The following is a 120,071-nucleotide window of genomic DNA, read 5'->3' on the forward strand; positions in this document are numbered from 1 at the left end:
CCTTTTTTTTCCCCTGAAGGGTTATTTGGGAGTTTTTCCTGGTCCGATGTGAGGTTTTGGGGCAGGGATGTCTATGTGTACAGATTGTAAAGCACTCCGAGACAAATTTGTAATTTGTGAAATTGGGCTATACAAATAAACTGAATTGAATTGAATTGAATTATAAAATATTGCTTAACTACAGAATGTGTTTACTTGTTATGTAAACTACTGTGGTGTTCATGGTAAAGAATGCCCTTGTTTAGAGTTGGACAGGATGGTTGACCTTAGGAGGCCCTCATGGAATGACGTGAGTCGACCCCAAGGTTGGAGCAGAACGCCCCTTTCCTGCTTCCTTAAAAGAGGTCACACAAATAACTTTGTGTGGATTTTCTCGACCTTTTGAAATCCCCCGGGCTGTAAGCAGGATACGCTCGTAATAAGACCTGCTCTCTTTCTGGAATAAAACTGCATTATATCAGCAACAAGACAGTGTCCGCGGAGATCTTTTCATCACCAACATTCTTCAACATCACGGCCGACTGAAGATATACGACATATTTGGCGACAAGAACAGACACGTGAGTACGGAGCTGCAGCATCGACGACATTTCTCTCACGGTGAGCATTTCTTAGCTTCAGTAAAACGCTGGTTCGTTAATTGGAGCTGCTGTGTGCTGTGGAGGGTGTGGCTGCAAGTTTGTGCACCGTGAAATAACTTTTTTTATTTTGTGGGAGAGTGTCTGGCCGAGATTGATGTTTTGAAGTCGTTTCTCCGTGCTAAATTTAATTTGATCTGCGCATGAATGCACAGGGGGGAGTACGACACTACCATTTTAAATATGTATCGCTGTACTGCAAACATAGAGAATGATCAGTTGGCCGCCTGTGTCAACACACACACACAACAACTTGGCAAACCAAAACAACAGAGCAGCATCTGGCTAGTGAATATATATTTAGATACAAGAGTCTCACTTGCAAACTATCGAGACCCAACACATTGTAGGAGGAGGGTGCAATCAGCCAACACAGAGAAGTGTGCTCAGACATTCTGAGTAGGTTGGACCAGCCTGCGTATCGACCACTGCCTGGTTTTCACCCTCCAATCATGTTCCCTCTATCACTCTATTCTGCTTTGCTAAATGATCTAATCAAATATTTGTGGTACTTCTACCACTGAAAAGAGCCGCAGTAGAAACGATGTGTTCCTTACGTCGCGTGGTCCCCTCTCATCTTCTCAGTGCGGTTTGACAACCCCCTCCAACTCCTCTCCATCTCCCTAAATGTTCTTTCACACACGGCGCTGGCGGAAACACACACTGCAGGCAGACTATTTAAGCTGCATGGTCAGAATAATTAATGCAGGAAATTATCACAGGCACAGGAATGATTAATTTAGAGCTGCGACAAACTGACATGACGGATTGTTCTTACCAGGTCGCCAGGCTTTTAATACTCGCGGCCATTCAGGGATAGCATCCATCATGGTGACCCTCGCTCCTGTGTGTGTGTGTGTGTGTGTGTAAGCTTGTGAGCTTATACCTGTTTGTGTAAGCAGTGTGTGTGCATGTAACAAATGTGAGTGCGTCTTTAAGTATGTGTTTACTAATGTAAGAACTTTCTTCCTGTAGAAAGTGGATACATTAGTACTTTCACCACCTCTGTGAGACGGTGAAAGATACGCAAAGCAGATCCACCGTAAACCGGAACAACCACCTTGACGTAACTCTCGAAGCCGGATACCGGTACACAGAAGGTGTCGGACTGTCCAATCAGAAACATCTTTAATTTGCCGTCAACTTTTTTTTCAGTCTCTCTCTATGTAACACAATGTGATTATAGCCATTATATATTCTGTGTTTTAAAATATGCCATAATTTATGGTGACAGGATTCTCTCATGTAGAAAACAGTTCAGGATAAATTAGGGAAAAGGAAGGGGTAATAACTATTTCCTTGCCGATTATGTTATTGATCAACCAGTCATCAAAGTCATTACCAATCAATTAAGCATTTCAACTGTGAGGGTCCTGCAGATGGTCTTTTTGGTTTCCAGTTTCCACCTTCATGTTCGCTTTAATCAGGTTTTTAATTAAATGTGCAGTTGTTGTTAATCATCAAACTAAATACCAATGGATTTTGTGTGTATCTGTGTGTATGTGTATGTGTGTATTAGTGTATGTAACATATTAGTAAGATAGAGGACTCTCTTTGGATCCGAGTGCTAGGTGTTAGGGGTTGCTGAGGTGCACCTGTACCAATGAACTGGCTTTAAACAGAAGAAAAAGATCAATTTTACCCAGAAGTCAAGAGTCTGTTTGTCATGTGTAGCTGACGCCATCTGCCCGATTCACCACACCCGGTCAGCGTGTGACAGGACACGGCTTGTCTGTGTTGACCCCCAAGTGGCCCAGACACTGCTGTGCTCTGCTGGAGGTTGTTGCCATGGAGAAGTTGGGTCAGCCAGACCATGCTCATCAGTGATCAGGGCAGTTAATTGTGCACTGGATGCTAACGACGTGTAATGGCTGCTCTTCCCTCGGCCAACGAGAAACTCAAGCAAACAAGATGGTGTGTGCATCAATCTCTCAAGTGTGCTTCAATTCAGGGGTTTCATCCCTTTACAGCATTGAAGGGCCAAGTCAGTCTTTGTCTCTTTGCTCTGTGACAACCTTGTTCAATAGTTACACACACACACACACACACTTCCTCGCCCCCACACCATCTCCTGTACACTCTTATACACGGTTTGTGTTTTTTTAACTTTCTGTCCTTCTCCTCAATACTTTCATGTCACTTCTTCATTCTGCAGCTTTCGCTTTGCCGGACTGAAAGCTGGGATAAGAGCGCTAACAGCTCTGATCGACAGAGAAACAACTCATCTGGCCTCGTTTCAGACTCATTTTACGACCCTTTGCTATCAATCCTCTCATCCTCCTCTCTGCCTCCCCCTCAGCGATAACCACAGATGACTTGGACAGATTTTGACAGCCATCTTGAGTTTCAGCAGTAGACCCCACCAACACCACCCTCAGTGCCCACACTCCTCTACATGACCTTCATGCTCTCTCTGCCTATCGGAGGTTAGACAGTGACATGCACTGGACCACACAAACAGGAGAGTAAACAGCAAACAAATTGTTACTAAAATCAGGTGTCTCAGGGCAGTCTCCAGAGCATGTTGGGGCAGTGATGGGGAAATACAGGCTAGAGGATAAACAGGAAGTCCTGAGAGAAGCAGTGCTTATTTATAGATATAGATAAATGCACACATGATAAACTGTGTTGCTTGGGTTGGTGTTTTTCTCTCTAGCCGCTTCCACTTTTTACCCCACTGACTTTTGAGTTTAATGCTGTGACAGTTACTCATCCGGTTCAGGAGAAGTCCTCTGACCGGTTACTCGTACCCTTTCCTCCTACTCACAAACTAAAAACTATTTTTTTCCGAATATACCTTGAATAAAAACAGATGAGCACTTGAATGGCACTCACTTATGGTATTACTTATGGTTTTACTTATGGTATTACTTATAGTATTACTTATAGTATTACTTGTGGTATTACATGTGGTATTAATAATGGTATTACTTATAATATTACTCATGGTATTACTTATGGTTTTACTTACAGTATTACTTATGGTATTACTTATAGTATTACTTGTGGTATTACATGTGGTATTAATAATGGTATTACTTATAATACTACTTATGGTATTACTTATGGTATTACTTATAGTATTACTTATGGTATTACTTATGGTTTTACTTATAGTATTACTTGTGGTATTACATGTGGTATTAATAATGGTATTACTTATAATATTACTCATGGTATTACTTATGGTTTTACTTACAGTATTACTTATGGTATTTTGTAGTTTGACTTTCTTGAAGAAATGTTACTTTCTTGATTGTTGTTCTGAGTTTGTCCTCATGGTTGATGCACTTATTGTAAGTCACTTTGGATAAAAGCGTCTGCTAAATGACGTGTAATGTCATGTCATGTCATGTAATCTGTAGGACTTTGTCTTGTGTTTCCGGGTTAAAAGTGGAGCCCTTGGCCAAATGGGCTTGCTGCTCCATTCCCAAAGAATTCAGCACAAAATACCTTAAAAATACACAAACACCAGTCAGCTTCTGTCTTGCGTAACACAACAAATGTTTACACATTGAGCATGTAAGGTCGATAACAAACCAACATCAACCAGCAATCTCACCAGTATGCATCATATGTCTTCCTATTGCTCCTAATGTGTGTCTATCAGCTTCATGTACCTTATCAAGGAGGACCACTATGGAGTATGGCTGCACCCCCCCCCCCCCCCCCTACCTACAGTGCTGAAAGTACCACCACACTATGGGCACAACACCAATAACACATGTTACACATCGCCCTTTATAATCCATGGCTGTGTAAGATGTCTCCGTCTTCATCAAGTGTACTCTTCCTCTTCATGCAGACGTCTCACACTCTCAGGAGGGCTGTTTTCCTGCTGCTCTCCACTGAGCATCTCATTCGCTGCGGCGCAACACGGCTGTGAAGCCTTGTGCAGAAAGCACACAGACGGTTCTCCTGCGTGCTTGATAATAATAATCATAATCATAATCTCCTAGTTTATTATAAGATCGACAGTCCGAGAAGAAATGTGTAATTTGTTGTAAAAAAACTGCAGAGACCTTTTGAAGGCAGAAGAGTGGTCATATAAATGTGGTTTAAAATGTTTTAGTGGAGAAGACGAAGACAAGTGTCATTGTTACCAAGCTCCACTGAACTCATCACGCAATTACTTCATCAGCTCCAACTTTGAATATCATGAGTTTGATAACATTTCTGAGAGAGAATTACACTCATTCATTTGTATTTAGCTCAAGTTTAAAGATTTATTTTTAAAATCACTTTTAATATGTTTACATTTGTTTCAATAAAGTCATATAGAGCAGCGGTTTACTCTTTTTTTATTTAACTTGTGACTCGGTTTTTTGGTTGTCAGCTCAACAACAACAAAATGGAGCTCAAAGAGTGATGGTCCCTTTTCAGACTTTTACATTTGACTAAATATATCCTGATCTTTGTGTTGCAGACTCTTTGGTACTTTTTATTGCATATTATTTACTCCAGTATCTAAATTGGGCTTAATTCCCAAACTGTTATAAAATAATATAGACAATTATTTGATAAATATAAAGAGTTTCTTTAGTTTTTCTTAAACATAAATAGAGATACATGTTTTGTTTGTACATGTAGCACGATCATCTCAATAAGATATCTTACTACTGGTCATTTTTCTAGTTAGTCTTACTTTGCCCCTTTGTGGGGTCAGTCCGCTCCCTGCCATGGGGTCCAGGTGGGGTCAGTCCGCTCCCTGCCATGGGGTCCAGGTGGGGTCAGTCCGCTCCCTGCCATGGGGTCCAGGTGGGGTCAGTCCGCTCCCTGCCATGGGGTCCAGGTGTCCCAGACCTGCTGCCCTACCTGCTAGTGGGCCACTGCTCCTCAACAGTCCTCACTGGCCCTCAGCCGGGGGCGGAGCTTACTAAACCAAAGGATGCTCTCATCCCTCAAGGTGTGTCACACACGCAGAGACAGAAATACAGTTTGCTCCACAGCCTTACGATTATTTAAAGTATCACGAGTACATAAAAGCAAATTCAATGACTTGAAATATGTGCATCTACAGCCTTGACATTAATTTTGATTACAGACAAAACAAGCAGTTTGGTGTGTAATCATAATAATCAACTGAAGTGTCTTTGTTTATGAGATCAATACTGACAGTGAGGCCTCAGGGCGGAGGCTGAGAGCCCTGCTGCACGCTACAAGAGCGCCATCTACTGGCAGGCAAGGGAAACAACTATTTATCAGCCACACAGAACACACGGAGGGTACTCGTATCGCAAAGGCGTTAATCTAGTGGTAATCACAAGTTAAAGCAACGAGTCTGCTGCAGCTGAAGGGCCCCTGTACATTCTGATCTTTGTTTTTTTATAATACTCACATTTGATTGGCGCACAGTGAATCACGTGGTGTGATTCCTGCCATGGAGGTTAGAGTAGAAGTGCTCCGCCATAACTTTATAATTATCAATTATCTATTGGATTTAGGTCTAGATCCGGATCCAACGGCGTCCGGACCGCGGTCCGTCTATTAGCGGCCACTGATTTAAAGGCTTCTCTTCACTTTAGCAGAAACCTGACAAGCAGCAACCGGATGAGGAACGAAAAGAACCCGGGCCCACCTGTGGACCGGTGAGTTTGATGTGTTTTGTTGTATAAAGATGAAGTTTCTCCTCAGGACATGAAGGTGTTATTAGTTTGTTTCCACAGCGGTCATCGTCTTCGAGCTCGGGTTGGGAGCTCTGCTGCCCTGGACCTTCAGCACGGCGTCTCAGGTTGTTGCTTTATTCATATTAAGGTTTATTTTACAACACTATTACATATTGTTATCTTTATGGACGATATATTTGATAACAAACAAGATACGATATTTGGATTTGTAAAAAGATTCAGGGAAGTGCCATCCGACGGTTTAATTTAACCATTTAAATTGATAGATTGCATTTATATTGTAGCTGAGGGAATTGAAGTGGTTGCCTTCTTGTGCCGACTACAGAGCCTCAAACTATCTTTTTATTACTATTGTAAAGTAGAGGCGCACCATATCCTACATTTCATCTCCTTTCCGTGTTTCCCATCACAATACAAGGCCCAGACAAATACACCCCGGACATTGCTTCCGTTTAAGTACTCCATACAATAACTAATAAAACCTGAGTTTGATGATCGCATTTTCCATTTTTGCATCAATGACATTAAATTGTTGAATGTTACAATTAATCCATAAAAATACTGGCAGTGTAAAGTATGAGAGAACTGCTGGGCATATTGTCTTTCAAATGAATAAGTCACTCAGGCACAGCAAATCATTTTCCTATGATTTTATTTTAAAGCCGTATACAAGAAGACATAAGGAAAATGTCCCCATTACAACAAAGTGATCAATCAGCTTCTGCTCGATTCATTTCTTCAGTCGGTGAACAACTCCGTCACACAAGCCGTGTTGTTCAAGCTGAATCAACTGAAGGACACAAATGATTTCAGCAGATTGATCTCCAACCAAGTTGATGATTAAACTTCAACTTCACAAGAAATACTCCAACATTATGTTCAAAGGAAGCTTACAAGCACATGGAAATACACAACCATGATCATTCATAGTGGTTTAGTGTCACCATCAGAAGCAGAGCCGCAATGACTCACTGAAACAAATCCAGAGTGAGAGGGGCCCTGGACCACCGGCTGTGGAGCCGGAGTCGATGACATAATAGTCTGCCTTGAAAAAAACCTTCAAGCCAGTGGTACCAAGTGCAGTCTTAACGTAGGAAAACTGGAGTCAACAGTTTTTTGGGCTGTAATTTGTCATTTCCCAGAACTGGTTGTTTTTTTAAAAGAACATTTACATAAATCTTTGGAGGTGAGCCACTGGTTTAATCAAGTCTCGCCACAGCTCTTTAAACACCTCAACCTTCCTGCAAATGCGTGTGCTTAATCATTGACCGTGTAACGCAAACAGGAGCCAATCACTGCACAACTGTTGAGGCTGCGAACGAGTCCTCAAAGGCCCCGATCTGTAGCAGCACATTAAAGGGTCCTGATTTTGAACAGGATGTTTTCAAACGCCTAATAAACTTAATGCAGGTCAAAGAACAAACTGGATGACAAACATGCAAGATTATTTTACCACTCAAACAACCCAAGTTTAATAAGCTGGATGAATAATTGTATATGTGGCGTCTCAAAAATGTCACGCATTCCTCTATATATATTCTATAGAGACTTCTAATTTTACATGATTTGTATTTCCACTCTCCTCCTCAGCTCCATGGCAGTGTTTCGTCATGACCTCTACCTCTGTTCAGCCACACCTGTGGCCGACCCCGTCTGGTCGAGCTAGTGCTGTTTCCTCCTGAATGAACATCCTGAGGAAAGATGGAGGGATATTGTCAGTAAAGGAAAAAACTAACACAACATAATGCATGTTATGGTTGTGTTGGCGTTCTGGTGCTGATGATACCCAATAGGTTGTCTTCCCGGTGACATCAATGACAATCTCCAGTTTATAAAACACCTCAGAATATAGCAAAACAATTCGGGCGGCAACTCACTGACTAACGGGGATATTACAGACGAGATCACTAAAACTCGTGTCAAAGCCGGAATCACCTCCAAAAGCTGCACCTGTAGTAACGCAGAGCCGAGTGCACGGAGAAGCGCTTGGTTACCATGGCAGCAGAGCAAAGGACTGAGTGGGTAGGACCGCGAGAGCTTCAGTAAAAACTAACCATGACCTTTAAATTCAACAAACACCCCGAATACAGTATCAACATTTCTTCAGAGCTGCTTGGAAACTATTTATTATCCTTGCTGAAAGAAGTCTAAACAAATGCCTGAATGAAAAGGTGTGGTTGCAGTCGACTGTGTAGAAATGGATCAACGATGATGAATTTCTGGCAGTGAAAATCGTGATTGTGTTTTCAAATTGATTAATTTTGCATTCCTAGGCTTGGGTCTCAGTTTGAAGCTTATGGCGAACTGTATTGTACACATCGTTAAATAACCAATAGTTCACCCTCTGGGGTAATTTTCTCGATTTTACCTCTTTTTTTAAAAAAGGCACTTGCATGACACATACCCATGTGTTTTACATTTAATTGCAGAACAATCTCAGCTCTCCTTATAATGAGGCATAATTGTCCTAAGACACAAGTGTAAAGAGACAATATGGCCTTAAAGCTGAAAATTGAAGTTTGATTTTTTTAATTCTTCATATCTCTTGGACGAACTGAACTGTTTTGGTGTTTGAAATTGGTTTACCAAAGGTCTTGGGTTGACGAAAGCAGTGGAAATGGTAGATACATCTAAATGAATGCCGAAACTGCGATGAGCACAGGAATGTGACCTGCAGGTGTCTGGGCAGGAGGGGTGTGGAGCGGCTTTCCACAGAGCTCGACAGTCAGCTCCTCCACGAACTCTCTGTGCGTCATGGGCGTTGTGCGCGGGGCCAGACGGAGTTCCTTGTGCAGGATGCAGCTGTTGGTGGTGGCAATGTCCAAAAAATTATAAAAAATGGTTCTGTACCAGCGAGCAGTCTTGTGGTGTACAGAGTAATATTGGATGAGCTGGTACGACAGATCAACCCCACCCATGTGCTGGTTGTACTCTGCAACAGGTGTGGGACAGAGGATCGCTGTCCTCCTCCACGAGCCGTCTCGCTGCTTCACCCTTCTATTTACCGTCTGACCAGAGTACGCTGCGTGAATCGTGGAGCAGGGTTACTAGTTTTTCAGGGGGAATGGAAAAGTCCACCGTGTAGCCATTTCTTAAGTCAGCCAAGACGAAGAGCTTGAATCCCCACCTTGTGGGTTTGTGATTCATAAACTGAGTCATCCCAGTTTTAGCCTTGGAGGCGACCATCCTCTCATCCACAGCCAGGTCTCGGTGGGGATGATAAAAGGCCTGGCAGGTGGTCTTGATGGTGTCCATCAGGGGTTTCAGCCTGCAAAGTTTATCATATCCCTCCGTGCCCTTTATACGTTCGTTGTGGACGTTCTCGTCGGGGTCACTGAGGTGGAGGTTCCAGGAGATCGTCCGGTAGCGGTCTCGTGGAATGATCAGTCGGAAACGGGACAGAACATATATGACTGTCGCCAGTAATCTCGAATGCTGTCCAGCTTCACTATGCCCATGTACAAGAACAACCCCATGTATTGGTCAAAAACAACTGGGCTAAATGTTGACAGACAAATGGATTAACAAATCACGGTGAAAAGATTTCGTGTGACGAGTATTTCCGGAGCTGCGGCACCCGACACGTCCATACCCCTATCTTTCTCCGTGAATTGCGGATGGAGGAGGAAGGAGACGGAAGAGGAAATCCTACAGATTCATCCAGTAGTGTAAACTTATTTCTGCTCCATATTTTCGGAGAAATATATATATTTAAAACGTAAACAGTCAGACGGTGGCGTGACGTGCGGCCCCAGAGGGGTAAAAGAAACCCAATAGTACATACTGCATGAACTATTAAACATACCTGCAAACTCATGAGGGGTGCACAAGGTGACAACGGGGGAGGGGGGTTCAGGCGACCTTTTTTTTTGTCATCACACCACATTCACGTCATTTGATGACACCTCAAAGCTTTTAGAACTACGGTCTTGATTGTTCTGACCGCAAATCAAAATAATAATAACAAATGTTGAAAGAAAAAAGGGCCCCTGAATAATTCATTTATCGGGCCCTAATAATAGTAATAACAACTTTACATTGTCATTATATATAATATGGTTAAAGTCATTCATGAACCAACTTCCTTTTTTTTTTTGACTGGTGTGCTCTGCTGTTCCATGATTCTGTTCCGTGATTCTGTTCCGTGATTCTGTTCCGTGAGTCTGTTCCTTCCTCTACCTGGTTTTCACGATCCTAAAATTATAACTTCTATACGATATCTGCCATAAATATCATGATACCCGATACTATAATTCAATACAATACCATAAATACGATACTGGTATATTAATCTACAGTAGTAATAAAATAAAAAAACATTTTTTAAAGCCGAAGACGGTCTCAAAAGCTCCGTAACTTAACGGCACTCGCTGTGAGAGCCCTGCTCAGCGCATTTTGTGCAGACAGCATTTAACGGAGTTGCGCGCTCTTTTAATGAAGTATCGGTTCAAAAAATATGCAAAAACATATCGTTTTTAACGTACGGGTACTTTGTTAGTATCGATACACCGTGCAACATTACAGCAGTAACGCGAACCCCCCAAATGCTGTCGACATCTTAACGCTGATTGGCCAAGACTCGACACGTCCCATCAAAGATGTTTTATTGCGAAGAGCACTACATCATATTTTCTCCGTGTCTCACTCCAATCTCATAAACGCCGCCCAGTTGACCCCCCCCACCCCAAAACAAAAACTCTTCGGATCTACACTATTCACGTGAATGACCTATTTTGATTTCAAAACGGCGAATTTCGCCGAAAGGGGACAAGTTTGCAGGTATGATTAAATAATTGCGTAACACTTATACACAGATAGACAACTGAAAACGCCATGGGGATAATTGAAATCTACAGAAAGAATATGTATGCATTTCTGAATGGCTTTTAGGAGGATATGTAGTGCTAACGCTACATTAGCATTAACAGGTCACCTCACCTTCTGTGAGGCGAGCTTTCCCTCCCGTCGGCTGGCAGAGGACTGTGGCACAGCCGACACACAGCACGACAGTCTGAGCGTGACTGAACACCGTGGTGATCTTGTAGCAGCCTGCACACAGACAGGACAGATCATTGGACGGGAGCGCCATGAAACAGCCTCAACATAACAACCACTGCATAATCAAATGTACTCTTGGTTACTGAAATGTCCTTGCAGCCGTTTAGGTAAAGGAGTCACTTCAAACTAATTTAAAAAACGGCCACAAGTGTCATTGTATGCCTTATTTGACACCCCGATCACTAGGGGAACAGTGAAAGAGCAACACATAAAGGCAAATATGTATAATACAATTAGGTTTAAGTATTGCATTAATTCATAATCTAAATATAATTGATGTACTGAACTATAAGGTTCTTACTATTATTCTAATTTGTGTACCCATTTTTTCTCATTGCTTTTTTGTTAAATGTATTTGCATAAAAGTACATTTCTCTCAACTAAGTCTAAAGTGAACACTCAATTAAGTTTTATTTAATACTCATCTACTTTGCATAAACATTTATCTCTTTCACCACAAACGAACTGACCTGGACATTTCACATCCATAAAATATGAATTAGGACTCTGAACCAGACGTTTCTTCTTGTGACACCTCCTTTCCTCCTCAGCACTCGGGTGTAACAGATCCCTTGCAAGCTGGAAGGAAACACAGCAGTTTAGCTGAATATTAATGCAAATACATACAATTTAACATCGGGACTAAATACACGTTGTAGTTCTGGTCAGAGTCAACGTTACGTCCCGAGTACAGCGTGCAAAGGTTGAGATCTCTTTACGACTGTCGAACGAGAAGGAAGAGTATTACAGTAAAGTCAAAGTCCTACAACAAAAGGATTGGCTATTTCCAGAGATTGTACTCGGAATATACCCTAAATTATACATTTTAAACCGTCTAGAAGAATCCACATGTGACGATGCTATAAAGGAAGCTCGTGCACCGCTTTGTTGCCCACGTGTTCCAACACACCGCGTGCGTTTCCCCATCCGCATTAAAAGCTGCGACACAGGGGTCGATAACACCAGAACCGAACCACCATTTAATATCGCGTTAGATTAACCTCGTCAAAACACTTTAAACATTGCGGCTTACTAAAAGATCCGCGGTGATACTTACAGGCATATCTGAGCTGGAGAACTTCAGCAGGAAAAGCTCGCTGACGACAAACCGGAAGCTTTAGGATGAAGAGCAACGACCCGGAAGTAGTAAGAGGAAGACGAACGTTACTTCCGGAAATACACATATACTTCTAATAAACATGTTGGTGATGAAACTAGCTTTTGAATATTTGGCAAATTATTGTTTTTTTATGCAGCATTGATTTAAACAATAAAGATGATTCAACTCCAGAGATTTTTAATGTACATGTTCAACTCTGTAAAATGTGTGTAAAATATGTGCACACACTTTGACCCATGCGGTGTACGTCCAGCTCTAGTCACTCACGTGTTACGTGAGTAAATAGTTCCAATAAATAGGTTTAAAAATAAGTAAGCTCATTAAATATATTACGAATCGTTTAAGTTACACTGTGTATGATCTTGTATGGTTATTGAAAATGTACAAAGAAACATCACACATTGGATACATAAATAATGTAAGTCATAATATGTAACTTAACATTTAATCAGAATCACAATCAGAAACAGGTTTATTGTCAAGTAGATTTTTCACATAAAATGAACTTGCCTTGATGTTGTGCTGCATGAATATAAATAGATATGCAGAGTAAGAGAAAATACAATTACCACAACACGTAATCTAAAATCTTAAATATATGTTTGCGTTAATATGTTCTAACAGCAGAACAGCTCTGATTCATGAACACTTCCGATCACTTCCAATTATGTTGGCAACAATAAATAAATGAATAGGGATTACACTTTTGAAATGTCAAATATATATTTTTAAAAGTTACTTTTATTATTTCAAATACATATTAAAAATAAACCAGAGAACAAAAGAAAATAGGAACAAAATCCCCCTGCTTGTCAGTACGTTACTTCAATAAAGTTGTCAAACATATAGTGTGAATAGGATCTGACGTTTTTCACAAAGATGCTCAAGAATAAACAAATAAAGCCTCTTCCAGCCAAACGTTGGTACGGTTCACGTCCCCTCCGGTGTAGTACTCATTTTCTGATGACAGCGCCACCTTGTGGTGGGTTCCTGCAAGTCCGAGCCATTCCTCCCACGAAGCACTCCCACACGACGTAGTCTCTGATCCGATCTGGTTGGATTCCGCAACAAAAAACAAAAAAACTCAGCCGCCCCGCTACGTGTGTGACCGGATTGTGTGTTGACATTTGGATGAAAGCAAAATGAATCCTGGATATATTTGGTGTTGAAGACGGATCGGATCGGCCGCAGAGAGTTACACTTTGGATGGAGTGCTTCTCTTTATCCAAACACGGCCCAGAGGCGCTGAGGGGGATCGGAATCCACCGGTGACACGAGAGCACAGAGGCTCGTTACGCGCAGTGTCCAGCCTGCTGCGGCTTTATCACAATAACCACCAGGATTGTTTCAGAGAGTGGATGAGAAGTGCTGCCAGAAAGAGACAACAGCAAACTTTCCCTCGTTCAGTCGACTTTGAAGAAACAGTCCCACCATGGCGAAGAAGTATGATTTCCTCTACAAATTGTTGCTCATCGGGGACAGCGGAGTGGGGAAAACTTGTCTGATCATCCGCTTAGCCGATGACAATTTCAACTCCACGTACATCTCCACCATCGGTACGTGGATGTGATGCCATGTTGGCCTTCGAACCGCCGGGATTTATTTACTCTCTTACTTATTTCACGAGGAAGACAAATGTTTGTTGGACGATGACATTTAATTATCGCTATAATTGATTCTGTACAAACTGGTTTCCCAGCCTGCTTTCGTGTCTGGACTAGTCCGTGTTCTCTCACTTCTTTCCCTTTTTTCATTCTGTATCTTCTCCTTTTCTCATTTGTTTGCACCCTGTTGAATGTTTCCTCTAGTTGAATGTTTCCTCTAGTTGAATGTGTGTGCTTTTCTTTTTTCCCTGACTCTCCCTCAGATCTCATTCCTCTCCCTTGGCTCGGGTCCTCCGCCCTCATTCCTATCGCGTTTACCATCTCCATGTTCCCAGAGGAATTGTTGGCTTTCTGGCAAGCTCAGTTGTTTTTCTTCTTCACAGGACAACCCCCGTCCTCATACCCTATCTGTCTGCCTGTCTGTCTGTCTGTCTGTTTGTCTGTTTGTCTGTCTGTCTGCCTGTCTGTCTATCTGTCTGTCTGTCTGTCAGCAGGGGGATAAAACAGAATTTAAACGTGCCATGTCCTGCACGTCTTTCCTCTGTGTGTTTGTGGAGGGGAATACACTGAGGGGTCAAAATCACTATGAATTGGTCTCCCCCCTAAGGGTGACCTACATATGCTGTGATGTGTGTGTGTGTGTGTGTGTGTGTGTTTCTAGTTCATATCCAGGTTATTTAATTAATTCTCTGTCCATCCGTTCTCCTCTCTGCTTTTCACAGGCATCGACTTTAAAGTAAAAACCATTGAAGTGGGTGGAAAGAAAGTCAAACTACAAGTCTGGTAAGAGCTGACAGTTGGGTTGCTCGTCGGGAAATGTTTTGTTTTTTCTCTGGTTCACTCTCCTGAGAGGAAAGAGGAAGCTCCCTCTTGTTTTCCAAAACGAGACATTATGACAGGGTTTATTGTCTAAAATCTTCACGCCTTGCCAGGGTGTTGCTCCAGCAACATGGATTCTGCTGTTATAACAGAGTGAAATGCACATCGCCCTGCAACTTCTACTATCTTTGACAGTTGTATTTAAAAGTTCTTGTGCATGGTGCACATATTTCTTACTTTCGCTATGTGTGTGCAGGGACACAGCCGGACAGGAGAGGTTCAAGACCATCACAACGGCCTACTACAGAGGAGCCATGGTGAGCACCGGACGCCTGCAGAACAAGCAGCCTGGATAATCATGGCTGACATCACCCTCTCACTGACTCCTTAACTCCTGTCTCTCTGTCTGTTGGTCAGGGCATCATCCTGGTGTACGACATCACAGACGGCAAGTCCTTCGAAAACATCCAGAACTGGATGAAGAGCATCAAAGAAGTGAGACTATCTCCACTCGGCCCTGGCAAAGAAATACAACAAAATATTGCTTAGTCAGTGATATATAGGTCACGGGTGTGTCATTACTCACTGCAACAGCCAACGAGGGCTATTACACAACCTGTGATTAAAGGGTTAGTTCACCTTAAACCAAGGGAACTTATTTCTACAGCAGAAATAAGTTCCATTGGTTTATTAATAATAATAATAATAATAATAATAATAAGCCAAATGTGTAACTTCTACCATAACTTATTGTAGAAGTTACACATTTGGCTTATTCCAATTACTAAGAAAGCTCACTTTGCTATTACTATGCTGTGCTACTTCGTACACAACATACCATTAAAATATTATATATGTATTACTAGTCCCCGACCACAAGTCGAGGGCCATAGTTGCATTATATTGGCGAGAAGACAGACACCTCTATGGACGATATCTACGAAACACAACTCACACCAAAACAATCTAGATTGATAAATAATGACTACAGTTAAAATTGAAAAATATGATTTTTTTATTTTGGGCTCCCGAAATCCGTTGTTTCAAAGCCTTGCAGCTGTTTACTGACGTCATGTTTAATGAAGAGAGAGGGAGGGAAATACAGGCAGGCATCTTCTTTGTGTTGTATAAATGCTGTTCAGACAATTTAGAAAGTATGTTGAAAGTATGTTTATAAATGTCACGAGAATTCACAGCTAGAAAATAGCAGCTAAACTATGCAAACATTGTTCTCGGTGTCAGGCTATCCTTGTGCCTCTTTGTTTGGTCTGGATCTTTACTTGTTAATTCAGGCAGGGTCAAAACCGGGTGGTCTGTCCAATAGGGCAACAAATCCAAAAGGGGGCAGGCAAAAATCTTAAATCGGGTCAACAGGCAAACAGGGTCGGAACAGGCGTATCAGAACTAATATTTTGAATATACTGGAGACTTTGGCAATGACTCACAAGACAATCCGGCAGAGTGGAGATGAGGGAGCTAAATAGTGAGAGGCTAATGAGGGGATGGGCTGCAGGTGAGAAGGGCGTGAGGACCAGGTGAAGGGAATGAGAGACAATCAGGTGAGGATGACAGGATCTGGAATGACAGGAGAGTTAATTAAGCAGGCAGGAGGAATACAACTACTAAAGGTGGAGGAGTCGTGACAGTTGATGTCTATCAATATCAGAGGGCAATACGGATTCGTATCAGACCGACGAGGAAGGCAATACGTGGCTGGCGTGACGACCCATTAGCCAATCAGAACACTTGTACTGTTGCTGCCATATAATAATTCATCTTTATTAATAAAGAAAATGTAAACTATCTTTCTCATCCTGCCCAGAGGAAACACATGTCGAGGACAGCTTCACTAGTGTATTGCTACTTATGCTTCAACTCTGTCACAAAACACTTTTGGCAATGGATGCCCCTTTTTTGGTTTGAGCACCTGCCCCCCAAAATGTCTGAGCACGTGTCTGTTTCTACTGAATACATCAAGGCTGCAACTAAGCCTTACTTTCATTATCAATGAATCTTCTTATCTTATTTTTGTTGGTTAATTAACTGCTAAAGAGTTGTTGGTTTGAGTCTGAATTTACCAGGGCGGCTAGTCACTTTATCAATGATGATTTGTCAGGGAACATTACATTTTTTCTTCCTGATAAACATCTAAGAACTAAAGTGTAATTAATTGAATGAGTACTAAAAACCGTGAGAGTGTGTGACGACCCGCTCTGAGCAGGACAGGACTCTCTCTCTCTCTCTCCCTCTCCTCTCTCTCATAGCATTTCACATTTAGTTCAGCATTACACTAATTTCACCTTTTTAGTAAAATTACTTATTAGTTACACCTGATGAGTGGTCTTTTTGTGACAAATTGGGGATAAAAGTTGTCATGAAGATGAAGTCCAGGCTTTTTGATAATTTGGCACGATTTGGATTGTGTTGTGTTTTTTACTTGTAAGTTGGCAGTTGGTGCATGACTCTGCTTAATCGTTTAAATACAAATTGGTGTGTATCACACATTGGCTTTGCTTTTGGGGGTGAGTAATATGTTAGTCCTTTTTTGCTGAAACTTGGTGAGTGTCTATTGTACATTCTGGTTTAAAGGTGTCCGTTTGGTTACAACAGTTTTCTTCCATTTAATTTGTTAAAAATCTTTTTGTTGCAGCTCAATCTCCTAAAGCAGCAGTGCAGGTGAACTATATGCTTGGGATCATGTCTGTGGCTTTTGGGGGGTATCTGCAAATCAGGGACTTTCTGGATCCACTGTTTTCCAGAGAATAAGATCTCCCCATCAGTAACTGCCTAAAGACTCGGGTTGGGCTGATGGAGTTAGTTGTTTGCTCCGTTAAATGGTACCAACTTAATGCCAGAACCCACTTTAATTGAATAACTAGTTTTCTCTAATAATTTCCTTGAGATCCTGGTCCTTAAGTATCCTGAAGTATCGAGACAGTTTTCCTCCACAGCAGCTGCTGTAAGTGCAGCTTGTTCTGCTTCTTCAGACTTCATGTCAAGGAGTTTGTGATCTTCACTTTGATTTCTTCTTGAACCTCCACTCAGCAAACTTTCTTGAGACAAGAACCCAACTAACTAATTCACTGAATTCCCTCCTCTGCAGAATGCCTCATCTGGGGTCAATCAAATGTTACTTGGCAATAAGTGCGACATTGAAGCAAAGCGGAAAGTTTCCAAGGAGACGGGAGAAAAGGTGAGATGACCCCACCAGAAACACGACTATTCCCTCGTGGCTATTTTCATTGCTGTTCCATTAGATGCTCAAGTGATGTGATGAAGTATAGTCTCATTCTTAGAAAGAGACAATATAGATGAAGAACTTGTTTCTGTCTTTTAAAGATAAGAATGGGTGGTTGTTTGAGGAATGGACTTTAGATAAGAAGCAGGAAGTGATTATTAACCATATCCTGACCTACTGTAATCTGATCTTTATCTGTTGTTGACAGTTGGCAAAAGATCATGGCATCAGGTTCTTTGAGACCAGTGCGAAGTCTAGCATCAACGTGGATGAGGTGAGCCTAGAACATAACCACTGGCTAATAAAACCATGCCTGCATGCTTCATTACACTTGTACGTGGGTTTTGTTAGGATGAATGTTGCAGACTTAACTTTCATTTTCTGCTTCCTTTAGTCTTTTCTCGCTTTGGCAAGCGACATACTACAGAAATCCAGCAAGAAACCGGTAAGTTTTACAGAATAAAATCAAACTGACCCATTTGTTCCTCCCTGCATATAAGACTTTATGTTAAACCGGGCATGTCTGTAATTTCCTGTATTTCCTAACTTGACAGGGCCCCACAGGTCGAGAGGTGAAAATCACAAGCAGGACAGAAAGAAAATCTTCCAAATGCATTCTTCTCTAGATATGTCACTGGCCAGCACACATAAGAAAGAGCGTACACATGTTAAGAGTGCATCAGTTCAGGGGGAGAGTACAGCAGGTGTTCTGTCTCCATCTGGTGGTTTTGCATATCAAATACATACGGGTGCTAAAACTTTGTTTTGACACAAATTACTTTGGACCCCCAAAAGCGTACTTTGGCAGAGACGACTGTATTCCTCCTTCAAGCTCCAATTGTATTAAAGTGACTGTGCCTGTATTTCGCATTGAACATATATACTGCCGTATCTCCAGCGATATGGTTTTTGTCATAAAATTGTTGCACAATCGGGGTCCTAAATGACTCCAAACTTAAAACACAGCATTTCCCTTGGCAATTCCCACCATGTTTAGTTAAGCTGTACATTTCTGTTTTTCTGCCTTGTCTTTCTCTGGCTTAACACCACATGTTCATCCCTTCAACAGCACGACTTACTGTCTTTAAGGACCTTTCGTTTTGTCTTTAGAACGGGGTCGCTTTGTCAAAATCAAACCAATCACAATGTAATCACAACAGCTTTTAAGGGCTCAACAGCAAAGGAAAAGTTTGATGGAAAGTATTTTGAAATACTTTGAAATACTTGACATAATTGCTGAATTGATAAATGAAGTGGTAACACTTATGTGGTTAATGATGCACTTTCACTTCCCAAATGTAATGATTTATTCCATCAAAAGCATCCAAATCGTGTAGTAAGAGAGGGCGGAGAAGCCTTACGTCTCTCCACATTTTAGGGATGTCAGAGTGAAAAAATAATTAATATTGACAACATGTGTACTTACATTATGTTTATATTGTGCCTATCCTTTGAGAATTGCTGAACTATTTAAATTGTGGACAGTATGTTAATCAATTTAACAGAACCTCCTGTACCGGATGACATTTTGTGTTAAACCGTTGGTGGGGATATGAGAAGTTGGAAAAAACTCTCACTTCATTAATGAATTAAACAAGTTCAGGGATGCATGGAGTTGAACTGAAACAAACACTAGTCGGGTACATGTTCGTTTTAACAGATGAATGGGTTGAGAATGTGGACGATAGGAACAGAGATCAGTGCAATATGAGAAGTTGAGAGATGACAGAATGATATAAAGCAAGTTAATGGACAGGATGTGTGGGAAACAGCAGTGCTCACATGACCCTCACTCTGAATTGATTTAGTGGGTCATGCCTTTTATCTGAAGTGCCTGTTTGATCTCTTTTAACTCAAGACAGTTTCTCCGTTCAGGCAATTTCAGATCATTCAAAATGTCTCTGATTAGAGGTGCTTCTCTGATCCAGACTTGTATTTCCTGTATCTGTTTATAAAAAATAATTTAGTGTCTTTTTAGACACGCCACAATACTTTTTGTGTAGTTTACATACCTGCACTTGCTTAATAAAAATGATAAACAATAAATCTGATGTGTGTTCTGTGTAACTGTACGATGGAAAGTCTCGTCAATCTTAATACAGCCCACATTTACAACGATAAAAAGAAAAAAACACCCTTTAATAAAGGAATCATCTCATGCAACAGGTTGAATGGATATATCTGTTTAATAGATGTGAACCTTATGGTTTGTTTTGTAACGCTCATTACTGTTTCACTTAAAGACCAAAATAAAGATATGTTGAAATAGTCAGACAGTTAAAGAGCAGAAGGGGGCTTTGTATCTCAAGGACAATAAAGGAAATATGTATGTTGACACACTGTTAGTTAGGTCGAAATTAGACCAGGCGCCCCATCCCCTCATTGCTGGACGAGCTGTCAGTATGTCGCTAGGCAACAGCCCTTTTTTTCCAGCATCAGCACCAATACAGTAATCCTTTCCAGCATCAGCAACACCACAGGAATCCTTTCCAGCATCATGGCCACGACGGTGTCATAGACTGTGAGTGCGCGCGCTCTGCCGCATCTTCAAGTTGCCTGCACGTCATGCGTGCCTTGTCATCACGCAGGGCAGGTTTCGGTTTGCAAACACGATACATTCCTTCCCCAGTGCCAGAGCTGTAGCGAGGACCAGAAGAGGAGACGCGGGCAGCAGAGGGAGGGGCGGATTAAAAGAAGAATTGCAATTAAACGTGGATGGATTTGGAGATGTCCCGGGCGTAGGTAGGACACGGCCTACGCTGTTATGTGCATGTGACGTCTGGTGGAAGGCAGTGAGGTGAACGTCCGGCATACACACAAACACACGGGCCGAACAGGATGCCCGCGTGACTGCAGGGAGGAAAGAGGCGGCGGAGGAAGGGGAGGAGGGTCGAGGTGCTTGTGTAGACCACCGCAAAAGCCCCGAGGTGAAGTTGTGAAAGACCGAAACCTGAGAGGGAAGCATTATCCTATCCTGACTGCTATTTTTAGTGCAGTTTGAAAATCGATGGAGCATATTTTCTTCCTGTTCACGTCGAGGTAATTAGTGTCGCTTACCGAGCGAACCGATGATCTTGGGCTTTTGATCTCCACGCCGCCTTTTTCTTATTCGTGACAGGATGAGGACCTAACATATGGTCGCGGGAGGGGAGCGCACATGTTCGGATGTTGCTCCTCCTGATTGGACATACGGACTGACTGGTTCATGTCATCTCTGCTGGGGGTGAAACAACGAGGGATCATCAGCTGCTTTCTCTGGGATGCTTTAACAGTTTGCGGCCTGCTCGTTTCTTACCGCAATGCCACTGGCGAGAGGTGGAAGGCAGAAGATGGAAAGGAGGGAGCAGCACAAAGCAAATGAATGTATAACAAAGATGTATACGTTGCAAAAACTAGCACCATTTTGATTGTGTTTCAGTCAAAGAATGCTAGGCTACGATAGTGGCATGTGAACTGCATGGGGCTGAAAGAGACACCGTATTGACTGAAGCTATCTTCGTATCATGGCTGAACCGTCAATTGAGATGAGTACGGTGGCTGTGAGTGTGTAGTGGCTGCTCAATTCTTAACTTTCTGCTGACAAAGTTCTTGGACTCACTCACTGGACTACAGTGCGCACCATGGGGCATTGCGCAGAACCTATGGCAACTGCCAGTGGGAAGCTTGGTGCATAATTTTGACAGAGTGGAGCTCTGAAACCAGCATTTATGTCTCTCCCTCTTCTACTTACCTGCACTTCTACCCACACAACTGAACTTTGTTTTATGAACTCAGAATAAGCGTGAAACCTCTCCCAGCCTCCTCCACACACGCCAACGAGCCTGGCATGCCTTCGCCGTCGGACTCCAGCAGCGTGGCTTCGGCCTCGGGGTCTCGAGGCTGGTCAGACAGCCGCAGGGGCATGTCAGGCCGGGGGCCTGGTGGGGCACGGCTACTCCTTTACCTAGGGCTGTGCCACCTGGGCCTGGGGGCCATGGTCCTGGCCTTCTCTTTCACCAGCATGGCCTTCACCTCCTCTGCCCGTGTGAGGCAGTCCTGTCCATTCTGGGCTGGCTTCTTTGTAAGTCTAACTCTGACTTGAAACCTGTTCAGAAAATAACAGCAGAGATCCTGAAGGCGGTGTTTTTCTGATGTACGTGGTGTCTGTTTGCAGGTGGTGGCATCAGGGATAGTTGGCATAATCTCATGGAGGAGACCCCTGACGCTGGTGGTGTGTATATTTTAATCTGATCAAATAGGTGTAAAACCATGTATGTCGTGCAGCGTTGCTGGATTACCAACATGGTTATGAGAATCAGAAACATGTATTAGCTACGTGTGTTAGACACACGAAGAATTTGACTTGGCGGCTGGTGTGTACACATTAGACAGACAAACAAAACACCAACAATCAAAAATAATCAACAGTCAACATATCAAATAAATCTGTTCATGAGGGTCAGTGGGGGTCAGAGGGGGACCGGGGCTCTGTCCTATGCACCACTTAAGTATGATAAAAAGTGAAGGGTTGAGAAAACAATCTCATCAAAAGGTGTTTTGAGTGTTCGATCGTATCACATGATCAACATCGGCAGTTTGGAATTGTACAAAATCAAATAAAAATGTTTTCATAATTTTAAGGGTTTTATATTCATGTTGGGTTAAAATTTGAAGTGGATTCCGAAACATCAGTTGAAATGTTATGGCTCCTGCTTACTGTTTATTTCTGGACTTATATTTTGTGCATTAATGTATTGATTTTGTAAAAATTACTCCAAACTAAGAAATCCACAGTTAATCCATCTAAAAACCAGTCCTGGCACTTTTCCTCCTCCTCTCTGGCTGAAGGTTTGATGATTAGTGAAATCACCTGGCTTTGTCTTTGGTTGATAACACACGTTTTTAACTCCCATCCAAATCAAAACATGGCTCGGTGTTTCCCCGCAGGTGTCGCTGTTCATGCTGCTGTCTGCAGTGTGTGTGATCCTCAGTCTGGCCGGCTCAATGCTCTCCTGTCAGAATGCACAGATGGTCAAATCTATGCTCACCTGCCAGGTACGCTACATCATGCAAGTGTTGTTTTCTGCAGCCTCGTGCTGAGACGATGCCTTTAGATGCATTGGGAATGTGTAAGGAATAATTGTGAATATGTTTTTTAGTGTGCCGTTTCACGCTTACCAATCCTCTGTGTATGGGAACATGTGTAGGTGGAGAATGGTCTGTGTGTATGTTGTGCGCCCACTCACTCCTGCTCCATCACAGAGGAGGAGACCCTGGTCCTCTACCTGAACGCTGACTGCCACTCAGTCAGACATCAGCTAAAGGTGGGTAGGATGTGTTGCTAAATTTGAGATTGTAACACTCAAATTAACCACTAAAGGGTATAGGTTCACTGTCTGTGTTGAAATAGGATGATGGCCCTCATATTAACATTGAAACCGTAACAAAGTACCTGTTGACTTCTAAAGTTAGTTTTTATCCGGACAAAATGATGTCTTTTTGTTACTATCCTCAACAGAAAAACACTGTCCGGGGAAAACAAAAGCTGAAACATTGTGAACCTATCTTAAACATATTACATATTTAAGTGAAAAAAAATGCCTTTGTGTTGTCAGATTTTGATTTTCTGATTGTGTATTTCTCTAAAGGACCTTTTGTTCAGTGCATGTGGTCTCAGCATTCTCTCCACCATCATCTGTACTCTGTCCACTGTGACCTGCAGTATCCACATATTCTCTCTGGACCTTGTGCACCTGGTGAGTACAAACACAGCACGTCTCACATTTTACAAACTGACTGATTTTTACAAATAGCAACTACTCAGCAATAAACTATACTGCTGCACATTTGAGGACAGACTTTATACAAATGTTGTTGCGCATCACGTCTAACTGTTGACGTGTGTCCCATTCTCCCTTACTAGCTGGCCCCACATCGCTCTCGTTCAGTCAACCCAGAATGCACCACTCCTCAGGACGCCTTCCTGACCAACATCATGGACTTTGAGGAGTTTGTCCCACCTATCCCTCCGCCCCCCTACTACCCTCCTGAGTACACTTGCAGCTCTGAAACAGACGCTCAGAGGTATCACACCTAAGACGTATTATTATACATCCCTTGTGTGCAGTATGTAATGATGTTTGATATCTTTTGTATTAACGTCCAGCATTACCTATAATGGCTCCATGGAGAGCCCCGCCCCTCTCTACCCCACTGACTGTCCCCCTCCTTATGAAGCTGTGATGGGACAAAGAGCTGCAAGCCAGGTGAATGAGAGTGTGTGTGTGTGTGTGTGTGTGTCCATTGCTAATCCTTCTCTATTTTGACTGTCAAGGCCACAGTGTTTGACCCCCAGGGCACAGAGCTGTCTGGAGACAGAGGAACGTCTGCTGCCTTCAGCGGAGAAGGTGAGAAGGTGTTTTATAGTTTTATAATGTGAATAATGTGCTAAAAAAAGGGGGAGATTATTTTGGATACTGCCTCAGAATCAGGTAGTGTATATTTTGAGCACTTATAACTGCTTAAGTTAGATCTTTGTTTCAAAATGTAATACCTAAAATCATGAAATATAGTGTCACAAAAATACTTCATAATAAAGAGTTGCCTTTCTTTATTAGTGTCCATGGAGAGTGGCTCTCTGTTGATGTCAGAGATTGTGGATATCCCTGATGACTCCTCCCCCTCTGAGGATTCCTTTCTGATGGAGGTCGGGCTGAGGACCCACGGGGAGAGGGGCAACAGGAACGTTGGTGAGGGGGGAGACGGGGGAGACGGAGGAGACGGAGGAGACGGAGGGGAGTACATCAGCTTTCGTAGTCCCCTGTGTCAGACTCCAGAGAGTCCTCTGGCAGGAGGACCGAGAGCCAGGCGCTTCCTCAGAGGAGAGAGGTCCAACTCCTGCTCTTCACCCAGCACAGCGACCGCCACATACAGGTGAGAACGAACACACACACACACACACACACACACACACAGAGACACGCACAGACACAACTCATTCCTGAGGTATTTTGTGCTGCCTGTGTGCCCTGCAGGTCTCCAGTATTGCGTCGGCAGGCCATGCTAGCTCGTAGCTGTTCCCAGCTGGAAGCTATAGGGACATCTCTCTCTCCACAGCAATCCTCCAGCCCAGAGTTTCACGTTTGCCCCTCGACTCTGTCACGCCCAGAAGCTACCCCATTCTCCTCTGCTCCTCCCATTTCATCCCCCTCAGCCGCCAGCGAGCAAAGCGGCGGTCAGGGTAATGTGTCCCCCCTCTTGGGCCAACCGCTGTACCTTCGACGAAGGGCCGGGAGGAGTGAGAAGGATGGAGAGAGTGTGAGCAGGGACAGAGAGGGGCTCGTACATCTTGTGAGGTCACACAGCGAGCCAGGCATTGGCTCCTCGACTGACACAGGTACGTCAGATGCAAAAAGCTGTTCATCACCTGCATTACCGTGTCAATGTCCATGACATGTCCTTGTTTTCTTTCCTCTTCTCAGTTGACTTTGGCACTGGAGGCAGCAAAGTGTCTATAGACACAGGTAACCGCCAATATCTACAGACCTTTAAAATGTGATGATCTGGTGTTCTTAACCCTTGTGTTGCCTTAGGGTCATTTTGACCCGAATCAATATTACACCCTCCCCCCGCCTCTGGGTCATTTTGACCCGATTCAATGTTTCACCCTCCTGTTACCTTTATATTTACTAACATATTTTACCCTTTGGGTTCAATTTGACGCCAGCAATTAAAACCTCCAGAAAATTATTAGAATTAATATTGTTTTCCAAGTTTAAGTGTGAGACACTTTATGTTTGTTTGTTGACTACCGAAAGAACACCGACATTAAACATTGAATGGGGTCAAATTAATCCAAAGGCGGGGGGAGGGTGTAATATTGATTCGGATCAAAATGACCCTAAGGCAACACAAGGGTTAAGCTCATATCCTGGGTTCAAATCTGGCATTGTTGGACAAAATTACCGCGATGCTCTCTTCCTTTTGTTCTCTTTTCACAGTTGACTGTCCAATTACATTTTAAAAAGTCCCAAAAGAAAACTATTCAAAGTTGTTTGGATCAAACGTATTTCTAATAATTTGCACTTGATTGCCATCATTTATCAAACCATCTTAGAAACCAGCACAGATATAAACATCAGAGGAGACATGCAGATCTGTCCCTGTGTGCATCTGATTAATGATCTATCTTTAAATTAGCAGTAATGTGATAACAGGTTGATAAATTAGATTCCGCGGTGGAAACAATATTGTGCCTCACCAGTTCCTCATGGAACATAGCAAAGATATCAGCAGTGGTTTCTTTGTTTCCTTTTTCTAATGTGTACTGTAACACATTGTAGTGACAAGACAACTGATAAATACAATTCAGATCTAGCACTTCTGGGCCTTTTGGCCATTTTCTGCTGCCTGTTTACGTATTCTAAGTGTATGATTTTTTAAATTTCATGTCAGGTATGTGTTTTGTTTAATTTCAGTTGCCTTCTCCTTCCCCCTTTATGTAGTTGTGCAGTTAGCATTGTTATTTTATATTTTTTGGGTGGTTTAATGTGCTTTTATTTCTAGTCAAGCGTTTGTTCTTTTGGCCAAGGCTCTCCCAGAAGTTCAATTTAAGCTTCTGGATTTGGATGAGGATGAGAATATGTGCAATCTGACTCCTGATATTCTTCATCTGGTGTTATGTTTCTCCTCTATCCCTTATACAGATGTAATGTTGTAAGAGGAATTTGTTGAATGCGAATGAGAAATGTGTCACTTTCTTTCTGACTCCATCTCTCATAGGTCCATCTTCTGAGGCGTGTCTGTTGCCCCGCTCCTCTTTGCCTCCTGCTGCAGCTCTGCCAAGCAAAGGCAGCATGAAAACAGCCGCCATAGGGGTGGAGGTTCCCTCTAAACCAACCCCTACCTCACCACTGCGTTTACCTAAAGACTGCCACCGTTCCCTCGGAGACCTTAAAGTTAGTCTGAAAATAGTTAATATAGAAGCGACAAACACCTAAAATGACTGTGGTTAACATTTACCTTGGACGTCTTGGCAATAGCTGAGAAAGCCATTGTTTGATTGGCTCATTTCATCTTCCTCTTCATTGATCAGTTTACTTCTCCTTCAGGTGACTCGGGGTCTGGTGGCTCGCTTCCTGCAGCGCTCCAAACGCAACCTATCACACTCCTCCGAGCATGCTGGGAGCACCGGGCAGGGGCCGAAGAGGAGGAGTGGCGTTGAGGGCGCTGCCAACAACCACCTGCCCTTTGAACAGGTATGACGCAAGTTCTAATTAGACTTGTTTGTTACCTTTGCATTGAAAATGCCGGAAGGTTATGTTTTGATCGCCGTGTATTTATTTATTTATTTGTATGCGTGTTATTCGCAAAACTCAAAAAGTATTGAACCGAATCGCATGAAATTTGGTGGGATGATTGTTTATTATCCGGGGACCAGTTGATTAGATTTTGGGATCGATCGGGTCAAAGGTCAAGGTCAAAGGTCATGAACAGGTCAAAATGTTCTTGAATCGCATGAAATTTGGTGGGATGATTGGTTATTATCCGGGGACCATTTGATTAGATTTTGGGATCAATCGGGTCAAAGGTCAAGGTCAAGGTCATGGAAAGGTCAAACTCTTTTTTTACCATAGCACGATACATTTTTGTCCAATTGGCATGCAACTAATGCCAAAATGTTCATAATTCAATGCCCAATCTTGTGATATGCGAAGGTATGCACTCTACCGAGTGCCCATTCTAGTTTCCCCCTAGCTTCAGTTTACAACGTCAAAATAATTCAGTGTTTCTGCAAGTAAAGCCGCTCTTTGTCTACATTTGTTGAAATAAACTGATCTTCAGGTGTTGCTGACCCCTTGGAGCAACAGCCGAAGATACTCCAACCATCACACCCATCACCCTCATCGCCGTGGACACCACCACTCTCATAGTGACAGTCGACACAACCGGCACCACAGCAGTCTGGCGCCAGAGGGGATCCACCTGCGCAGCTGTGGAGATTTAAGCTCCTCGTCCTCAGCATCACTTCGTCGATTAGTGACACCGCATGGGTCATCGGGAGCTCTTTACTCTGAGTCTGCACTGTGAGGAGAGGAGGAGGGGAAAGGAGGGATGGAAGATGCTCATAAGTTGACAGAGTTGTAATGAAGATGGAAGGAAGGCAGGCTGAGGAAAAGTAGAGTCTGAGGTAGTTCAGTGGAGATATCTAGTGCTTCAAATGGGAAGGTTCTCCCTCCTTTTCCTCGTTGTCACCTCCGTTTCCTGAAGCTAACTGTGCAAATGGCCTTATTCAGTGGTGCTCTTTATCACTCTGAACATCAGAGCTCACACGATACTGAGCAGTGTGGTCCCTGTTCTAACAGAATGAGTCCACAACTGGCTTAAACAACCAACCAGATTCATCTTTCCGCTGTATTCGCCACCCATTCTCCCTCAATACTGATCTGGAGACATATTTTCCTCAAGACTGGAGGCAGAACTCAACAAGCATTCATGCTACAACAACCAATTACGCAGATGTACATTCAGTCTGTTACATCATTATGGGTTGCAATCGGCTTCTGGCCCTTTTGTACATTGCACTTCACCCACAGGATCGCTCAGAGATGTATCATAGAAACCCTTATTTTGTCTTCCATTAATTAAGTCAAATGAATCTTGATAAATATAGAGTTAGCTGAGTGCTCTGACATGGAAACCGCTTCACTGAGTTGCTAATTTTATCTTTTTATCTTTTTCCACGTTTTTCCATCTACACACTGGCCTTAAAAAAAGGCAGCCAGCATTTTTAACATTGACATTAATGCATGCCACAGACACGTGCTAAGCGTTTGAAATGTATATTCTGTGAGTGGCCCCTGGACGCGGTGGTTTGATTTGCATACGTGCATGTTTCGCTACAGCCTCCCGAATACAGCAGGTACCTTGTGCATTGGACCTGACCGTCTGTGTAACTACGTAACATGTCCTCAGAATGTCTTATCTGCATGTTTTGAAATGCTTCTTATTTTTTTTCTCTTGCATTTTAAATGTGTGTGTGTCAATAGATATAGCTAAAGGGGAAGGTCAGAGTCAAGGATGCACAGTGCTCCCAAGGTTTTCGACCAGATGGCTCCAAACATGCCTCTGCATCCTGATTTGATTTAGGTTGGGTTTGAAAATGTTTCGAGTGCACAGGCATATATGTGACACTAGCTAACGCAGCCGGATCCTGTAAGATAAGTGGTGTAAATTGCACTGCGACTGAAGAGTCTCTTGCAATAAATGTTGGTATTTGTTATGAGGCTGGGCTTCACACTATGCTTTGGCACAGTTCTCTTTGGACTTTCAGGGGTTGTGGATGGGTGGCTAATAAAACAAACAAAACAACTTGGGGTGCTAACATTGGACATATGATGGGTCAGGCAGCTCTGGAAACGGGGTAATGAGTATATCAATATTTGGGTTGAATTGGAGTTTTTTTCTTTGGAAAGTATTTTTGATGTGCTCACAAAGTGAATGAATTAACTCTGATATTATAAAGGCACATTTTGGATATACTCATGTATTTGCCAAATTTTAGAAATGCACACGCACACACACCTGCACACAGATGCAGGCACACCCATACACTCCCTTATTAAGGCATTGAGCTGTATTTCTACCTCCTGTCTTGCATTAAACATTATTTATTTGAAGAAATGTATATCTGTATGGCAGGCTTAACCGGCGAGAGCCTTGAAACCTGAATAATAAATGTATCTAAATATGAAAAGTATTCCAGATTTTAAATGCAGTGTCAATGGCAAAACTTTTAATGCAATGTATTTAAAAATATGAAATAAATGATAGAAAAATACAAATACATATGTTGATGTTTTATACCGATTCTGAAAGGCAACATCCCAGCAAAGGTTCGATGTTCATTCTTTATCTCGGTTTTTCTGCTTATTCTTAACTATGACTAGTTATAATAGTTAAGGCTCACCTCTTTCTCAACAAATCTCATCGCTCCACCTTAACCACACCTCTTCTTACATCCTATTGGTCAGCCGGTGTAAATGACCATCCTGGTTCGATGGTACTGGCCAATCAAACGCTCGCTGTCAAATGGAGCCTTCCAAAGTATCCGCCTACACGCACAGGACGCTGGGTAATGCTGTTCTGCTGCTTCGTATTAAAACGGACCGCAGCACAACGGCAAACTCCAAAGTGTACATCCGGTTTAACGAGACGTTCACAGACTGCAGTACGACCGAGGACGAAGAAACAAGAAGATAAACTAATTATATATTGTAAATCAACAGTTAGGGATAAGAGGACAGCATCATTATGGTATGTATAGGCTTCTTTATGAACACAATAATAATTGCATTCGGTGTGATATAGCTAGCTTTGTGAACAGCCTGGATTGAGCTCACGTCATCTTCTGTCACCTCTGAAGTAATTCACTTGATCTAATCCTCGCGCGCGAGTACTGAGGGTAATGGGCTAAGAGACTATGATGCTATTAGTTTGGTAGTTTTCCTCCACCGGAACAAGTTTAACGTGCTCGGTAACAGCTGTAGGCCAGTCCCACAAGCCCAGCTGGCTGACGGTTCGTGAGGAGGTTATCACGGTTGGACGGTAGAGAATGAGACGTCTGCTCAGCTCGGTCATTAAAGCCCACAAAACAATGCGGACCATGTGGCTCGCCGTCTCCCCGCGTCACGTCAAGAGCGCGTCTGTTGTGACGGGCGCCTCGTCTCTCCAGGGGGACGCGGTCTGCAACGGGGCGCACGGCGACACGACGACGCTGCTGACCGACCCTCAGCTGTTTGAAGACAAGTTCGACGAGCTGGTGACGGAGCTTTCAGAGAAGGACCTCGTTGACCCCGCGCTGACTGATGCTCTGACCAGGTTTCGAGAGGTAAGTTATGTAACCTAGGTCGTCTTCTACAGAAGTACTTCTGACACGCCTGTTTCAGTTATTCCCATATGCGTATTTTCCCCTCTCAGATTTTGGTGTACAATTCCCCTGGAGGCAAGAGGAACCGAGGACTGTCTGTGATCGCTTCGTTGAGGGATCTCCTCCCGCCCACTCAGCTCACACAGGACACCGTGCAGCAGGCTCTGCTGGTTGGCTGGTGCATTGAGTTGGTAAGGACTGTTGTCTGTTAGGGATAAATCTGGCAGTATTCTACATTTGTGTTATTGCAAATAAATCCCAATAAAAGGCTCAAAACAGCATTGCCAGTGGAGCTTATCGCTAAACAAAATGCATCAATTAGCCACATCTTTCCACTTAGTGGCAAGTTTCTTAATTATGCCAGGCATTGTAGTTTGTTTTGAGTCAACCCCACAGACACCATCCTGATGCTGAACACTAAATATTTGCTCGTGCTCCAAATTCTTGAATATATTCTCAATCAAATGCTAATTATTTTCCTATTTGAGCAACAGTTGCTACTACTACTACTACATTGCTTAGCTTTTTAAGAACATTACTTATTACCTTCGCATAAAAAATGCGGAAGGTTATGTTTTGATCGCCGTGAATTTATTTATTTATTTGTATGCGTGTTATTCGCATAACAAAAAAAGTATTAAACCGAATCGTATGAAATTTGGTGGGATGATTGGTTATTATCCGGGGACCATTTGATTAGATTTTGGGATCGATCGGGTCAAAGGTCAAGGTCATGAAAAGGTCAAAATCTTCTTTTTACCATAGCGCGGTCAATTTTTATCCAATTGACATGCAACTAATGCCAAAATGTTCAGAATTCAATGCCCAATCTTGTGATATGCGAAGGTATGCGCTCTACCGAGTGCCCGTTCTAGTTCATACATGTAGATGTGCATGTGTGACCCCTCTTTAAAGATGTGTGTCTTCGGTAGGAACAAATGGGCTTGGGACCGACTGCCAGACGGGTCGGGGGGTGTCATAGTATTGTGTGTTCTGGGCAAAGGACGTAGAAAGTGAGGAAAGGTTCATTATTACCTACTTCAGGCTCCGATTGGTCCGATTTAGTGTCACTACTGTTGCGATCCCATCACAACATGGTGTCTACTTATACTCCTAAGCAATAAATTCACACCCTTAAATTATTTTTGGATTTCTTTTCCACCCCAGCTCCACAAATTCAACGTTTGACTTTACAAAGTCAGATTTGTATTTATTCCTTGTCATGTGCTGCCCAATGTGTCGCTAAAAAAACCTCACAAGCACAGACTCAAAATGAAACTTTGCAAGGTGTAACATTCTCTCTCTACGTCATGACGTGTAACGACTGTGTCTCTGTTGCTTGCAGCTTCAGGCATTTTTTCTGGTGGCAGATGATATCATGGATGGATCTGTGACTCGGAGAGGACAACCCTGCTGGTACAAGAAGGTGAGACCAGATATATTCCCAAAAAAAGAGACACTACAATGTTGTTTTCGTTGTGTGATATTTTATCTTCCACCACAAATGATGCGGCCAGCTTTTTAATCCTGTCTTTGTTTTTAAGGATGGAATCGGTATGGATGCCATCAATGATTCATTTCTCTTAGAGGCATCAATCTACAGACTGCTTCGCAGACATTGCAGGGATCAGCCGTACTACGTTCACCTACTGGAGCTATTTACTGAGGTACTATATCTCCGAATTGATTACAACACGCATTCACACAGGATTCTCACTGAACCTCTTTTTGTTTCAGACATCTTTCCAGACCATGCTGGGCCAAGCTCTGGACCTCATGACTTCCACCCCTGGTCAGGTTGACCTCAATAGATTCACGATGGAGAGGTAGTGAAGATCAATCCAAAGTCAATTTGCAGAGCTGGATGTTGTTTACATAAGAACATGGTTGTCATTTTGCCTCTCCTTGTCTTCCAGGTATAACGCTATTGTAAAGTACAAGACTGCATTTTACTCTTTTTACCTCCCAGTGGCAGCTGCGATGTATATTGTGAGTTTGTTTATATTTTACACACATGATGAAAGGAAAGTAGGAGAGTAATGTTCTAGTCTTTCTCATAACTACTTTACTTCTGTAGGCAGGAATCAAGAGTGAAGAGGAACACAATAATGCCAAACACATCCTACTTGAGATGGGAGAGTTTTTTCAAATACAGGTAGTTACTGTTACACGTCTTCCAGCTTTCACGCAACACATTGAATGCTGATGAGTTAATAATCACCAAATGTTGATAATTTGCAGGATGACTACTTGGACTGCTACGGAGACCCTGCTGTGACAGGAAAGATTGGCACAGACATCCAGGATAACAAATGCAGCTGGCTGGTGGTGACGGCGCTGGAAACCATGACTCCTGAACAAAGAGCAGAGCTAAAGGTGAGACGTTCGAAAAACAACCCTTTCTGTTCAAATCTACTGATATTATTTAGCTACAAACTATGTTTGGAGTTGTATGCATGGATTTTGTGCGTCACTCAGAGTAACAATATAATCTACTATACATTTACTGAACGGGTTTCCATCAGAGAGCATCTATTAATACTAAAACATTAAAGGACCAATGTGTAACTCTTTGGAGGATCAATTGGCAGCAATGGAATATAATATGAATATAACATTTGTATGTAGACGTACCGATGTTTGTACTTCAAGACACTGTTTGCGTCCTGAATCTCCACAAACCCTGGAGACACTACGTAGCTGTACTATAAGTAGAGATGCAACCTATTACATAACATCCTAAATAGAACTGGCCACCACTTGTGAAGTGAATGCAGGAGAATGAGGGAGGGAGAGGGCGACATCTAGTGGTGGATTGTTACCATTGTTGGTACAAGTAGGATTTCTTTAGTATTTAGTCACCTGAAAATATGAATCGTCATTGTTTTGTTACCTTAGAATGAGCCGTATCCTACACACTGGCCCTTTAAATCATGCATACTGGCATACAATCTCTGTTCTGTACATTTTAATTTGACCTGATTTTCTTATTTGAAGTAAGAGACCTTTTCAAAAAACGGAAGAAGGGACATTATGGCATACATAAAGTCTTACTAAATCCCACAATAAGAAAGTCTGGTCACTTCCAAGATGTTGTAGGAAAAGGGAGATCTTTAAAGAGAACAAAAGGTTTTTACAGATACTGTATGTCATCATTAGTCCTACATCTATATTCAAATAAAAAGTGTTTCACGATACAAACAAGTGTACATTGCAGTAATAGGAACTTTATTTATTATAAAATAACAGTGAAACTATGGTTTTATGATTCAGATCGTTTGGCTTTCTAGGAATTCTACTACTCACTCGCTAGTAAATTAGCAAAACTTAATATATTCTTCCCCTCTTCCTCAGGAATGCTACGGGCGCCACGACGAAGCCTGTATAGAAAAGGTCAAGGCATTGTACTGCACCCTGCAAATGCCAATGTTGTACCACAAATATGAGGAAGACAGCTACCAGCGGTTACAGAAACTCATTGCCTGTCATGCTCAGAACCTTCCTCACTCAATCTTCCTCAACTTCGCCAAGAAAATCTACAAGAGGAACAAGTGAGAGGGTGGTGCGTCAGCCCGGTTCCCTTTTGACTCTGGTTTTGACCCTCAGAATAACTTTGCAGTGGTTTGTAGATACTTGGTGGCAAATGTCATCAAACAGTCTCTCTTCTTTTCCCCAGACTACAGTAATGATCCCAGGTCATGATGTAGCGTGTCTTCAGTTGTTTCTCCACTGAAGAATTATATGAAAGTCTGACACTGAAATGATACACGCAAATACAATTAGATCGTTGAAATTAATTAAACTTTGTAGAAGTAAATTGTTATTTGAATTCAGTCTAAAAGGAACATGCATGACAGCAGATGTATCCTGTCAGGGGACAGAGGGCCAGACCTCATTAGTTATCATCTGATTCTATATATGTTTCTATTGCTGCTGTAAAGTCTCGACTGCCATGACTGTTAGTGCTTTTAATAAATAATGTATGAACAGTATTTTCCTCTTTATCCTTTTGATGTGTATTTGTGTGTTTGTTGTAAAGCACGATAGAAAACTATTTGTTGATTAACATAATAATAATAATATATACAGTATGAATAGAGAACATCTTGCAATGGGAACAAACTAATCAAACCAGAGGCGTGAAGAGGGGAGAGTGAGCTGCTCTCTTCCCACCACCCGACTTCCCGTGCTCTCGTCTTGACCATACACACTTTCATCTACATTCTTGTAAAGTTTTGGGGCTGCATGGTTGCGACACTATCACTGATAACATTTTTGGATTTACAAAATGTCACTGTTTCAAGCATCTGGATGCTTTTGTTTGTGATATATTATAGTTACCTGATTAATGTGTCCCTGGGCAATAATACAGGGCATTTTGACTATTTAATGACATCTTATAGATCAAATAATAATCGATTTATTATAACTAAGAATGTAGTTGACAGAGTATTTGATAATAATAAAAAAAAGGAAGCAAGTAGTTGGCTGTAAGGGAAGATTGTTGGTTATTTTCTGTGCTATGGGATGATTTATGAGGAAACAAGGGAAATGAATGATACTCCTCCTTTCAAAGCTAATTCTTGTGAAAGAGGTGAAGCTAAAACAAATGACTCAAGATAAATTGAATGTGATGATAAGGCAAGTACGGGGTGTGGCTTGGTTGGGTTTGGGGGGAAGGGAGGGGGGGGGGGCGATGGTTGGTGGAATGCTCGCGAGAACACAGGTGCCGAGGCTCTCCCTGTCTGGAGAGATTCACGTTCACACGGACTGATGCGAGCGAGCCCGACGAGATGGAGACCTTCATCCATCTTCACCAGAATCTGACCGTGAGTCAAGTCCTCGTTCATTATCGTACTTTATATATGGCTTTTAAAAAATTAAAGATAAACCTGCAGAGCCCAGTCGGGTGAGCAAAACGACCCCGCACGGAGGCTGCGGAGATGTAGAAACATGCAAATCCGCTCTCAGCGATGCTGTTACTTGAATAATCGTGAAGCAAAATGTTTTATCATGATCGGTTTTAACTGGAATCGACATATTATGTGTAATATTTGAGTTATAATAAGGGCGGATGGGCCTGTATATCAGGGCGATGCGGATGGATCGCCCCTCCATCCCTCCCTCCCTCCCTCCTCCTCCCTGACTCCATCAGCTCTGTCGGATCAATACTTGCAGGGTAAATACTGAACACGGGACGGGTTCAATTACATCTGACGATATGCCGTCTTTTGGTGTTATTCCAAGGCTTTGGTGGCTCGAATGCCATTCCGTCGAAGGCCCGTGTGTAAGCAGCTGTGGAGTGATTCATGCTCCTCAGTGGAGTGAAGGGCACTGAGCACGAATATGTGAGCATAGCCTTCGGTCAGCTTTTAAAAGGCAGACTCGGTGCTATTCATTGCTGCCTGATTTTTGTTATGCTCTAGTTAAATGTTTAGTCACGTGTTTGTTTTTACGTTATTTCTTTTGATCTATTTCACTGCCTCTTCTCAGCTTGTAAAGAGGGATTTGTTCAGATAGAGACTGCAAATCAATGCTCAGTGAAGCTGAACGTGACTGATAAGGATGACAAGTGGCAGTTATTAAGCTATACATCAGCTGACTATTATTATCATCTAGGGATCATTGCATGAGATGTTTGTTTGTGTGTGTGAGTTTGCATTTGAATAGATAGATAGATAGATAGATGAATGGAGCCTCTGAAAACCAAGGAAATACAACAGATAATAATATTATTAATATTTTTTATTATTTGTCTGAAGGCACCTCAATGTTTTCTAAAAGCTGTACAGTATTGCTAAAAAAAATGAAATATGTCTAAGGGCAGCAACTAACAATTGCTTCATTATCAACTCCGCTGTCCATAATTTTCTTGATTATTCAAATATCTACCATGTCAGGATAGTCAGAAGAACCATCACAACTGCAGACCAAAACGCAAAGATATTCATCATGAACATTTATGACAACAAGCACATTTTTAAATTTGAGAAGCTGAAATGAGAGAATGTTTAGAATTTTGGCAATTATCAATAATTAAGCTGATACACTTATTGAATTTGTAAATTGACGAATAGTTTCAGCTTGAAATATTTTCCTTAAGTGGTGATAATTGATAATGTGTTCATATCACTGCTGTTGCCTCCCAGGACTTATAGGCTGTGATAATTATAAAACAAAAAGTCCAAAAGCAATTGTGTTTTAATGGCTAGTCCAGATGATGAGTTTAATTTAGTCATTATTGACTGTGTCTTTTTTGATGTTACAGGATCTTGGGAGTTAAGCCAAGATGTGACCGTCACGGCGAGTTATAGTTTGGATCTGTCCTTTACGACACTTGTTTCTATAGCAACAGAAATATCAGAGCATCCTAAAAAGTCCCATTCCCACAATGCAGTCCTCTAGTTGCTCCTCTCAGCCTCCGAAGCCACGGCGCTTTGACGTCAGCAGGCGGACCAATGCTGTAGCGGGACCCAAGCCGCATGGCCCTGGTTTCCAGAGGGAGGACAAAAACATGAACACGATCGCCACGTCCTCCCCACGCCGGGCTACTAAAGCTCCCCCTGCATCCACCAGGACCAGGGTGGTAGTGCAGCCTCGAGCACCAGTAACCCAGTCCAGGTTTGGCTCACAGAAACAGGCTCCCACCCTCTCCAGACCAGCGAAGCCCAAACCCAAGAGTGCTCGTCCATCTGCGGCAACCAAGATTGCAGCAGCAGCAGCTCCACCTCCGCTTCCCTCCGTTCTCCCTCTTGACCCGAACTGCAACGAGCCGAGCCTCCCGTGTCTGTGCTGCGATGGCCGCTCCCCGCAAGACAATAACAGCATGTTCAACCATAACCACAATAACAACAACACCATCTCCATCAGACAGCAACTGCAGCTGCCCCCCCCTCCGGCCCCGTTGCTCCAGAGGAAGGATGGGAAAGGGGCCAAGGAGCATCCTCAGCCTCCCTCCCAAGCACAAGCCCAGCTGGAGGCCTCGGCCCACCCTGCTGCCAGTCTGGAAAATAAAGACAAGAATGCCGACGCAAGCGCCGATCTGGACAACAAGAAGAACGCAAAAGTAGAGGAAGAAGACGACAAGGAAGAGAGCAGTGGAGATTTTGATATTGATGATGGTGAAGAGGAGGCGGACAATGATGACGACGATGACGACACCCTGGTCCCCTCGTGCTGTGACTGTCCCTCCTCCCTCCTGGAGTTTTCGCTCTCCTCCTCTACCTCATCATCCTCCACTTCTATCAGCTCCTGCTCTGATCTGGAGTCTGACTGTGCAGATCAATCCAGCTCCATCTGCTCTTCTCACGACCAAGATAACCTGTCCCCCAAAGACCGCTCTCCCCCACAAGCTCCTGAATGCCAGCCTCCTGCATGTTCACCCCCATCCCTTCCTCTTAGCCGCAACCCCTTCGTCTTCGCGTCACATTCCCCAATGTCCCCTTACTCCTCAGATGAGGGCTACCCCTCTGCCCTGGACTCCCCTTCTCCTGACTACTTAGGGGTCAAAGGTGATTCTGAAGTCACCAAACAAGGTTTGCTTGACTTTTTAGAATCTGTCGGTGAATTTGGGAAAATGGAGCGCTTTAGCCAGGTGATCCAAGTGGCTCGTTGGGATCTGGAGGGGGAACAACACTGGGATGTTCTGAGGGATCGGCTAGATCACCTGGATCGCTTGGAGAAGGTGAACCGGGAGGTAAAACTGGTCTACATCGCCAGACTCCACGAGGAGGGATTTGATCTTGGAGATCTGGAGGAGCAGGATCTCTCAGATGTCATGGATGAAATGGGCAATATCAACATTCCCTGGAAGTTGTATAAAAGCGGCAGAGGAACGATGGGAGATTCTCAGGAGTTTTCAGATGCTGGGGTGGACCTCACTGCTCCATCAGACTGTGAGGATCCTCTCGCTCCTGATTCCCTCACCCGGTCTCCCGTCGAGCCGCCACCGAGACCCCCCAAACCTCCAGCACGTCATGCCAGCGTGAACTCTGACCTCCACACCTACATCAACATCAGTCGGGAGACTACCTCCATGGCTGTGTCCACTTCCCCCACATTGTCTACTTTTTCCCCTAACTCCTCATCCCCCACTTTCACCACTTTTAGGTGTGAGAAACCCCTACTTCCATCTCCTCCCTCTATTCCTCCACTTCCCACTTCTAAACTGGCCCCTTACCTCACTCTTTATACCACCCCTTCTCCACCTCCATCCATCCCCACCCCAACTCCTCCCATCCCTCCTCCTCGTAAGCGTCACCTTGCCAGGAAGGAGGCGCATAGGCTCGCTGCTCTCCAAGCCGAACAAGAGAAGACCCCCCTTTCCCTTCCTCCTCCCACCACACGTCCCCCACCTCTGCCTCTTCCGCCGGTCATCTCAATCTCCTCCTCATCTCCACCTGCCCTCCCTCCTCCCCCCTCCTTCCATGCACTGGATGTGGAGATTCGGAAGCTGTTGATGCTTGCTGGGTTAACTCAAGCTGAGCTCCTCAAACTCAGCCCAGAACTCGGTGTGTGTGTGGGAGGGTTGGAGGATGAGGTCGATGGAGATCACGTTATCTCGTCCAGGTCTGGGGAGCTACACGAGTTCAGACTAAAAGATCGGAACGAGATGAAGGAATGTGACACAGAGTTGATGTCTAGAGACAGATGGAGAAGCAGAGGCAAGATGGAGGGAGATCGAAGAGCAGGTATAGCTGAAGATGACAAAATGAACGAGGGGAGCACACAAATAACCACCTCTTTTCCTGAGATGGCAAGGATGAAGAAGAGGAGCAGCGGTCTGACCTCTGACCCTTACTACAACACTGGTTTGAGCAATACACAAGAAACCAAAATGAAAAATGTGAGCTTTGAGTCTTTCCGGTATCCTGCCGAGGTACTAGATTCACCTCCCCCCCCTCCTCCACCTCGTCCCTTACCCCCAATCCCCCCATCTGTGCCCCACCACGAAAGCAGCACTCTCCAGGCTAACTCTGCACAGCCTGAGCGATTTGATTGGCTCATAGCATTCACACCTGACAGTGAAGCCCGACCACAGCATCCATCCCTGACAGTGAGAAAATGTCATTTAGAGAATCAAAAGAAGCTCAGTTCTTCAGGGTCGTCAACAGGGTCAGCGCCAAAGGTTACGACTTTTAAAGAGATGCGGTACCGCAACAAGAGCACCTTCCTCCCAACACAGGTGATCACCGATCCAGACCCTGACCCGACGGTTATCACTCCAGATGCAGATATACTGTACAACCTGAGGTGGAGAAGAGAGATGGTAGGCGGCGATGGCAACCAATGGGAGTACACCTCTCAGGCTCAGGCCTTCTTTATGCAGCCGCCACCAGCTCTCACCTCAATGGCCGCTCTGAAGGAAATGCTGCAGAGAGCCGACGAGGAGGGTAGACAACCGGAGCTGTGCCCATCACAGAAGATCGGCTGCTCGGTCAGCGACAGCAGCCTGTGGGCCATCGGCAGAGAATGGGAGGGTGAAAAGGTTAAGAAGGATGAAAAGGAAGGGAAAGAAGAAGAAGAGGAGGGGAAGATGGCGGTGGAACTGAGAGGACAAGCCGACGGCAGAAGAACTTTGGAAACAAGAACTACAGGTGAGTGGGAATTAGCATGATGATGCAAATGATAATAAAGAAGTCAGATTATTTTACTGACAGGGGAAGGGGTCAGCCATGCATGCAGTGTTGTGTGTGCATGGGGGAAAATATACACATCAAACTAAATCAGTGTAATTTGAACGACAGAACCGATCTGGGATGGGCAGATGATGGACAGAAAGAGATGCACAAATAACATCGTTGGACAGTAGAATAAAAAGAAACCCAGAGTGACTCGTATATGGATATGATAAAGAGAACGACAGTGGAGAGATGGAGGACGAGCATGAGTGACAGAAAGAAACGATACTCTATGTGATGGATAAATGGTGGCAGGGGATAAACAGAGGGTGGTTGTAGATGAGGGAAGCTAAAAAGACAGAGGAAGCTGCAAAGGGAACACGAGCAAGAGAGAGACGGAGGGAGAAAGATGTTGAGGGGAGTAATATGAGGAGAAAGAGGCGGTTGGAAACTTTCCAGACAGTTTTTCCTGCACTGGTTATCAAAGTGTGATGTCATCATGGCCTTATTCAATTATTCATCCACTCTTTAGACCAACGGGGAGGGGTATAATGGAGTGCCCACTGAGCTCACCACCTTTCTACTCTGTCTTTTTACCTTCAACTTCTCTTTTCTTTCTAAACTCTGCGTCTTAGAAAGAAAAGTATTCCTCTTTCTCTGCCGCTTCACTCGTTTAAATCACATCTGTTTGTATGCTCTTTTTATCTTTCGGTCTACCCTGTCTCTCTGCTTCCACCACTTTTGATCCCTAGAGTGGCACAAGATCAAGTTACTTATCTCTTTCAGTGCTGCAGTGGGCTACAACTACTAAGGGTTAGATTGTCGGTCAGGTGTATGTTTCATATTTTCCATCAATCAGCTGCTAAAAGCAGTTATCTTATTGTGTATTTACTTGGGCATTATTTAACCTTCGCTTTCTGATTATGAACATCGCAGAACTTCTAGTGATGTATAGCCTATGCTGCAGGAGTTTCCCTCAGAAACCACTGCAACAGCCAGAAATAGGTGTGTACACCTTTAAGAGACCAAGGGGTGGATCTAAGAATATGGACCAATTGCTGAAAGCTAGTGTCAGACAAATAGGAAGTGTGTGTTTAGTACAGTTCATAGACAACGCAAGTCAAACCCAGGTATGCTTGCTTTCTAGCTCTTTGTGTATAGTCTAGCAGTCTGTCTCAGGCAATTGAGTAATGAATGGTTGTAGAAACCAGCTGTGAATGTCCACAGAGACAGACATGGTGAGAGAGCAGCACGGACAGAAGTCTGCTAACTGTTGACTGACTCAGCATTACGCTGTGTGCTGGAGGGGAGGAGGGAGAGAGAGGTAGAAAACAAACGGCACAGAAGAGAAGAAGAGAAGGTGATGGTGGCACTGCAGTACATTACCAAAGACTGTGCTATACTCTTACTTAATATTCATAACTCTAAATACAAGTATGAAATGAAAGTGAAACCAGATGCTGTAAAGAAAGCTCACATTGAAATGTGATGAATATATGCAATTGATGGAGGCATTTTAATTCATGGTGTCTTCGGTGGGGATGAAGTGTTTGAATGCCAGCGTGTCAAAGCCTCTCAAATGAAAGACTGGTTATTGCCATTCATAAATCAACTCCATTGACTGTCATGCACTGTCGATCAACTGTTGTGACTTAAATACTGCATTACTGCATGACGTTACATGATGATGATTTCTGCTGGAATACACTCATGAATGTGCATTTTTCTCTCGACAGACACTAACATTTTCTGCATCTCTCTCTCCTTCCCATTTCTCTGCCACATCTTTTTTGGTTGTTTTAATCTTCCTTGTTTTTCTCACCCATCCATCCCATTCTGTTATTTCCATTGTTTGTCCATGGCTCCACTTTGCTCCCTCATATCGCTCTGGTCGTGCGCTTGTCCTCTCCATCACTTTTCTTATATATATCTTTTGGCCTTTTTATCCTTTCCAATAAGCAGTTTCCTCCCCACCATTGTCCCTCGCCCAACCCTATTTCCTCCACACTGCCCTCCCTTCCTATCGCCCAGGCTACTGTAACGCCCAACCCTTTGCAGATCCCAGACCCCACAGACATATCGGCAGAGAGTCCAGAGACAAACACTGTAAAACACAGAGGGCCCCTTCTCCCGGCCCAGCTTGTATCCACAGAGATGATCCCAGCACTGATATAAACTCTGTCTTAAACTATGAATCTCTGGATGATGTCGGTGCAAACTCTCCTTGTGATTATGGGGATACCTTTAACACACACGGGGACCTTTCATCTGACTCTATCTGTCATTTTGACTCTCTATACCGCAGTGACACACACACTAAGTCAGACACACCTGTCGGAGGCCCCAAAGAGGCGGCAGGCTGCACGACCCCGTATAAGAACATAGATGTCATGATGGAGTATTCAAACGGTATCAGTGCTATGGACTCGCTGTACTCAATAAAGCGCACAAACTCACACACGGATCACAACAGCAACACGGCCAGGACGTCGAAGGAGCTTCCTCCTCTTCCTACATATTACTTGTACCACCCCAAAAACTGCCCTCTGCACAGGGGTGCCCCTCCTCGCCTCTCCCCTATCGGCGCCCTCTCCCCTCCCCAGCGATCCGGTCCGCCCCCTCCAGGCACAGAAGGCTACTGCCTCAACTCCCCGCTTTTCCCCCGCTCTCACACCTTGCCTGCCCTCGCTGCTCCCCTCTACTATCCAAACCTCTACCCTCCTTTACTGCCAAGGGCACCCGCCCTACCCCCAAAACTCCACCAGGCTCCTCCGCAGTCACGCGTGACGAGTAAGATTTATCTCTCTCCCTCTTATGCACTCTCTCTCTCTGTGTCATCTTGCTTGCGTGCATGTCTGTCTGTCCTTTTGATCTGTTTCTGTCTTTGTTCCCTGCCCTGGATAGAGTGGCTCTCAGACTAATGTCACTTTCTTGACCCGGGGGATTTGCAGATTTGAAAGAACGAGGGAACTCTAGCTGTTTTATGTATCAGGAAGCCCTGCAGGTCATCTGGTACGTCTCATCTGCACTGCTCTTTCAAATCTGCAAAGGGCCTTCAGAGGGGTGGCAGCTGTTCCTGTCACAGGGTTTCTAGAGTTGCCCTCATCGCTCTCTCTCTCTCTCTCTCTCTCTCTCTCTCTCTGTTCTCGTCTCCCTCTCTCTGTCTTTGTGTTGGTCTCGTCTCTGTGTTGTTTCTGTCTTGCACGATTTGTTGAAATGGACACGCGCATTTCATGCCAGACACAACCCAAGTGACTTGTTTATAATATGTTATGTCATTTCAAGACAATGTAAGTTTAACTTTATTATCTTGATGTACATTTGGGACAATTTGCAAAGTAATTAAGGTTCACTGCATCCCGTTCATTATAGGAATGTATTTATATAACTAGTTTATATAAATAATTGTAAACCTGTACATGACACCTGCCCTTTGAACGTGAATGTAATTGGATCCGACCCGACTGATGCTGTAGCTTATACTACTGTGTCGCCCCTCTCTCCGTAGTTCCTCCTGTGTATGCTTATAATAAGTATGTGTGAGTGTGTTTGCGTGTGAGTCAAGATTAATGCATGGGACCCTGTTCATCCCTGCAGCATACAGAACGTTGTCTTTGCAGATCCAGATGTTGAAAGCTCACCTCAGCCAACCAATATTTACTTGATGTCTGTTTGTATGCAGCAGCACCGTCTGCTTTTATCTGCCCTCTCCGGTGCTCCTCATTGCTTAGTTGCTCCTATAACACACTTTTTTTTGTTATGATATTTATATTCATATATATTTATGTCTGTAGTAACTCATTTAGCTTCTGTTGAATTTGTATCTTTTTCATTCAAACCATAGTAACTAATAGCTCTTTTGCTGTCAGCTGTTCGCAGTGTCTCATTCGCTGGCTCTGTTCAGAGGACAGAGACTTCCTGGATGGGCGAAGATGTGAAGCTGGGCCTGTCCTCTCTGGTCCTGCAGGACAAAAAAGGTGTGCGTGTGTGTGTACCTGTGTGTGTGTGTCTGTGTGTCTGTGTATCCGTGTCCCTGATGTCTAGAGCTCTTGCAGTTTAACCAAAGACATCGTTCCTCCCTCCAGCTCTGGTCAGTGCGGTCAGTGTGGCCGTGGAAGCCATCTTGGCCCAGTTCAGCTCTTCTCGGACTGCCGTCCAGAAGGTCAGTCACTGCTAAATTCACGTCACCAGTGGAATTTCCAATAAAATGATTAAGTTTTTTGTTTGTTTGTTTGTTTCATTAACGAGAAATGTTTTGTCTCACGTTACTCTTGAGACTAAAAGAATATAGTTTTTAATTGATTATTTATCTTTAAAAATGCTTTCCCTCCCGCCCTTTTTGTTCTGACTCTATATATGTTGTTCCGTCTCTCCTCAGTCTCTCTCAGTTAACAAGGTACTAGAATATCCTTAGATAACCCAATCTAGTAGTCTTATTAAATTCTTTGTAAACTAACTCCAACCGCCCAACTCATGTCTATTCACATCATACACGCCCTCATCGCTCCTTTTCTCTCCACCATCCATTTATGTGTCCCATTTTCTTTTCCTCTCTCTTTCTTGAGTCATCCTTGTTGTTCTTTTCTCCTGTCTGTCTCTATCCCTGCACATATTCCTCCTCTCCTTCCCCCTCCTCTCCTCTCCCTTCCCTAGGCCTTATCAGGAGACAGCAGTATAAATCCATCTCTGGGCCGTCTGGTGCTGCAGTGTCTCTGCCCCGCCCTGCACAGCTTTCTGACCGATGGCTTGAAACCTCACCAGAGTGACGTGATTGCAGGCAGGAGGCCAAATTCAGCCTGGGGTCTGGTCCAGGCCTCGTCCAGACCAGGTAGTGCTCCAAAGAATTGTTGAAAAATGTGAATGTATAGACTTGGATATTAAGGATTTGATATTGGTTGTTTTTTTCCCCCTGGTTGATAATTATAAGCTATGGGTTTTTCTCTTCCTTTCCCACACATCAGTCTGTACTTGTTGATTTTAATGTCTAAAATGCTGAATAACAGGATGCAGCTATCGATTGGCTTATGAATGCCAAGTTGCACTGTTAATTTTCGCAGACCTATGTTAGTTTCTCTGTTGATCCCTCTCTCACTCTCTCTCTCTCTGTATATTTTCTCTTCTTCCTCTCAATCTACTTTTAAAGGTCCTAAAACTCAAGTGTTGTTCAACCTACAACTTTGTGTTGGAGAGCTGCCTCAGCTCCGACAGAGCAAACACAGGTTCAACGCATTCCTCCTCGGTCTTCTGAAGTGAGTCACGGCTCCTCGTCTACACTGGCAGCATGCAGTGCTCAAATCAGTTGTTCACAAATATATATATATATATATATATTTTGCTCTCATTATATTTTTATTTTCCCACACATGTTCTCTTTGGATCCTCAAATTTCCTAATGACATTTTTTTCTTCTTCTAGTACCAAGCTTCTTGATTTCTGGCTGTCTCACCTTCAGTCTTGCAGTGGTAAGTTCCCATCACTTCCTTCTCATTCTTGTGTACATGCATGTGCTTTACCGTGATCTCTCTTTTCTCTCAGATGTGCTAGAGACATATTACCGCCCCTCCTCCTTTATGCATCTGTCGCTGACCGCCTGCCAGCCTCTGTTCGAGGAGCTGCTCCTCGTGTTGCAGCCTCTGAGCCTGCTGACCTTCAACCTCGACCTGCTCTTCCAGCACCACCATTTAGAGCCAGACAGTCACACTCCAGAAATCCTGAGTAAAACGTGTCAGGATGCTGGAGTCCAGCAGTCAACAGAGAGGTCAAAATCCAAAATTACAAGCTGCAGATATATTGAAAGCCTCTCAGGAGTAGACTTTGGAAGCCCAGAAGATCGGGCGGCCAAAGAACAATTGTCAGCAGTGAGTAATCCACAGAATGGAGTACCAGGGGAGTCCAACCATAGCAGTGCTGCACCCAAAAAAGCTTCCATCACTCCTCAGCTGTTGTGGGTTCAGGAGAAGAATATTGGAGACTTCCCTCTTCCTAATATTGAGGAGGACAGCCTCACTCAGCAGGCAGGACAGGTACTCACCTTTGTGTGGCTGTTCAGTGTTTGTAATCAAATATGTTGTCTGTGGTCCTGCAGAGCTGACACTTCTGTTAATCATAGGTGATCCAGCAGGGATGGGGGGCTGTGGTGCGCTGGGGAGGCAAACTGAGCCAGAACCTGTCAGAGCTGAACCTGAAAAAGGAAGAGGTAAAGATGGATCTGTCGGACCTCCAGGCCCAAGCAGGGAGTGACTTTGCTCCGGTCAGCAGTGGCGCTCAGGTTCCTTGGGGTTTGGGGAGGCTCTTTGGAGCCTCGAAAGGCCTCAGCAGCCCAGAAGGTCACACATCAGCAACCAGGTTAGCCACTGAATTTAACACCTAACTGATTTACTTTTCTTAGGCTAGAGAAAAAAGTTATGCATTTAGGAATTCAACTGCTGTAGTGACATTAAGAAACTCTAAAGTCACTGTTGTACTTGAACGGTGACTGTGTGTGATTCCTCACTGCGATTCTGTCCCACACTCTGTTCCTCTCGACCTCTTTGTGTCCGTCCCCGAAGGCGTCCCTCTCAGTGGCTGGCCCCTGGTGTCACTGCACTGACACGAATGGTGAGCAGCAACTCCACTCCGACAATAAGGAGGGGCCCAGAGCCCGAGGGGGAAAGCGAGCCAGAGTCAGAGAAGGAGGTTGACACCCTGGAGATGAAGGACAAACCCCGACCGCTCAGGTACAAAGGACATAAAGTGACAGTGATGGTTGGTGATTTGGAGTTATGCCGTTTGTTCTTTTCATAATGTTCGTTGACTTTTTGGGATGTTTTCATCTAAAGTTTTGACCAGATCTTACTTATTTTACCTTTTTAAATATGAGCTTATGAAACCAACTTGCCTTTGTCTGGGTTTCTAGTTGTGACATGTTTTTCCCCTTTAAAAAAAAAATGACTTCTCTCCCGACTCCCATCCAAGAGCACCAGTGGGTGTAGTCAACACCAGAAATGCTCCTGTTGTCTTTTTCGTCTGTGAAAGACTATAATTGGTGATTCACCATCAACACTGCATTGTGACTCATCCGGGGTTCGTATCATATGTTGTCTGTGGAGACCACTGTAGCTGAGATGATCGCTGCCGTCTGTCCTCAGGTCTGTACGGACGCTGTGTGACCACTCCGGAGCGGGTTCGGAGCTGAGCTTCCGCAAAGGTGAAGAACTGGTGGTGTTGGGAGGAGTCGATCAGGACTGGATTCGCTGTCGTCAGGGAGACAAAGAGGGACTGGTACCTTTTGGCTACACCTCCCTCATCATGTGACTTCGCTTCCGTAACTGCTGCACTCAATCAATAAAAAAATTCAAATAAATATATATATATATATTTTGGGCGAGTGTTGAGAGGTTGTGGTCAGGCTTCACTACTCTGAAAGGGATATTTCCCGCTTTCTCGGTTCGAGTTTGAGTTGAGTGCATAACACCATCTGTTGTGCTTTACGTGCATCACGAGCAGCCTGCAGCCCTCCCTTTATGAACATATGGGAGTTTTTTCCCTCATCACAATCCACCTAGTTTGGTAGCATTAAACTAATGGATGTTGGCAGCAGGAATGCAGCAGATGCTGGGAAATAATGACTCAAGTCAAACTTCAATCATTTCATACTGAAAGACCTTTGATCTTGGAGTGAAGTATCCCTTCAACATGTTCTTTCCTCATTGTCGGCCTTCCTTGTCAGCCGCTGATCTGAAAATGATCCCAGTGCAACTTCTGCCCAGTCAACAACTTGCAGATGTGAGTGCTTTCAGATCAGAGGCTGCTCGTCGCGAGGAGGCGACAGTCGACAGCCTGGTAGTCGCCACGTCGATATCTCGCGGCTGGCAGGTTGTCGAGTGGAGAAAGGAAGTGAGAGGACTGGGCCGTAGCTCCTGTTGCATACTGCGTAGTAATGTAGTGAATTGTAGCTGTGTAGATCTGTGTTGACCTTTCACCCCTATTGACCTCTCACCTTTATCGCCTGGTTCATGTGTGTTTGACAAGTTTCTGCTTCTATATTTGACTGTATAAATATACATACAAAATATATATAGGTATATAAATTGAGATTGATATTACCAAGATAGATAGACAGATGGATGAACAAGAGAAAGCAGATAGTAAAACCCAAGCAGCAGCTTAATACTGTGGCCACATTGAGGAAGTGGATGAGTCAAAATAATGGATTTTACATCTGTAACTTCACACATGCATTAGGTGGTTGTCATACATGCGAAACAAAACTGTTTGTTTAAGTATGAAATCCAGTATCTTCCCTCCTGTTTGCTTCATGTATTGCTATCAGTCTTGACATCATATCCATACAGTTATTAGATCTAGCCTCATGCCTTTAACACTGTATGCATTGTAATGTGCCATGAATGCTTTGAATGAATTCTAGAAAATATCTATCTGTCCATCCCGCACAGCTCCAGAAGATAATATCAAACAAAAGCAATCTGCAGCTTATCTCCCAACTCATCCAGGACCTCAAGGGGCCAACACGAGTCAAAGTAAACACTTCACAAAACTATGCTCAGCTCTTGCTCAACACTATCTGACCTGAAACTCAATGCAGTGAGAAAATCCCAGATGTTTTTATGATGTGTTCATAAATGCTACTGTAACCTCACCTCATACCTCAGCTGTTGTACTTACCTGAACCCTTCCTGACATGTTTGCTCATCATAATCATTGGTATTAATGATAGTGGTAGTAGAAGTGGTCGTGGTGGAAGTGAGAAATTGATTCTAGCCACATCACTTTATGTCATATATATATTAGTTATTCTCTAGATTTTGTATTGATGACTATGCATATGGTTAAATGTACAACTAACAGCCTTTTTGTTTGTTTTAAACTAGGTTTTGATTTGATGTTGACACGTTAAGCCTAAAACAATAGCTTAGATAGTTAAACTTAATATAAAAGAAAGGTTGACACTAAAGGACCTCCATGTAATACAGCAGGAACGTTTCATTGCTATTGATCAATCAGGGAAAATCAGTTCTTCAAAGTGTCCTCGTTTTATTGGGTCAATGCCATGTAGCATGACTTTACAGTCGCTATGGCAACTGTCCAGTAGCATTTAATTGAACCAGTGCTTATAACTTATGATACAATGCCATCCAATTGATAACACCTGGGTGTTAACAAGAAATAGTTTCTCGATAAAGATGAAATATCAGTTGACAGATTCAATTGTTTATATTTTTTGGTTTGTTTATTTGTGAGATTCTGGTCGAAATGCATTTGTTAGAAAGCTGTTAATTTATTGGATGTACTAACTATTGATCTATTGAAGTTTCTGAAAGGAAAAGCTCTATCTGACCCATCTAGTGTCTCTCTATCTATCTGGGTGTGTGTGCATGCATGTGAGTGTGTGAGTGCACACATGGCAGTGAAATCAGAGATGAGTGTGAGCACATCGGTGTGTCTGCACATCCTGCACTTTGAGAGTGTGTGTGTGTGTGTGTGTGTGTGCGCCTGTGTCTTGTGTGTAACAAAGAGATGTGTACCTCCCTCTCCTCCTCCTCTTTCTCTCTGGTGTCATGTAGCCTGTAGACATCCCTGTGTCCTACTATTGCATATAGTTCAGTGCCCCTCTAGTGTCAGTCACTGTCAAACTCCTGCATGTGCTTGTTTGTAAATACACCAAATAAATGATCAGTATAAACCAAACCTGGGCAGCTGTTTGTCATATTTTAGCGCTTAACTTAAAACCCCTATTAATCAGAGTTGTATACGTTAAACCATCATGGAATAATGTATAAGATGCCTCAATCAGAATTATATATGTCACTATATGTCCTGTATTTGTATCTGAAATGTGACCGGAAACTACCTCCATGGGTCAGATTGCAAAGGAAGTCAACACTGTGACACCAAACTCCACGTTGTCCCTTTTCCGTTCATACGGTAGATTTCTATCACTTCTTGGTTGAGTAAAAAAAGAAAAGAAAAAAAGTTCGAAGATGCCCTCGGATGTTGTGAAGGGCGGAAAGAGGGGAATAAATCTCTGGAATGAGCTGCAGCCCTCCCCCATCTTGTAAACGTGTTCCTTTGATAGCGTCCTCCATTGTGGGTCATTATGGAGGACAACACAGTGGGAGATGTATTTCTAACACCACTAGATAGCACTGTCAGCTCAACCTGATGGAAATCACTGCAGTAACCTCCCAAAACACACGGCAAGGGAAGCCTTATAGCGGATACACCAACAGTCTGGAGGGTTTAGTAGTAGACATAAAATACTTTTATTACGGTTATAGAGGCAATTAGTCTGAGCTGACATTCTCTGGCATTGAGTTATAACTTTTTGATGTTTTTTTTCTTTCAGATGCATATTATCAGAGGCAACAGGCAAAGGTTATGTCATGCAAACTAGATATATAACTCTATGTGTACCGTTGCTATAAAGTTAATCATCCACTGGCAATAATGTAGTGTTCTTAGTTAAAAAAGTAAGGAGGAAAAATATACATACATTATGTAAACAATCAAAGAAATTGCACTTTCTTGGCTTGTTATTATAAGCCACACTACTGAAAGAGAGCAGAAATATAACACTGGAAAGACTCAATCACTGTCACTGAGTGTGACCAATAATTAGCTCACAAAATATCAGCTAATAAAAGAGACAAATTATGTAACTACAAAAAAATCATATACAATCATAGTCAATTTTAGAGACAGATGACTGATATATTTGTCATCTTTATACTTTGTTAAAAACATGGTAGTAAAATGAAGTATTTGATTATTAGATTGTATGCCAATAGTATTGTGATATATAATACTAATTGTACACGCTGCTAGAAGGAAAACAGGTGTCCCTCCATGTACATGAAACTAAACACTTATGGATACTTCCAAGTGGATTAGCCCAATGATCTAACATGAGAACAATCTACTATGCAACTGTACAGAAAAATGACCTCCAATCCTCAGATATTCACAAAAAACACAACAGAAGTCCTTATATAGTCCTTATCAGATTAGATATTGCTTTTAAAGACTGCATGAGTTGCTTAGGTGCGTACACAAGACCACATGGCACTTCTACAGAGCATTTGGGGCAAATCAATTCTAGTGTTGTCTCCTCTTCCCTCAAGGACATTCTGATTGTCAATGCTCTGGAGCAAAAACATTCTCAAAGGCAGTCTGAGGTAAACAAAACACTTTTTTTACCTCTCTCTCTCTCTCTCTCTCCCTTCCCCAGGAAGCAATACTGAAAATATTCAACAATAAACATTCCTATCATGAATATATTTTGCCCATCTCTTAAGCAGACAGTGCTCAAACTGTCTTTCAAAAAATATCTTTTTTCTTAAAACCTCATTAGAAATCCCCCCCCCCCCCATTCACTGATACATAGCAGACACTGTCTTGGTAAAGTGAAGGAAACCCCTGACCACTGTCTCAGCAGCTTTCAACTGGTTCATTTCTCCTTGTGTCATATCCCAAAGGTGCAATGTGACTTTGAAAGCTTAATGAGTAAATGAGGGTTCAATTGTGACCTACTTAGGGCCTAGGATACATTTCTGTATCCTCGAGCAGCTCCTGAGCTCTTTGTCTCTTGGAAACTTCAGAGCTGAAATGCTGAGTACCACTTTCTCCGACCAATGTCTGTCTTTGCTTAAGGTGCCTAAGTAAGAGCGAGCAAACAAAGTGTGTGTGTGTGTGTTTATAGTGTGTTCACTCAGCATACATAGTCTTTAGTGTGCTTGATCATCCAGCACTAGTGCAAATTCATTTCAGCTGGTCTGTTTCTTTTATTTCTTTCATCCAGGACAGTTTGTATCTGTTTCTCTCATCCCTTGCCGCTTGGACCCAAGATGTGTTGCCATGGTTTCATCCTTGGTGTGATGCCCTTCAGAGCGCGAGGTTCACCACACTCATCTGTCAGTGTGTGAGATGTCTTTCTTGCATTTCTCCGCTGCTATAATTCTCCATCTCGCTTGTTCTCTGTGGCACTACTACTGTTGTAGCGTTGTTGTGACATCACTTCCTGTCCGTCTGTCCGGTGGCGGGCCCGGTCCCGAGTGGTCCCACCTACATAAAGTCAAGATAATATCAACAAGACAATCTATACATCTCTGAGTCCCTCTTGTTTCTGTCTCTGATGCTCTACTTACCTCTCATTGGTAGCTTATGAATGCTGCAGGGTCAAAAGTAAATCATTCAGCCGCTTCCTCCTCTGTTCTCTGCTGCAGACCTCTTCTTCCCTTCGTTTTTCCTCCTCTCCGTCCTCATCTTGCCTGTTCTGGGTGCTGGTGGGCTGTGTTGAACAAGTATGAACAACTAATTGCAAAAGCAGATATTTATCCTTGTGAAAAGATGCATGAACAAGAAAATACTTTTTAGTAGGCGGGTGGTGTTTCACTCACACAGGGGCTGGCAGTGAGCGAGCTGGAGGTGTCCTGACTCTGATGGTGGGGGTCACTGCTGGTAACCGTCACCTCCACCCCCACTTGCTGATCTGAGGGTCAGAGTTCAAACAGTATTCTGTATGTTAGTGAAGGCACTGTAGGAGGAAATGACAACAGCGCATAATGTATTTTACAGACATATCTGTAATTATGCGAGTGTCCTTATTTCCCCTTTATTGCAATCAGTCAGGGAGTCATGATGGTAATGGTGCGGGTTCACAGCTAATGGGGAAAGGCGATGTCTGCTGAGTTCTTGGACACCAACACTGGATGACAGAAATGGGGAAACATTTCTGCAGGCTGAGATTCTGTGGTTGGAAAACCACTTAGTTCGTGCTGCTCAGTATGAGATGGAAAGACAGGCCAAATATGAGGACGACGGGCTGTAAGCAGAGCACACGCAGATACACACAGACACATATACACACACCTACATGCACACATTAGGAAAAGACAGAACAGGGGACACCAGAAGAAATCTATACAGATGTGTACATGTATAGATCTACCACATACACATATGCATACACAAACCCCTACAGGAACAAAAACTAACACACACACTTGCTTCATGGACCTGACATGATGTGGCTCTCGTCCCCACTGGATCCATCACAGGACAGACGCTGTGAGTCCGGCTCCTCTCCCTCCGCGTCCCTCTCCCTCTCTATCCTCAGTCGGATCTGTCTGTCTCTCACGAGGTCCCAGTTCCTCACAAGGAACACGTGGTGTTTCACCACAAAGCTCCTGGCCCGGCACACAAGGAGAAACATGAGCTCACTGACATTAATTCAATAGTGTGTCTATGTTATTGGCAGAGTTCTTTCCGTACCTCTCGCTGCTGGTCAAAGGCTCCATGTCGAGGTGCGGAAACAAGCTGGAGATGTCGCTCGAGCTCTCCTGTGAAGCAAAAAGAAAATTTAGGGACGCTTGTGAGTTCAACACTTATTAAAGCCGCAGTTTCTTCACTGGAGTGAAACAACCTGAAGCCACATGTACTAACCGCTGTCCGATGAGACGACACAATCCTCCCCTTCAGCCGGCCTGAGTGAAACAGAGACACAGGGTGAGACGCCGTATGACAGCAGTGATTCCATCCATCTACTGAACTTGGAGATAACACTTTGAATACCGGCCACTCACAGTAACGCCGCTTCCTCTTCAGAGGGACAGCAGGCTGCTTTTGAAGCTGTGACATCACAACATCAGAATTACATGCACATTCATGACACTCTCTTATCTCCAATGATGGATGATGCCCTTCCTGATTCTGTGTTGTGGGGCTCCACTGTACCTGATTGTTCTGCCACAGGAACATAACATCGTAAGGTAACTGGAAATGAATCCTCTTCAGCCTAAGGTACTTCCCTGGAGGACACAAAGGCAATTTGGATGAACAATCGCAGCTATAAAGAAATACAGCAGTTTTTGGAATTGTATTATATACTCACCAACATGTATGGGAGCAGGTAAAAGGCTATATTCATGCTCCCCCGGTGAGTAATCTATACTCTCTTTGCACAACTGTCGGACTTGGGAGGGCGGGCTAGGAAAGAGACTTAAAAACATTACAAACTTAAACCAAACAAAAAAGATTTAGAATATGCTTTTGAGCGAAGTCAGTCAACCTACTCTTTAGTTTTGTAATCATCTGAGTAAAGACCTGCCCTCAAAAACTTCTTCCTGGGAGGCCCGTCTGTTCTCTCCTCTCTTTGGATGGTTTCTGGTTGAGATGGAGCCTGGTCGACAACTGATTGGCTAAAACATTCAGGGGGGGTGTCACACTCTGGTTTATCCTCAGTGACACTAAAAGGAAAGCATGAAGAGAGAGATAGAATGATAGAGGAAAAAGAGAAAGAGAGAAAAGGCACTGGTTTAGCACACAGTGCTGAAAACCGTGGGTTAATAAAGCAGTAGTGAGTGGTTGTATTGCATTTTCAAGTCAACCAGCTCAGGTACTTTATAATACAGCTGTGAGTGTTTACCTCTGATGACAAGGAGAGTCACCATGTTTTCTCTTCCGTCCCCTTTTCTTCCTGGCCTGCAGCTCCAACTCTGTCACCTGCTGCCCTGTGTCGCCTCCTCTCTCTCTCTCTGGCCCTCCCACTTCTCTCCCGTCTCTGTTGTGTCCTGGCAAGAGGTCGGGTGATGCCATGGAGGGCGCTGCAGATGAGTGCACGAGGGAGGATACAGTGGAGGGGAGCGGATGCTTTCTGGGCCGGCCCGGCCTTCTTTTCCCCCCCGCTGCAACACTGTCTGACGTTGGCACGGAGTTCTGCTGCCCCCGGCATCTTGAATCACCTTGTAAACCTGGAGACATTGAAATGGAAAGAGGGAAGGTGGGAGGGGTTGAGGCACAGGAGGAGGGGTGTAAGTGAGGAAATGAGACAGATGTGCATCAGTGATTGAGCCAGCAAGAGGTGTGATGTGAGGTCGGTCGAGGCTGAGTCATGCGGATGGGACACATATTATGTGAGCCACAACATTTCCTCTGACCAGTTCACTTCTGGGAAATGCATTAAGAGGTGATTTATGTGCGCACATCCACAGCAAAAAACCACAAGAATGGCCACTGTGCAGAACGCAAACTTGGTATGAACATGCACGCGTATGCACTCCTCCACAGGAATAGTTTTTGCATGATCAGTTAATGTGGAACACATCCTCAAAAGGCTGAGCAGGCAAAGACAGAGAGAAAAAATGTGTTCTTGTCAAGTGTGCGTCTGATGGTGTGCTGACCTTAAAAACATGTGTGTTTAGTTAAATGATGAATCGATGTCAAATGTATTCCACTTAACATTTTCCCTTCACAGGTTGTTTTTGCCCCACTCTTACCTCCATGCTATCCTCCATTAATCACTCCTGAGGTCATCTATCTTTCTGATCCATTTTCCACAGTCCCTCACAGACTGACCGCTCTTTCTTTTTCCAAGTCAGTTGGCCAGCGGTGAGGGGAAGGCCAGGCTTTAAATAACCAATCTGGTGGTTAACTAATGACTGTGTTCACTGGGTAGCCCCGGGCTGCAACAGCGTGTGGTTCGTTGCAGGCCGGGAAGATTTCAAAGATGTTCTGGAAGATTCCAATCAAGATGCCGCCCTCCTGCTATAACACTTTTTAAAAATGCCAACAGAGTGGTTGCTGAGTGGTACCATTTAACCCTTGTGTTGCCTTAGGGTCATTTTGACCCGAATCAATATTACACCCTCCCCCCGCCTTTGGGTCATTTTGACCCGATTCAATGTTTCACCCTCCTGTTACCTTTATATTTACTAACATATTTTACCCTTTGGGTTCAATTTGACGCCAGCAATTAAAACCTCCAGAAAATTATTCGAATTAATATTGTTTTCCAAGTTTAAGTGTGAGGCACTTTATGTTTGTTTGTTGACTACCGAAAGAACACCGACATTAAACATTGAGGTCAAATTAATCCTAAGGCGGGGGGAGGGTGTAATATTGATTCGGGTCAAAATGACCCTAAGGCAACACAAGGGTTAAGGTGTGTGTGTGTGTATATGTGTGTGTATGTGGGGGGAGCTAGACACATATCCTGCACAGCAGCAGGAGTCTGAAATTGCCTGTAAAAAGTCTGAATTTCCTCTCAAACACCCTCCAGTCTTTGATGTGTGGCTACAACACCTGAGAAAAAGCAATGCTGTCACTAAAGTGGCCAAACTATTGGTGCCAAAATCTCATCTCCACATTGTGCGAACAAAGGACTCTGTCATAACCTCGGGAGTGTAAAGAGTCTCTTGGCATACAACCTATTCAAGCAGCTAGCGGTCATGATTTGGGTGCTGTTAATGTATTTCAATAAGCACAGTTGACGATAGATTTTCCATATTTCCTTTCAGTATTCTATGTATGCATGTTTTTTGCAAATTAAATAACACAATGCAACTATGCATTCCCACAACATATAGCGTGAGTTTTTTGGGAGCATTTATCAGCACATGACAGCCAGAGAAACACTAACATTGCAGTATTTGTACCCACTTTAGCATTAATGCTAACATGACCTCCCAGCCATCACAGAAAAGTATATTCAGATGTATTGATCAAACCATTCATGCATCCTCACCTGCTTCTCTCCTCTCAGTCCATGCTGGCTCATCTTTCCTCCACGACCTGTCCCCACTTCCTGGACTCTTACTGGCCAATCCGCTCCTCAGACCCGTCCCCCTTGTTGCCAAGGCAGCTGATGTGAACAGGTTGGTGTGTGTTGGGGACGGTGACCTCCTGTACAGGTGTGACTCGTCTTCGCCGTCGTCGTCCTCTCCGTCAGATGCGACCTGTCGGCCTGTATGTTGCTCTCCGGTAAAGCTTCTCCAGCTGGGAGTTGTATTTCCAAATCCTGTGGCTCCCAGGCCCCCAAATGTTGTCCCTGTCTGGCCCAGACCGCCCCAGCTGCCTCCAAATGAAGACAGGTGAGAGGAGCCCAGCCCCAGTGAGGTGAGAGATGTGTGTTTGAACCTCTCTGCTGAGAATGACGATGTGGCAGCAGCAGCGGACCCCATTCCTCTGGAACCTTTTCTTCCCGCTTCACCTGGCCCCGAAATGAACCCTGCCCTTGGCTTTGAACTCGCCAGTCCCTCTCTGTCAATTCCATCTTCCTCCTCTTCCTCGTGCAACTCCTCCTCCTCATCCATGTCTTGCTCGCTGTGCCGGTGCCGGTGTTTATGTTTGTGTTTGTGTTCACTCCTCCCACAGCCACACAGGAGGCTGGATGTGAACCCTGAGCTGAGGTGTGAGGCTCCTCCACTGCCTCCTATATCTCCCTCAACCTGCCCTCCTAAAGCTCCCTCCCGCAGCAACCTGCTCCTTCGCCTGTGGAATCTGGCCGGGTTGAGGAGGAAGTGTGCATGATGGGACTGATGGGGGGCGTACTGGTGTGGTGAGGGAAGCTGGTAGGAGCTGGGGAGATGGTGATAAAGGTTCGTGCCTTGGGGATAGCTGCCGTAAAAGCCCATATTATCAATGCTCTCCTGAAATTTGGACGAGCAACCACATTGCCTGCTGTCCGGCTTCCTGCTGCAATGCACTGGCTGGCAAGGGTAGAACGGCTGGGGGGAGAAAGAGGGATTAGCAGAGTAAGGTGAGGGGTGAGGAGAGTAGAAGCCATTCAGATTGATCCTGAAGATGTTGGAGCGGAGAGAATGTGAGGAGTGATGACGCCTTCCCCCAGCAGCATTCCTACTCCCATCCAAGCCCTGTCCCAGTCCTGTCCTCGCCCAACTCCGTCGTCCAATGTGGATCTCGCTGAACTGACCAATCAAATCTTCTAGCTCGGCCAGAAACTCTGGATCCTGCATGTGCAGCTGCTGGTGCTTCTTCTTATGTTTATTTTTCTGTCTCTTCAGTGCATTGTGTCCGAGGCATGGGTAATAGTCCAAAGGAGAGCACTTGTTGGAGCACGGGCACAAGCAAGAACAGGAGGAGGAACAGTCGTAATCCCTTCGCCTGTGACTGTGTCGGTCTCTGTGCCGCTCTGCAGTCGTGGAGTTGGGGACGGGGTTTGTGTGTCTCGGCATTAGAGAGAGGGGTGAAGAGAGAGGAGAGGGTCGATCCGCAAGAGAGGAGGGGTGCCTTTGGCCCGCTAGAATCCCTCCTGATCCCTGACCCAACCTGAACATGCCCCTGAGCCCCCTCATCTCCGCTCGCTCAGAAACACTGTTGTTATCCGTTCCAATCCCGCTGTCGCTAGGCAGCGTGTCCTCGCTGTGCGACTCGCTCCTGGGGGAGGGGGTGGCCTCTTTCAGGTGGCCGGGAGAGCCTGGTGTATGATGCAGCGGAGGGGTGGGACAGGAGAGCTTACACGAAGACTGGTGGAAGGGGAAATGATGCCTTCCCTGACATGGACAACTCTTCTTCACGAAAGGAGAGAGGGATGAGGAGGAGAGAGGATGGGGGGAGGTACAGGAGGATGATGGGGAAGGGAGGGAGAAAGGGTGAGGAAAAATCAGGGAGGATGTTGGCTCTGTGAGGCTGCCTTCACTATAAGGGCTCTGGGCCCCACTGGAGTGGGTGAGAGATGGAGATGGGAATGGGTGAGAGGGAGGAGGCTGGGGTTGGTGAGATGAGAAGAGAGATGTTTCAGAGGGATTGTGAAACAAGGACGACTGTGTGGTGTTCTGGGAGTTGCTGTTAGCTTTCGGCTTGCGTCCTCGTCTCTTGCCCATGTAGATGGTCCCTCTCTTGCTCACATTGATCTGAGGGCCCAACTTGCTCCCAAAGGAGGAGGACAGGGCTGAGAGTGTGTGTACTGTTGTAGCCTCTATTGATTTACTCATTCTCAGAGAGATCTCAGGATCTGCTGCCTGGCCTCCCCTTGCCTCCTTTCCCACATACCCAGAAAGCATTGCCTTGTGAAGTCTCCTCTTCTTTCTTTTCTTCATCTCGCTAATCAGCCTCCTGATCTTCAGCTGCCTGCTCCCCTTTTCAGGTGTGTGAAAATCTTCACTCCTTTCAGTGCGATTCAGTGGATCTCGACTGTGGTCCTCGGGGAGGGGTCGCTTGGGGGGACGTCCACGCTTCTTGGGGCTGGATGTAAACTGAGCGGCGCACTTCGGTTTCGGACTTGCCTCCAGCACTGGCGCTTTTTGAACTCTGTCACACCCCATGAGCGGCACCTCAGTTGCGATATTGTTTGGTAAAAGTCTCGTGGGAGGTTCATCTGCGCTACAGCTGTGGGATTTTGGGCGCCCCCTTTTTCGGGCAGGGGCTATGGGGCATCTGGAAGCAGGGAAACTAGGGCCTGATGTGGGATGACTCTGCTTTGGAGATGGAGGTTTGGTTGCAGACGAGAGAAGGCAAGAGCTGCTGTTTAACGAGCCAGAGGGAGCTGTGTGTGACTCATCAATCTGATGAATAGTGGCCTTGGCAGGAAGGGGCATCTTGGGGTTCTGGGGGAAACTTAGTAAAGGATTATGTTGGGAATCTGAAGGAGCTTCCTGATTTTCGGCCCTCTGAGCCCGGTGCACCAGCTTGGTCCAGCTGGGCCGCCTGGCTTTACGCTTCTTAAGAGGACGGCTGTCCTGCTCTTGGGGGGGGAAAGGGGGAGAAACAGGGGCAGAGGGAGTGGGCAGAGAGGGAAGAGCAGAAGAGGGGGGGTGGCTTGGAGGCACAGTTGAATGTCTTGAGACATCTTGTTCTTTTGATTTACTGGAGTCACCTGTTGCGGTTTCTGGCTCGGCTTGTTTAAGTGACTTGCAACTGTCCTCCATCTTGTCCATCTCATCTGATCTGCCTGGATTCACAACTCTAAAGGTTTTATCTAGTTTACCAGTATCAGCGGTTTCACCTAATGTATTATCCTCTGGTCTAAGACTGTCTGGGCTCAGCGTATCTCTCTTTTTCTCTGCCTTTCCTCTTTCAGTCTTTAACTCATCCCACCACGTATCATCAGTCCTATGTCCTTCCTCTTTTTCTTTGCCATGCCTTGATTTACCATTTTTCCCTTTCTCCTTTTTCTTTTTCTTCCCTTCCTCCTTTCTGATCTGACTCTTTGCTCTTTCAGCTCCCAATTTATCTCTCTTTGATTTTTTGACTTTCTGTTTGTCTTTCTTTGATTTCCTGTCTTTGTCTCTCTTTGTCTCTAGTGAGGCCTGTAGAGAGGGATTCTGATCTTGGGTTTGGGAAGAGGAGAGAGCCATAGTGGGAAAGGACTGTGGTTTAGGGGTGACTAAAGAAGAGAAAGGAGAGTCTGGTCTGCTCTTATTGGACATGCTGAGTTCTTTATGGGAGCTGGTGAAGGCTGTAAGTCTTGCTGAGGAGTCCATGAAGGAAACAGAGGAGGAACTGCTGTGTTTTCCAACTTGTTTTTTCTGTGAGGTGGAAGTGCCACAGATGTCGACAGAGCCTTTCCCATTAGATAGTCTCTTCTTTTTTGCTGTCTGAACCCAACCATTATGTTTCTTGGAGGTCTTCCCTTCATTCCTGGTTTCCGATGCAGATGGGCCTTGGATGCATGTGGTGGGAGGAGCAACTAAAGCTGTTTGGTCTGTTGCAGCAAAGCAGGGTTTATGTCCTGCAGAGACAGGCTTGCCATTGACACTGGGAAGCTTCTTTTTCTTCACTCTCTCAGATGAGCCATTTGAATTAACCTCTGTCTTATTGGTCAGTTTGACAGGAACCTGGGGAGTGCAAACACAGAATCTCTGTCATAGACAACAATGGCTGTGACATCCACTAGTTTGGTAATGACAACAGTGAAGGACAATGGGCAAGCGACATCAACTGAAATGCTTTTGTTTTTGCCTGCCCATTAAAAGAGAGCGTGAGGACAAAATGACTCAATCAGGCAGTGAAAAGAGGGCTTACTGAAGAGAAGACAGTGAGATGATGGGAACAGGAATGGGGCTGATACAGAAAGGAGAAATACAAAGGCAGAGAAACAGAGAGGAAGGGAGTGTGACAGAGGGGGAGAGAAAGATAAATGAGAGCAGGTAGAGAAAAGAGAGGATGTAAAAATAGAAGAAAGGGACAGATATAGAGAGCCAAGGAGAGGCACCAAGAGAGAGAGAAAGCTGTGCTATTGGTAGCTATAAATTGCCACTAATACAGATGAGAAGGCCTGACATTTTATACTCGTCCTGTAATTTTGGTATGCTGCAGCTTGAGTGGCGCGTGTGCAGTTAAAGCAATATGCTTCTCCTTGGGTGATTGTTGTCAGGACTGATGGACCAATCTCTGTAATACCTCCAAGTGGTTGCCGTGCTGTTGTCCTATTTATAGGTCGGTTTATTTAAATGGGTTGCTTAGGTTTCAGTGTTGAAACAATAGCTCATTTGACCTTATTAAAGATGAGCAGAGCTGCACCGTTTAGCACCATGTGTGTGCACAGCTTCAGTCACTGTAACACTTGCTTTTTTCATTCGTGTGTGTGTGTGTGTGTGTGTGTGTGTGTGCACCCTTGTCCTTAACTTACCTGTTTGACTGACTTGGTCCCTTGGCTGGTTACGGCCGGGGCTGTCGTGGAAGCTGTTGATGATAACGACAGTGGCTGCGATGATGAAGATGATAATGATGATGATGCCAGTGGTGGTGAAGCAGCAGATGCAGTTTGTTTAGATGTGGTCTGGACCGAATCCAAAACTGAACGTTGATCTCTGGTTGCTTCGTCTGGAGTGGAGCTGGTTTTATTCTGCGGTCCTCCGTCTCCATTCCCCCTCAGCATTCCCCCCCGGGCTTGTCTCTGATAGGTCCTGACGGTGGGCTTGCAGACGTAGCTCTCCAAGATCTTGGGCGGTTTTTTGGTACGCTTGGCCTGGAGTCCAATTCGGAGACGTACATTCCCCTCGGGGCAGCTGGTCTCTCTGCCAGAGATCTGAAGCTGTTGCTGCCCTGCGCTTCCACAACGCCCCTCGATGAGCAACTCCAGCACTGCCCCCTTGTCTCCTTCTCTCTTTTTCACTGCTCCTCTTTTCTCCTCCTCCTTTTCCCCTACATCTCCTTTCTCCACCTCACCCCTCTTCTTTTTCTCTACCACTTCAGAGTCTTCAGATGCAGAGGTGGGGTCCAGAGTGGAGTTTGTGGTTGTAGGGGCTCCCCCCTTCACTCTCTGGTCCATCAGAGAAGTCAGGGGGGAGAGGCAGGATGCTGCGGGGCTTCCAGTATAAAACGTTTAAATGACCCCAGTGGGGTTGTTGGGATCAGGAGCTGAATGTAGGTGTCCGTCAGGAGATTTCCAAAAGAATATCCTGTAATAGTCCAAGTACAGTCGCTCTCCGGCATCCAGCGAAGGAAGTTCTCGCTCTTGTCCTTTAGGCTTCAACTGAGATGGAGTAAGTTTGAGGCAAAGAAAGAGGGAGAGAAAAGACAGAAATAAAGATAGAGAGGCCAGTGATTAGTCATTTCAGTGAGCTCAGATGCTGGGTAGCAGCAGTGCAGGAATTGAGGGGAAAGTCCCGTTCCTGCAGGCAGCTGTAGAGAGGTGCTTAAGCCTGTGTCCACAGAGATGACCTCATCATACAGAACCTACAAATCTCATCACCCTGGGGGCCAATCAGCGCCACCGATTCCCAGAATGTCGGCACTAACTGGAAGACAGACTGACTCACATTCCTCAAAAACAGCTCAGCAGGTTTTCTCTAGCAATCTGTAAGTAAAGGCAGCTCTGGAAGACAGCAAGCACCCCCCAAACCTCTACACGTGTACTTATGTTCTGATCCTCACTCTGCTCCTCGACCCAAATCAATATACCAATCAATCAGCTCCTGACTAACTCAAACACTTGATCCAGTCTCCTGCCCTTCTCTCCCTACTGTCGTTGTGCCTTCTGTTCTCAGCTACTCCCACAAGCACTTCTCCTCCCACCCTTTCCTCTAGTGTACTTTCTTTTCTCTCTAAAACTCCCATTTTCATGTTTGGCAAAAAGCTTTTGCATGCATTTTCTATTAGTCCCCATCCTCTCTCTCTCTTTCTCTCTCTCTCCCCCCCCCCCCTCTCTCTGTGTAGACCACACAGTAAAATGGTCAACTCATACACTCTATCCATGTTAATCAAAACCATATTTCCTCCTCCACTTCGTTCTTTTTCTCCTCTCCAACCTAAATTCCTCCATTCACGGTCCGACCATTCCCCTCCTCCCCTTTTCAGTAGTGGTAACACAAATCCGTAGGAAAGGGTACAACTTATTTTTGGAAAGGAGTGCAAATTCCTCCTCCTCCTGTTGCTTCCTTCAAGTCAAGTATGCTTTTCATTGACCCCGTTGTAAATTTACTTTTAATGTGACATTACAGCAAGTAACACACCCCAAAAATAACATTCTCACCACCAGACTGAAACTCTTGCTCTGGCTCGCTTGGTGTTCAGCCTAGTTTTTAAATTATCGAGGGGAAGCAGCATCATCTGTCATGCTTCCTTCATTATACTCTCTCATTAAGGGAGATGCTCATCCATTTTCTATTAACACACAGCCTGCCAAGCATTCCTGCAGCTGTCTCCTGAGAGCCTGTTATGAAATAGCTCATTTGTCCCACAACGCATTGAACCGGCCCCCTTAAACTTACAAGAGCATCTCAGATAATGTTTTCATTTAAGAGCTGAGTGGGCTATCTCTCCTGACGCTTGATCTCTCCACACCCAAACTCTTTCCTTGAATCATATGGAGCCCAAATCAACATCTGTTCCAGTAACTGCTGTTATGTAATAGTTTTGGAAAGCATTTCCGAGGGCAAACCTTGTTACAAAAGGAAAGAGGAGAGAGATGGACATTGGTCCTCTGCCGCCTCCATCATGACCTCTAGTCCAGCGGCCTGACCGCATGAAGAAAAGGATACAGGCATGAGGAGAAGCTGGATACGGTTGAAATCTGCTTTTGCAAAGTGACTAGAAGATAATAAAAGTGGCAGGTTTTCCAACTTAAAAGGGAGAGCACATTCAACATCAGTCAAAGTGCATACTAATAGCTTGTTATACTCTCCCAAGCTATACCTCTCGAACATAACTCAAAATGATTCCAACATTAGACCAGAATCTATTTCCAGTGACAGGATGATGAGTGGACTTGACACTGCAGTCAGTGTGGATTCCTCGGCTGCGTTGAGGCGACGATTAAATCATGATAATGGCCCACCCCACCATATCTCCAGCCATCATCACCATTCCATGGCGGTGTTATCATCAATAACTACAACACCATTATCCTCTGCCTGACAACAGCAGGGAGCGCAGAAGCCCTGAATCGAGGGCTGCTGTGATGGCATCTTAAAATACTGAACTGTGAAGCCTCACTCCACTTCACATACACATGGAAGTATCTCACGTTAGAGACTCCCCCCTCCTCACACACACACACGTTGTCCTAGTGAGTGTATTACTAGTGTGTTGGGCGTACATTGTGTACCCGGGTCGCAGCTGCATTAGTTGACTGGTGGTGCTACTGTAGATACAGTATGGGCAGTGGGGGTGTTACCGCACTGGAGCGACCGATCCCCGGTTTACTGAGGACGTCAACAGGGGCTTCCTCCTCCATAATGACTTTGCGCACCTCTGAAAAACACTATCCGTCTGATGCTGTAGCTCCTACAACCGACGCACACATGCACGTGTTGTTGTTGTCATCACTCTTATGGCCATAATACAATATAAAACACGCATGAAGCCACCTAAAACACACACAGATTGAAACTCAACATGGAAGTGGGGGGTCGCCATAACGCGAGCGTCCAAAATGTGCTCGCTCCAGTGTTCGTGCTGTGGGTCCCCGAGACACCTCGTTTCTCTTCTGAGTGTCCTCTGCCTTCTGCTGCTGTCAGCAACATGGACATAAGAAATATCCCCACGCACGGAGAGAAACATACTCGGCAACAAGGGATCAAATTAGCGCAACGCGGATGCACAACACTATCAGTAACCTCCGGAGCGGCGAGCTCGCTGGTGATGACAGGCCTGCACACATGAATACGGATTGCCGTGAAAATCTGTAATACGGCTACGTAGGCTACTTACCCGAGAGCGCGTCCCGGAGCCAACTGCGTTGAGGCATGAGGTTACGGCGCTGCTTTCCCCTGCTCACCAACTGCAATCCGGAGCTTTTTGGTGCATTAGATGTTGCTTTGATTACATAAGTGAGGCCATCGGAGGTTAAAACACCTCCTTAAACCGAGTTTCAGTCTCATCGGAGCGCGCAGCCTACTGTGCAACAACATTGGCGCGGGTGTTTTCATAATCATAGTCGACGGATCTTCGTCGGCGCGCCTCCGCAGCTAGGTGGCGGACTGGCGACACTGGATCTGATCTTTACTGCCCACTTCTCTCGGGGAAAGTTGCATCGCTCTCCCCCCCGCCAGTAAGAATGGGTCAGATTGTGCTCACGCGAGCTGTTAACGTGTCAGGGAGCAGCAGCGCTTGTGCGTGCGCGCGCGCGCGCGTGTGTGTGTGTGTGTGTGTGTGCGGGGTTACAGGCTGTGACAGTGCGGAGGGGCTGGTGGATGTGCGGGAATGCAATTGCGTGGCCATTTTCGTGTGGTCAGAGGAGGGGATGAAACGACCCGGGATCTCATTGCGGTTCATAATAGGCCGTTGGGGAGGGCTGTTTACACGGGCAATAAAATGGCGACGAATGGCAGCTCAAAAGTTCTCACTGGCGGCAGACTGGAAGGAGCACTTATTTTAAAGTTCTTATGTGAGAGATTTTCAGTTAAACATATTGAAACAAAGCTACAAGCAATGTTTTCCTTTACTCGGTGGAATTACACAACATATATCTAACATAGAGCTACAACTAAATTACTGATTTTACACACATGTTTTAGTATGAACATAAAATAATGTAGCCTAATCTAGAATAACATTAACATAAATAATAACGATGATTGTAATACTTATTTCATATATATGCGCACCTTATATACCATATTATTATTATTATTCTTATTGTTTATTAGTTTCAAGTTTCAAGTTTCAAGTTTTTATTGTCACATCCCCTTTTATACAAGTATAATCGGTTTGTGAAATTCTTATGTGCAAAACACCCGACAGCAGTAGCAGACTAAAAAAAGAATAAGAATGAGAATAAACTATACAATATCCACACAAAAAAAGAAGAAAGTATTAACAATATATATATATAAAACAATGTAATAGAATATACATCATGACAATATATATATATAAAACAATGTAATAAAATATACACTTTTTTGAGACAATATATATATATGTATATATATACAATATATATATACAATATATATATATATATAAAACAATGTAATAAAATATACACCGTGGCCATAGATATTCACAGAATATGTTCTGGTGTATAGTGTTAATGAGGGTCTCAGTCCTTGTTCAGCAGCCTGATGGCCTGACTGAAGAATCTGTCCCTCAGTCTATTTGTGCGGCACTTGATACTGCGGTATTATTTGTTGTAACAATGTTATCTAGTACTAAAACAGAAGAAGCAAATACCACTTGTTGTTGTGTATGGTCCAGATGAACTGATGAGCTTTTGGACCCCTGCTGTTCCTCCTGCAGTCAGTGCAACTCTGTAACCTCTAAATAGCTGCACATTAATTGCACACTGTACACTGATGACTTTCATCTGTACCCAGTAAACCACCACCAAGAGGGATTGCTGTATTTACAATGTGTTTTGGTAAGTCAAATGAAAAATGCTGTTTTATTTAATAATATGTACATGTACAAACAATATCAGAATAACGTTTTATTCAGTTTATTATGTATTCCAACAAGACAGAGCTTGATGTAGGACTTGTCATAAGGGTGCTGCATTGGTGCGTTTTACAAAATGTGGAGAGCAAATTAGAAAAGAATAAAATGTCACATATTAAACCTGGAGCAGAGCACTGGGGCTGTTGCCCACTTTGCTTGGTTGGTAATCCATCTTTGCCTTGAGGCATGGCCAGATGAATCATTTATTTAGGGTGCACAGAGAACATGTTCATTGGTCCTTATGGCTCACCCCAAACCACTTCCCACCTGTTTTGTGTATTTATTCTGTCAACTAGGAGTTCCTATCAAGTACAGTGTACACACAGACCCACATTTGTAGGCGTCCAGGGAGTCTAGGAGAATGGTGGCTCTTTGCCTGGATATTAATTTAGCCTGGAATATACATTTCCCACAGTATTATTTAAAAGTGAGTATCTGTTTTGGAAAATTGGTAGTTTAAATGTTAAAATATTCATTTAAAAAAAGGAACAGTATAAAGCAAAAAGAAGAATACAGGAGTGAAAGCAGGCAAAAGCTGGATGGAAAACATTTGTTTTTCATTATGTTACTTTGTAACAGGAGCTTGTGACTTATATCTCACTCCAGGTCTATTGGTTAACTGATATCATAAAACTGAAAATAATGGAGGCCTATTTGGCTCAAAAGACAAAAGTTGGCAACATCTCCCATACATCCTTTCAAGAGATTATTTGTATTTAATAAACAAAGCACAGTCCTTCTCCAAACAGTTAATTACGTGTCATGACTCCAACAGCATTCTTTACTATGAAAGGGGAAATATGTCAAACTCTGTCAAACTCCATTTTATTCAGTTCTCGCGCCTACTGATTGGCTACAAACATTTGTGATGGTGTAACGTCACTTCCGGCTCCAAGCTGCATGATGGCGGTCCCCATGACAGATCCGGCACATTGACTTGTAGGTGTGAAGTTTACCCTTTTCCTTCGTCCGCTGCGGGGACATTTCATCAGTAGATTACCTGAACCGAAATCATCGTGAGTGAATCCGAACTGAATCTCAGGTAAACTCCAACACACGTGTCCTCCGCGCTGCTCATGCTGCCTGTTAGAGGCGCGCTGCTGGTAGCTAGCGGCTAGCGGCTAGCGACTAGCATCACCAGCAGCGGCTGACTGCGCGTTTACGCAAGGTTAAATGACACTGGCGTGTTTTTACACACTACTTTCTTCATTGACCTCTGAACTCTAACTAAAAGTCGCGCTCCTTGTTTCAGGTCATGGCGCTGCACAGACTGCCCTTCAGACTCCGGCACACGGTGAGAGCCCTTTAAACGGGTTGGTTGAGTACTTTTGCAGCATGTTAGCTGCAGACGCATAACCAGAATAAGACAAGATAAACAGAAATAATTCATTTGTTTAAAATATGTTTGACCTGGTTTAGAAAGCGAGCATGCAAGAAGATGTTTAACTGGAGCAAAACACCTGTATTGTGTTTCATCGTGTCCATTAGCTACATGTTCCCAACATGTACAGAGTATATAGTGATTTACAGTAGATTAATTTACATGTCAGCCAATACAAACTAGGTTTATTGACGGAACACTCATTTAAAAACTGTTTTTAAGATGTTCAAAAGGAATATCGAGCAAAGCAAAATGTTATTTATTACATTTTCAATCCAAAGCATTACTGTATCTCTCACTTATAACAATAATAATATGTTTGTGATTAGTAAGATTCAGCTTCGTATCTTACGGTGTTGACACTGGATGTGTCCGTTCGGTCCCAGAGGACAGAAAGCATTATGCATGATCCTCATTTTATCAAAATATTCTAGTAAATTCTTTCTTTTAAATTCCCTCTAAATATAGAATGACAGATTAATGTAGATTACAGTACAAGCTGTTTCACCAGGCTCTCCATCAGTGTATTAATGTGTTGTACTGTATACTTGATGTATTAGGTTTATATTTGTTTTAACATGACGCATATCAATGCAGCACCATATGTTCTGTTGAGATTATTGTTCTAGTTTATTTTAGTATTCATTCCATCATTTTTGTTGTTGCAGGTAACGCATGTGAGGTCCCTGCATACCAGTGGATGTGGCCAGCAGCAGGAGGCTCTGGCTGGGGAGTCAAAGCATGAGCCGTTTTCAGTTTTCAGAACACAGGAGAATGATCCAGTAAGCAAATCTGACTTAATCAGTGCAAATGTCGTCGTCATCCTTTCAAGCAGAGGGAAATGGAGCTCAGCTGCCTAGTTGCAGCAGGTTTAATCCGTAGCAGCAGTTGTCTTTACATTTCCCTGATTGTAGCTGTTGATCATATGTATTTCGTCTCTTTCAAGGTGTGTCAGTCACAGAACCAAATCGGACAGTATTTCACGCTGCCCTCTGCACAAATCCGCACTCTGTTCCCTCACGGCCTCCCTCGGCGCTATCAACAACAGGTATGTGCTTATGTGTGTGACTGCGTGTATTTTTTACTTACTGGCTCATAAATAGTATTGTGTGACTGGATATATTGTTTTTGTTTAAATGTATAATGGCAACAAATGTTTAAAATAAATGTTTTTAGGTGAAGACGTTTAATGAAGCCTGTGTGATGGTGAGGCAGCCGGCTTTAGAGGTCATCTCTTACCTGAAGAAAGCAGACTACAGCCAACCCTCTCTACGATATGTATTCTGTATCCTTTACAACGCGTGATTACAATCACACACGTAGATAATCATACCCTTGATGCTTCTGATAACCTTGTGTTAACCTTATCAAGTTGTTCAGATGGGTTGAAGGGCAGTGGAAAGACGATGTCTCTCTGTCACACACTCCACTTCTGCTACACACAGGGCTGGTTGTTGCTGCATGTCCCTGATGGTGAGACAAAGTCAATCATACAAGGGTTTGGCTCCTCCCACTGCACAGAAGGTGACCCTCCTCATCTCTGTTTTTTCTAACACAGCTCACCTGTGGGTGAAGAACTGCAGAGAGTTGCTGCCGTCCTCCTACAACACCTCTCGCTTTGATCAGCCATTACAAGCCGTTGATTGGTTACGCAACTTTAAAATCACCAATGAGCAATTCCTTCCAAAGGTAAGGATCTCTTTACGCAGGCGTCAGACGATATATATATAGGTTTCTGTTTTTCAGTATGAACTTAATGACTTGAGTATTCGTCGTCAATATTTAGGCTTGTGGAGTATTACATATTTTGTCACATTATTACACATTATACATGAAAGCATTTTTAGCCCTTAAATGAGCCTTCAAACATATTCACAGCAGTTCATTTCACATGCCGAAATACAAACTGAAACTGATCTATGACGCCACCTGAATTTACCCTTATGCATCACTCTGAAAGGCAGAGTTTGTAGCGAAGTGTCTTTGCATGACAGATTAGCTATAGAACAGCACGCTATGATTTGAGGTTTATTATTTAAGAAAATATTTTAATGTACTGAGGATGGAGCATGTTAACTACTTTAGTGATCTTTATCAAGTAGAAAAGAGTTTTGAACATGGTCAATGAAACTCAGAGATGACTTCTCTCCCAGATAAAGACAACGCAGCGCTATTCATGGACAAAGAGAGAGTTCACTGAGGAGGGAAGTCCACTCGGGCAGCTTGTGGATCAGGTGAGTTTTCTCAGTGTTTATTTGAGATGCAGTTTACCTCGTCCTCCGAGACTGTCATCAATTCTTTTGTTTTTGTTACCTATCATTCCTTTATCTGCTCTATCTAACAGTCAGCGTCTTGACAGCACGTGAGACAAAATAAATCAAACCAGTTTTTACCTTTTTTTGACCTACAAAGTTATTTGTTGATTCGATATGAAAGATTCCACTGATTTAGCATTTCACTTCTAAAACATGGTCAGACTCATGATGGACAATAAAATAGAAGAATTGTCTTTGTTATTCCATGCATTGCTCTTGTCAAAACCTGGCACCTACATTACCCTCAATTAGGGTTGTCATACCATTGCAGATTTGCTCATCTACAGTATTGATGCATACAGGAGCCGTCTGGCTGTGTTGTCGCACCTATTTTGCTCTTATGGTCGTAGCACATTATTTTAAAAGCTATTTGAGTATTTAATTCAACATGCTACAGTGACGATAATATGTGAAATAGCTATAAATTAGTTATGTAGCATATTTCATGTTACATGATTTTAAGAGGTTTATAATTCTGTTTTCATTCTGCTCTCGTTCCTTGAAGGGAAATTGTAACATAGTGATAATTAATAATGTTGATACAGTGAAACGTGATATTTTCTGAGATGGTACCATAAAATCGTACTGTGAAAATCTCATACTGTTACAACAACCCACAATACAACTTCACCGCCAACGGTTGGGTTGGAGATTGGAGTGTGTGGTGTACGAGTTGATGCTTATTATAAACATGCAGTTATACACTTCAAGACCTGTAAGCAGTCTTTAATGTGCTGAATCCGCTGAGTTGCTTTTTAGTTGCTTTAAAGAGATCGTCATCAGGCGTCTGATGGAGTTTATTTTGCTGTAGGGAATATCTCGTGTGAAGAGCAGCAGTGATGTGGTGGGGGCGGTGATGAAGGAGCTGAGGGTGCAAAGCGGGCAGCCAGAGTCAGACTTCCGCCTGGCGGTGGCTGTGGATGGTGTCAACGCCTTGTGGGGAAGATCCACCATCATGAAGGAGGATAAGAGCGCTGTGAGGAAACTCAGAAGCAATCCCGTCACGTCTCATTTATGTCTCCATCATTCTCCTTTAGCTTATGTGTCTCTCTTTCTTACTGTTGTCAGGTGGAGCCAGAGGAGCTCACTTTGGTTTATAACCTGAGAAAGCTGATGACGAGCAGCTGGGTAATAAACTGCGATGACCTACCAATGAATATTACATCTCAGATTGTTTACTCTATTAACATTCACTCGTTTTGTCTTAGACTGGAGGCGCCATCATCACTACTCTGTCACAGACGGGGTCTCTCTACACTTCAAAATCATCCTACTTGCCTCAAGAGCTGCTGGGAGAGGTCAGAGATAATTTTATTGTTGCTGTGTGCTATTATATTATTGATAGCAGGCATATTCTTTTAATATCTGCATGTCATAAGATCAATAGTGGGGTCATATAACATTCTTGTCTTACCCCGAGGATGCTATATTTGCACAATATTAATAATTTAGATTGCTGGTCTTTATCCCTGACCAGTCACATATGTTGACTTCCTGTCTGCGTTGTGCTCTTCAGAGGGGGTTTGACTGCATGGACCCGCTCATCCCGGTGTCGGTGCCCAACTACAGCGAGAAGGAGTTTGAGAGCTGTTACCTCTATCTTATGGACCGCCAGTGGCTGCAGCACCCGCAGAGTGAGTGATGTTACTGTGAATGCTTTTCTTCCAAAATAGAAAATACATTTTAATTATGCTGTTTTAGTAACTTTAAATATTTGTTCTTCATCAGGTCGAACAGAGGAAGGAAAGAAAGAACTCATCTTTTTGAGCAACAGAAACCCAGCGATGTTGGACAGAGTTTGTTCCTTCTTATGAAGTTTGCATAAAGACTTAAAACACACACAGGCACACACACAAAACACACATAAATATCATACACACAAATATACATAAATAGAAATAAATAAATGTCAATACCTTTAATATGTGTAAATTTTGATGCATGTGTGTAACTTTGATAATAAAATGTTGAATAAAACTTCAAACTAATATTTAAGCGGGCTTTAATTGCAAGTAGTTCTGTCATGAAAGCCAGATAGAAACCATGGAAGAAGATTTAATCACTAAAGGAATATGAAAAGTGTTATCTAGGAATGAAAAGATATAAACTGCGAGAGGAAAGGGATGCAAACATCGTCTTAAATCAATATGTTGAGAGGTACTGTGTTTTAGTTTGATAAATATTAGAATTTGCACAAATAAAACTACAGAAACATTCAAAAAATAGGTGTAATGTTCTTTGTAAGCGTCAATAAACAAAACAAACCTTGGAGAGGGCCTGTCATGCTCTTATGGCCACGCGCCACCTGGCGGCGGTTCAGGTTCCTGCACAGTTGTTCACGTGACAGTTTACAAGGTCACATGACTGGCCAACAATAAACGTGATCGCCCAAACGAAGTGGTCGGAGGACGCGCTGGTATGGCAGCTCGGTTGAAGTGACGTCCTGCTGTGAGTATGTCGTCATCAGCCCGCCGGTCTCCTCGGTTCTCTGACTCACGGTGCAATGTCTCCGCTAAATGAACGAGCAGTTGGGTCTTTATCCACTTGTACTTTACGGTTTCAAGTGCTTCCCGACACTCATTCAATACGTGTTGTTATCGAGTATAAACTCTTAATTTAGATGTTCTTTTTTTCTAGATAAAATGGCGTTGTTTTTGCCATCCTCTGTGCTGTTGGCCCTGGTGTTCCTCATAGCAGCAGTGACCCTCTCCACAGGTAACGACACAACGCTTGTCTCCTCTTCTGTTACACGCACTCGTATAACGTCTGTTGACCAGCACAGACGGAGACATCATGTTGCTATGACTGCTTCTCGTTCCAGGAAGCCATGAATGTGTTGCTAGAAACTTTGGCCACGACTCTGTGGTGTGTGAGTGTAATGCAACCCATTGTGACAGTGTGGGACCGGTCACTTTGCCTCCACTGGGCCAGTACTCCTCCTTCCTGACCAGCAGGGCCGGCAGCAGACTGGAGGCGGGCCGGGGTCCGGTCCAGGTGAACAGCACCGGAGCAGGTGAGCGGTTATTGTCTTTAGCTGGGCAGTCTGCTGGAGCAGGTGCAGAGCACCGGCCTCACCTCTCTGTGGATCTTTCAGGCCTCAGGTTGACGATTGTTCCCTACCAGAAGTACCAGAAGATCCGGGGATTCGGTGGAGCTATGACGGACGCAGCAGCCATTAACATCCTGTCTCTTTCTGCCGGTGCACAGGACCAGCTGCTGCGTCAGTACTTCTCCCCCGAAGGTAGAAATCTCCTGGAAATACTCATTGTATGTGCAATAATAGAGGGTTTAGAAAAGAGTAACGCGCCCATGAACTACTGGGATAAGATACACGTTCGTAAAACAACTGTGTGATATGTATTATTATGTGCTCAAAGCCAAAAGCAAACAAAGATGAAACCCGAAGGTTGCTGAATGGCCACGCTGCTGTGTCTCCGCAGGTATCGGCTACAGCGTGGTGCGCGTCCCGATGGCCAGCTGTGACTTCTCCACCCGTCTGTACACGTATGCTGACACACCTGGAGACTACAACCTGGACAATTTCACACTGGCCCCGGAGGATGTCAACATGAAGGTCCCTCTCTTCTCCTCCTCTCTCTCTCGCACACTCACACATGTCCATCACCTCCTGGCTCGAGTCTCTCCCTTTACTCCTCAGATCCCTCTCCTGCAGCGAGCTCAGGCCTTCTCTCCTCGCCCCTTGTCTCTGCTGGCCAGCGCCTGGAGCGCCCCTGCCTGGATGAAAACTAACGGTGCTCTCATAGGAAAGGGCTCCCTGAAGGGCCAACCGGGGGGCAAGGAGCACAAGACCTGGGCTCAGTACTACATCAGGTGACACGTGGGGCTTCAATGCAACGTCACATGTTGCCAATGCTTCTTACAAAGGGGACATTATTCTGATGGTGGTTGTTTTTCTTTCTGTCATCTCAGGTTCCTGGAGGAATATGCTAAATATAACTTGACATTCTGGGCTCTGACGACGGGAAATGAGCCCTCTGCAGGACAGATTACAAACTACAGGTCTCTCCTCGCATTATATTACAGCGAATGAAGCATCAGCGTGGATCATAAACGGCACAACAGATTGAGAAGTCTCTTCCTGCAGTTTCCAGGCTCTTGGCTTCACTCCTGAGGAGCAGAGGGACTGGGTGGCTCTGGACCTGGGCCCTGCCCTGCACGCTTCTTCACACCCACGCACACACGTCCTCATCCTGGATGACAACCGCCTGCTGCTGCCCCACTGGGCCAAAGTGGTGAGTCCAAGGACGGAGAGACAGTGGAGAAAGTCATGGCACTCTTTGTGGTACCTGAGGCTGCTCACTCTGCAGTTACAGGGAAACTATTTGGATTTTTAACATAAATCAGTGCAAGGAAGGCAAATATATTAAACAATACTAAAAGATCTTTATAATAATGTTTGGTACCATACAAGATATGTTCAACACAATAACGATGATATCAGGTAAGAAGCAAGTGTCTTTATTCTCTGGGGGAAAGAGTCTAAAACTATCAGGAGGAATCAACCTGAAGAAAGGGCTATGGGCTTTGTTTTCTTTTGTCACGGCTGCAACTAGGGATTATTTTATTGATTAATCAGTAAATAGTTTGGTCGATAAAATGATGAGATAATTGTTAGTGTTGAAAAATGTGAAGTGGCATAGGAGGAAGTTCTTCATACCTTCATAGAGCAGAAGACAAGCAAGAAGCTGGAATCAGAGAATTCAGACTAATCTTTTCATTTGAATTCTTTTTTTCTTTAGAAAATACCCAAACTAACTTATCCAAAATTGTTGGCAATTGAATGAATAGTTGACAACTAATCGATTAATCTGTGCAGCTCTATTTTTTTTTGAGGCTCCTAATCCTTGCCACAAGATGAAATAAGGCTCTGTGAATAATATAATACATTTCTACAAGGTTCACTATGATTAAGTTAATATTTTGTATTATTTAACATTATTTGATCTAATTATATAGTTTTATATTACACTTAAGTTCTTCTCAGTAATGCATAAAAAAATTCCTAATGTTATAATCATTTGCATGAATGCAGCATGGACCCAATGAGCAGCATAAAACGTACAGATGGATTAACCAAATAAAAATGATAAATTAAGTTAAGTTAATTAATGTTGTTGCTAAAATTAACACTCGCCCATTGTGAGACCATGAGATGCTTATCTGTTGTCGCGCACAATCCCTGTTGCACCGGACTCTTCAGTTCCACATGAGGCCTTTTTTTGCAGAGGAAGAAACTAAAAGCAACGTTTTTATGACTATTCAGTACCTGCAGACATCCTAAAAGGCCATCGTTATGTCCCTGAATGCATCTTAGGTGTTTTATTTGTAACTTTCCCAGGTCCTGAATGATATCCATGCAGGAAGGTTCATTCATGGCGTGGCAGTTCACTGGTACATGGACGGCCTGGTCCCAGCAGAGATAAGCCTGGGAGTCACCCACCATCTCTACCCAGAGTACTACCTGTTCGCCACGGAGGCCTGCGCTGGCTGGAGCCCACTGGACCGAGGGGTGAAGCTGGGCAGCTGGGACAGGGCGGAGCAGTACGCACACGACATTATAGGGGTAAGAGCAACCGATCTGCTGCATGAGGCTTGTTCAGTCAGATCCACTGTGACAGGTTGGACAAGCTGTGAGCGGTTGCTGAGAGGTGAATCACCTCCCTCGGTTTACAAGTTGCTGCACACCGTCTTCAGAAATGACCCGCAGGCCGTCAGAGCGTGCTGGAACGGGTGTTTAGTTTATTCTTTCTTCACTCTCTCCAAAATGAAATTGGACTCCCTCCACTCGATCTATTTTGCATGACACCATTCAGACTCTCGAGAGTCAGGAGGGATTTGTTTGTGTCGACGTGTTGTTCCCCGTGACGTTTTAACTCCAATGAGTTAATTTTAACAAAACAACACCTCTAGGTGCAACGTTACAAAGCACAGACTAGATGTTGAATTGTCGGTGTTCCCCTCACGGCAGGACTTGAATCATTATGTGGTGGGTTGGACTGACTGGAACCTGGCATTGGACCAGACCGGTGGGCCAAACTGGGTTAAGAACTTTGTGGACAGCCCTGTGATCGTGGATGCACAGCGGGACGTCTTCTACAAGCAGCCTCACTTCTACAGCATGGCCCACTTCAGGTATGGAGCTGGCTCTCACTTGTCACACCGGATGGCTTTTTTTCACCCTCATCACAAAGTATAATGAGATCTTATTTTTTATCCAGTAAGTTCCTGTGGGAAGGGTCTCAGAGAGTGGGAGTGTCCAGCAGTCAGAACACAGAGCTGGAATACTCTGCCTTCGTCAGACCGGATGGCTCCGTCGTGCTCGTCATTCTCAACCGGTACACGACAGGTTTTTATGTGCAAATGACAAGACAATCTTTGTACTTAACCGTGTACTTTTTATTTTTTCAGGTAGTGCTGGACAATGTTTTAAAAAAAATGCATTATGATTTGTAAAATTAGAGGAAATTATAATTTTTACTTAATTATTCTCATTTTAATTCTCGTTTCCATGATGATGGTCGGCTTTCTGCAGAGATATGAACCAGATAAAGATGTTTGGGTCCGTAGAATATGTGTCGTCCAGGACAACTAAACCTAATATTATGCCTCCTGCTATTTGAAAACTGAAGTGGGCCATATTGCGATTTTGTTCACATTTGTATTAATTGTGCGGCGGTTTTGTAGGTCATCATCAGTGATCCAGTTTGAAGTCGAGGATCTGGCTGTGGGCTACGTCTCCTCCACTGCGCCGGCTCGTTCATTGCTCACTCTGGCCTGGAACACACACTGATCGTTAGTACAAGTTCACAAACAAATGTTTCATGCACTTTTCATGTTGAAAACCGCGTCCTGACCAAAGCTTGTATTATTCTGAATGGGTTGTTTGAGCCACTCACACATTTGTATAATCTGCCGTGCTTTTTCGCAGCTTTAGTGATTTCAGAAGTCACAGAAATTAACCTCAAACATGAATAACTTCAAATCATTTGATTTTCCTCAAGTCTAATATGTCCTGTTGGGAACCTGAAAGTGATGAATGTATCAGTTCACCTGTGTGTAACTAATGCCTTGATTTCCAGCTAATAGGATGATTTGTGTCCTCACAATCACAAAGAAATCATATAAATAATGTACAAAAATTGTAAATGCCTTCTGTTGCTATTTCATTTTAAATAAAGTGCAATTTATTTTTTAATTCCACATTTGAAGTATTTTCGGGTGCAGTCACCCAGGGAACAAATACTGTAAATAAGAGGTTGAGAACAATGAAAATTCAACTATGACCAGTTTTGTCAATTTATTAATACATCAGACATTTTTTCATATATAATATACAGTTTGATAACCAGGTAATTTCACATTTGTCTCCATTCTCAAAGTTCTTTCCTTTGCAAACCATAAGTTGTCGGACTAAAATTATTTACATCAAAAAAGTGAAACAAGATAGTCATAAACAGGAATAAAATGACAGGGATGCCATCTGTTTATAATATATACACCAGGAGACTGTTTTAATCTAAATGACTAGAGTGGGAACCTTTTATTCCCTTATTGGTAATTTCTTTCCCCGTACGGTGTAAGGAATCTCTTGCTCTCATTCAATGTCACAGCTTCCATTTGTGGCCATTAATTAAACAGCAACTCAACATGATTCCTAAAAACAAAAAGTTATTTCATTGAAGTGCACTAGAGAGTGGACCCAATAAAATAAACACCGTTCCAATGCAATCCAATAAAACACCAGCATAGAGTTCAATCAAGACCTTCTATAAAGGAAAGCTCAACATAAATTATTCATGTAGCCTTCATGAACAGAACATGTGGGCTGCAGGTGTTCATGTTGTGAAGTCCAGACCCTGTAACGGCTCAATGAGTGAAGGGAACCCCGACAGTATTTTCAAATGCCATATAGGGCTCAGTTATAGGACTAATTTTATGATGAGTGAAGAGGGCATGGTGGGATATAAAGTCTGGAATTTCCCCCCCAATAGTGTATTGCAGCAATGCATTTCAAGAAAGATGGAGTTTGCTTTAGAGGTGGAAGTAGAGAAGACGTAGGCTTGATCATCAATGAAGGCTGGTTTTTATGAGGCAAAAGAAAGATCTAGACCTCAACTGACTGTTAAAAGTCTACACGGTATCTGTATACAAGGTTGAGGAGAAAGGCATTAAAATAGAAAAATGAAAAGTACAAAAAAATATCAGACTGAGATGATTAAGACAGCAACAGAGATGAAAAGAGGAAAAGTGAAAGCGCTTTGTCTTCTCGGTGTGTTGTTGGATGTAGGCGGGGGTCGTCTCAGAAGGACCATCTCTCCTGTGTGCGGGGGTCCATGGAGAGGGTGGGGGACTCTGATGGGGGCTGGCTGCTGCTGTCTTCTCCGTTCAAACTCTTCCTACACACTGGACATGTGTCATGCTGAGTGGCCACAGAACAGAATATAGATGACATTAGCTTCAGGCAGATGAACATTGAATGATGTGTAATCCAAGCTTCTCTGTGCCCCGCTGGTTAGCTCCTGGTAGCTCCTACAGCCGATAACGCACCCGCCGGTTAACACCGTTAGCGCTGTCGTTTGCATTGTCAAGTGGCCGCACTAGACATGCTCGGATTTGCACCTTTAACAATGTATTGTTGATTTTCATTTAAAAAGCTATCCAGGAAATTCTAAAGTTAAGGCTGGGAATATACGATACATTTTCTTATTAGAGTAAAACGAGCATAACCCACAATGGACTGATCCAATTAACTAACCAGGATTTCAAATCCAGGTTATTCTCCTCCGTTGTCTGAAAACTATTGTGAACACAAATGAGCCGCTCAGTAGCACCAGGCAACAATGTTCCCTATTTTCAATAAACAGAGGGACATTTTTATTTTGAACAACTTTGGGCAGACAGAGCACGAGTCCAGATTAACTTCAGGTCTTAATACTTGCCTGAGTGATGTGAATATCTCACAGCATCACATGTCAGATCTATTTAGTGAGTTTGTCAAACCCTCTTTGTTGTGACTCACCATTTCCAGCCATGGTACGATACAGTCTGAATGAAAGAAGTGGTTACAGGGGAGCTGTCTGACTGGCTCTCCCACTGCGAAGTCCTCTTTGCACACCGGACATTCCATACAGCAGTCTGCAGGGCGGAAGAGAAACGCATTATCAATACCCTCGTGGACGGGAGGGATTTATTGGGTCAATTGTCACTGACTTAATGATTAGCTACAGATCGGTGTTAACGGTATCATGCATGTTTTTTTTAACCAATTACACAAAAGGATAAAGGCCGACTCTTTAAGACACATGGATATTCATTTCTCCAAAGTAAGCTATTCTAAAGTGGTAAAATAATACAGCATACACAGAAGAGGAAGTCAAGAATAACAGACCCACCGCACATCATCTAAAAGTAATTCATGGAAATCATTGTTGATACAGTATTGGATTTTTCATTCCAAACTGACACTTTCGGAGGCGTCTCTTGGCAGCCAGCAGCAGATGCTTTGCTGCATCCAAGTGCTGCACAGACCTCGGAACAAAGAACATACCTGCAAACTCAGAAGGGCTGAAAACCGTGACACCGTCGTTTGATGAAACCTCAAGCTTTCATAACTACGGCCTTTTGATTCTTCTGAACATGCTAAACTGATCTGATAAAGATCTCGTACGGAAATAATAATAAAAATATATACATTTTCATTGTATACAATATGGTTTAAGTCATTCATGAAGCAACTTCTTTTCTTTGTCCTTCAAGGACTCGTTTGCGCTGCTTAGCCATGAGCCGTCTCCTTGCAGTCCTCTCTACCTCCTGCTAGAGTCGTCAGTAGATGTTGCGGGCTGACATTCAAGCTAACCCAACGAAGACGCTGGAGACATCTTAACGCTGATTGGCCAAGACATGACACACCAAAGATGTTTTATTGCAAAGATCACAACATCACATTTGATCCTTGTCTCTCCAATCTCAGAAACGCTGGACGGCCAGTTCCAGTACTTGGCAAGTTCAAAAAGAAAGACAGGAAAATAAGGAATAACTCACCTGCTTGTTCCTGAGAGATATTGACAGTTGGGAGAGAAGAGATCTTCTCTTTCTCTGCTGGAGGAGGTCCTGTGTTCTCCAACTGACCTAGTAACTACACACGCGAACACATTAGTAAACATTTAAAAGATAACAGGTAGATAAAGTCCTCCTAGGTTTGGTTTACCTGCGTTATCACGGCGTCTAACCCTCCCTGTCCCCAGGCGTAATCGCCTGGGTTAGAGTGCAGCATCCCCGTCCTGGGAGAGTCACAGACACCACAAGCTGATAAGAAACAGCGTTTACACTGTGACACTAACACTGTGATGCTGCTGCATCTTACCATGAGAGGGGGGGTGAGCCAGGGACTCCAGAGTTGGCAAAGAGGCCGGCGAGAAACTGTTGCACAATCCTGAGAAAATATACAACTGTCAATGTCATCACCAAATACCAGAGCATCTAGTATTAGCATACCTAGCACTGTCGTCAAGTGGGAGAAAAGAGCCGAGACGACGGTAAACGAGACTGAGCTGTCAGTTGCTCACCCCTCCACAGCGGGCGAGCGGTCTGGTCTACTGCTGCCTCTGGACCGGTATCTCCTCTGGCTGTGCAAGCGAGAGGGACGTCCTTGTCCCCAGTGGTCTCCGGCTCCTAGTAGACCCCCCATAGGTCCCCCGAGGCCTGCTGGGACCGAACCCCCGATTGGTCCCCCTCCCAACCCTCCCAGGGCACTGAGACCCCCCAGGCGTCCTCCAGGGAGCCGACGTTCTGAGTCAGGTGTGTCACCGTCTGCTGTAAACGGTCGCTCCAGTAACAGGTGCCATAGCTACAGGATGGTGGGATTTGACCGGGGAGGAGACGGGAACGGGTTTGAAGGAAGAGATTTTGAGACAGAAAGTGGGATTAAGGGAAAGCAGGCAGGACAAGGGGAAAAGAGAGGGAGAAAAAGAGAAAAGTTGAGTCAAGAACAGTGCAGGGAAAGAACAAGTTCATAAAACATAATTGATTGCAATAAATCCTCTTCGCCCACTTCCCCACCCAATTCTCTCCAAAATCCGTCAAGTCAGCTTCTACCTCTGCAAATTGTGTGGCAGCGTCATCTATCCCGTTAGCGACACCCTCTAGAAGACTGAGAGGAAACACACACCAAAGGGACGAAAGACACATTATTAGTAACGTCCACTGAACCCTACACAGTGACCAGGTTTAGTGCTAGTCTGGGACAAAACTGCAAGGTAAGCAGAAAAGTTTCTACAGCACAACATCTGGCTTCTTGTTAATGTCCACGAGGAAACAGCTCGTCTGCTTTTGGTCCGGACGACACTAAAAGTGAGAATCAGGTTGATTCGTAGAATGACACACGTCTCTCACCTGGAATCTTCTGTTACTTCCTCTATGAATCCCGAGTCACATCTTGGACAGATATACTCCTGAAATATTCAGGACAAAGATTAAGTTGCAGTGGAGAAAAAAACGCACATTACATTTTTTCTAGACACCAAGATGACATTTTAAAATGTCTCGTTTTGTCCGACCAACAGTCCACAACACAAATATATTTAGTTGACGATTATAAAAGCAGAGAAAAAACCCTGTAGAAGCCAAAATGTAATTTCTGCTTTAAAAAAATAATTGATTATCAAAATAATTTTCTGTTGAACAATAAATGGATTATTTTACATTTTATTTTTCAGCTCTACTTTAGTAAAATCCCTTTGAGATGATCTAGTTGGATGATTTTATTAACCAAATGAAAAATGAAAAATAAAGTATTTATAAAATAAACAAGAAAAGCCATGGTTGAGGTTTTTGTTATACACATGTGAAAGGTTGTGTCTGGTGTAATACAGGAGAAATTACCAGTCAGATTTAAAAAAAGTAATATCTGGTATTTGCCAAATTGTGATATAATGATACCAAGGAAATAAACACTTGGTCTTTGAAGGGAATAATAAACACATTGTAAAGACATTATGTTTTATAAATGTAGCCCAGGAAGTAGAGCTGGTCTGCCAGCCACACCTAACTGTAATGTGTGCGTGTGCTATAGAAGCCAGAATGTGAAACACAACTGGTAGTTGGCAGACTGGATCATGTCGTCAGCCGAGTGTAAGACAGGGTTTCCCCAACTACGTGAACAGGACTGAAGTGTGGTCATGTAATATACAGCAGAAGAGATTAGACTGATATGTTTGTTAGACAACAGGTTGGAAAAGTAGGTCAACAGATCTTATAGTATATATTTTAACTCTGTTCTATTCACTGAATGCTTTTGAAAACAGAGAATAAAAGAATACCATGCTCAAGTGATTATACAACATCCTTTATTAGCTGGTTTACAAACATTTGGGGATGTAAAACTATCGTCATGTTTTTAATCGTTTGGAAAAACCCTGCAGTAAGCAACACCTGGCAAGTGAGCTGTATGTCATTAGCTCAAAGAAACGTTATAATACCTGTTGCATAAATAGTTACATGACCCTTTGGGATATACTGTCGTAGTGTGGGTGTTGCACAGTTGGCTCAGTGACGACATGCCGCAGGGTTGAGTGTTCTTGAGACAAGCATGCAGTTTAGAGTCAATGACGGGGCCGGCTGGAATTACCCTCAACCATACCATAAAAATATGGATTCAGTTTACAGCAGGATAATCTGGTGGACTGAGATGCTGACAGATATATAGACAGTGCCAGTGTATTAGGTACTTACTTTTGGTCCACCTCATTTATATCAAGACAGACAAATAAACACGTAACATATTAGGGCAGCATCTAACACCTACTTTTGTATTCAGTTAATCTACCAATTATTTGATCATTTAATGGATAAATGATTGGGTCAGGATAACAAAAAAGGAAAAATAGATTGTGTACAACCAACACATTTAAACCGAAATATATACATTTTACTTTCATAAAAGATTATGAAAACCGTGACATTTTAACATTTGAGTGCTCCAACTGGACAATGTTTTCATTTTACTAAATGAGAATTAATAAGTTATCAATATTGTTAATTTTCTCTCCGCCTCACCTATTAATCAACCAATAATGTCAGCTCTTGTCAATGTATCATATTACAAGTCAGACTGAAAACAGCAGCTTTCAAAATGACCAATACATTGAAATAAACACCTCCTTCAAACAGTTTCAACAAATCCACAGTAACCTTCGTGGACCGAGGATCTCGCTCAGGGTTGTTGTGTTCTGCTTGATTGGGTTTAACTAACGCAAGGTGTACCGAATAAACTGGAGACTTGGTGTCAATAGAGAACCCTAACAAATACAAAGGACGTCGGATACGCGTGTAATCCATGCTGCGGGTCGTTCAGGCCTGTGGAGATCTGGACCATGCAGCGTCTCGACATTATGTTACTCTCACTTTTCACTTCACAGCTGAAACTGAGAACGACGTGTTTATGTTCCCTGAAATCCCCCAACGCGTCCTGTCAAGTGTGTATTTAACATAAATAATCCTGAAAACGAAAGTAACCCTTGTATCAGTCAGCTAATATAAACACTGTCAATATAATAAAATAGGAACAACACACCTTTGAGCTGTTTCTGTTGTTCACAACACAACGTCTCCAAGCTGTCAAAGCGAGGCGTCACGAACAGTGCGTTCACCAAACTGTCCCATACATGCCACCCGGACTCATATCGATGTTTGCTTTTGATGCCGATGGTTGGACAATGCATTTATGTCACGAGTTTTATTTAGAGAGTTAACAACAACAAACGCCGCTGACTGCTAACTGGCTAGCTGTAGTGTTTAGCTGTAAGCAAGCGAGCGAAACAATCGGTATTTCGGGAAAAAGGTTGACTTGTCAACGGCGCATTGTGTACAAGAGGGTGTGATGGACAAAGACAAGAATACGTCTGCCTTACCGGGAGTTTAGGATTCACTTCTCCCTTACAACAGTGACAGAAAAACCGATGCGGTGGAACAGCCGCAGCCTCCGCCATCTTCCCCGGACCAGCACAAACACTGACGTCAGTCCTCCACGAACTGAAGACAGCTGTCCGCCTCCAGCCCGGCATGCACCGCGGCACCGCGCAGCCAATCCGAGCGAGCGAAGCTGAACACCGGAAGTGCTCGCGCGTCGCCTGCTGTGGTTTGTCTGCGAGAAGAAGCCGCGTGGGTCGAGTTGACTTTCAGTGGGAAGCTCAACTTCAGGATTTTGCCTGGCTGCTGACACTTGTCTGTCGGAAAGGTTTGTGAGAAAGAAGTATCAGACTTTTGATGACAAAGTGTAAACATTAGCAGTTAGCTAGCGAGCTCGTATGTAAAGTAGTGCTGTTGCTTTGCTGTCTGCGCAGCAATGTCCGTGTGATTGTAGAAATACGCGTATTTACTTTATGCTTTTGAATCTAGTCAAGCTATGTGTTAACGAAGTGCTGACAGTGGCTTTTGTGCGTTGTGATTTAGTATAGCACTTCCATTCAGTTGTGGCATTACGTTAGCACTTCCATTACGTTGTGACAGTTTTGCATGACACATTAACAAACGGCCCAGATGTTTTGACTTTCATTCAGCTCAGTTAGTATCGGTCCAGCTCCAAACATGTTTATTGTATTGGCGCTGGAAGGATCACTTCATCAGTTGAATAGTGGACAATTGTCATTTTGCAATCAAATAGGCCACACATTTTATAATGTAAGATGTGCTGCTTTTCTGTGTTGTCATTTAAACTTGATAGTTAGGGGTTGAATTGTTGTTCTTACAAAACAAGACATTTGTGGGAAACGGACAGATATTTTTCACTAGTGAGACCTGATATTGTTCATTTCGGCAAACTGTCGCTTACTGGAACACTTCAATAAAACAGAGCCATTGTGAATTGGTAATATTATCAGTAACACCTGTGCTGCAGTGCGAAAGGTGTATGCAAGTTTATGTCATTGATATTATATAAGAAAAACATGACATGACTGTTCTTTCCCAGTTTGTTTGCAATGTACAGTAAAAAGGGTTTTTATGTGTACCATATGTCAATGTGGAAAACATGCACTCTTGAGCAGGTGAGAGTCGGGTGACTGCATGGTCTGTTGTGCTAAAATTATTGTTCATAAATGACATGCGGATAAATGTTTAGAATATTAAGACATTGATTTCATTCTTTATTGTGCAAGTTAATCTATATTAGTGAAATGATATAATTTATCTACATAGCAGTCTTGTTCTTGGGTCTGAGATCGATTGCTTTAGTCTCCGCCTTCGAGGGAAATCGCGATATTTTCCTCACTACAGTAAAGCCCTTGCTGAGGAAAACGTCAAATCACTCTCGTATTTATTCTCCTTTTTAAGGTATGTTGTCGATTATGAATGAAGTTAACATGTTGCTATGGATGTAAGATGTTCCCTGAGAATGTTGTTGTGTTTTTCTGTGCAGATGACTTCCCAGGCGGTGCGTCTGTGTGGGCTCCTGCTGCGGGAGCATTTTGGAGAAGTGGTGGAGAAAGTGGGAACACACCTGCTCAGAGGTGGAGCACAGAATTTAAGAACCATCATTCATGAGACTGGCATCCCACTGGACCTGGTACCACTGCTACTCTTTCTGTTTCAAGTCGTATGCTCTCTTCTTCACACCATGGAGACATATTTACACATTATGTTGTATATGTTATGAACACAGATTCTCAGCATTTTCTAATGGCGCTCAGCAGTCCAGCCTTTCCGGTGTCATTGGTGCACAGTAAAGCTGTTTTAGGAGTTATTTGCGCTGCGTTTACATGGAGTCGTTTTTTGCATTGTGCGTTTAAATGCAACATCTAGTGTCTCTTCACATGCCTGGTCAATTTGTGATCCCAAAAAAATATTACATTAACACCACGACAAGTGAAACAACACCATAGAGAAAAACACAACAATCAGCTTTTGCATGTTTTTTAAACATAAATGTGCTCTTTACTTTGTTTATTGGAGCAATAAGAGTAGCACAATATGCAAATAGTTACATACAATATACAAATAACATGTCCACCTTAATTTGATTAGGATTATTGTTTTCACTTTTGTGTGCATGTAAAGGGAATCCTGAAGTAAAACACCTCTTCGCTCTCTTTTCTGTCTCATGTAGGTCAAGAAGTCCTTGTGTGTGCTGGTGCAGCATGGGGCCTGTGTGTTCAGCTCAGACCGCAAAGGAACTGGGAGCCCCACAGAGTATCGGACCAGCTGTGATTCGATTCTGAGAATTCTGAGATACCCGCGTTACATCTACACTGCCAAAACCCTGTACGGTGACACCGGAGAGCTAATCATAGAGGAGTTACTACAGAGAGGTCACGTGACCATGAGTAGCACTGTTAAGACAGTCGCCGACCGCCTAACACAGAACATGGAGGGTCAGTATCTCAATGTCTGTATTGATCAAAGAGCAGCTTCTCCCTCAGTTATTGAAGGCATGTTTCAAAGCCTAACTTTTGGTTTATTACTCAATACTATCTTGGTAGTTATCAGAGCCAGAAAATCTAGACGTTTTCAATTGGCAGCCTTGGTGGAAATCAAGCATAATGCACCAAAACATAAACTTAATTTCTCGTCGTTTTATCTATGTGGAGATTGAATTCGACATCAAAGAAACAACAGCAAGTTGTCTTGTCCCTGTGGTTCTAGAGGGTTGCTGCATGGATTACAACGAAGTGACTTCTGCCTTCTCCAAACTGGTGGAGACCCATTTTCTTCAGCGCTGCCCCTTGATGGCGGGAGCAGGAACAACAGCCAGTGCAACTCCAGCTACTGGTACTCCTACTGCCCCTGTCAGCATCGCTGTGCCCACGGCAGAGAGCTTCCCCGACTGTTACAAGGTGCCTCACCTCACACTCGTTGGGCGAGGCAAACGCCAACTCTGCGGTGAGGATGGAGAGGACCAAAGGAATGCAAAGAAGGTTAAAACGGATTCACAGGCGAGTCTCCGTTACACTTTTAACACTTTTGCTGTACTTTTAAAACTTAAATGACCTCTTCTTTTCCCGCTGCCTTGCATATAACACTGCTTGTTTGTGTGTGTCCTTCCATCTCTCTGTGTGTCTCTCATGCTCAGACTCATGGTGATGAGAGGATTTGCTGGCAGGTCAATTTTGAGAGGTTCCATCTCCACTTCAGAGACCAGGCCATCATCAGTGCTGTAGTCAACAAATTGGATCAGGTCAGTTTTTCACACATGAATATTTTAAATATGTTACTTAAGGAATAGTAATTTTGGTCTAAACGAGTAGATTCATACCACTCTCATGTCTGTTTGCTACAGCACTGAGTTAGCATAACGATGGGGAAATAGGGGGACGCAGTTAGCCTGTGCAAAAAAAACCATCAGCACATTTAAAGCTCACTAATTAATGTTAATTTGTGTCCACTGTTTTCATAGTAACCTCAAGGTGATAAGACTCAAAGAAGTCACTGTGCCCGTGAGAAATATACAAATAATTAAACTAATTATCTTGAAGATTTTCATTTAAATAAATGTCTGTTAAGTCACTTTGCAGAATGAGGTAACACAATGGTGATTGTGTCAATACTCCACGGATGCATATATTTGCATATTCTTTTCAATAGTTTTTGTGATTTGTAGACAGAACCAGGCTTGCTGATTCTGCCTGGTCTGCCTTCCTGTTTACTAGGAAAAACATTATTATGGTTGATTATGATTGTCTTCCTAAATAACTGAAACTTGTCACCCAGATGAGCAGTGAGATAGTCAGGACTATGCTGAGGATGAGTGAGGTGACGACCTCGCCCACAGCCGCCTATACGAAGCCTCTCTCAGCCAACGAGATCTTCAGGTCCCTCCCGACCAGCTACAACATTCCCAGGCCCATCTTAGACCAGTACCTCACGCTACTGGTTGATGACCCGGTATGACCTCCGCAAGGCACCTGTCAAATGTTATCTTAATTTCTATCTGCAAAATGTATATGGATCTCTTTGTACTTTTCATTTCATAGATGGAGTTTGTGGGGAAGTCTGGTGAAAGTGGAGGAGGGATGTTCGTTGTCAGTATCCTTTTTTCGATCGAGAGGCTCATGAGCTTATCGTCAAGAACCTACACGTGTGTTTTGTACTATTTGGACACGGCATGGGGGCTTTTCTTAACTCGCCTCTCAGATCTGCACAGAGCGCTGGCCAATCTGGCTCGAGCCACGCTGGAGTCTGTCGTACAAGAGAGGTAAGTGGGTTTTCAACGGTCTATACATGTGATCTCCCTTTCATCATTATTTATCACTTGTAATCTGTCATCAGATTTGGCTCCCGATCAGCGCGCATCTTCCGTCTGTTGCTAAGGAAACGTCACCTGGAGCAGAAGCAGGTGGAGGATTTTGCAATGATTCCAGCCAAAGAGGCCAAGGACATGCTCTACACGCTGCTCTCACAGAACCTGGTCCAGCTGCAGGTACAAGCTCGACACGTGAAGAGGCTCTCTCGATGCCCTTCTTTGTATTCATGCATTTTGGGATGATGGACCGCTTTTCCTTCTTATTCCTGCAAAAACACTGAAACACAAAGCAGACCCTCTGAGCTGTTGCCACAAAGGATTTATAACTTTGACACAAAAAAAAGAAGTCACACTGAACACTGATGGATGTAAATATACAAAGCAAGATTCTCCAAGACAATTGTCTTAGTCTACTTACATAACGTAGCAGAATAAAAAATAAAAATAAATGATCCAAAAAAAACGACTGAAAATTATTACTAAGTAAATGAAATATTTTAAAACTAGGGCTGTGAAACGATTAAAATTTTTAATCGGGTTAATCACAGGTTTTTGTGGATTAATCATGATTAATCACATATTACCGATATTCTCGGTATATTTTGTGAGAACATAGAGATTTATGACAAAAGACAGATATATACATTTATACATTCTTCTATACAATGGTGCTGCAACTCAGCAGTTATTTAGCAGTTTTCTTCCATATGGAACATTAATACATCTTCATCCTAAACAGAATGTTTAACCCTCCTGTTACCTTTCGGGTCAATTTGACCCCATTCAATGTTTAATGTCGGTGTTCTTTGGGGTCAATTTGACCCCAGGCTGTTTTTCACTGTGTCAAACATATAAGAAATATCAACTTTTTTATTTATTTAAAGGGCTATTTAGGTAGTCAACAAACAAACATAAAGTACCTCACACTTAAACTTGGGAAGCAATATTCATTCTAATAATTTTCTGGAGGTTTTAATTACTGGGGTCCAATTGACCCCGAGGGTAAAATATGTTAGTAAATGTAAAGGTAACAGGAGGGTTAAACAGAACATTTTTCTCTTGTTTGTCAACCATTAACTCCACCATGATACAATCTAAAGGCCTCTAGTCTTCCTCTAGCAGCTGCTGAGGCAAACTGATTGTGGGTTTTCTTCATGAACTGGGCCGTGATGAAAGGGACGGCGGGGACACCGCTGCAAAGCTGAAACCTCACCGGCCCGGACAGGTGGACAGATTGACAAGTGACTTTTTTTTGCTCGGTCCCGATGCGCGCGCACGGAGCTCTGTGGCGCGCGAGACGGAGATCGATAAGTGTTAACCTTAGTGCTGCATTCGACACCATTGACCATGACATCCTGTTACAGCAGACTGAGGCAGTCAGTTTTTTTTGGCACGACGGCACACTGGTTTAATAAAATCTTATCATCATCGATCTCAGTTTGTATTTTTGGTACGATGTAACCGATAACCACCAACGTTAATCCGCTAGTTTCCCACAGGTTTCTGTGTGACCACATTTATTTTACCTTATACATGCTTCCTTTGGATTATATTGTTCCACGAGTAATTTTTAATCGGCTGAGCACCCTTGAGATCTGATCGGGACTTCCTTTAACCCTCCCCAAAGCAAATAAAATTGGTTCACGCTGTCACATTCTCGACAGACAGATTACTGCAACTTCCTTAGGGCTGCTGCTCTAATCTCTTAGGTCCGCTGCAGCTCGTGTTTCTACTAAAAACTAAGAAGAGAGATCACATCACTCACTAGCTGCCTGCCACTGGCTGTAAAATCAAGAATCACTTTTAAAATTCTTCTCTTAACCTACAAAGCCTTGATGATGCTCCATCATCTCTCTTTTTAAGCTTGTCTCTTATTATTGCCACCAGAGCTAGACTCACTAAACTATGGGACAGCTTCCAATTTCAGTCCGGAGGCAGACACAGTCACCTCGTTTAAAGAGACTTAGAGACCCTCTTTGACAGAGCAGAGTTTATAGGCTCAGCCCCTTGATATGCTGCTATAGGCTTTAGCTGCCGGGGGGGTTTTAGGATGCACTGAGTACCCATTCTTTTTTTTTCTCCCTTAATGATGAATTTTCATCTCAATCACACGTTACTAACTCTGCTTCTCCCCGAAGTCTTTGACTTACGCCTCATGGGGTCATCGGACCCCTGAGACGGGCAGATAGATCCCTGCCTGATGGACTGCCTGGTGGGAATTCCCTGCTCATGACTACCATGTCTTGTTGTGTGTCCACTCCTCCCGCCATCTGCCTGATGGATCGTGGAGGTCCGTCATCGTCATGCCTACTATTCCATCCTAGGAGAGGATCTCCTCTGTTGCTCTCTCCAGGTTTCTTCCTTTTTTCCCCTGAGGTTATTTGAGTTTTTCCTCTTTTCCGATTTGGGTGGGGTTTGGGGGCAGTATGTATGTGTACAGATTGTAAAGACTCGAGACAAATTTTGTATTTGGGCTATACAAATAAACTGAATTGAATTGAATTGAACGCGAAGAAACAGAAATGACATGCTGCTGTGGAGATACGATCAACAACAGACGTTTAGTTTAATAAAAGAACAAAGACGTGCTATAGAGAACATGTCGGGGCGGGCCGATCTCTTTAATGTCATGCGATCTACCAACACTACGCCGCGATCGACTGGCAGGTCGCGATCGACGTGTTGAGACCCTGATCTACAGGAAGTAAAAGTCGTAACAAGGTTTCCGTCGGTGAACCTGCGGAAGGATCATTACCGATGAACAGACCGTCTGCATGAGAGCGGACAGAGTTCAGATTGAAGTGGTGGATTGGAAGCTCATTTTGCAAGTGACTTTTTTTTCGTCCCGACGACCAACAACAGACGGATTGAAGCTCATTCTGCGCATGCGTTAAATGCGTTAAAAATAAATAACTAGTTAAACCTGTAATTGAATTAACTGAGTTAACGCGTTATTTTTCACAGCACTATTTAAAACACAAACAGTTTTTTTAGTAAAGACTGAAGCTTTATTCTTTATGCTGTGTGTCTGTGGACAATGACACAGGAATAAGTAAAGACAAGTAACCTTTTGGCAACATTGGTCATTTGGAATAATTTGTGTTGTGAATTTTGAGGGAGCAGCCCCAGTTGTTCTTTTAATCTACCTACTCGTTCTCTCTGAACAGCCATGACGTGTTTTCTTATTCTTCAGGAAATCCCAAAGACTCCTGACTTCGCTCCCTCTCGTACTTTCTATCTTTACACCGTCAACCAGCTCCCGACTGCAAGAATGCTGCTTCAGAACTGCTACAAGGTAAAAACAATGAACATGGCGTAACCTTCTGGTTATAAGAGGACTACAAATGACACGCTTCTTTCTTTTGCCTTTAAATGTTGGTTTGGTCTTCAGACATGTTTTGGGTCTTGACATTTTTCTCTTGCAGACAGTCGGCAACCTCATAGAGCGACGGCTGTTTGAGTCCAAAGAGAGCAAGTGAGTTCATCATGCCCAGAAAATCAAGATCATTTCACACGACGGACTCTGCAGATCTGCCTGGCTCACCCTCTGTGTCAAAGATCAATGTTTGATTAGTGTTCTGCTTGACTGACAGGCGTCTGCTGGAGAAATCCCAGCGAATCGAGGCCATTCTGGCATCTCTGCAGGCCAGTGGGGCCGAGCCTGAGCAGCTGACGGAGGTCGAGGAGATGATCACTGCTACTGAAAAGCAACAGCTGGAGGCCTTACGGCTTCATATCAACAAGTAAGTGCTCAAAACAAAAGTACAACTCCCTTTTGTTATGGTGACAATTCTCACTACCGTTCTCTTCCCTTCAGGTTAGATTCTGCTGAGAACCAGGTGGATGAATCCATTTTTCTCATAGAGTCCTATGTCACCTCCACTGCGTCCACAAGTTGAGGCCATTACAACTTAAACATTGTACTTTTGAAGGTTTTCTCCATTACATTTTGTGAATGAATGGTGTCGAAGTATGGCTGTTTTATAGTTTATATGTCTGGACTTATGCAGTTTGCAGTGCAGTCAAATTCGAATAAATAATTTTGCTTGTTTTTATTTCAAGTATTAGCAAATTAAGAAATTGAGCACCAGAATACTTCTTTTGAACAGTTTTAATTTCACTTTAGAACAAACACAAAACTGTAAGACAAATATGGGACAAGGTGATTGTTTGAAATGTAAAACCATGAAGATGTCTGTATATTAAATAAAAGAATTGTGGTTTAATACACTTTGGTTTTTCCATAAAATTAGAAAAACATTATTTACATAAGTGCTCCCGACCCTGGAAATAGTGGGTAGTGCATTTCCGTTGGACCCTCTCCTCGTTTGGTCCTGGAGGTCCCTTTTGCATTTGTGTATCGAGTCCAAACTGTCTCTGCCTGGTGAGAGGTGGACTCGGCTCATGTGGTAGTCGTCATGGCAAATGACTGTTGTCATGGCAGCAACAGTTGGACTCAGTCCTCATGGTTCTCATCCTCTCCTCTTTGTTTGCGTGCGAAGAATCCCATCTGAAGAGAAACAAGAGATGAATATTCTGTCTGCAAGACACTCCATTTTCCAGAAGATATTTTAAGTAAATATAACACGAGAATACCTTCCAGAGGATGAAGATGATGAGAGCCAGTAGCAGCAAACCACCAATTATACTACCGATCAGAATCCACAGCGATATGGGAATTGCCCGGCCTTTTAGCACCTCCAGTACAGTCTAGAGAAAAATAGACGAAGGAAGAGATTGGAGAAAGAAAAGTCCAGTCCCATTCTGCCTCTGAAGTCCTGCCAGTCCTCTTACCTCCCTCCAGACAGTTCCTGTGCCCAGAGTGATGAGGTTAGTTTCCTGAGCCGAGAGGCGATAGGCAGCTATTATCCTCAGTGACTTATATTTGGCCTACAAACAGAGAAACAGAAGTGATGACCAGTGTTTGTGTCATAGAGCATAAATATTTGGGCTGAAATTAGTGTGCGTGCGGTTGCGTAACTCACTTTTCTGAAAAAGTCATCATGAACTCTGCGACTGACGCGGATGGCGGCGGTCTGCCCGCTTAGAAGCTGCTGCACTTCACACACGATCTCCGTGCACCACGATCTGCTGCAGTTCTAAAAACAAAGACATGCATGTTTACTTGTGTGCCGATGCTGCTTAGTGTTCAGCAGCGGCTGTGCAGGCAGAGGCCTCACCAGTATGTCATTCTGCATCATGTCTTCAGGGTGGAGGGCGCGTACGTCCCTCTGTCTGGCCTTCAGCTGGGCCAGATCACTCAGCACGCTGCAGTTCACCCCTGTGGCCTGCGGGGCAAATCAAATCAGTCAGATATGTCCTGAACAAGAGTTACAGCCACTCACCACGCAGCACTACTCACATTGTGTGAGACGTCGGTGACGGTCATGAAGACTCTGTCTCCTGCAGCCACAGAGGGCAGATGCAGCCTCAGCTCCAGATTACTGACCGAGTAACAGCCCAGGTTCTGCAGCTAAAAGCACAAACAAGACAAGATAACGCTCTAATTCTGCCTCGTTTTGTTTGTACGCCTCCTCTTCAGTCCGTCGGTCCGTCACATTTTAGTGATGACAATATCTTAGGAATGACGAAGGAATTTATACAAATGTGTCACAAACGTCTACTGTGACTCAAGGATGAACTGATAAGATGTTGATGGTCAAAGGTCAAGGTCATTGTGACCTCACAAATCACATTTTGGCCAGCATTTTAGAATGTATACTCTACTCATGACACAGTGTGTTGACATTTTGGACGGACATGGTGGTAAATCGCAACTTGGCTGGTTGGCCGAGGCGTACAAAAAGCTAGGCAGTAATTCTAGTTGAGAGTGACTATGAGCTTGACACCGTGGGTTGCATTAAAGTTCCTAAAAAAGAGCATGTGATCCATCGCTTTACCCTGAGGTGAGTGTAGAATTCTGGTCCAATTGCCTCCGACACTGTCCGGGTTGGGTGGACCTCATACCGATTCAGATTAGAGTCACTTTAGAGAACAATTAGAGAGAAAAAACAGATTGATACAACAATATTTATAGTTACAAAATTACAAACACTATGCTGCGCGAACATACCTGGTCACAAACACATCTGGTTCGTACTGAACAAAACTCTGCAGCTGAACACTGTTGTCCCCCAAAGTGTCCTCTCTCTCAACACTGTCACTGACAAAGAACCAGAGAGTTACACAAACTAAGGGGCTTTTTACAGAACAGAAACATATGTTTGTTGAGGTTTTCAGGATTTGTGAACTGTGTGTGGACAACGTTGAGCGTGCTGCTCTAGTCAGCTACCTGGCAGCGTGAAGCTTCATCTGCACTCGGCTGTGCAGAGATGTGCAGCTGAACTCCAACTCCAACATGAAGTTAACCTTGAAAAGAAAAAAAAAAGAAAACAGCCTGCTGAAGTGACACATTTCACCTGGAGGAAGTGAAGTATGAGTGGGCTGAGTCGAGAGTGATGGGAGCTAGTTCCTCTGCAGGGACATACTTTTGACTGGGAGCGAAATACCGGATAGCTGACATTACACAAGTGGCTGTTGGCGCCAAGTGCTGTACACTCAATCTTGAAGTGGGCATCCTCCTACATCAAAAGGAAAGGGGAGAAACAGGATGTGTGCGTTAGTTCATTGGTGGTGTGTATATATGTGGACGGTGAGTTAAGTGTTTCTGCACGTGTTTTACCTTAATGTTGAGGTTGGAGAAGTGCAGGTTGCGTGAATAGTGCAGCGTCAGGCTGGTGTTGTAGGCGTTTTCCAGTCTGTTCTGAAGCTGCACTTCCACCGTCATACGCCTCCGAGGGCTGCGGATCACATACGGCTTCTGTCTGTGGGGGAAACAGAGGAAACTCACTAAAAAAACAATCATTGAGTCGATATCTGATTTTGACAAACTGATAGAAAGGAATGAGCATACGAGGAATATCTCAAATGTGTACCTTGTCCCAGAGATGTCCATATGCGCCTGTAGCACCAGGTCTGTTGTACACACATCGTCCTCACCGCAATCTTTAAAGAACTGGATCTGGAGAGGAACAAGTGGAGAGGACAGCATGGTTGATGGAGAACAGAGGGAGCAAATGTCATGCAATAAGGAAGCTAAAAATGCAAACCACTCACAGATCTCTTGACAGTTGTTGGCCAGCCTTCATCCAACACTGGACCACTCTCTGTGTTATTGATCTTAAACTGCAGCGAGAAGCTAATTGGACGGATGTAATCGGCTGTGTCCTGCAACAATGACGGAAACAATTGTTAGTGATTAAAGTCACCGGATCATTTTACTTTGACTTGTGGGTTGATGTGTGTAACCCTCACATAGACATGGAAGGGCAGTGTGTAGCAGAGAGTTTGTCCTATGTGAACTCGGACTGCCAGCTGGGTCTGCCGGTGGGAGCTCTCGTCAAACAGCGCCCTCGCAGACAACTTCCTGTCATCCAACATGGCCGACACCCACAGATCTGAGGAGAGAGCAGGTCATTAGGGCCAGTCGGGACAGATGGAGAGTGTTGGAATAGTCCCATTCTAATTAGTATGTGTCTGGACAGTTCACAGCACTAACAGCCCTCGTCATGAGGATGAGTGAGGATGGAATACAAAGTGGCGTACCGAAGCTGTTGCTGTGTGGTCCAGGGGAGCGGGAGACGGTTGTGAAGCAGGCGGTGGCAACGAGACAGGCTGACTCTCTGCCTCCCCTCTTGCAGGTCTTCTGAATGACGTTGATGGAGTGAGGCTGGAAGGACAGACTCACGTTGATCTGGACGATGCTTCGAGAGCTGGACACAGGAGGACCAGTCAATGATTAAACAGGATTTAAGTTTTAGCCACGTGACACCACAACACGTAGTCCTGAAACCTGGAATCTAGTTTGCATAATTGAACTACCAGCTGAGTTCCCTTGTGTGGAAGTCAATGGGTTTCTGGTTAGAGAAGTTTTTGGTTTACACAAGTGTAAGAGTTTTAACGGTATCACATTGTGTTCCACTATATAAGATACATCGGTACATACTCGTCTCCTGAAGCTTTTAAGTGTCTAAAAAGAGGCGATTGCTAAAAAGTTGCTAAATAGAACTACAAAACGGCATCATGCCCATTAGTCCGCTTCCACAGCCTCGTGGTGCATCCTCGTGCTCATTCAGCCACGATGCTGAAACTTTTACTTCTGACTGGTGCATTCATGTTTGAAAACTCATAAACGTAGTGTTCAATTGTAAAGATGACCTTGTTGAACAAAACGTGAAAGTATTGTAAATGTTATGTCTGCCAGGGAGATCATTTTCTGCAAAAATCCCAACAAAAAGACATCATCCCTGCAGCATTTAATGTGTCTGCCGTCATTATCTCCCAGTGCTCCAGCTATAAAACCTGCTCTGGCAATGCCCTTCCCTCTCTTCCGTCTCACCTGAGCAGAACAGCGTTGCCCTGAGCTCCTACTGCCAAGTCTATGAGCTCATCTCCATCCAAATCCAACCGAGCACTCACACTGCGGCCAAAATACTTCAGAGAGGGGGAAATCGATGACCCTGAAATACGCTGAGAGGACGAGAGAGGCAGCAAAGAAAACATCAGTTGGATTTAATCCTAAAAATCTATCATGGAAAATGTAGTTGTAGGCAAACTACAATACCTGCTTGTAATTTTGTATGATGTAAATGCCATCACCGTGGTAGACATAAAGGGCGCCCCTGTGCTCGTCCTCCAGCGGGGCTCCAACCAGCAGGTCAGTGAAGCCATCGTGGTTGAGGTCTGGAGTGGCCGCCAGTGCGTAGCCAAACCTGGCATCCTGGGACTTATCCTCAGACTTCAGAGTACCGTTAGACACAAACACCTCCTCCTGGGAGACAAGAAAGAGGGAACGGGATGCACCGGTCATTTGAGAAGTTGTTACGGAAACCTTACAAGAGTTTGATAAATGTTATCTGTGATAATAATCCATCAGGAGAAGAATGACCTGTGCCTCGGCTGTCTTACCCCACTGAGTGTGTAGATGTAAACTCTACCAGTCTCCTTGTTTCCTGAGCCCAGGTACATTGGAGCTGCAACCAGAAGGACATCGGTGATGCCATCCTGGTCAATATCCAGCCCACACACCTCACTGCCATAGTAAGAGCCAATCTACAGACAGAAACATGCTCTATCAGTTCACTGCCACTAGGTGGAGTCCTTGATTTACTCTCTATCCATTGAGATTCAGGCTTTTCATCTTGTGAACAAACAAGTAGAAGAGGCAGAAGGATTGAGGAGGGGTCATGAGCTGAAAGCTGTACCTGTTCTCCATTGAGAGCCTGCACGATGTTGACATCGCCCTCGTTGCTGAGTTCAAACAGGATGACTTTGCCTTTGTGTTTGAATCGAGGAGCTCCGGCCACATAAAGCCTTTTCCAGTCCCCAACTATCACAGATGACACTGTGTAACCTGGAAGCACATATAATTAAACTATTTTACATCATGTAACAAGAGTCTCACTGGTGTTGTTGAAGCAACTTGATAAAAACGTCCATAATTCAAATGTATTGACCGTGTATTTTCGTCCACGGTTGCATCCTAGTCACCGTTCATGCTGTTAAAGTATGGGCTGACTTCAGCCGACTGAGGACAGTGTGTGTTTGTATGTGCTGGTGAAAGAACCTCTGACCAGAGAAGTGAAATAGAGGTGAAAAGCTTTCTGGGGCCCAGGCGTTACTTATTACTTATGAAAACAACATTTATTCATAATTGCTTTCGCAGAATGTAATCTGTTTCCAGTGTTGGGCAGTAGCAGCGTTGTTAGTTTTAGTTTGAGTTTAGTTTAGTTTAGTTTATTTCGATCAGCAATACTATACAAAAATCAAAATTTCAACAAAAGAAGAAAGTGGCCGACCGAAAGGGTCAAGGCTGAAGCTATCAAGCTTATAAGTGCCCTAACCTATGCTGTCATGAAAATACTTATTTTAGAGAACCATTACATATACCTATATATATATATATATAAACATATACACATGCATACAAATTCACACACCCATATAAACATATATACACACATACCTACATATACATAAAACAATCAACAAAACAAAAACAAAAAAGCTAGTCCCCATTATCCGTTACTTATGATGCGTCATCAATGCTGATATGTCTGTACTTGTCCAGTCATGTCTTTAATTTTTTTTGGAATATCACCAGATTCTTACTTTCCTTGATGTCATCAGTTAAACTATTCCACTGTTTCACCCCACAGACAGATGTACACATGTTTTTTAGAGTTGAATGAACAATCGGCTGTTTGAAATTCCATCTCACTGCATTTCTCACTTTTGTCATACATGAACTGACAGAAGTCTTTCCGGATGAGTAAATAAGGTCGACCAATCGTTGGGTTGGCACTAACGATGCTTCTGCTGCAGGAAATACAGACACGCAAACTTGTGTTAACTTGATGGAGAGGTGGCAGAGGGCGTCGTCATGGCCGTAGACCTACAATTACAGCCATACATATACACTTTTGATTATATTCATATGCTACATAGTGTAGTTGTACACTGTACATATTAAATTGAATATGGGTTTTGGGCTGTTTGGAAGACTCAGTTGAAGATGTCCCCTTGGGATTTAGGACATTTTAAAAGGGCATTTTTTTCTAAATGACAGATAAAACAGTTAGTGGATTTATTTATTGTATATATAAAATCGTTGCCGTCCAAATACAATTATGAAAAAATTAACTGGTGAGTGAGATTTGGGGTCCACGTGTGGGTTGATTCGGCCCTGCAAGCAGATCAAAGTTTCTAATGTCTGAGCTTTTGACCGACACATGAACACACCGTCCTGGAAGAATCAGTCCAAGTTACACCGCACAATGACACAACAATCTGTGATAGAAACTCATAACATGGAAACAACACGAGTACGGTCCTGTGGGTATAGTGTTCAGTGATGAGATATCCACAAACCTAGATAAGCAGCATGATTTTTGAGCTCCAATGGAAACTCGCTTTCAAAAGCCTCTCTGGGCGGCATGATGCGCCCGTTGGTCCCTTCCTTCAACACGCCGCCGTCCCAGTCGTAGGCGCCCACCATCCCAAACAGGATGCCGTCCTGAAGATGGAGCAGGATGTGGATGAGAGGAACAAGTAAAACACATTTACTTCACTCTCAGGGATGAAGGCGACTGGACTCACATCCAGTGTGTGTGTGGAGAAGCCGATCTGAGACATCTCCATGTGGAACGAGCTCTCGTTGTAGCCCAGAGTGCCTAGAAGAGAGAGAGAGAGCACGTCAGTGTTCTACCTCATCACGTTTCTTTACACATCTCCTTCCTTCCTTCCTTCCTTCTTCCTTCCTAATCTAGATTGCCTCATTAGCACCCTCTCACACCCTGAGGACACGCCTCATCCTTTCCTCTCCTCCTGTCCCTTCCTCTCTGATTTCCATAAACATTAAAGGGTGGCGTCGCTTTTCATCAGCTTTCCTCTCATCCTGCAGCAAATATTGTGAAAGACACTTTCTTCAACCCTAAATTTCACATGTGTACATAGTAAACCCACCAAAAAGAACATCAGATGAATACTATAAAGTATATATATTTAAAAATGAATGGGCTGAAGATGATGATCCTCTGTGCTAATCCAAAATGACTTAACAAACGTTGCTCCTTTCTTTTTCCTTATTTTCTTGAAACATTGCGTCTTTCACTCCTCCCCATATGACAGACCTTCCAGGGTGAAGATGCGATCTCCGAGGGCGTCAACGATGTCATTGAGCGCCGCTTCATCGGTCACATTGAAAAAGAATTTCTCTTCGGGTTCGCTGGCGATGGACTTGATCTCTTTGATGAACATCTCTGGGTCCTGCTGCCGACGGATGTAATGACCGAGAACCTAGAGGCCAGCGTGAGAGAACGAGGGAGAGGAAAAGATAATGGATGAAGCTGAAAGCAACACAAACAGATCACATGCACAGACGCTCTGGCATGTATTAGAGCAAACACTCCTCTGGAGGGACAGTGAAGAGAGAAATATTTAATACAAGTCTGAGGGAAGAGAATATATTTACTCTTAAGTAGCACTCAAGTTACCTCGAGTAATCTACTTGTAATCAAGCAATCTCCAAAGGCAACAACTTGACTGGAAAACATGTGAATGGAGGAAATGGTTGCCACGAGAGATTTGTAAATGAGGAGCGCAGGCCTCGCCCTGAGGTGAGGAGATGACTGATGCAGGAGACATACTGCAGCCTATGGCTTCAGCACAAATGAGAAAAATTCCATAAGAGAAACCCAAGAACTCCCCCCTGTGATTTCAGCTGCCAAGCAAACCAAGGAAATCCTACGTTTTCAAAGGGTAGGGATGGAGAGGGGTGCAGAGAGCCTACACATAAATATGAATGTTAAGATTGTATAAACTTCACTCAGGCGACCGACCGCTGAGAGAATGGAGATTAAAGACAGAAAAGAAGGATTTGTGTTAAATTGAAAGCAGATTTCCAGATTTAAGGGACTTGGATACATAATGGAATTTGAATATAAGAATACAAGTGTGGATAAAGATAAGTGGCCCACATACACACACACACACACACACACACACACTATCCCTTACTTCCTACGTTGGTCAAACACTCGACCACAAACCGAAGTGTTCTCTCTTGTTTTCTTCATCCAGTTTTGTTTGTTTCTTTTTGCATTGAAGGCTGCGTATTAAATGTCTGCTCTCCCCAAACTGTGACACTCCATCTTTGTCTGTATGTCTCAAATTAAATGTTTGCTGACCCAGCAATATGTCATGCACATGTAAGATAGAGTTGTTGTTTCTGTGGATTGTCCAGGCTCACGGTCACTCTCACATTAAAACCATGCCATCACTCAGTGTGTGGAGGGGTTCGGGTGGGGCTGAAGGGGAAGAGGTTGAGCTCCCACATGGCTATTTAAATCTGGTTATTTAGAGCCATGTTTTTGGGGGGGGAGTGGTGGTGGTATTGTGTGGTTGCGTGAGCATTCATATGGTCACCTAAATGTAGTTGTTGTTTGCTTCCCACAATAGTTTCTCTGCTTGTAGAAAGTTCCCAGAGCTCAATTTGGACCATAATAAAACACTAAAACTCACTCAAACATCTTGATCATTTTATGTCTGCAGGTCCTTGAAGCAGAATGATAAGACTAGAGGAGGTGAACTCACAGCGATGGCGTATCTGGTGATGTTTCTGTCCACGCACTCGCTCAGAGCGTCTTGTAGCTCCTCCCCGTCGTGCGACTCTCCGTCCGTCACTACGATCATCACCTTGGTGGCACCCTCCCTCGCTCCTCGCTCTGCACTGAACGCCTCGGTGCTGCAAAGAAGGAAAGGCACCGACTGAGATGAAGCATGTCGCCCGGCTGAAATGATGCCGAATCACGACAAACAATGCAACAAGAAAATAAAAATCAATTAAAATGAAAGTGCAATGAGTGAAAGAGCCTGAGGGAGAGGGAGGATACCAGAGAGAATCAATTACTTGGTTTCATAAAATCTCAAATAAACTACAATATAATATACAATCTCAAGTGCTTTATTAGAAAATGAATAGCCAGTAAACACTGAGAGATTGAATTTAAATTGCGACAGATTAACAAATAGTCCAAATCACAAGTGTACCACAATTATATTAGTCATATTTGGCACACAGACTTTGGCTGCTAGTCATGGCATGCAGTGTGCACATGTCATTGCACACAGCGACCACATCTGTGCATTCCCATCCTGCTGTGCCGTGATACGGAGAGGAAACCTAAACGACACACACTAACACACCAAGGCACACCCTGTTTGTGTCCAGTAACCTGTTCTCAGTGGGACCTGACTCACGTGTTGAATAGGGCTGGTAAGCCTCAGACTAACACACACACACACACACACACACACACAAACATTGAACTGAGGAGAAGAGTCACGGCCAGTGAACTCAGTCATTTTAAGGCCTAACTCCAGCCCTTGTCTAAATATAACATTGTGGTCAGCCACAAGAAACTCAGAGTTAAAAACAAATGTTTCCCCTATGCAGTCTGCAAATTACATAGGGGGCAGAGAGGAGAAAACAGAAGTGAGGACAAATAACAGAGGAACAAATAGATGAGTAAAAAACTGGATCAAGATGAGAAACAAGAAATGGCAAATAGGTAACAATTAGTCTGGGAAAATAGAAAAAAGAGAGAGAAAAGGGCGAGAAACCGAGAAGTAATAAGCACGGGAGCTCAAAGGAAGAGAAAAGGGTCGGGAATACAAATTAAAAGTGATAAAATGCGGAGCCAAACATTACAACTGAGAAGTTCAAATCCTGCTCTGATGTGGCCATAAGATTGTGTGATGTATCCAGTTAAATAAAACTGGTGGAGAAGAGGGAATTATACAAGGGAGAAGTAAAGTGGTAGAAGAGAGGGAGAGAAATAATGTGACAAGACATAAACAGGGAAGGAGGGAAGGAAGAACAAAAAGGAAAAGAGGGAAGCACAGAAACATTTGGATTAAAGGAGAGAGACATGGAGATGAGGCATGGAAGGGGAGATAAAAGAAAGTAAATAAATAGAAAGTGAGTGGCGCTAATTGGGAGGACTGGTTGTATTTACAAGCTATTTTATGGAGTCACAGCAGTGTGGTAACGACATGGCGCAGCGGTCTGTGTGTACTTTTGTGTGAGTGTGTGTGTGTGGGTGAGCGGGTGGAGCAACATACAAATCAGTGGTAAATCAAATTGTACTGTGAGATGTTGATCAGTCTGTCATCTTCTCTGCATTCAACCCATTACTGTCATTTACTTGTCAGCGTCACACTCAGTACGCTCAAAGCAACTTATATTCTTTTTTAAATTGGCAGCTCCAGTAATGCAGGGTTTTCTTTTTAACAACTGTATTATCATTGTTCTTTTTTTTGTCCTTTCAAATGATTAGTTTGAAAGGACAAACTAATTAGGAAAAAAATGCGCTATTTTGCTTTCTTGCCACTATTTAGACAAGAAAATCAATACCACTCTCATGTCTGTAGGTTAAATATAAAGTTACAACCAGCAGGGGAACAGCTAGCCGGGCTCTTTCTAATAGTAACACAATCTACCTAAAGCTATTAAATGAACACTTTACATCCTGTTTGTTTAATGTAAAATAAAAACAAAGTGTAAAAACAGTGTCAAGTTACAAATTACATTCTTGTTACTGTAACAATTAACAATATGTTTATTTTGTGTATCCTTAAAAATCTGTATTTTTCTTTTACTTAAATAGGCATATTATTAATCACGCCAAGGCCTCATTCAGCTCAAAATGTTTTGAGTTTGAAGAGCGCAGTGGAACCAGAGTGGACCGGTACTACTGGGGGAGGCAGAGTGGACTGGTTATGTTGTGTTTTGAGAATGAAGGAGTGCAGAAGTGGAACCTGCAGTCTGTGGAGGACATTGTGGTGCTCAAGATGTGCAGGCTGTGGTCGTGTTGGTCCAGTTTCCCCAAGTGTTGCCCTCATTTTTCCCTTTATCGTGTTTGGAGATTCATTCTTTTTCAAACTGTTCTTGGGTCTTACCACAACACTTTGATAGCATTAGTTTATGAAGTTACATAGACGATTTGGTGAGTTTATTTCTACTGACTTGACCAATGAGCCAAGACTCAGCCAGTCTGGTCTTAGTCAAATCCCCTTCAAGTCAAGTCCTTCAAGTCTAAAGGCTTAAATCTACAGCTCTGCATGTGTGAGAATAGAAATACAAAGCGTGCATGTGAATTTGAGTGTATGGCGTGAACCCGTAATATGTGTGTCGGTGTTCATCGGTGTATGTGTGTACTGTAAGTGTGTATTTTTACAGCTGTAAGAGCACCACTTGTCTGACCAGGCTGGGTCCGGCTGGGCCACAGCCCACTGGACCAGCTCAGCTAGTCCCACTGTTGTTCTACCCCGTCACGTCCCTGAGGAGCGAGCTCTGCTATCGGCCCATCTGTGTGTGTGAGCAGGAGTGTGTGCTGTGTGTTCCTGTAAGTCCAGACACAAGTTGTTATATTGATATCAAAGTAATTAAAAATGATTTTAAATACTGTGACCCCATCTTGACTTCTTTACAGTGACAGACACACATTTAAGAAAATCTTCAACAAAGCTATTTTAAAATGTTCTTTAAATAGTTTTGATGTCTACGTTTGATTGTGTGTTTTCACCGTCTTACAAGGCGGGAAAGGTAATGAGATCAAAAGGTCAAATGTGTCTCGATTTCCTGGTGTTTTAATGCCACAGTTACACTAATTTACTGGCTCTATTTTCCAGTCACTGCTTTTCAATATACCTTTTAAATGTTCCTTCTTCACTTCTCCAACTTTTACCTTAAAATGTAGCAGAAAAAACAGGAACTCTCCAATTACTTGTGTGTATGCGCGCGTGTGTGTGCGTGTGTGTGTGGGCATGTGTGTAAGAAGTGGAACATCTCTCCAAGACACACACATCCCAAAAAGAAACTGTGGCCACACATCGGGTCTGGGTGTGGTGCTCCATGTGGGTACGACTTTAATAAAGCAGGAATTTGATTTTTAAAAGAAAAGATATTTTAAGACCAAGAGGTTTTCACTGCCGCTCAACATGAAGAGCTGTTTCTTTAGACTTGGGTTACCATCTTAAATACCATGAACATACGTCCACGAAGAACATTCATGATGAGAAACTGATGAGAGTATTTTAAAGTTGGTCTGCACTTTTTTGTCAGGAATGTATAATGTATATCTGCTCAATAAACTAGAGATGTTTTTTCTGCTGATTGGTGCTGGGCTAGTGGCATGTACGGGTGTGTGTGAGGTCGTGTTGCTGCAAACACTCAACTGTCCCACAATGCATAGCATCTGGGTGCCTTGATACTGGGCGTCATGTGAGATTTAAAGCCAGGCTAAAAGCTGTTAATATGTCCCTTTATTATGATTTTTTCCATTTAGATTTACTCTATGTGGACAGTTTATCCAAATTACACCAGTTTGGAAACGTCCTGCATTGTTTCTGAGATGGGACACAGCTGCTGGTGGGTGCATTGAGACTGGCCTGGCGGTCAGTCATGTGATTCCTCTTACTTGAGAAAACTTCAGTGTAAGAAGTCTGACGGTAAAGGGATACTTAATTGTTCATTTTGTGGTCAGTCAGCTGATTGAGTTCATCTATATCGAACGTTAGTTGGCAATTTAAGTATCTTAGTAAGCTGTTAATAAAAATCAGCCTGATGGGATCATACACATAGTATCACAAAGAACAGACCAGAAAGAAACAGACCTGATTGTCATCATAACTACAAATTATATCGTGATATAGTTATAGAAAAACAAACTAAGAATGTTATACCAAAATCTAAACAGCTAGAAAATGTACAGTCAGCCAGCCAGATCTACCGAATACAAAGAGCATCAGCCAATGAGAGGGGAGTAACAGTGATTGACAGCCTACCAGGCCGTGTGGATGGCGTAGGCGGTGCGCGTCTCTCGTCCCTCCTGTCTGCTGATGTTCTTGGCGGCCTCCACCACCTCCTGTGTGGTCTGGTAGTCTTTCAGAGACCACTCGTGGACCGCTACCTCGCCATACTGCAGTATACCAACCTGAATGTGCCCACATACACACACACACACACACACACACACATTTCAACAATGCCACATGTTTATGGTTGCGCTGGCACACTGTTGTGGAAAGCAACATCTGAGACTCTTGTTCGGGGGGTGAACTATCTATCTAAGTCACAATATTGTTCTTAAAGTAAACAGAGTTCTCTGGGAATTTTTTAATTCATTCAAAAACCAGAGGTATTTCCTCTTCACCTCACTTTGCCTGCTACCCCTCATCCTCCCTTTTCAAAACCCAAACGCCCTCTTGTTGTTTAACGTTCCCAGAGCCCCCCCGACTCCCATTCCTCAACAACCTCAAACTAGCTCTGCTTATGTCCCTTTACATTACTGAAGCAATTCATTCGGGTTATATTTGCCAAACGGGTTCCTCTGTCACTCTGTGCATGTTTTCACTCAAGGGACGAGCTTGTCTGACTCTTCTGGGCAACAGCTAAGGGGTTCCAGAGATTTAAGTGGGAGACTCACTCAAATTCAAACCCACAAGTTTCCATTACTAATGTAAATAATATGTATCGGCAGAGCAAATAAACATTGACTTGCACTTTTACCTGCATCTGGTCCAAGCTGATGTGGAACTTGCTGAGGATGTTGCTGAGGAAGTTCTGCACCTCGTACCAGGGGTAGATGCTGTTGGAGCCGTCCAGCACGATCACAATGTCCATGTATGTGGAGCACCCTGCACATGTCGGGGTAAAAGAAAGAAAGAATTGGTTGGCTGAAACGGGCCTGCAACATGTTTCTGTACCAAAATGAGTCTGGAAACGTGTGGTTACTCTGCGCTGTCGGAGCGATGGTCCCTCTTGGTTCGAGGTTGTCGCTGACAGAGGCACAGATGCCAGTGCTGAACATAGAGGTACCGCACTCCTGAGACCACAGAGGGGCACATGCCTGCCAAACACACACAGACACATAGAAACACACATCAGCTGTCTTAGAGGTGAAGCGATTTCGGGAGCAGCTACAGTCAATTTGAGCCGTTTGTATTTTCAAGTGTTTGTGTTTCGCTTGCAAGAATTTTCTGTGTTTTTTTGGTCGTTATCAAAGAGTTTGAACTCGTAGACAAAAATGGTTGTGTGACTGAATAAACACAAAAATAGCTAAACTAGGGCAGACGGGTAACATAAAGAAAACAAGTCATGAGAGGGAATAGCTCATGGAAAAACTACAATAGTGTGGTTTTCAGGGGGGGGGGGGGTCTGAAAAATGAGGGAGAGGCAGGGAGATAGTTGTTGACGTATTTGCGCTCTTGTCTTGAGTGGTTTAACAGAGTTGGAACACCAGACCAGTAAAAAGCAATTTACATCTGATCGTGTGTAGGGGGTTAAATGAGGCGTGGGGAGGGGGTACATCGTATAAAATATTTCTGACTTCAAAGCTTTCCATTTATTTGGCTTTCATGCCGAGAAGGAGATTATGGGGGGAAGTGCGGAAAGAGAAGATAAAAGAGAAACTCATGCATACAGCAGAGAGACAAAAGAAAGAGACCGAAAGTGGGAAAAGATGGGGGAGAACGAGAGAAAGGGAAACAGCCTGGTTTTGCTCGCTCTGTCATTATAAACGGTTTTCTCCTAAGGCAGAGGGGAAGGGATGGAGAGATGGATGAGAAAAGGGAAGGAGGGAGAGGACGGAGGAAAGCGAGTGAGGTGCTATGGCTTTTGGTAAGTCTGTCATTAACAAAGGGCCGGAGACGCATTCCGATCCTGTTATAGACCTGACCACTGGGGTTAAAATAAACACACACACACACACACACACACATGCACACACATTAGAGTGGGATAAGCTGGATGGCGTTCATGAACTGTACTCGACTCCACAACAGTGCAACAGTAAAAACCTGGTGGAGACCTATTGCTTGTGTCTAACATAGACACGTTAGACACTGTTTCTAACGTACACACATACACACAAAACAGACGGCTAGCAGGACTTGCACTTGATTGATCTGAGATTTAACTTGAAAATAAAAACAATATTAGTCTCAAAGCGGTAGCCTACCTCCTACAATCTCTCAAAAATAGAACGTACATTTTCCCGAGGAAGATTAGCTGTAAAAGTTGCATAATTACAGTATTTACACTGTTATGTGTAGTTCAGTCCACCAACTCAGTCTGTGTTTGACTTTTCAATTGTGGATATGGATCTCAAAAAGGTATCTATAAGGTGAGGATCAGTGAACCGCATATGGTCACATCTGAAGTCAAATGAAGAACACAGCAACAGAGATGATTCATTAACATTCTGTCAAACGAACTCAACCGGGTCTCCGAATCACTTCAGGCTCCCAAACTCAACCACATGCCCACGTAGCAACAATACAAAGTCTTGTCTCTCAGTGTTGAAACCACGTACCAGGAAGCCGTCAGGAGATTCTGGAGTCAGCGTCATTCCCAGGTGAGAATTTCTCAGGTTTTTAGAAACGTTCTGGAGAGCCTCACCTGAGACAGATAGACAGACCGGTTTATTGTAGCATCTGGGTCAACACAGGGAGAGTTGAGCTGTTACTGGTATTTGTTTCTCTCACCGAGATTCACTTTGCTGCAGTTTGAGTTCATCTCCTCTCCCACGATGCATTTGTACACATCTCCTTTCCTGTTGTTGGGCGGCCCGTCCCAGGGAGCGCCGACCAGCATCCTTCAACAGAATGTCATTTATCATCAGAACATTCACTCTACATCCTCTCTGTTTAAGAATCGTGAAATGTAATTATTTGTTGCTCTTTTCTTTCATTCCTATTCACACAAACGTACAATTTCTCTCCATCTGATTCATGTTGAAGAACAGAGAAGCCAAACAGAGCGTCCGCTGGACCGGTGAAGATGCGAGGATGCTTTACATCGATGTTGAAGCACCGACACAACCCTGAAAAAAAAAAAAACAGAAAAGATGAATACACAGATGAAAAAAGACAAGATTTTGTATTTTGGAATGGACATTCCCTCAAACTCTTAAACTCTACACCACAGCCAGTAGCATGCTAGCTTAGCATAATTACTGGAACAGCTTGCTTTGATCGGTCCAAATGTAACACAACCTTCCAGAACACCTGAAGCAAGTTATCTCTTGTTTGTTTAATAAGTAAAAACTAGAAGTACCGCCTTGCAGTTCTATGTTTCTACCAGGTTGCAGTTTACATCCATGTCTGTACAAAATGGTCTCATTTTAACTATTTATCTAAATTTTTCATAATTAGTATATCAGTTATTGAGTTGTGGCCAAAAATGTGTTTTCTTGGCTCACAGGGACTTTTGACCACAACATTTTGATCCGTTCGTCCTTAAGTCCAAACGGATGTTTGTGTCAAATTTCCTAAAGATATTCCTGAGATAAAGACCCAGCTTAACAATGACAAATCTCACGGTGGGTGATGAGCCAGACTACTTTTAATAACTTCAGAATTACTGTAAAAACAATGGACGAGAAATTGACACACATTTTTGATGTATGATTTATACTTTCGTTTAACGACGTTAACATTACGAGTTGACGTAAATAATATTGATTAACCGCTAGAATGATTGATAAATATGCAAAATTTGGGGCTGTGTGAACACAACTGTAAAGTCGAAAGTTGGATTATTATTTTCCGCCTTGGCCTTGGGAGAGGGGATTCGAGGGAGGGAGAAGGGGGGCTGAAAAAAACGAATAAACAGAGTGAGCAAAGGCAACCTCTGAGGAAAAAGGGAGTTCAGTCTGAGGGGAAATGGGGAGAAAAGAGAAGAGGCAAGGCAGGGAAGGGAGTGGGTTAGAAAAACTATGCAGTATAGTGAGCCCCCTGTTGTAACATACAAGCTGGGCCTTCATTCAATGAGAGAGAGAGAGAAAGAGAGAGAGAGAGAGGTGAGGGAGACACAGAGAAGACAGAGAGCAACAACATGGGAGTCTTAGTTGTGAACATTTAGGATTAAACAGAAGCACGAAAAGTTGTTCCAACGGGAAAATTGAAAGACACACATCTCTTTTTTTCACAGTCTGAAAGGGAAAGTTGTGTATAATATGTTTTTTCAACGGCAAAGAAAATACATAAAGGTAGGTAACACGTGCCTAGTTACTACGTGCCTAATGTGTACCATGCTAATCAGAGTGAAACTGAATGAACAAATGAAACAAACCTTTTAGAAATTAAAAATGTTTCAAAGGAATTTAGGATTGCCTCGTTAGCACAAACCTCCATATAGTCAATTCATGTATTATGACTTGTTGCATCTAGGTATTACGGTTAGGTATTATGTTTTCTGAAGACAATAATCTAATTCTAAATTAAACAAGTTATACAACTCATCTTGCCGACATCAGGTGTGAGGTTGTCTCCGATGTCTGTATCTCCTCCTGCTCAGCATCACAATCAGTCCGTCTCTAAATACCTCGTTTCTTTGTAATTAGTTTCGACCTGTTTCCTGTGTCCTGCTGGTGTTAAGATGTATACACATGCACAGTGTACTGTGCAGAGCAATAACAAATGGATCCACATTTACTGTGCGGTCCAATACCCATTCTGATTCATATGCCAGAAAAAGATTTGGTGTGTCCCAATACATAGTGTCTCAAATGCACCATACCAAAAATAACAGGATGTCCTACGACATCTGGTCCATTTTGAAGCTTTTCTGACCCACAATCCTGTGGGCTAGAGGAGCAAAGTTCAAACTGCATAGCTAGAGAAGAAGTATATCCCAATTGAATGCACGCTGCATGTAACAGTACATACTTTGTCATTTAACACAACTTTATTCTCTGTTTCAGCAAATGTGCGAGCTGAGGTCGTCAGGGGCTGACAGGAAACTAACTCTCCTTGTTATTTCCTTTAGATACACACTTCCATCGAAATGAAAGAGCATCATGGCGTAGCCTAGTCTCATAAACACAAGCTGACAGTTCATATTTGACTTGTCACACTTCATCTGTGATGTGTAGCCCTGGAGGGTGTTCTGGGTATGTTTTCTTTTAAGGGATTTCAAAATAATATAGAGTCGACATGTATCGTGAAGACCTACTGTGCACATCTCAATGATTCCACTATAGAAAAGTACTCAAGATGGGGAACAAGACGAGAACACTGCAGCCGTGACGATACTCCAGCTCACGAACAGATACTTCCCCACAAATACACACTGACATGCAAAGACAGTTACCCAAGACAGGCCCGTCACCGGGGGATTGCGGCTGGTTTTGAGAAGGAAACTAGATATGTTCAATGTTTCTCCTACATCTTTGCTCCTGTCTTTCTCACATACTGTTTCTTCTGCCTGCGCTTTCATTTATCCTTCCGTACAGATGTTTTCCCTGTATCGTCCTGGATGTTTCTTCTCTTACTCAGATTTACTCAACGCACATAAAGTTGCGATTCTGTGTTTTTTCAAGCGTGACTCGAAGGATGGCGATGTCGTTTTGCTGATTGCTCCACCGGTTTGCTCCAGACTTCCAAAATCCCCAAGGGATGAATCGTGTTGACTTGGAAGATCTACTGAGTTTTGTCCCGATGTTGTTTAATTGTGGATTTGATTTCAATGTTTTAACAACCATTGGATGCATTAGCGTGACATTTGGAGCACAGATTAATGTCCTAAAGATGAATTTTGATGACTTTAGTGATCTGTTATGTTTTCATCTAGCGCCATGATCAGGTCGAAATTGTACTTTGAATTATGACCAAACACCTGCAATCGAAATGGCAACCCAATCATTCTCAGCTGTACTTGAGTGCTAAGCCTGCTAAGATATGAAGCATGGTAGACATTAAACCTACAGTTAGCACTGCCATTGAGCATGTTAGCATGCCAACAGTGGAAGGCCACCAGCTGTGGACTCGTAAGTCTGGTTTCTGCTCATCTTGCAGATCTGAGTGAGGTTTCAATATTTGAACATCCAATCCTCCAGTGACTTTGAGATCCAGCCATCTACCGTATCTCCACAGATGCTTAATGCACTTCACCGATGGGATTATGCGTATGCAAGGACAGATTCATTTCTTGATACTAAATCGTACGTATTCATGGCCAGAATGAATTTCAGTTTTTCCATCCAGCCTTTGTTATTCTCTCTTATTCTCTCCCACCACGCTTGTATCCACAGTGCAGTAAACTGTGTCTCTCTCTTCTCGTGGCAACGTCCACCACTCTCTCTAATTCAAAATTGCTTTCCAAAACAAACGAGCCTCCCCCGTAGCAGGGTTTTTTATCGGGGGGGACTCCCTGCTACTGATTTTCTCTGTCATCCTCCTATTTCACTCATTCTCTCATAAACCATAAATTGCTCCTTTCTTTTAAAACTCTCTGAAAACACACACGGTGCCACACGGCGCCCCCTCCCTGCACAACCCACTCAACTGTACCATCGGTCCCTGTTTTCCCGCCCTGTCCTCCCTCCCCTGGTTCCATTTTCATTGGGGTTTATATGTGACACTGCACCGCAGCCTGTCTGACCACCCATCGCCATGACAACTGGCAGCCAACATGTATCAAGGCGAACTCGGTCCAGATTCTCTCAACCACACACACGGCTCTGGGCGTACTGTGATGTGTGTGGCTGTGACTGGGCGGTAGACTGTATGTCAGGGCTATTCAACTTCAGTAGCAAGTGGGCCAAATAAGAAAATCACAGGGGGTGTGAGGGCCGCACAGAATATTGATGAGTTGTTGTTTGGTGGGGGGGGTAGTAGTGAGCGCGCGCGCGAGGAAGGTTGGCGGGGTTGACGGGAGGCGCGTGAGAGGGGGAGGGGTGTGGGAGGGGGGAGAGGCGCGCAGGCGCCAGTTAGCTGGTTGGCGCAAGCGGAAGGGGTTCAAAGGCTAAAAAGGCCTGCTGTATGTATATGTTCACAGAAAGTGAAATTTACCCTCCCATGTGTTGGAGGCTGTAGAGACATGCCAGCTCTTATAGCAGCATCCAGACACTGATGTGGGTTTTTAACTGGACTGTCTTATTTAAATGTTGCTTTACTTCTTGTCTGTTCCTCTGGTTCTTAAATGTCCCTGTGCGATGTCCTACAGAAGAGATGTCTGCTCGTCTGTTTCTATCATCTTTATTAAACCGACTCATAATGTTCCCCCGTGCACCCCCCTTCTCCTCCCCCTTCACCTCTTCTCACCCCCTTTAACAGATTTTCTCTCCATTATCTCGCTCACCTTCTGTTCTCATCTCTGTCACCCTCTCGTGGGAAATGGGGGTGGAGGAAGAGGGGGAGTAGGAATGAAAGTCAACAAATTATGGGAGAGTAAAAAAACACGAGAAGCGAAGCAAGCTGAGAGAATAAGAGCAACACATGTAGGAACTAGAATGGGCACTCGGTAGAGCGCATACCTTCGCATATCACAAGATTGGGCATTGAATTATGAACATTTTGGCATTAGTTGCATGCCAATTGGACAAAATGTATCGTGCTATGGTAAAAAAAAGAGTTTGACCTTTCCATTACCTTGACCTTGACCTTTGACCCGATTGATCCCAAAATCTAATCAAATGGTCCCCGGATAATAACCAATCATCCCACCAAATTTCATGCGATTCGGTTCAATACTTTTTGAGTTCTGCAAAAAAAATTGACCTGTTCATGACCTTTGACCTTTGACCCGATCGATCCCAAAATCTAATCAACTGGTCCCCGGATAATAAACAATCATCCCACCAAATTTCATGCGATTCAAGAACATTTTGACCTGTTCATGACCTTTGACCTTGACCTTTGACCCGATCAATCCCAAAATCTAGTCAACTGGTCCCCGGATAATAAACAATCATCCCACCAAATTTCATGCGATTCGGTTCAATACTTTTTGAGTTCTGCGAAAGATTTTGACCTGTTCATGACCTTTGACCTTTGACCCGATCGATCCCAAAATCTAATCAACTGGTCCCCGGATAATAAACAATCATCCCACCAAATTTCATGCGATTCGGTTCAATACTTTTTGAGTTATGCGAAAGATTTTGACCTGTTCATGACCTTTGACCTTTGACCTTTGACCCGATCGATCCCAAAATCTAATCAACTGGTCCCCGGATAATAAACAATCATCCCACCAAATTTCATGCGATTCGGTTCAATACTTTTTGAGTTCTGCGAAAGATTTTGACCTGTTCATGACCTTTGACCTTTGACCCGATCGATCCCAAAATCTAATCAACTGGTCCCCGGATAATAAACAATCATCCCACCAAATTTCATGCGATTCGGTTCAATACTTTTTGAGATTTGCGAATAACACGCATACAAATAAATAAATAAATAAATACACGGCGATCAAAACATAACCTTCCGGCATTTTCAATGCGAAGGTAATGACTGGGATCAAACACACACACACACACGCACTCACACACACACACACACACACACACTTTCTCTCTCTTTCCCACACACACACACAGAGACACACACACAATCTCACACACACACACTCTCTCTCTCTCTCTCACATACACACACACACACTCTCTCACACACACACACACACACAGACATACAGACACACACAAACACCCACACACCCACACACGCAGACAGACACACACACACACACGCACACACATGCATGTCCTGAATAAATAATTTAAAAAAAATATAATAGAACAAATCATGACTGACAGAGCTGTATGAAATGCTTAAATATATAATAAATAAATATAATTAAATATATGTTGTACAGCCCCAAATCAGGAATACAAATAAAGCAGTGCTACAAAACAAGACCTTATTGATCTCCGTATTAATCAATGTTACACCACTGACATTCATAAGAAATCAAATATTGACTTTTAGATCAATTACCCCCCCCCACACACACACACACACACACACTTGTGTTCAACAACTCAGTAAAGCATAACAGTGGAACAAATGCCTGCTGTCCACATCAGGGGAGCTCTGCTGAATCCATTAACACACATCCCTCACCCACATGCTCCTCCTGTAGACACATGCAGCAACACTTACACTAAGGTCTCATACACTGCAGAACAATTTACATCAAAGGTTGCACAATCAAAAGAGGGGGAAACAATTACCCTGCTCATGCTTGATTTAACCTGATGATGGGGGGCAATGTGTACACACTTACCACAGGCGGCTGGCATTTGTGAATAGGTGTGTGTATGTGCGATGCGGTGTAAGGTCCTTGTTCATTACTCAGATTCTGGATGAAGTATTTTGAACAGCATGAAAATTGACTTTGTGGATTATCACTCTTCAACATGCCAATGTCTCAATCTATACACGGCCTGTGTGACTCAGAGCAGGTACAAACTTAACATGCCTTGCACAACATAATATATCAGCCTATTGATCTCATTTTGCTTCACTGCATCCCATAATTCAGCAGTTAAACCCATGCTTATCAGCTGCATAATCACTTCTGTAGACAACAATGGTCTTTTTCTTAGGTTCCTTGCGTCAACGAGGTGTGAGGCCGCTCTGCCACACCGAACGTGAGTACAGGAGCGGAGCTGATGCTCCTTGGCGAGAACACACATGGCACAGAGTGCTTATTAGGGGAATTTTAGCTCTTAGGTCTAAGCGATGGATATGGCGGATATGGGTTGAGTTACTCAGCTGCAGGGTCAGAAGGTTTCAGCTGTAAGAGGAGAGGAACCACGAACCTTTGGCAGAGGGAACACGCAACGACCGCTGATTCTTCCTTATAACTGACATGTCTGACAGATTGACCGAAGGATCAGCCTTTGAACAAGGAACCAGTGCTTTGTTGGACTCATGCACAACTTCTTTTTCTTTTGATCTATTTGGCAAATGGTGTGTGCCATATGCTTAAATATTCCCGCTTCTCTCTCCTGGACACAATCATGTTAAGAATGTCTTCATGCTCACTCACTTACTGTCACACAGAATAAAGCTCTTTGGGACTCAGCAGGGAGGCACGCATGACACAATCGTTCACACATGTATGTTCAAGTGCAGGAGTTGTAGAGGTTAAGGATCATATCACCCAGAGAGACAGCGCTTGAGGGAAGGAGAGCAACTGGGAAGTGAAGAGGCATCAATCATGGACAAGAGGTTGACTTAAGGTCTCCAAAGTTCACAAGTTTAAGAGCAGGGATTCCCCCTCGGGTTCAGCCTCCCATCATCCTTCAGCAGTTCCATCTTATTTTTTAAACAGAATGTGCAAAACACAAATTTCAAGTCGACTTCTTAATCGAAATGTATAACTTACCTATTAGAAGAAGGATGAAGTCCAGGCACAACCGATATTTACGCAGATCCATTTATGAAACTGAATGAAAGAGTCTCTCCTCTATTTGTCTCTGTTTGCAAAGTGTTTCTCTTGAGTTGTTGTGAGTATTCGGCGTCGACCACACACACGCACACGCACACACACACACACACACACACACTTAAATGCACACGCGCGTTCTCAGCTCTCTCTTTCCCCAAGAGATGCGTAATATCCAGTGAAACGCTGCTCCAGTGCGGCCTCGTTTACAAAAGCGATCTCGAGTTGTTGAATATAAAAAATAAAATAAAAACTTCTTGATACGATAATTCCTGAACGTGATTTATGTTTGTGATTGTTTCTTAAAGTCCCTGTGGTGGGTGCCCCCACACAAAGTTAAACCGCGTCGTAGTGCACGGAGAGCTCTTTAAGATCAAGAGAAAGGACTACATTAACACCTCGGTGACCCATGTTACGGCGTGAAAATCCTGCACCTGTCCCATCCAACAAGAGGCAGCAGTTCAGAATCATGAAACCATTACTAATGTGCAACACCTTCCCAAACTGTCTGCCAGCACGGCGCGTGATGCCCCTCGACTCCGGAGCGCGTCTTTGAAGAACAAGCTGTGGTTCATCAAGCCACAAGTTGAAGGTGATGTTCCTCAGATAATTTGTTATCCATGATCCTCTCCGCTGATTGTCTCACTCTAAGAACACACTGGTTGTTCCCCGGCAGTCATGTCGATGTAAACGTGTGCCTCTAGCAACGGATTTCACTTTGAAATGAAAGAGCGCATTTATCCTAGAATTGCCCTCCCTCTATCCCTCCTCCATCCAACTAGTTCACATTGACAACCCTCAAACTCACATCTCTCTCCCTCTCCCGCTCTCTTTTCATTTCCAACTGAAGATCGCTCACCTCTGACTACTTATTTATTTTAGATAACCCATTATCTCACACCCTGTGGAGCATAAAGTAACACCCAATCATCATCTATCGAGGGGTTACAAGAGATGTAATTAACGGCGGTATAACTGGTTCATAAATAATGTAGATCCATTATAACCCATCATAAAGATCAACTTTTGGGTTGCCAGGTTGTGGGAAATCATTTGTTCCGTTTCTGAGCCACTAGAGACTTCATCTTCAGTCGCCTGCAGTTACAAATGTAAATAAAGTTCATTATTCATCAATAAAGGCGTTTTACAACAAACCGTCCAGTCTGAGTCTAGTTTAGATGCCCCACTGCCCTTTCCTAAAAGAGGTAAATGGGGAGGGGGTTTCATAATTAGTTGAAGATAATGTATCAGGCTCGCTGAAGTAAGATTTTAAAACCAAAACTTATATTAATGGCTTATAACTGATCTATACAGCATTAGACTTTTCTTTGTTGCTTTGTCAAGCATGAATGAACTAATGAATCACAGCGTATTGACTATTTACATCAGGTGACACAGAGTGTGGGGGCATTTCCCTGGCCTCCCAGGTGTAACCAGGGATGCGCCACTCAGACCTGCAGGTTTGAGTATCGTCTGATCAGACATACCAGTATTTAATTAATCATCTGCTTCCTCATTGTGTGGAAATAAGAGCATATGTTGTATGCTTAAGGCAGTAACTATACGGGATTGAGTTAAACATTGCTTTCTTGACCAACCGGATGCAACCGGTCTTTTTTTAAAAACTGGACCTAAAGAGTTAAACATGGATACGGAATCGCACCTGAGACACTGACCACTCCAGAATATTCCTGTAAAGCTCGTGGGCGCCCCTCTCAGGTCCCTACAGTTACTGCTCCACATGTCCTCAGACACGAAGTGCAAAAATACAAGGCGTTGACCCTGTTACTGTTTCTGCTGAACATGTAAATACTCAGCTTATAGCAAAACTTCATAAAACAGCTACAACTTCAATTGTGTGAGTTTGTTTCTTCTGGCCTTCTGACCTTCTGACCACTAGTGATCCCTGCTTCAGGGAATATCTTAAGTTGTAACAACCTGTTCCATGTCTCCTCTGTTTCTCTGTCTCCTCTGTCTCCTTGATTGTTTCATTCCCTTCACCTGCCCTCAGCCACTCTCGTCTCGTTAGGGTCTCATGCCGTACACCTGTTCCCCCCCCCCCCTCTTTATATTGTGCCAGTCTTTCCCTTGTCTTCTGCTGGATTGTTGTCTGTAGTTTTGTCTTCCTTGTTCTCCTTGTACCTCGTGTTTTTAGTGCTCAGCTCTCTAGCGTTACTCGTGTATATTCCTGACCTGCCTGTTCTGACCCTGCCTGTTCCTCTGCACATGAGCTCTTACCCCTCTCCACCCTCCACATAAGTGAGACGGGCTTTCAAACTGGCCCAGTTTTTAATGTAATGTTCATGTTTTTTGGCTTTAAAGAGAAAGTTCAAGTTTGTATGGCTTATTTTAGACGTCTATCATATTCAAAGACACTGGATGGAAAAAGACAATATTTCAGAATAGATTCACATTCAAACTTAATTTCTGAGCCCTCTAAGACACGCATGCTGTGTGATTGATTTATTTGCAACATCTGGTAATCCAGTTAATTTTTACACTAATTTGACCTTTAGTTAGAGGACACAGTGGACTAACATGGTCCATATCTGTATATGGTACAGGCCCATATCTGCCACACAGAGATTTTGTAAATGTGTCATTTGCTCAAGTTAAGAGTCACATTCATTTGGAGGCTCGGGACCTAAATCCTTATCTCATTTGTATTTGTACTTTGTCTGTTCATCAACTTACTCAATATCTGGGAATATAATTAGTACTCGCTCCGGTCATTAAAAGTTAAAAACCTTGAACACTCTTCCTGTTATATCAAGAAAAAAACATTTCAAAACAAACTCATTTCCCATACTGTTCAGAAAAAGAATCTTCTGAACTCTGATACTGTTTAGTAACACGTGGGAAGGCACAGCCTCTAAAATCATGTGAAAAAGCCTCGGCCTACATTGTTTTGAAGTCTGCATTGGGTGTTTCTCTATATTTCTAGTTTGCAATTTTATTCAGCGGTACTTGATGTATACTTATTATTCTTTAAGCTGTATAGTATTTTTGTTTTTCTGTCTCAAGAGCTGAGGTTCGAGCAGAGAGGTGTTGGTGTGATGTGGTGTCTTAAAAA

General features: G+C 43.6%; 11 protein-coding genes and 1 non-coding gene across 19 annotated transcripts; 7 read left to right on the forward strand and 5 right to left on the reverse strand.

The window, feature by feature from the left end:
• Positions 1 to 6,900: 6,900 nt before the first annotated feature.
• Positions 6,901 to 12,452, reverse strand: rps27.2 (ribosomal protein S27, isoform 2). The gene is made up of 4 exons (XM_056444717.1): positions 12,381 to 12,452; positions 11,794 to 11,902; positions 11,204 to 11,314; positions 6,901 to 7,956 (listed from the first exon to the last, which is right to left on the reverse strand). The coding sequence occupies exons 1-4, from the start codon at positions 12,384 to 12,386 to the stop codon at positions 7,928 to 7,930; spliced, it is 255 nt and encodes an 84-aa protein (XP_056300692.1). The 5' UTR covers positions 12,387 to 12,452; the 3' UTR covers positions 6,901 to 7,927.
• On the reverse strand, positions 11,409 to 11,540 carry LOC130188033 (small nucleolar RNA SNORA13). The gene has a single exon (XR_008830552.1). It is a non-coding gene; the product is annotated as a small nucleolar RNA SNORA13 (small nucleolar RNA).
• A 1,030-nt stretch (positions 12,453 to 13,482) lies between the features above and the next one.
• rab13 (RAB13, member RAS oncogene family) lies at positions 13,483 to 20,167 on the forward strand. Its single transcript, XM_056444635.1, has 8 exons — positions 13,483 to 13,999; positions 14,770 to 14,830; positions 15,123 to 15,183; positions 15,284 to 15,361; positions 17,970 to 18,059; positions 18,313 to 18,378; positions 18,499 to 18,549; positions 18,659 to 20,167. The coding sequence occupies exons 1-8, from the start codon at positions 13,876 to 13,878 to the stop codon at positions 18,728 to 18,730; spliced, it is 603 nt and encodes a 200-aa protein (XP_056300610.1). The 5' UTR covers positions 13,483 to 13,875; the 3' UTR covers positions 18,731 to 20,167.
• Positions 20,168 to 20,826: 659 nt separating this feature from the next.
• On the forward strand, positions 20,827 to 29,915 carry fam189b (family with sequence similarity 189 member B). Its single transcript, XM_056444633.1, has 15 exons — positions 20,827 to 20,846; positions 21,879 to 22,164; positions 22,258 to 22,314; positions 23,031 to 23,138; positions 23,291 to 23,407; positions 23,732 to 23,839; positions 24,007 to 24,167; positions 24,250 to 24,349; positions 24,418 to 24,490; positions 24,701 to 25,016; positions 25,118 to 25,479; positions 25,565 to 25,606; positions 26,865 to 27,040; positions 27,194 to 27,340; positions 27,927 to 29,915. Exons 2-15 carry the CDS (start codon positions 21,931 to 21,933, stop codon positions 28,170 to 28,172), a joined length of 2,247 nt encoding a protein of 748 aa, XP_056300608.1. The 5' UTR covers positions 20,827 to 20,846; positions 21,879 to 21,930; the 3' UTR covers positions 28,173 to 29,915.
• A 365-nt stretch (positions 29,916 to 30,280) lies between these two features.
• Positions 30,281 to 35,003, forward strand: fdps (farnesyl diphosphate synthase (farnesyl pyrophosphate synthetase, dimethylallyltranstransferase, geranyltranstransferase)). 2 transcript variants are annotated; one of them, XM_056444251.1, is made up of 10 exons: positions 30,281 to 30,398; positions 30,817 to 30,972; positions 31,062 to 31,202; positions 32,357 to 32,437; positions 32,556 to 32,678; positions 32,749 to 32,837; positions 32,928 to 33,000; positions 33,089 to 33,166; positions 33,253 to 33,387; positions 34,366 to 35,003. In XM_056444251.1, exons 1-10 carry the CDS (start codon positions 30,396 to 30,398, stop codon positions 34,564 to 34,566), a joined length of 1,080 nt encoding a protein of 359 aa, XP_056300226.1. In that variant the 5' UTR covers positions 30,281 to 30,395; the 3' UTR covers positions 34,567 to 35,003. The 2 variants fall into 2 exon arrangements, with proteins under 2 accessions (XP_056300226.1, XP_056300225.1); XM_056444250.1 differs by lacking the exon at positions 30,281 to 30,398 and having other exon boundaries at positions 30,563 to 30,972.
• A 4,345-nt stretch (positions 35,004 to 39,348) lies between these two features.
• Positions 39,349 to 50,318, forward strand: rusc1 (RUN and SH3 domain containing 1). Of its 2 annotated transcripts, XM_056444622.1 has the most exons (11): positions 39,349 to 40,607; positions 44,501 to 44,608; positions 44,717 to 44,793; positions 45,010 to 45,027; positions 45,285 to 45,459; positions 45,775 to 45,880; positions 46,047 to 46,093; positions 46,167 to 46,654; positions 46,741 to 46,976; positions 47,180 to 47,347; positions 47,759 to 50,318. In XM_056444622.1, the coding sequence occupies exons 1-11, from the start codon at positions 39,470 to 39,472 to the stop codon at positions 47,922 to 47,924; spliced, it is 2,727 nt and encodes a 908-aa protein (XP_056300597.1). In that variant the 5' UTR covers positions 39,349 to 39,469; the 3' UTR covers positions 47,925 to 50,318. The 2 variants fall into 2 exon arrangements, with proteins under 2 accessions (XP_056300597.1, XP_056300599.1); XM_056444624.1 differs by lacking the exon at positions 45,010 to 45,027 and having other exon boundaries at positions 39,361 to 40,607.
• A 551-nt stretch (positions 50,319 to 50,869) lies between these two features.
• Positions 50,870 to 65,888, reverse strand: LOC130212726 (histone-lysine N-methyltransferase ASH1L-like). 4 transcript variants are annotated; one of them, XM_056443875.1, is made up of 14 exons: positions 65,520 to 65,883; positions 61,996 to 62,841; positions 57,151 to 61,201; positions 55,054 to 55,378; positions 54,701 to 54,874; positions 54,520 to 54,614; positions 54,363 to 54,436; positions 54,212 to 54,257; positions 54,072 to 54,112; positions 53,901 to 53,968; positions 53,646 to 53,815; positions 53,027 to 53,118; positions 52,775 to 52,917; positions 50,870 to 52,691 (listed from the first exon to the last, which is right to left on the reverse strand). In XM_056443875.1, exons 2-13 carry the CDS (start codon positions 62,635 to 62,637, stop codon positions 52,789 to 52,791), a joined length of 5,907 nt encoding a protein of 1,968 aa, XP_056299850.1. In that variant the 5' UTR covers positions 62,638 to 62,841; positions 65,520 to 65,883; the 3' UTR covers positions 50,870 to 52,691; positions 52,775 to 52,788. The 4 variants fall into 4 exon arrangements, with proteins under 4 accessions (XP_056299850.1, XP_056299853.1, XP_056299852.1 ...); XM_056443878.1 differs by lacking the exons at positions 50,870 to 52,691; positions 52,775 to 52,917 and having other exon boundaries at positions 53,028 to 53,118; positions 53,637 to 53,815; positions 65,520 to 65,886; XM_056443877.1 differs by lacking the exons at positions 50,870 to 52,691; positions 52,775 to 52,917 and having other exon boundaries at positions 53,028 to 53,118; positions 53,633 to 53,815; positions 65,520 to 65,885.
• A 2,255-nt stretch (positions 65,889 to 68,143) lies between these two features.
• Positions 68,144 to 72,933, forward strand: dap3 (death associated protein 3). Its single transcript, XM_056443895.1, has 13 exons — positions 68,144 to 68,289; positions 68,500 to 68,541; positions 69,297 to 69,410; positions 69,575 to 69,676; positions 69,805 to 69,913; positions 70,009 to 70,101; positions 70,187 to 70,317; positions 70,782 to 70,862; positions 71,755 to 71,919; positions 72,012 to 72,071; positions 72,152 to 72,241; positions 72,460 to 72,577; positions 72,672 to 72,933. Exons 2-13 carry the CDS (start codon positions 68,503 to 68,505, stop codon positions 72,755 to 72,757), a joined length of 1,188 nt encoding a protein of 395 aa, XP_056299870.1. The 5' UTR covers positions 68,144 to 68,289; positions 68,500 to 68,502; the 3' UTR covers positions 72,758 to 72,933.
• Positions 72,934 to 73,294: 361 nt separating this feature from the next.
• On the forward strand, positions 73,295 to 78,110 carry gba (glucosidase, beta, acid). The gene is made up of 12 exons (XM_056443894.1): positions 73,295 to 73,391; positions 73,581 to 73,658; positions 73,765 to 73,956; positions 74,038 to 74,184; positions 74,384 to 74,517; positions 74,602 to 74,774; positions 74,874 to 74,963; positions 75,049 to 75,196; positions 76,303 to 76,527; positions 76,933 to 77,096; positions 77,183 to 77,299; positions 77,649 to 78,110. The coding sequence occupies exons 2-12, from the start codon at positions 73,586 to 73,588 to the stop codon at positions 77,752 to 77,754; spliced, it is 1,569 nt and encodes a 522-aa protein (XP_056299869.1). The 5' UTR covers positions 73,295 to 73,391; positions 73,581 to 73,585; the 3' UTR covers positions 77,755 to 78,110.
• A 136-nt stretch (positions 78,111 to 78,246) lies between these two features.
• On the reverse strand, positions 78,247 to 84,950 carry rnf115a (ring finger protein 115a). 3 transcript variants are annotated; one of them, XM_056443897.1, is made up of 9 exons: positions 84,872 to 84,950; positions 82,356 to 82,414; positions 82,059 to 82,113; positions 81,530 to 81,810; positions 81,328 to 81,396; positions 81,172 to 81,244; positions 81,006 to 81,099; positions 79,984 to 80,099; positions 78,247 to 79,383 (listed from the first exon to the last, which is right to left on the reverse strand). In XM_056443897.1, the coding sequence occupies exons 1-9, from the start codon at positions 84,947 to 84,949 to the stop codon at positions 79,264 to 79,266; spliced, it is 945 nt and encodes a 314-aa protein (XP_056299872.1). In that variant the 5' UTR covers position 84,950; the 3' UTR covers positions 78,247 to 79,263. The 3 variants fall into 3 exon arrangements, 2 of the variants coding, with proteins under 2 accessions (XP_056299872.1, XP_056299871.1); XM_056443896.1 differs by having other exon boundaries at positions 82,023 to 82,113; XR_008835408.1 differs by lacking the exon at positions 78,247 to 79,383 and having other exon boundaries at positions 80,014 to 80,099; positions 80,357 to 81,099; positions 82,023 to 82,113; positions 84,872 to 84,949.
• Positions 84,951 to 85,093: 143 nt separating this feature from the next.
• On the forward strand, positions 85,094 to 93,426 carry polr3c (polymerase (RNA) III (DNA directed) polypeptide C). The gene is made up of 13 exons (XM_056444445.1): positions 85,094 to 85,197; positions 86,377 to 86,523; positions 87,064 to 87,328; positions 87,600 to 87,889; positions 88,027 to 88,131; positions 88,665 to 88,838; positions 88,928 to 88,979; positions 89,088 to 89,148; positions 89,223 to 89,373; positions 92,390 to 92,491; positions 92,622 to 92,671; positions 92,790 to 92,939; positions 93,014 to 93,426. The coding sequence occupies exons 2-13, from the start codon at positions 86,377 to 86,379 to the stop codon at positions 93,093 to 93,095; spliced, it is 1,629 nt and encodes a 542-aa protein (XP_056300420.1). The 5' UTR covers positions 85,094 to 85,197; the 3' UTR covers positions 93,096 to 93,426.
• Positions 93,293 to 117,652, reverse strand: itga10 (integrin, alpha 10). Its single transcript, XM_056444444.1, has 30 exons — positions 116,939 to 117,652; positions 109,529 to 109,640; positions 109,303 to 109,412; positions 109,131 to 109,216; positions 107,552 to 107,666; positions 107,327 to 107,454; positions 106,603 to 106,751; positions 102,349 to 102,499; positions 100,887 to 101,052; positions 100,354 to 100,427; positions 100,126 to 100,270; positions 98,460 to 98,608; positions 98,164 to 98,307; positions 97,820 to 98,026; positions 97,595 to 97,725; positions 96,802 to 96,968; positions 96,511 to 96,653; positions 96,313 to 96,423; positions 96,132 to 96,217; positions 95,879 to 96,020; positions 95,685 to 95,777; positions 95,489 to 95,565; positions 95,270 to 95,359; positions 95,097 to 95,181; positions 94,559 to 94,669; positions 94,377 to 94,484; positions 94,182 to 94,295; positions 93,991 to 94,086; positions 93,793 to 93,906; positions 93,293 to 93,706 (listed from the first exon to the last, which is right to left on the reverse strand). Exons 1-30 carry the CDS (start codon positions 116,988 to 116,990, stop codon positions 93,653 to 93,655), a joined length of 3,510 nt encoding a protein of 1,169 aa, XP_056300419.1. The 5' UTR covers positions 116,991 to 117,652; the 3' UTR covers positions 93,293 to 93,652.
• Between the last annotated feature and the right edge of the window lie 2,419 nt (positions 117,653 to 120,071).

This window comes from Pseudoliparis swirei, chromosome 22 (genome assembly GCF_029220125.1).
Source record: "Pseudoliparis swirei isolate HS2019 ecotype Mariana Trench chromosome 22, NWPU_hadal_v1, whole genome shotgun sequence".
Classification (NCBI taxonomy): Eukaryota; Metazoa; Chordata; class Actinopteri; order Perciformes; family Liparidae; genus Pseudoliparis; species Pseudoliparis swirei.

What these genes read in the sequence shown, in the direction of transcription:
- rps27.2 (XM_056444717.1), bottom strand. An exon ending in TATGGATGTGAAATGTCCAG is followed by an intron (nt 11,315 to 11,793) that starts GTCAGTTCGTTT and finishes GTCTGTGTGCAG; the next exon opens with GCTGCTACAAGATCACCACG. An exon ending in GAAAGCTCGCCTCACAGAAG is followed by an intron (nt 7,957 to 11,203) that starts GTGAGGTGACCT and finishes ATCTTTCCTCAG; the next exon opens with GATGTTCATTCAGGAGGAAA.
- itga10 (XM_056444444.1), bottom strand. Translation starts at nt 116,990, where the DNA reads ATGGATCTGCGTAAATATCGGTTGTGCCTGGACTTCATCCTTCTTCTA. An exon ending in CTGCAGCAAAGTGAATCTCG is followed by an intron (nt 109,217 to 109,302) that starts GTGAGAGAAACA and finishes TATCTGTCTCAG; the next exon opens with GTGAGGCTCTCCAGAACGTT. An exon ending in TATTTCGCTCCCAGTCAAAA is followed by an intron (nt 95,566 to 95,684) that starts GTATGTCCCTGC and finishes TTTCTTTTCAAG; the next exon opens with GTTAACTTCATGTTGGAGTT.
- rab13 (XM_056444635.1), top strand. Translation starts at nt 13,876, where the DNA reads ATGGCGAAGAAGTATGATTTCCTCTACAAATTGTTGCTCATCGGGGAC. An exon ending in CCAAGGAGACGGGAGAAAAG is followed by an intron (nt 18,060 to 18,312) that starts GTGAGATGACCC and finishes TGTTGTTGACAG; the next exon opens with TTGGCAAAAGATCATGGCAT. An exon ending in AGAAATCCAGCAAGAAACCG is followed by an intron (nt 18,550 to 18,658) that starts GTAAGTTTTACA and finishes CTAACTTGACAG; the next exon opens with GGCCCCACAGGTCGAGAGGT.
- fam189b (XM_056444633.1), top strand. Translation starts at nt 21,931, where the DNA reads ATGCCTTCGCCGTCGGACTCCAGCAGCGTGGCTTCGGCCTCGGGGTCT. An exon ending in TCTGAAACAGACGCTCAGAG is followed by an intron (nt 24,168 to 24,249) that starts GTATCACACCTA and finishes ATTAACGTCCAG; the next exon opens with CATTACCTATAATGGCTCCA. An exon ending in GTTCCCTCGGAGACCTTAAA is followed by an intron (nt 27,041 to 27,193) that starts GTTAGTCTGAAA and finishes CTTCTCCTTCAG; the next exon opens with GTGACTCGGGGTCTGGTGGC.
- LOC130212726 (XM_056443875.1), bottom strand. Translation starts at nt 62,637, where the DNA reads ATGGACCAGAGAGTGAAGGGGGGAGCCCCTACAACCACAAACTCCACT. An exon ending in GACTGAGAGGAGAGAAGCAG is followed by an intron (nt 55,379 to 57,150) that starts GTGAGGATGCAT and finishes CAATGTCTCCAG; the next exon opens with GTTTACAAGGTGATTCAAGA. An exon ending in ACCTGCTCCCATACATGTTG is followed by an intron (nt 54,437 to 54,519) that starts GTGAGTATATAA and finishes TGTGTCCTCCAG; the next exon opens with GGAAGTACCTTAGGCTGAAG.
- rusc1 (XM_056444622.1), top strand. Translation starts at nt 39,470, where the DNA reads ATGCTTGCTGGGTTAACTCAAGCTGAGCTCCTCAAACTCAGCCCAGAA. An exon ending in TCACCTTCAGTCTTGCAGTG is followed by an intron (nt 46,094 to 46,166) that starts GTAAGTTCCCAT and finishes CTTTTCTCTCAG; the next exon opens with ATGTGCTAGAGACATATTAC. An exon ending in GGTCACACATCAGCAACCAG is followed by an intron (nt 46,977 to 47,179) that starts GTTAGCCACTGA and finishes CCGTCCCCGAAG; the next exon opens with GCGTCCCTCTCAGTGGCTGG.
- polr3c (XM_056444445.1), top strand. Translation starts at nt 86,377, where the DNA reads ATGACTTCCCAGGCGGTGCGTCTGTGTGGGCTCCTGCTGCGGGAGCAT. An exon ending in CGCTACTGGTTGATGACCCG is followed by an intron (nt 88,839 to 88,927) that starts GTATGACCTCCG and finishes TTCATTTCATAG; the next exon opens with ATGGAGTTTGTGGGGAAGTC. An exon ending in AGGAGGGATGTTCGTTGTCA is followed by an intron (nt 88,980 to 89,087) that starts GTATCCTTTTTT and finishes CTCGCCTCTCAG; the next exon opens with ATCTGCACAGAGCGCTGGCC.
- fdps (XM_056444250.1), top strand. Translation starts at nt 30,697, where the DNA reads ATGAGACGTCTGCTCAGCTCGGTCATTAAAGCCCACAAAACAATGCGG. An exon ending in CTCTGACCAGGTTTCGAGAG is followed by an intron (nt 30,973 to 31,061) that starts GTAAGTTATGTA and finishes TTCCCCTCTCAG; the next exon opens with ATTTTGGTGTACAATTCCCC. An exon ending in TGGCAGCTGCGATGTATATT is followed by an intron (nt 33,001 to 33,088) that starts GTGAGTTTGTTT and finishes TTACTTCTGTAG; the next exon opens with GCAGGAATCAAGAGTGAAGA.
- gba (XM_056443894.1), top strand. Translation starts at nt 73,586, where the DNA reads ATGGCGTTGTTTTTGCCATCCTCTGTGCTGTTGGCCCTGGTGTTCCTC. An exon ending in GGACAGATTACAAACTACAG is followed by an intron (nt 74,964 to 75,048) that starts GTCTCTCCTCGC and finishes CTCTTCCTGCAG; the next exon opens with TTTCCAGGCTCTTGGCTTCA. An exon ending in ACGCACACGACATTATAGGG is followed by an intron (nt 76,528 to 76,932) that starts GTAAGAGCAACC and finishes CCCTCACGGCAG; the next exon opens with GACTTGAATCATTATGTGGT.
- dap3 (XM_056443895.1), top strand. Translation starts at nt 68,503, where the DNA reads ATGGCGCTGCACAGACTGCCCTTCAGACTCCGGCACACG. An exon ending in GAACACAGGAGAATGATCCA is followed by an intron (nt 69,411 to 69,574) that starts GTAAGCAAATCT and finishes GTCTCTTTCAAG; the next exon opens with GTGTGTCAGTCACAGAACCA. An exon ending in GTGGCTGCAGCACCCGCAGA is followed by an intron (nt 72,578 to 72,671) that starts GTGAGTGATGTT and finishes GTTCTTCATCAG; the next exon opens with GTCGAACAGAGGAAGGAAAG.
- rnf115a (XM_056443896.1), bottom strand. Translation starts at nt 84,949, where the DNA reads ATGGCGGAGGCTGCGGCTGTTCCACCGCATCGGTTTTTCTGTCACTGT. An exon ending in CGCTCGCCCGCTGTGGAGGG is followed by an intron (nt 81,397 to 81,529) that starts GTGAGCAACTGA and finishes ATATTTTCTCAG; the next exon opens with GATTGTGCAACAGTTTCTCG. An exon ending in TCGTACCATGGCTGGAAATG is followed by an intron (nt 79,384 to 79,983) that starts GTGAGTCACAAC and finishes GTGGCCACTCAG; the next exon opens with CATGACACATGTCCAGTGTG.